This window comes from Hibiscus syriacus, unplaced genomic scaffold, assembly GCF_006381635.1.
Source record: "Hibiscus syriacus cultivar Baekdansim isolate YM2019G1 unplaced genomic scaffold, ASM638163v2 tig00007043_pilon, whole genome shotgun sequence".
Taxonomy (NCBI): domain Eukaryota; kingdom Viridiplantae; phylum Streptophyta; class Magnoliopsida; order Malvales; family Malvaceae; genus Hibiscus; species Hibiscus syriacus.
The window spans coordinates 38,399-163,685 of record NW_024062124.1 but is presented as its reverse complement, the minus strand read 5'-3'; the positions used below and the strand labels follow the sequence as shown (position 1 = coordinate 163,685).

At 34.1% G+C, this 125,287-nt stretch overlaps 10 protein-coding genes, 1 long non-coding RNA gene and 4 pseudogenes across 13 annotated transcripts in view; 8 read left to right on the top strand and 7 right to left on the bottom strand.

The window, feature by feature from the left end:
• Window positions 1–12,706: 12,706 nt before the first annotated feature.
• Window positions 12,707–15,142, top strand: LOC120201203 (multiple organellar RNA editing factor 2, chloroplastic-like). The gene is given in 5 exon segments (XM_039201859.1): window positions 12,707–13,186; window positions 13,439–13,512; window positions 13,515–13,535; window positions 13,635–13,700; window positions 14,836–15,142. Coding segments are annotated over 5 exon segments (732 nt in total). The 5' UTR covers window positions 12,707–12,767; the 3' UTR covers window positions 14,988–15,142.
• A 129-nt stretch (window positions 15,143–15,271) lies between these two features.
• Window positions 15,272–19,147, bottom strand: LOC120201204 (protein NPGR2-like). The gene is made up of 6 exons (XM_039201860.1): window positions 18,988–19,147; window positions 18,195–18,474; window positions 17,789–18,042; window positions 16,359–17,575; window positions 15,798–15,951; window positions 15,272–15,683 (listed from the first exon to the last, which is right to left on the bottom strand). Exons 2-6 carry the CDS (start codon window positions 18,449–18,451, stop codon window positions 15,367–15,369), a joined length of 2,199 nt encoding a protein of 732 aa, XP_039057791.1. The 5' UTR covers window positions 18,452–18,474; window positions 18,988–19,147; the 3' UTR covers window positions 15,272–15,366.
• A 1,987-nt stretch (window positions 19,148–21,134) lies between these two features.
• On the top strand, window positions 21,135–23,327 carry LOC120201173 (annotated as a pseudogene).
• Window positions 23,328–23,562: 235 nt separating this feature from the next.
• Window positions 23,563–27,011, bottom strand: LOC120201202 (KIN14B-interacting protein At4g14310-like). The gene is given in 4 exon segments (XM_039201858.1): window positions 23,563–24,332; window positions 24,427–25,040; window positions 25,404–26,477; window positions 26,479–27,011. Coding segments are annotated over 4 exon segments (2,697 nt in total). The 5' UTR covers window positions 26,956–27,011; the 3' UTR covers window positions 23,563–23,800.
• Window positions 27,012–33,105: 6,094 nt separating this feature from the next.
• On the bottom strand, window positions 33,106–47,931 carry LOC120201172 (annotated as a pseudogene).
• A 2,295-nt stretch (window positions 47,932–50,226) lies between these two features.
• On the top strand, window positions 50,227–53,681 carry LOC120201198 (kinesin-like protein KIN-10A). Its single transcript, XM_039201855.1, is given in 7 exon segments — window positions 50,227–50,799; window positions 50,802–50,951; window positions 51,282–51,437; window positions 51,516–51,623; window positions 51,709–51,819; window positions 51,920–53,149; window positions 53,229–53,681. Coding segments are annotated over 7 exon segments (2,535 nt in total). The 5' UTR covers window positions 50,227–50,313; the 3' UTR covers window positions 53,523–53,681.
• Window positions 53,682–53,697: 16 nt separating this feature from the next.
• Window positions 53,698–55,618, bottom strand: LOC120201200 (glycolipid transfer protein 1-like). Its single transcript, XM_039201856.1, has 6 exons — window positions 55,482–55,618; window positions 54,942–54,997; window positions 54,590–54,720; window positions 54,354–54,489; window positions 54,018–54,149; window positions 53,698–53,868 (listed from the first exon to the last, which is right to left on the bottom strand). Exons 1-6 carry the CDS (start codon window positions 55,597–55,599, stop codon window positions 53,836–53,838), a joined length of 606 nt encoding a protein of 201 aa, XP_039057787.1. The 5' UTR covers window positions 55,600–55,618; the 3' UTR covers window positions 53,698–53,835.
• A 670-nt stretch (window positions 55,619–56,288) lies between these two features.
• On the top strand, window positions 56,289–57,951 carry LOC120201201 (60S ribosomal protein L14-2-like). The gene is made up of 5 exons (XM_039201857.1): window positions 56,289–56,389; window positions 56,490–56,591; window positions 57,307–57,436; window positions 57,526–57,638; window positions 57,723–57,951. The coding sequence occupies exons 1-5, from the start codon at window positions 56,387–56,389 to the stop codon at window positions 57,777–57,779; spliced, it is 405 nt and encodes a 134-aa protein (XP_039057788.1). The 5' UTR covers window positions 56,289–56,386; the 3' UTR covers window positions 57,780–57,951.
• Window positions 57,952–62,257: 4,306 nt separating this feature from the next.
• On the bottom strand, window positions 62,258–65,234 carry LOC120201199 (annotated as a pseudogene).
• Window positions 65,235–81,163: 15,929 nt separating this feature from the next.
• LOC120201171 (protein LIGHT-DEPENDENT SHORT HYPOCOTYLS 4-like) lies at window positions 81,164–81,817 on the bottom strand. Its single transcript, XM_039201834.1, has one exon. The coding sequence runs from the start codon at window positions 81,815–81,817 to the stop codon at window positions 81,164–81,166; it is 654 nt and encodes a 217-aa protein (XP_039057765.1).
• Window positions 81,818–88,177: 6,360 nt separating this feature from the next.
• On the bottom strand, window positions 88,178–91,597 carry LOC120201196 (annotated as a pseudogene).
• Window positions 91,598–94,232: 2,635 nt separating this feature from the next.
• On the top strand, window positions 94,233–97,855 carry LOC120201195 (malate dehydrogenase 2, cytoplasmic-like). Its single transcript, XM_039201854.1, has 8 exons — window positions 94,233–94,377; window positions 95,112–95,270; window positions 95,384–95,559; window positions 95,992–96,257; window positions 97,038–97,173; window positions 97,269–97,380; window positions 97,549–97,726; window positions 97,758–97,855. Exons 1-7 carry the CDS (start codon window positions 94,335–94,337, stop codon window positions 97,641–97,643), a joined length of 987 nt encoding a protein of 328 aa, XP_039057785.1. The 5' UTR covers window positions 94,233–94,334; the 3' UTR covers window positions 97,644–97,726; window positions 97,758–97,855.
• A 10,659-nt stretch (window positions 97,856–108,514) lies between these two features.
• On the top strand, window positions 108,515–113,332 carry LOC120201194. Its single transcript, XR_005523630.1, has 3 exons — window positions 108,515–108,622; window positions 112,217–112,221; window positions 113,299–113,332. It is a non-coding gene; the product is annotated as an uncharacterized LOC120201194 (long non-coding RNA).
• Window positions 113,333–116,750: 3,418 nt separating this feature from the next.
• On the top strand, window positions 116,751–117,123 carry LOC120201170 (repetitive proline-rich cell wall protein 1-like; the record flags this gene model as incomplete). Its single annotated transcript, XM_039201833.1, has 1 exon — window positions 116,751–117,123. A coding segment is annotated over exon 1 (372 nt), but the record flags the coding sequence as incomplete, so codon positions are not given.
• A 7,729-nt stretch (window positions 117,124–124,852) lies between these two features.
• The window catches only part of LOC120201193 (repetitive proline-rich cell wall protein-like), an 11,082-nt gene continuing 10,647 nt past the window's right edge, over window positions 124,853–125,287 (top strand). For all 3 annotated transcript variants that reach the window (XM_039201853.1, XM_039201851.1, XM_039201850.1), the window contains exon 1: window positions 124,853–125,287. This exon is cut by the window's right edge and continues 14 nt beyond it. In XM_039201853.1, coding sequence (XP_039057784.1) covers window positions 124,869–125,287 — 419 coding nt within the window. In that variant the 5' untranslated portion in view covers window positions 124,853–124,868.

Genomic DNA, 125,287 nt, shown 5'->3' with positions numbered 1-125,287 from the left:
GATAATCCGTAAATCGCAACGAGAATCTGTAAATCACAACACTGAAATTTTGGGTATATAACACTGAAATCATAAACTAAATCCCTAAATCGCAACTCATTCCATCTCCATCTATCACTCTCTCCGGCGACATCCGTTCCTATATCCAACGACATCCTTCCCCATCCGCAACAGGTCTTAGTTTCGCATCTCGTTTGTTTAGTTACAACCATGAAATCATCTAATGTTGATCATGTTTGGATAGATTTGTGTTTTGGAGGGTCATGGGATAATGTTAATGGTGTTTTACAATATATGCCTTTACCCATAAATCTTCAACTAAAATTGTCTTTACAAAAGTTAACTTATGAAACTCTAATGCTACGTGTTTCAAATAAATTGAATTTAGAGCCCCTAAGTGGATTTAGGCTATCTTATCAGAGAAATGGTAAAGTTTATTTGTTAACCGACAATGAAGATGTTGAACGATTCATTGCTTACATTAGTGTTTCACAAGATGATGTTACATTGTATGTTGTTGAACCTAGAAGTAGTATTGTTGGGTCAGTAGCGGGTAGTAATCAACTAAGTTTTTCTCAAAACCCACAACCTTTCTCTAATCCAAATCCCAATCAACTTTCAGCACCAAATTCCGGTTTTCGTATTGACCAGTTAGACGATGATGAGCCAACAGAAAAAATTGTGAGTACTAGTCAGTATTCGAAATTTGGTCTTGGTCAATATCCGGACTTTGATATTGGTCAATACACGGATTTTGATGATGTTTCAGAAGAAGAAACAGACCATGCGTGTAATGATATTGATATTGGTCAATACCCGAATTTTGATGATGAAACAGCCGTTGCCGAAGAATGTAATGTTGATGATAATGAGGAGGAAGTTACGACTGTGAATGAACATGTTGAACATCCATTCTGTAATTCATATAATCCTGAAGAAGAAAAAGAAGAAGAAAAAGTCCCCGAAGAAAAGAAAATGCCACGGGCGTATAACTGGAATATGCCAGAATTACTTCAGATACCGGAAGAAGAGTTGATAAAGAAAGCAGTTGATTGTTACACAAAAGTTATTCGTATCAAGAAAGATGATTGTTTTGATACAAAGGAAGACTTGAAGATAGCTTTATATACGAAATGTGTGGAAGATGGCTATCAACTAAAAGTTAACAAATCAAGCAAAGATCGTTTCGAAACAAGGTGTATGATTGACAAAAACTGTACGTGGCGTATGATTGCAAAGAGAATAAAAGATTGCAAAATGTTTCAAGTTAGGACTTTTATTGATAAACATACATGTTCAAGAACCCAAGTTTTTCCTCACCATAGACAGGCAAACAAAAAGGTGTTGGGTGGTTTTCTGGCTGAGTTAATGTTTTTGAATGGCAGGGTATATCGGGGACATGAAATTATGACTGACATGAATGCTCGGTTCAAGATTAGTATATCATATTCTCAAGCTTGGAGAGCCAAATGTTATGCCTTGGAATTGTTGAGGGGGTCGCCAGAAGCATCGTTTGCCCAACTGCCGGCTTATTGTCACAATTTAAAGCTGAAAAATCCTGGGTCGGTAACTCATATCAAAACAGATAGAGATGGACGCTTTGAGTTGCTGTTTATCGCCATTGGTGCTACGGTTAGTAATCAATATAATTTTGTTGACTCATTTTTGTTAGTTACATGCATTTCACATTTAAATGATTATATTTCTTGTGTATATTATTTTGTAGATTCGTTCGTTTATTACTTGCATGCGCCCAGTTATTATAGTTGACGGAGCACATTTGAAAGGTCGATACCTTGGAGTAAACTTATTAGCAGTAGCCATGGATGCTAACATGGGATATTGCCAATAGCTTACGGGGTTGGCAAATCTGAAACCTCTGATTCATGGACATGGTTTATGGGGCATCTTAGGGATTGCATAGGTCCTATTAGCAATCTGACAATCATATCCGATAGGGCAAACTCAATTGACAACGCTGTTAGAAGGTGTTTCCCAGATGCTTTTCATGGACTTTGTGGTGTTCATTTGTATAGAAATCTAAAATCAAGGTCTGCTGGTATAAAAAAGCACAAATGGACATACTGGAAGGCTGTAAAAGCTTATCGGGAAGTGGATTTCAATAAGCATATAAATTGTTTAAGACGTGTTTTGCCTCAGTGTGCTCAAACACTAGAAGATGTCGGGTTTGAAAGATGGTCAAGAGTACATCAACTTGGAGCAAGATATGGTTTCATGACGTCTAATAGTGCAGAATCAATCAACGCTCTAAGTCGTCATTCCCGGAAATTACCCATTACTATGTTAATGGAGTTTTTTCGAGCCTCTATTCAACAGTGGTACTACAAGAAAAGAAACCATGCAGGTATTATTCTTTGAATTCGTAACTTATCATATTTATATATTTTACTAAGTATTGTTTATTTAAATTTACAGGAACATTGGAACATCGTGTTACACCATGGACTGAAAAAAGATAACGAAACGTGTTGTGAAGTCAACGTCATGGAGAGTTGAACCATGTTCAAACACTTTGTTTCAAGTACTGGATAATAACTTAAATGGGCTAGTCGATCTAAATGCAAAGACGTGTAGTTGTATGAAATGGCAAACATCTGGTTATCCGTGTGGCCATGTTATAAAAGTTGCTCTTCATTTAAACCAAGATGATTCAAGCGCATACGCTATGGATTGCTACACTACAGAAGTTTATCGACAGACTTATGCCGAGATTGTCTACCCTATTCCACATCCTTCTGAGTGGGACATACCAGATGACTTACAAACAGTTTTGCCACCAGCCATGGACAGAAGGCTACCTGGCCGACCAAAAAGTCACGATCGTATACCGTCTAAGGGTGAAGAGAAGAAGAGATCGACATGTAGTCGGTGCAAGGAAAGTGGTCATACAAGGTTGACATGTGGATCACCAGTGCCATCAAAATCATCTTTTCCTCTACCAAAATATGGATCCTCATCAAAATCCAAAGCTCATATGGTGTGAACTTTGTATTATGTAAACGTTGTTATTCAGTTGTATTATGTAAACGTTTTAACATTTAACATTTTATGTGTATTATGTAAACGTTGCCATCAAAAGCTCATATGCAAACGTTGTATTATGTGGATTTTATGTGTGAACTTTTAACATTTTCAGTTGAATTAATGACTCAGGCCAACCATTTTGACTTAACCAACTCTTGTTATTCAGTTGTTATCACTATTAGGCATGCATTTGACTATCGCAACACGGAAAATACAATCGCAACGCGAAATGAAAATCCCAACATGAAAATCGCAATGCGAAATGAAAATCGCAACGAGAGAATCGCAATGCGAAATGAAAATCGCAATGCGAAATGAAAATCGCAACGAGAGAATCGCAATGCGAAATGAAAATCGCAATGCGAAATGAAAATCGCAACGAGAGAATCGCAATGCGAAATGAAAATCGCAATGCGAAATTAAAATCGCAATACGAAATGAAAATCGCAATGCGAAATGAAAATCGCAATGCGAAATGAAAATCGCAACGAAAGAATCGCAATGCGAAATGAAAATCGCAACGAGATAATCGCAATGCGAAATTATAAACGCATTGCGATTTTCATTTCCGCATTGCGATTTTCATTTCGCATTGCGATTCTCTCGTTGCGATTTTCATTTCGCATTGCGATTTTCATTTCGCATTGCGATAGTCATTTTTGCCTTCAACATAATGCAGATTGAAATCAACAAAATCAACCATTACATTTCAATCAATTAAACAAGCACAAATAAGAATTATGTTCGCATCAATTACACAAATCAACTTTTACAAATCATCTTTTACAAATCAATTAAACAATCAAAAATTGAATCAACTTTTACAAATCAATTAAACAATCAAAAACACATACAGATTATTGAATCAAAAAACATACAAATCAACTTTTACAAATCAATTAAACAAATCAAAAAACAATCAATTAAACTATTGAATCAACTTTTGCAGCTCGACATCATTTTCACGCAGTTCACTTCTGAGATTAACCTGCAGAAACCAAACATTTGTTCAAACAACACTTTCTACGCAAATTATTGAATTCTAATTACTTAACCAAACATTTTCATTTATAAGTATATAAACAAAAAAGTAGTAGTTTATACCAAAAACAATAAACATACCAAGTTAGATATACCAAAAACTACACTGTGAAGATATACCAAAAACAATAAACATAAAAAGTAGTAGTTTATTCTTTAAACTAAAATTTGCAACACTGTTTTGTCTTTTGGTTGAAATGAAAATCGCAACGAGAGAATCGCAACGCGAGATGACTGTCGCAACGAGAGAATCGCAACGCGAAATGAAAATCGCAACGAGAGAATCGCAACGCGAAATGAAAATCGCAATGCGATTTTGGTTTCGCGTTGCGATTCTCTCGTTGCGATTTCCATTTCGCGTTGCGATTCTCTCGTTGCGACAGTCATTCTCTCGTTGCGATTTTCATTTATCTCGTTGCGACTCTTCTGCAAATTGAAACTTGAATGGATTGCATTACTTCAACCAAAAGACAGAACAAAGACAAAGACAATACTAACTTGAAAATCGCAACGAGAGAATAGCAACGCGAAATGAAAATCGCAACGACAGAATCGTAACGCGAAATGAAATCTAAGTGAATGGTTAATCTATTATTGAAATGACCAGTAAACTTATCATCAGTTTCAATATGAAAAACCTACAATAATGCAAACATTTCAAAATAAAAATAATTAAAAAACTACCCTCGGAGGTTGATTTTCCATTTCTGAATATTGTGAGGGATTTCTGACCGTGAATGGTTGTGAGGATTTCGCCGGAGATGGGGACGGAAATCTTCGGAGATGGGGACGGATTTCTTCGCCGTAGAGAGTGAGAGATGGAGATGGGACTGAGTTGTGATTTTAGGTTTTAGGTTATGAGTTGCGATTACGGGATTTTGTCTTAATATTCTTTTTGTAATTTGAAAATAAAATACGCGTAGCGATTATAATGGCGCTTTAAATATCGCGTTGCGATTTACGGATACGCGTTGCGATTTTATGTATTATCGTTGCGATTTACGGATACGCGTTGCGATATACGGATACGCATTGCGATTTACCCATACGCGTTGCGATTTACGGATACACGTTGCGATTTACGGATACGCGTTGCGATTTATGTGTTCGCGTTGCGATTTTCATATTCGCGTTGCGATTTTGGAAAATCGCAATGCGAATTTGTACTATCGCATCGCGATTTTCAAGAATCGCGTTGCGATTTTGGAAACTGATTTGCGATTCTGGAAACTGATTTGCGATTCTGGGGATCGCGTTGCGATTTTTATTTCGCGTTGCGATTTTGTTGGTCATTTTGGCAAATCCAAAAAAAGTTGGTTAAAATCGTATATTATAACTTTTTTTTGGTCACTGAGGCGATTTTCTCTTACTATTACTCTCTATTGTGGTTAAATTTAAATATATATATATATATATATAATTAATTAATTAAAAACTAATTGAATAGTTATTTCTTTATCTTAATATTAATTTTTTAACAATTTATATAATTTTAATTTTATCTTATCAATTTAATCGTTCATATATATTAGTTTTCGGTTCAATAGATCTGATTGTAACACCCATTTACTTAATCATACTTGTGACATCATCCCTTATGGATGTTGATTGTAACATTTTACCACAAAATATGACAAAGAAAACAAAATCTAGAAACTCAAAAAGGCAAAAAAAAAATATTGTGGGTGGGGTAGTAGACTATAACTTTGGGACCAATTGCCAACTGACTAGTGCAAAGAAACTCTAGTGTGGACCATTTTAAGGGCATGCTATGCTTATCCAGGAATCTTGAGCTATTATTCATCATCATATTTGACCTTTTGCTTTTGAATCACCATTTTCTTTTAGGGTAGCCCCACTCCTCTAAGTTACCATAAAATCCAGGCATCAATGCCTAATATTCAATATTTGTGTATTTTGAAGCATATTACTATATTAGTAATCAGAGACGGACGCAATATTTTATGTTAGAACGAACTTGTATTTATAAATTTCTAGAGGGCGAAGTTGAACTTATAAAATTTCAGGGGACGAAAACAGATTTTCAATAGAAAATGCATAGAAAAAATTAAAATATATGATAATTTTAAATTTTTAGGTGACGACTACCCCACCTGCCCTCTTTCAGTCCCCTCTATCCATCCTTGTTAGTAACCAATATAATGTATTAATTAGGGGTGTTCAGATCCAATTCGATTTAAAAAAATAACTGAAAATCAATCCAAAAAATCGATAACAAAAAAAAAACCGAAACTGATTTAGTGTGTTTGTTTTTTTTTAAAAAATCGATTGGATTGGTTCGATTTCGGTTTGGAAATCCAGAACTGATCCAAACCGAACCGAACCGATAGTCTCTTACACCGTGCTTCAATGCTTTGATATTTTGTCCCCCACTACTGTCCAAGAAGCAATATTTTGAATGGTTGCTTTAATTTTGTATCTTGGCAATATTGAATTTACAAAAGGGAAAGAAATTGACTCATCTATGCCCAAAGATGAAAAATCTTGGTTCCATCTACAAACTAGTGTTGAACTATTAATGTGATCAAACTTCACAACTTTGCATTTGTTAAAATATATATTCTCTTTGCTTTTGTTATACATATATTGTTTTTTTATGAAAAAAATCAAGAATTATTTTTGAAAAATTAGAATCCAAAAACCGTACAAATCCAAACCGATTCAAGCCACACTTAATTGGATCGGATCGAATAAGATTTTTTTTAGAAACATCCAAACAGCAAACATTTATACTTTCGGATCGGATGAATTTTTAGTCAAAAACCGATCCAAACCGACCGCGAACACCTCTAATATTTATCATACTAATTTTAGGAAAAAAGGAAAATTGTCCAATGCTCGAATAGTGTGTGTTTTCATCAAATTATTATTATTTTGACCAACTTCTTCTTCTTATGATGATGATCATTGAATCAAAATCTTTTGATAAAAATCCTATGTATTATTAACAATAGGTTGGATGAAGAATAGTAGTCAAAGAAAACGTGCAAGATTTTGTCAATGACACTAAACCTACGATATTCCACACGTAAAACTCACTTCTAGATGTTTGACCTTTTATCAAAGCATTAAATCCATAATAGATCTTGATAAAATAATGAGTTATTGCACCCATGTCCTCAAAGTATGACCATCGTTTTAAATTTAACCCTGATCTTTTAAATGTTCCGATTTCACCCCTAAATTATGACTATCATCCTAAATAGTCCTCAAACTTTTGAATATTTCAATTCCATCCCCAAACTATGACCTTCATTCTAAATTGGTCCCCAAACTATATATATATTTTTTTATTAATTTGTGATTAGTACAAGGTAGTATCTGTTCAAAGATAACTCTCAACCATTTGACATTCCTTGTGCTTTCACCTGGGACTTCAAGGAATAACAATAATTCATTTACCACCGAGGCCACTTGGTTCGTACTCCCAAACTATATATATATAAACTCGTATCCCTTGTTAATAAAATCATTAGGCCAAGTTATATTATTATATGTTTGAAAAAAACAAAATTTAGCTTAAACTATGATTGAAACTAATTACATATTTGGATGAATTTGGGGCTGAATTGGAATATACAAAAGTTTGGGGACTAATTTAGAAAGAGGGTCAGAGTTTAGGGGGTGAAATTAGAATTTCCAAAAGTTTAAGGATTGGTTTAGAATGAGAGCAATAGTTTAGGGATGAAATTAGAATATTCAAAAGTTTAAGGACAAATTTAAAATGAGGGTTATAATTTAAGGACTTATGATGCAATTAACTCTAATTTTTTTTTGAAAAATCCATTTGAAATCTCAATACTTTTTAAGAAAGACGAGTTTCAGTTTATACCCCATAATTTATATATTTATGTTGTTTTTATATTATCTTCGTACTATAATGTTATTTAAATTATTGTATATTTTATTATAAATTAATTTTGATAAAATAAAATAACCCGTGATATATATATGATTTATCTCGAAGTATTTTCGTGAGTATCATTTTGTTTTGGGAGGGGTAAGATAAAATTATAGAATTGTGGAGGTTAATGCTAACAAGTTTGTATTAGGACTTAAATTGACTATTAATTTTTGCATGGGACAAAAATGAAAATTTTCCGGGATTAAAACACTATTAAATTTTTTGGAAGGGACTATTTTTCAATTTCTTTTTTCTATGCGGCCTTCCCTTTCATCACTCTATACGTAGTTATACCACATTCGTATTACGAGGGACTAAAGCTAAATCTAGAAGATTTAATTTTATTTTATTACTAGGGTGTAGTCAGTGATAGACAATTAGACATAGACCTTGGGGAAATTGCATTATTAGACCCTACAACCAATTAATAATTTATTTTAAGTCCTTCTAACCTCTAAATGGATGTTTTTAAATTACTCCTCTAAAAATTAAGATTTCAATTTAATTTATTAAAAACAAAATTTTTTAATTTTACCCCTAAAAGTTTATAATATTATCTCGACCCGAACAAAAATAGTCAAGCTTTATTAGTTTTTTTTCTTTATATTTTTTTCCGTACTCGAAGTAGGAAACAATGTCAAGAAAATAAATTGGGAAATTGATTGATGCAATAACAAAAGACAGTTGGTCAATTACGTTGAAGGTTAAGAGGTTGACTTAATTTCATTGGACAGTAAATGCAAAATTATTGCTCTCCATAGGCATAATTTATTCGGGTTTAAAATTTAGGGTTTAGTTCATCGTAAAAACAATGAAAAATAAATGGACTAACTCTAGTTGGTTGGAACTACTATGGTTGATGGTTTGGCTTTGATTAAAAAAGGCAGGATAATAATAAATTTTGATATTTATATATGAGGTGAAATTTACTTACGCAATAAAATTTACGTTAATTATATCGTTGATATAAAATAAATTATTAATATTAATTCTACATAAATTAATAAGTCAAATTAAACATAAAAAAGTCATGCTCCAACACAATTCGATTCAAAAGTATAGTTGAGGGAGACTTTTTGTGTCAATCAATTAATACTATTCTCATGTTCAAATGGTTCTCACTATAGTACTGTTTTATTAATTCCCTTAACTGTTAAAATTACAAAATAATCCTCCGACTACATAGTGATACTTTATTAAGTCCCTCGACTATTAAAAGTCACAAAATGATCACTAACTATTCATTATACTCCAAACTCATTCTTTTCTGTTAAAAAATTGGTGATTGTCTAAGTTGGGTATTAACATGGTGAATGAGATATGATAGTCGTTTTAGATTTTGGAATCAGATTTTATCATATCACAGTTAGTAGATTAACATACAATTGAGAATACCGTCAATTTTTAACAGAAAATGACGAGTTTGGAGCATAATGAATAGTCTGGTGACCATTTTGTATCTTTAATAGTTGAGGGACTCAATAAGCAATACTTTATAGTCGATGGATCATTTTGTAACTTTTAATAGTCAGACTTAATAAAATAATATTCCATAGTCAAGGGACCATTTGTGTACTTAACCCATAAAATAACCCTAAATTTTAATATTTTATTTAGATATACTTGCACACTTGTATTGCATTAAAAATAGTATCTTTTAACTTTTTATTTGTAGCTATAAGTCCTAAAGTAAACATTATCACTTTTGAAGTCCTTGTGGGTCTAGGGTTTTTTTTTCTAATTATTTGTTTTTCTAGAAGGATGATATTATATCTCATCTATATTTTATTTTATAACTTAGTTTTTTTATTTGATATTATTTCCTTTCTCTTATGAAATAAATATTTTTGTTTGCTCTTGTAACACGTTTTTTCCCATAATTGAGTCTCTTACTCAATTGACGTTTTATTAGTTATTTTACTAATCTACCTATGTTTTGGACTTAAGTGATTCTCTCATATTGAATTTTTTGAGATAAAATCCGAACCCGACCCGAATCAGATCCAATTTTTTGAGATAAATCCGAACTCAACCCGGACTGAAATAATATATTTATTAAAAAAATATTATTTTTATTCAATAAAAATACGATTTAATTGAAAGAAAATATATAAATGATTATTATTGCAATTATGCCTAAATATAAAATTATATTTTTTATGAATCGGATCGATATTTTTCACCATAAACCCGACCTAACCCCGGCCTTGAGGGGAGTCTGGGTTGGGCAATCGCTAAGAGCCCAAGATGAAGGAGCCAATGTTGGATCTAAAAATAGTTCTAGAGAAAAAAATATATAAGAGAAAAATAGAAGAAAAAAAAACTGATGAACTGTTATCCCCTCATCAATCACACACACCTTTATCAAAAACCAAAAAAAAACTCTTAAACTTCATCAAAGACCCTTGAATTAATGTGCTTCATCACTATCATTAGAAATCTTGAATTCTCTGCTTTCTCTCTCTCTAAGATCCAAAATTCAATTTCTAAATCTCTACCCGTCATTAAACTCATGGAGAATTTTCTTATTCCCAAAAAAAAATTAAACCGTTATTAACAACAAATTATTTTAATAGAAGTACGATCATATATTTTATGTGTTCTGTTTATATGTTTTTTTAAGGGGCCCTAGTCTACTATTTTGCCTAGGGCCTCAAAAGATCATGACCGGGTTGACCCGACCCAAACATAACTTAAAAAAATTTGATCCGATTCTGATTTTTTTTAAAATGTATATATAATAGAACCCACAACTATATTTAAAAAAATATATGATTTTTGAATTATAATGAAATAAAAATTGAACTGGAAAATGACCGAATTATAAGACGGTTTCTATAGATAATAGGACAACCGACGACATTAAATTTCTTTTTAATTCGCAAAATCCATGTTATCAGTTATGTACACAACTTTGTGAGTTCATATGAACTCGATTATTATTATATTTAGTAATATTATAATAATATAGGTGTAATGGATTCGAATTTGAAAGCTGTGTATATTAGTATATGATATTTGTGATTTATTTTTCGGTATAGTTAGATTGATGTATCTAGGGATGGGTATGGGTCGGGTTTTGGTCCACCCGACCAAACCAAGAACAAGAGAGTCTACCCGAGACCCGACCTGATCCGACCAAATAAGGTTTCACCCGACCCGAACCCGACTTGATATATAAATAGAAACCCGACTCGACCCGAACAATGACTTATTTGAAAAAAAATATATAGAGGGGTATAATTGTAATTATTCTAAATATATAAGGTAAAATTATATATTTTTCGGGTCGGGTCGGGTATTTTTCACCCTAACCAGAACTGAACCCATTTTTAAAAAAAATCCGACCCAATCGGATTAGAGCCCGTCTGATTTGGCCCATGCCCATTCCTAATCATATCATTTTTTCTTTTAATTTTTTGATATTTTTTTATTTTTTCATATGATCTTAAATGATTAGTTCTTGTTTTATGGTAATATGAAATATTAATTGCGTATTTAGTTACCTTTATGTTGTAAATATTTGTTGTGATTTTATTTTTTAAAAGAAAACTAACAATTTTTATTTATAAACATGATTATTTATAATATCTTGATATAATAATAATTAATTTATAAATAATTAATAGATTTAATAATTATTATAATTTTTGAAAATGTAATAATTAGGGTAAAATACATAACGATCATTGACTATAGGATATTATTTTATTAAGTCTCTCGACTATTAAAAGTTACAAAATGATTTTTCAACTATAAGGAGTTACTTTTTTGAGTCTCTTAACTATTAAAGTTACAAAATAGTCACTCAATATTCATTATGTTCCAAACATCATTTGCGTTAAAAATTTGATGAATCTGGGTTATACGTTAACTTGCTGACTGAGATATGATAAAATATGATCTCATAATCTCAAACGACTATCATGTCTCAGTTAGGGCTGAGCAACGAAACCGAGAAAACTGAAAAAAACCGACACGAACCGAGTTAAAACGGTTCTGTTCGGTTCGGTTTGGCTTTAAACAGTTCGGTTTTCGGTTCGGTTTAAAGGCTTCATTTTTTTGATTCGGTTCGGTTCGGGTTTTCCATATGGAACCCATTTGTTCCATATTGAACCGAATAGGCAATTTTTGTAAAAAAAATATAGTTTCAAGTGATTTTTTTTGAAAAACCGATAAACCGAACCGAACCGAAAAACCCGAACCATTAAAAAAATAGAACCGAACCGAAAACCGGTTTCGGTTTTTTTGGTTTTTTAACTATTCGATTTCGGTTTAAATATTGAAAACCCATTTATTTCGGTTTGGTTCAATTTTTAGTAAAAAACCGAACCGAACCGAATACACCCCTAGTCTCAGTGAGCATGTTAATGTCCAACTCATATGACCGTTAATTTTTTAACAAAAAATGATGAGTTTGGAATATAATAAATAATCGAGTGGTCATTTTGATAACTTTTAATAGTCAAGAGATTCAACAAAGCAACTCTCTATAATCAAAAGATCATTTTATAATTTTTAATAGTTAAAGGATTCAATAAAATAATATCCTATAGTCGGGGTTTATTTGTGTACTTCACCCCGTATAAAAATGAAAATCCATACTATATGTTCAATATTCATGCCAAACAATTGGGTCTAATTCAAAGCCCAAAAGTGAGAGCATAAATATCAAGCGAAAACCTTTCAACTCCAGAAACCCTCATCTTAGCTTTTCACTATCGTAGTTATCACATCAATCCAATCTCTTTTCACCATGGCACAAACCCTGACACGTGCCGCCACTTCCACCTTCACGCGCCACCTTGCTCTCTCCTTCCACATCCCTAAACGCCTCCTCTCCTCAAAATCCATCACCCACTCACCTCCTATCCCTTCTCTCCGCTTCTCCCGCCGTGTTTCCCCTCTTTCCCATGCCGTCCGATGTCTCCCTCTCGCTGCCACGCGCTTCACCTCCATCCGGTGCCGCGTCAACCGCTCCGGTAACTCCGCTTACTCCCCGCTCAACTCGGGGTCCAACTTCAGCGACCGGCCGCCCACCGAAATGGCACCGCTGTTTCCCGGGTGCGATTATGAGCACTGGCTTATCGTTATGGATAAGCCTGGTGGAGAAGGAGCTACCAAGCAGGAAATGATTGATTGCTATATCAAAACTCTCGCTAAAGTCGTCGGCAGGTTTGTTTTGGGTGTTTGGATGCTGAGAAAGTGTGGGAAAATGGGAGGAAAAAAATTGGGTTAACTTTGCAAAGAAAGATAATATTTTGGTTTTTAAAGTTATCCATTTTTCTGGGTTTAGCTTTGATTTCACAATAGTTCATTCTTTAGTAGCATTGCTTGTGTTATACATTTCATTTCGGGATTTGGTGAGTTCTTTGATGTTGCTTACAATGTTACATAGCTAATTGATTGATTCTTTCTCTATGTTAGTGAGGAAGAAGCTAAGAAGAAGATCTACAATGTTTCGTGCGAGAGGTACTTTGGATTCGGATGCGAGATCGATGAGGAACTTCAAATAAGCTAGAAGGTCTTGCTTTTAGCTCCCTTAAGCTGATGGATTATTTGTTTTACATTCCTTAATGCAAGTTTATGTTTTGTGTAAAATCTGTTGCTCTTTTCTTAACAGGATTGCCCGGTGTTCTCTTCGTTCTCCCGGATTCTTATGTTGATCCCGAGAACAAGGACTATGGGGGTAAGTTGTTGGCCCTTTTAGTCGAATATAATTTTGTGGATTTTTTTTTCAAGTATAGATATGCTCATGGTTAACTGAAGACATGTGCATCCATTTCAACATTTGTGTTTCTCATTCTTTCGTAGGTCATCTGGCAGTGCCTGGTGATTTGATTTTGTATATAAGATTCGTCGACAGTTTAATAGTTAACTATGGTTATCATGGGTCCTTTTCTTCTTGCTCTTGTGCACTTGCATTCTTGTCCTGTATTATGATTTGTAATTGCCTATCAGTAGATATTAAAGTCATGGGAATGCTCTATTTGTTTAATTGAACTCTAATTCGACGGGGTAATTAGCATGTTAATATTTGGTAAGAGTAATAGGGAACATCCAGTTCCGTTTTGAAAAGCTCGCGCCGGTCCATCTTGGCAAAGCTAAAAAGCCTTATGGGCAATGTTTAGATTTGAATGCTAATGTACTTAAATTGAATGCCCCTGTCACTGCTTTGTGCTTCCTTCTTTAACATGGAACACAGATCAGTAAATAGAATCGGAGCAGACATTATACTATATGGTGTGCACCATGAAAAGGGACCAAGTCATGTATTTTACCTATGCATTTAGTCCATCTTGGCAAAGCTAAAACGACAATGTTTAGTTTTGAATGCTAATGGACTTACATTGAATGCGTCTTTCACGACTTTCTGATCGCATCCTACATGGTGTTTGGACTTGTGGAGATGAAACATTAGTTTGTGTTTGCACATAGCTTATTGCTTCTTCTTTTGAGCAATAACCAAACATTTATTTCACTTCTCTTGTCCTTTATTCATGTCAATAATATTATGTTTGCTTGCTATTTATCGACAAGATGAAGTCGATATTGTTTTTTAGGAGTTTAGGGAAAATGCTATATTCAAAAGCTTGTAAGCCCACTTATCGCAGTCCATCTCGGAAAAGCTACTAGCCTTGAGTTGGCAATGTGTGCCTTTGAATGCTAATATGGACTAACATCAAAGCCCTCTTGGTTGACGTTTGTGCTTTTATATACTGAGTTACATTGTTATTCGAGATGATACATGACAATTTGAATTTGTAGTATGGTCTCATCATAATGTATATGATATTTGACATTTGCAATACTTTACTTTGCAGCTGAACTGTTTGTTAATGGGGAGATTGTCCAAAGATCACCCGAAAGACAAAGGAGGGTGGAACCACAGCCTCAAAGGGCACAAGACAGACCGAGGTACAACGACCGGACTCGTTACGTTCGTCGTAGAGAGAACATGCGGGGAAACCAATGATTACAAAGAAATAAAACGTTTTATAAAAATCTTGGAAGCCGTGAATTGAACTGTGTTAAGTGTTCCTTGATATATGGAAGCATTATCGTTTTGAAGACTTGGATAAAAGAGCTTAGATTGGTTGTTTTTGATGTAGTTCTGTTTCTAAACTTAAATATTATGTTCCATGGAGTTTCACCTTTAAAAATTTGTTGTATGATTTATGATATTACTCAAATTTTAATTATCTTTTATAAAATTGCAGTAATTTGAAGAAACTCACAAAAAAATTCATTTTTTAGAACTTTTTTTTCAACATCTTTAAACTTTAGATCACCTAAGCTAAGATTTACAAAGATGGCATGTCCAAAATTACACAACAAATACAGGCAAATATGTTTTATCTAAAGGGTTCGATTGGGGCGGATTCTTCAAGAAATGCAGCAGCCTCGAAACATTCAGCCGCCTCAACTGCCGATGTACTGATATCGGCTTTATAGAGCAACCCGAGATTGTACAAGGCGGCCGGGTTGGTTTGATCAAGTCGAAGGGCATCCATCAGAAAACTTCTCACTATGGGCATGGATTGACCACCAAGCTGTCTGAGAATGCAAGCAGTGGATATCAAGCTTGGAACATGTGTGGGATCAACATCTAATGCCTTCTTGTATGATCTCAGAGCTTCCTGGTGAAGCCCTTTGGCTTCGTCTAATAAACCTAACGAAACCACCATCCGGTTTTAGCGAGCTAGTTCGGCTCACCATATAAAATGATCGGCGATCACACAATCTAGAATAATTTATGACGAGTACATATAAATGATGTGTGTACCTGTAGAGTACCACCTAGTAGCAGAGAAAGGACTGATCGCCTTGGATTTGGATAGACAGACCTCGGCATCCCGAAACTGCAACAAGCTAGTGTACACGTTCGCTAGATCATGCCATGTTTCCATTTCCAAGCTTCGATCCCACTTTCCCTTAGTCTGTAAGGGAAAGAGCAGCAGCTCATAAGAATCATTTGACCGCCTTCGGGTTCTATGCGTTACATGCTAGTGCAGTTCTCTGTGACTCGATTTGAAGTGGCTCAGAATAACATGTAGCCATAAAACTTGCAAACCGGAAACAATTATAAAAGTTTCGATGTTTTCTTCTCTATTTACACTATTGTTTTACATGAGTCTAAAGTTCAGGACTCTCTGCATAATGAGCCACTTCTTTGTTTCAGCATCAACATGCAGGAACTAAAAAGTAAAAGGTTCTCGATAATATGGTACAATCAAAAGGACACTTCTCGAGTTCTTCTATCGGACAGGAAACTCGAATTATTCCTTTTTTATAACAGATTCAACTTCAAATGGATAAATTTGTTAAAATGGAGTATGGAAGCTACCTTTAGAAGTTTCTTTCCGGAACCCGAGCTTTTATGCTGAACTTGGAGAACGGCAAGAAGATGAGTATATGTCTCGACTGCATTTTTTAACTGGCCTTGTGCAATCTGAAGTTTAGCCTTAGTTCTCAACAGTTCTCCTTGGTTCCACTTCCCAGTTTGGTTAAGAGCGGCGTTAATTACCGTCTCTGCATCGAAAAACCGTTTTTGAGCGGACAGTATGCGAGCCAAAAGCACATAGTCTTTAACATTAGACCCTGCTTCGAGTTTCAGGAGTTGCTTTGCATAGTGAAGTGAAACATCCAACTTTCTCTGCTCAGCATTCTCTAGGCAAAGATGGAATACGACGTACGGGTCCCTTTCTCTCATCATCTTTTCTGCGGCTTCAAGCACCTCGATTGTTTCGGACTGCTGCATAGTTCTCTGAGAATCGGAAGAAACCAACCTCGACTGAGCTGACAATAAAACTCCAAGTAAGCAGTTTGCTTTGCTTGCCATCTGCCAACACCCGCCATTCAATCTGGCAAGAGCTTTCTGAGCCCAAATTGCCCCTTCCTCGATAGCACTCGTATTCTCCCCACAGATTTTCGAGGCTAGCAAGAATTCCAGAACGCAGTCCGGGTTGGCTCGGCTATTCAAAAGGTTCCGCAAAATATTCAAAGCAATTATGTCCTCACCTCCCCCATAATAGCAGAGTGCCAACATACAATATTGTTCTTTTCTTTTCATGATCTCTGGATGCAGCTCTTCGACCTGATGAGCTAAGGCTCTTAGTTCCCCGGAAACAGATAGCGCGAAAGCAAGATGATCCAAGATCGATGGATCCCATCCGACCCTTTTCAAAAGAAACTTTTTTAGCAGAATTAGTAATAAAAGAATGGCCTCTTCGATGTTGTTTCTCGGCACAAATGAACCTTCCATCTGTGCACGGAGGGTTGGGGGGCTTGCTTCGGCACCACTGTATAAAAGCAACACTGCAAATTCCTTTTCGAGTTTTGCTTTGGTTCTGGTATCAAGATTCCAGTAATAGAGGAGAGCCCGCCGATATGACAATACAGCTTCTTGGGGATCTCCTGCAAGTTTCCATAGCTCAGGAAGCAATTCCACAGCTTTGTTCAAAATTTCCTGTAACTTACAATCCGTAGACACGTTGTCGGGCAGGCCATCTGGCAAGGCAGATTCAACGGTGTCCAAAATAACTTTGCATGACTGAGCGGCTTCTGTAAAAACATCAGGAAAGAACCGTTAAAAGAACACAAATATGCAGTGATGATTATCGCACTGATCGATCAGGGACGCATAAAATTTCAGTCTTCCAGTATCTATTTTCGGAACATATCAATGCAAAATCTGTGGAGCAACTCGAGTTTTGTCACCCCTAGTTGCACATGAGAGATTTCCTGATACAAGCAAAGGGAAAATGAAGGGGATACCTCCAAACCTTCCAAGGTGCTGCAACGATTTTGCCTTCAGAAAAATAGCTTCGAGAAGTAAGCTAACGGCATGCAAAGACATGGACAGAGCAGCATCACTTTCCGAGCAACGTCGGTTTTGTTCGCATCTTCTCGAAAGGGAGACTTTCATCTTCGAAGTCACCACAGCGACATCTATTCCTTCAAATACATGAAGTGCCGCTTCTACATTTCCTTTTTGATACTCAAGCCTTCCTAACAATGCCCTTGCTTCCTATAAACAAACTACTTGTCAAATAAGCCCAAGTGCTGTAAACCAGTAGAACATTAGACATTAATCGATATCGATCCATTCCTTCCGTAAAATCACCGAGTAATTTCCTTAAACACCAAAGATCAAGAGGGTGCAAAAGATGATAAGAAGTTAGAATAGTTCAGATAACCATTCTCACGAAGCGACGTCTCAGCTTCTTCGATATTGCTATTGTCAACCTTAGCCTCCACTATTTCGCCTGCTCGAGATGAGTAGCCACTCACCGAATAGTCCCGAGTCGCTAACGATTCGGAAGAAGCATTAGCATCATCGACTCTTAACTGCTGTCCTGACCAGATGCACCTCATCGTTTTCAGAAACTTCCCTCGAATTCGGAATCCCCGCTTGTTTATCCAATCCTTAACCGCCATACCCGTCCGTTAAACTCGAAATCCTTCAACAATGGCATCAAGATCGCGAGGCACTCGAAATTAGGAGAATCCAAAGAACATAAGTATCATGCAAATGCAAACATTAATGCTCAATCATATCAAACCATTGTATGCTAAAAATAGAAACTTCAACCCTAGCTATTTACAGAATTCTCAGCACTTGGAACCCTACAACTCTGAACCATGAATTTAAAGTGAAAATTGAAGAGAAAAAAAGTACCTATTTTCCAGCAGTCCAAGCTGAGAAAACCACCAAAACTGGGCTTAAAAGCCAAATTTCTCATCAAAGATAAAGCGCACAAATAAATAACAAAAAACCCCAGAAAATTCAAGTCAAGCATGATGAATGCAGAGCAACCCAGGCCACATAAAAATAGAAAAAAGAACACTAAAATATCATAAATTGAAAGCTACAGTTGTAGGTAAATTACTAGTGAAAATAATGTAATCATTTACAATCATTATTGAACTTGAAAAAGACCAAATTGGGGTTAAAAACAGCTAATAAAAACTACCTTTTCATTGCTAAGAAACATTGACTGAGCCCGCCTAACATTCCCATCACTGTGCATTTTCCACAATTTACTCAAATTCTGAAGAAAAGGGTACTTAATTTTTCACTTGGAAAGCAAGAATCCAAAGCAAAGCCATCATCTTTTCCGTTATTTTTTGCTTCCTCTGCTGCTTTATCTTCTTGTTTTGGACTAAAGTTTTGGTTTTTGTGGGGTTTGAAGCTTTATATGGTGGAAGTATGTATGAGTGCATTAAATTATGAAATCTTACACTCTACCAATTTGGTTTTTCTTGTCTTGAAGTCGTGAAAGAAAGGAGATTAGTATTTGTTTTAAATATATTCTCATCCATTTAATAATAAACGTTTATTATCGTACCATAATTATTAGTGTTCGAACCAAAATTTCTTAAATCAACAATAATTATTTTAATCACTTAAATAAGAGATTTGTGCATGAAATTTTCATTGTTGAACGAAATTAATTAATAAATGTACCATTCAAAAGAATTTATCTTTAATTTTGGAAAAAAAAACAAAGTCAGTTTCTTGAAAGAAACGTCCATGGCCCAGTTTGAAATCTTCCTGCTCGCTTCATGGTTCAGGTAGTTACTCTTGTAAAGGGTAAGTATTCAACTGAGTCGACTCGAATTGATTAAATCGAGTTAAGTGAAAATTTTAGTTAGTTAAATTTATGAGTATAATTTTATTATTTATATTTTTTATTTTTAAATTAAATTTAGTCTATTCGAATATATTTATTAAGTGTTTGTTTAAATTTAAATGTAATTTTTTATAATGTTATAATATTGACTAATTCTAATTTAAACTGTGTTCAAATAATAATTCATACCCTAACACAATTAAATTTTATTTTAATTTATTTCAATTACCTTCTCAGACAATATTAATAATAAAAGGTAAAGCTTATAATTTGGTTTCTGCCAAATTTAATTATTTAATGTATATTAATTACCATCCAATGCCCCACTACTTTGTCAGCACCACCCATCCTACATTATTACCATTTATCCATCATTATAAATTCATATTTTATTCATTACTTAATTAAATTAATATTTATATTAATTAATAATACTAATTTAACTAAAAATTTAAAATAAATCTATGTAAACAAAAATATTTTTTATATCAAAAAAAATTAATTTGATTTAAATAAATAATTAACTTTTTTGTTGACCTATAATACTTTAAAAACTAAATAAAATTTAATATAAATTTTATAAAATAAATAATATTTAATTATTTTTTTTACAAATGAAGAGAAAAATAATTTGATTTATTTTTAAGGTGGTGATAAAGTTTAAATTAAATATTAGTTTTAATGATTTTTTTACAAATTCTTTTTTCTAGTTACACATTTTTTTTCTATAAGTTTGCACATAAGTTTTGGTGACATATTAAAATAAATATAATTAGAGATGATCATTTTTCTAAAATTTTTAAATTCTCTTATAAATAAAATGATCATTTTTTTGTTGTTGATCATTTGTTTTCGTCTCCTCACCCCTTAACATAAAATTATGCATCGTGTAACACCCTAGACTAGTACGACACACAATCGACCAATTAGGGTGCTACACGTAACCACCTGAATGATTGACCAATTTATTTCTTCCTTTTCTTATCTTAAAACGAGCATTTTCTTTATAAAATCAACTATAAAATATAATTAAAACTATATACTGGAGAGCTCCAAAATAAAATATTTACGTATCAAAATAATACATACCAACTTTAAACTGAATCTATAACTCAACTGGAAAACAATGATTAAAAATATACATAACCTTTAAAAATACTGAAACATACTCTGATCTGCTCTTGTCTGGTATGAACCTCGGGTGTCTTGATCGTTTCCCTAGCATACGAACAAGGCTAGTATTATTTGATCCTACTTTATCTCGTTTATGCATTTTAAATAAACATCAATATTGTGTTCACTTGCAGTCTTATTTTAGAATAAATATAAGCTTTTGGAAACCTAGACTCTATTTAAAATTCTATAAAATTCTTGCCCAAACTCAACCTTGTATCGATACCAAGCCTTAGGTATCGATACTGCCCTGAGTATCGATGCTCCTACTAGTGTATCAATATTTTACTGCTAGCTTGTAAGGAAGGAAAAGAATGGCAGTAGTATCGATGCTCCTACTGTTGGAAGATCTGATCAACAACCCCATGAAACAAGATCCTGCGGCTGGGAATTTCATCAACAGTAAGAAGATCCAATGTGCTGAAAAGATGATTAGGACTGCATTTGTTGAGCTCTACAGAGGCCTTGAATTGCTCAAAACTTGCAGGTTTTCTCATTTTTCCTTTTTATATATACATATATGTACATGCACGTATACATACTGAGGTTAAAATTATTTTTGGCAGCTCATTAAATATGGTGGCGTTTACAAAGATACTCGAGAAGTTTGACGAGATAATTTATATATCTAAAAAGTTTACGTTTATACACTCGAATCTGATTACTCAAGTATTTAGAGTTTCGATCTTACGTGAACAGGTATCAGCAAATTATTTGAAAGCAGTAAAGAGATCTCATTTCATCTGCTCCGACAAGGTAACTTGCATAACATGAACGTTGTTCCTAATCGGATTTATTGTTCTTTTAAAATATTCGAATAACATTTCGATAAATGAATTTATTCATGCTGATATTTATTGATACTTTAAAGTACAAATGTATTGTTTTGTAACCTAATGGTTTGTTCATGCTGAAATTTATTACAGGTTGTTAGGTTAATGGACGAAGTGGAGTGTCTATTCACAAAGTACTTTGCCAACAATGACAGGAAAAGAGCCATGAAGTTCTTGAGACCACAGCAGCAGAAAGATTCTCACATGGTCACCTCTTTCTCTGGTAATTAATTTGTCTTTCTGTTTTACGAGATATTTATATTCGACTCATATTCAGATACGAATACGAAGAATACAATCATCGAATAACCAACATTTTATTTATTGCAGGATTGTTTACAGGTGTTTTTGTATCACTTTTTGGTATATACATAGTGATGGCACACTTGAGTGGTATATTCTCACCCACCACTGAAACAGCTTACATGGAAGCTGTCTACCCTGTTTTCAGGTGCTCGCCTTATTACTACCAAACTGATAATTTAGCTATAGTATAGGGACCAAAACGTGTATTAATCCTTTTTGCATTTTTTTGGCTATGGCGTTTGTGCAGTGTATTTGTGTTGTTAAGCTTGCACTTGTTCTTATATGGGTGCAATTTGTTGATGTGGAAGAACACAAGAATAAACTACAACTTCATATTTGAGTTTGCCCCAAACACTGCCCTTAAATATAGGGACGCCTTCCTTATTTGCACCACATTGATGACTTCTGTTGTTGGTGCTTTGGTCATCCATCACCTCCTCAGTGCTGCTGCCTTTCCTCCAACTCATGTTGACACTAGCCCTGGAATTCTCCTCCTGGCTCGTTAATCGAATCCGATTCCTTCATTTTTCTCGAAATATTCGTGTATGACACATTCAAAGGTAATGGAAAGCGTACGTTAGGATATATGAGTCCGTTTTTGTATTGATTTCCGATCTCGAATGCAGGTATTTATAACTTTGCTGGTGTGTCCGTTCGATATCTTATACCGACCATCTCGATACTGTTTCCTTCGAATAATTCGTAACATAATATGCTCTCCACTTTACAAGGTAGCTTTACTCGTCAACCTTTTCACTGTCGATTTCTTCGAGTTTGTACAAAGTTCGATCAGAGCATTTTCTAGCTGTTTGCAGGTTCCATTGCTAAGACACTTGGAGTCAACAGCCTGCTATTTTCTCACCGTAAGCTTCAAAACTCACCAGTATTCAACCTGCAAGAACGGACAACTTTACCGGCAGCTCGTTTATGTCATCTCATTTTCGCCGTATTATTGGCGTTCCCTACAGGTAAACTATAAACCTTGCAAGTCGTATAATCATGTTCATATACATTTCATACGGACTCTAATACGTTTGTACTTGTGTCATGTTTGTGTTTCTTTTTGGTTTCGATTCGATTTCAAGTGTGCGAGAAGATGGTTCGACGAATCGGATCCTGAACCATTTGGCTAACATGGGGAAGTATGTTTCAACCATGATGGCTGCGGGTGCTCGGCTAACGTATGCGACACAGAGCAACAGCCTGTGGTTCGGCATAGTGCTGGTGACGGTTGTGGCCACTGTTTACCAATTATATTGGGATTTTGTTAAGGATTGGGGGCTTCTTAATCCTAATTCAAGGAACCAATGGCTTAGAGATAATCTCTACCTTCACCAATATTTAAAATGTAGAAAAAATATAAAGTAAAAGAACCAAAAACAAACTTATAAACAAGTTTATTAACTAGCTTTCAAATGAACTTGATTGTGAACATAAACAAATCAAACACAACTTTCTTAGTATTTGTTCGTTTATTAAATGAAAATACAAATTTTGTTCGTTCTCGTTTATTTCATTTAATAAACAACACTTCATCGAACACTTTCTTCATGCCTTGAAATGAACGTTAACATGATCAATGTGGTGAATATCAACAACAGGAAAACCAAAACTGCAAAACATTATTCACTCTTAAATTAAAACACACTACATCATAGAAAGTCAGCACCATGCTGCACTTAACTGGTTTTCTAACCAAAACAAGTCTGCAATCAAAAACATAAGCATTTATATGTTCTAAATAGCATGCCATGAGAGGCCAAACATAAACTCCTAGAATGTATGCTGATTGTTTCTTGATGCATTATGATATGCTATTATCCGACATCTATCGTACAAACCTACAACAAGTACCTGCACAGTGCAGGGCGGTCTCTGGATATCAAGAGAACACGAGATGCCAAGTAGTCGAAAGACGGGGCATACATGTCGTCTGGCCCTACGATTTCTCGGACATTTTGAGCACTTCCGTTATTGTACATGAAAGGCTGCAGCCCTTCATCCTTCAGTGCGTCGAATACAAAGAGCCCCGTCCCACAAACACCCATGACAAGGTTTGAATTTCCCCACACTTGTGTTATGGCTGAATAATGGGGATGGACATTGGAATCAGGCAGAGAATAAGTAGTGAAGAGCCTTTGTTTACGCAATGAGAACTGTTGCACTTGAGAACATGGCTGCTTTTGTCCTGATGGTTTTAGATTAGTGCATCCAAGATAGATCGAATCCCCTCGAGAGAAAACTGACTGCACATTAACACCAACTTTTGCTATTCTCGCACCTATACCGGATGGATGGCGGAAATCCAAGATATTAATAGAATCCGCAGTGCAGAATACGCCATCATTTCCTTCGGCTTCTGCCGAACTGACTCTGCAATCCAATTTTTGCAAACAAGAATAAACAATGCAACTTAAAGTAAATGAATATTGCATAAATCAACGAAAACATGGGATGAAATTCTAACCTTTGTCTAACCCCTCCACCTATCTCGGCATCGGTGTTATTTATATGAAGGGCGGATATTTTTCGACCAGATGAAGAGACGGATAGTACTGTCTGAGGATGTAGAGAGTTCACATCCCAGACAGAAATCGTTTCTGCTTCAGCTACTACTACCTTCGCTCGGTTTCTCCACTGCATTGGACTTGAATAATCCATTGACGACACCGGCTTCATCACCTCCCACTTCATAATTTCCTCACCGTCACGGACGTCATATACTTTGACAACCTTCTGAGAGCTGGCAGTAGAGATGATAAGAGGGCCCAATGGTTTATACCACCACTGTTGGGTTTCCAGTGATAAATCATTACACGGAGCATTTCTTCTATACAAAGGGTTGTTTGGTAAGGGACCGAGTATCGTTCTTGAAGCTGTTTCCCCGCACTCAGTGTGGAAAGCACGCACATCTTTGGTATAGAAATCCCATGAACAGAACCCTGATTCTAAAGAATTACCAGCAGATGCAGCCACAACGTATCTACCCGAGCAACCATCCGAACTGGGAGCACGAATAATCCAACAATCCCTCCACATATTAGGTGAGATGCCCACCGGAGGCTTGTAAACAGCCTTCTCCTGAAATAACAATGATATCATTTTAAGAAGTTGAAAGTTAAGTTGTTTTTGTCTCCACTTTTCCATCCACCGTTGGTTAAACATATAGCCACATGCACACATCAATGCCTCGAGCTTTCAGTAAACTCGATAACTTTTTCCAATTCCGAGGTTGCATAAGTTGAATTTTCAAAAAACAGGATGAAGGTAGGAATAGAGACATCAAATAATCAGAAGGAACACAAACCATCACACAGAGATGAAAAAATGTAAAAATGATGCTTAAATCGCTATCAAGAAACAACAGAGGAGCATAGGACAATTTGATAGTTGAATTTAGAATACTAAAACGGGAAATAAAAGAACAGATACAATAACGAATACCTCAGAGTTTGTAATGTCATAAAAGGAACACGACCCATCGTAGTGAGCAAGAAGTGCTGCCTCTCCTTCAGAAACAAACCATCCTCCCGTTGAAGTCTTGCAACCAATTTCAGTGAGCTGGTAAACGCTAGCATCTTCAGACTCCTCAACAACAGCAGTTGGTCTATTCTCTTGGTCATCAAACTCCTCGAGTATCTCATCGGATTCAAGATTGATCTCTACATGCTTCACATCCACTTCTTTCAAAGGCCTTTGTGCCCCTGAAGCACCGCCACTATCCATATCTTGAATATCACAATTCTCCAAAGTAGCCTGCTCATTCCTCATTGTGACTTCACTTTGCTTATCAATTGAAGCCAAGAACTCCAAGGCTATCGGATTATCCTCAACGGGACTCAACAACTTCTTTTCCTCCCTTAATTTGCTACTGGATTCTACGACTTTAGAGGATTCATGACTTTGAGATCCCCCCGATGATTCCTTCAATGATGTTCGGTTTCTAAGCAACTTATGATGAGGAAATAATCTAGCTTCCAATTCCTCACTATTCAAACCTTTAACTGAAATCATAACGTTACCCACCTGCCTACTCTGACTCCCATCAGCTTTTCTAGTACCCACATCTTCATCTCCAGAACCTTTCGAACCTCTCGGCTTACCGCTTGAATCAGTCACAACATTTCCCATCGCCTTCTCGATGCCCGAAATCTTGTCCTGGATATCAGAAAGTATCACCTTTGAGGCATCCGGATTATTCTTGTCAAGCATCTCCTTAGTCCTCTTAATATCTGAAGATATTCTCTTCACCTTCCCTTCTAGAAAAGCAAGCTTTTCGTGAAGTTTGCTTGGATATTTAATGGCAGCTCCACTCCCTCCACTTTCTTGTACATTCAAGTCCTCTTTTGAAACCATCAGACTCTTTCCATCACTTAAAGATTTATCTTTCAGAAACTTTGCATCGCATTTTGAATCAAAATCTGAAAGAGCCTTTTCATTAAAAGCCCCAGAACACCCATTTTGAATATTTTCCCCATTTGATTTTCCCAAATCAGAGTTAAATTTAGAATCTTTTTTTGCAATTCCCATCTAAACCCCTAACCCCTTGTGTTTTCCCCTCATTTTCCTTCACTTTCATCACCAAACTCTCCCTAAACCCACCATTTTCTTTGCAACCTTTAACTCTGGAATCCCTAAAACCCTTCCTTTCCCTATCAGCAGAAACCATATCTTTCTTCAAATCCGAAAATACCCTAATAAATTCAGATGGGCTTTGACTCCTACCTCTTGGCGCTGACGTCGTGGACCACCTCACCCGGCCTTCACCGTCGGAACCACCTGCCGCCGCCGCCTTCTCAACGCGTGGAACGGGACGGATCATGGGCTTCTGGGTCACCACGGAAGCCCGAGAAAGACTGCTGGATCTTGGGTTTTCTTTTCCGGAAGATGATTTTTTGAGGGTCGGATTGGTGTTGGAGACTGGAGTCGGGGTTTTTGCAGGTTTCTGTTTGCAGGCCGTTAAGTCTCTTTGCCGGCGTACCGACGACGATGACATTTTTTTTCTCTTTTGTTTTCGGGGATTGGATAAATTAACAGTAAATTGGAACGGGAATTTGGGTGGGAATTCGAACTGATTAAGATCTTTCAAGGTTTGAAGGTTGAATTTTGGGCGGGAAATGAGTCTTCAATTTGTAAAGTTTGAATTTTTGGGAAGATGGACTGTATTTGGCATTTTAATTTCTTTCCCTTTTTAAGATTTTATTTAATTTTAATTTTTTTAGTATCTATTTTTATGTTACTTATAGAAGTTTATGATTATTTTTATAAAAATATTATTTTCAAAACATAATTTTATTCGATGATGGATTTAAGTGTGTAAATGAAACGGGTTTGAACGAATAAAATTGTGTTTAAGTTCGTTTGTTTATTTTTAAGGTGTTTATCTTGGGTTTTGTTCGTTTAAATTTTCAATATTATGTTCATTTATTTATTTTTTAAGGTGTTTATATTCATTTATTTAGTATTCCCGAACATATTTCTTTAGTGTTCGTGAACATGTTCATCCAACGATGATTTAATGTTTGGTAACTAAAATTCTCTTTTTATCTTTTTTATTTGCAATCTAAAGAAAAATGATGAAATCATATCATTAGTCCTTAATTTCCTTAGGTTTACTATTTGTACAATTTAATTTCTACCTTCTCTCATATTTAAAATGTAAAAAAAATACAAAATACAAAAGAAAAACGAGTAAACGAACTTATAAAGAGCTTTTTATGAATATAAACGAACAAAACACACATTTGTTCGTGTTCGTTCGTGTTGCGGAAGACGGCTATCGGATAGAGCAAAATCGCAACTGATAATTTGATAAAATAAAAATGAAGATAAAAGAGACAAAAAATTTACGTGGAAAACCCTAAATAATATAGGGTAAAAACCATGGGCAATGGTAGAAGAATTTCACTATGAGAAAATAGGAATTACAACTTCTCTCGATCTACCAAAGAGAAAACCATGATAATTCTCTCTTGATAAAAAGGAGAAAACAACTCTCAAGAAACTCTCTAAATTCTCTCTAGTATTGAAAGAAAGCTAGAATGCTTTAGGATGGTTTTGAAGCTAAATAGGTTAAGGTATTTATAGTTGAAGCTTAAGGACTAATCTTGTAAATACCCTAAAGTTTAGTGACTAAAGTTTGTAATTTTTTCATACAAAAAATCAACAAATTTCAACCATTTTTGACCATTTAGCCGCCCTACTTGTTGGGCTGCTATGACTTTCAACAATCTCCCACTTGAAGATTTGATTGCAACAATCATATCTTCACACCATTCTTTCTACCTCGTATCTTCATGTTGCTTACGTCTCTGATAGGCCACAAGAGGATCGACACCAAGTAAATTTATCAGCACTGATCGCCTTCGTCATGAAATCTGCTATGATGTCTTTGGTATGGATCTTCTGCATATCTACCGTCCCTTCTTCCACCTTTTCACGAATGAAATGATAATGAACTCGTATGTGCTTTGTCCTTGAATGAAATGTTGGATTCCTTGCTAGATGCAAGGCGCTTTGACTGTCACAAAACAGAGAGACATACTCTTGATTGTGTCCAAGCTCCTCCAATAGCATCTTCAACCAAATTGCTTCTTTACTGGCCTGTGTAGCTGCTACATATTCTGCCTCTGTTGTGGATGTAGGCACAACTGACTGCAATTTTGAAACCCAGTTTACAGCTCCACCAGTAATTTTGAACACATATCATGTAGTAGATTTGCTTTTATTCAAATCCCATGCATAGTCAGAATCAACATACCCATTGATAAGTAAATTTAATCCTCCGTAACATAATGCAACATTTGAGGTCCCTTTGATGTATCTCAAAACCCTCTTTATTATATTCCAATACTCTTTGTCTGGATTCGCCATGTACCGACTAACCACTCCCTCTGCTTGTGTAATGTCTGGTCTTGTGCATATCATAGCGAATATTAAACTTCCCACTGCCGATGCATACGGTACTCGAGACATCTTCATCCTCCCTTCTTCACTGCTAGGACTCATACTGGAGGATAATTTGAACTTAATAGGAATAGGGGTAGAAATTGGCTTACAATCTTGCATGTTGAATCGTGAGAAGATCTTCTTCAAGTAATTCTTTTGTGAAAGCTAAATCTTCCTATTACTTCTGTCTCGGTGAATTTGCATCCCTAGAATCTTATTTGCTGATCCCAAGTCCTTCATTTCAAATTCCCTAGCCAGTTGTGTCTTCAATTCTTCAATATGATCGTTGTTGGGTCTTATAACCAACATGTCATCCACATACAACAACAATATAACAAAATCGTTATCACCAGACCTCTTGAAATAAGCACAAGGGTCTGCATTAAGTATGTTGTATCCAAGGCACATAATGAATGAATCAAATCTCTTATACCAACATCTTGGCGCCTAATTTAAACCGTACAGAGATTTGTTCAACCTACAAACCAAGTTATTCTTTTCTTTTTCTTCAAAACCTTCAGGCTATAGCATGTAAATCTCTTCTTCAATATTTCCATGAAGAAAAGCTGTTTTAACATCTAGCTGCTCTAGATGTAAGTTCAATGTAGCACACATTGCCAAAACTACTCGAACTGTTGTTAGTCGAACCACAGGAGAAAATATTTCATTGAAATCAATACGTTCTATTCGATCATATCCTTTGACCACCAGTCTTGCACGATACCTCTCAACTTGATCGTCACCATTTCGCTTGATTTTGAAGACCCATTTGTTACCAATTGACTTCCTTCATTGTGGTAGTGGCACAAGGTCCCATGTATTATTTTTATGAAGGGCTTCAATTTCTTCTTGCATCGCCATCATCCATAATAAAGCATCTGAGTTGTTTATTGCCTCATGGTATGTTGATGGCTCACTGTCCTCTGTTAAAAGGTAGTATGCAATATTACCTTCTATAACATAATCTGAGTGCCAATTGGGACGTCTTCTCACACGATCTGATTGACGAGTTGTTGGAGCTTCAGAACTCTCTGGTTCTTGTTCATCATGTGCTGGTTCTACTTCAGAAGAATCTCCTTGTTCAACCTCCTTTTCCACATGTATCTGTGTAGTCTCTGACTTTTCAGTGCTGTCATCGTCTTCTTTTCTTTTTAGTTTATCTTCTACAAAGATAACATCCTTGTTGATGATCAATTTGCGGGCAGTGGGATCACACAAGCGATACCCCTTTACACCATCAACATACCCTAAGAATTTGCATTTCCTGGATTTTGGATCCAACTTTGAAATTTCTTGGGAGTTGTACATCACGTACACAACACTTCCAAATACATGGAGGTTTGAATAATCAGCTGGTTTACCAGTCCACATCTCCATTGGTGTCTTCAGCTCTATTGTAGTTGATAGAGCTCGATTCACCAAATAACAGGCGGTATTGGCTGCTTCTGCCCAGAATGATTTTTCTAGGCCCACATCCCTCAATATTGCTCTTGTTCTTTCTAACAAAGTTCTGTTCATCCGCTCTGCCACTCCATTTTGTTGAGGAGTGTTCGCCACTGTGAACTGTCTTTTGATGCCTTCTTTCCTGCAAAAGTCAACAAATTCTTCGCTTGTGTATTCTCCTCCATTATCTGTTCTGAAACACTTGATCTTATTTCCAGAATCAAGTTCCACCCGCGCCTTGAAGTTTTTGAAAGTTGAAAACACATCTGACTTCTTCTTAATAGGGTACACCCAACATTTCCTGGAGTAGTCATCAATAAATGAGACAAAGTACTTTGCTCCGCCTAGGGATGTAATTGGTGCTTGCCATACGTCAGAGTGAACCAATTCTAGAACATTTTTGCCTCTGGAATTTGATGTGTTGAATTTCAATTGGTGCTGCTTATTTGTTATGCAATGCTCACACAAAGTAAGTGATACATTTGTTAAGCTCGGAAGTAGCTTTTGCTCCACAAGGACTTTCATTCCTTGTTCTGACATGTGTCCAAGTTTTTGATGCCATAGCATTGCAGAATCTGAACTACATGAGGCAACAGAGGCTTCTGCTTCTAGCAAAGTCTCCCCCTTCAGTATGTATAAGTTTGCTGCTATCTTTTCGCCTTTCAGCACCACAAGCGCTCCACGGAACACCTTCATGATTCCTTTCCGTGTTTCAATCTTGCTTGCATTATTATCCAACAATCCGTAGGATAATAAAATTTTCTTTAGGCCTTTCACGTGCCACACATCTCGAACAACTTTAATTGTTCCATCATACATCTTCAATTTGATGGTTCCCAAGCCAACGATCTCTAAGGCATGATCATTGCAACTATACACAGATCCTCCTGAGATAGGTTCATAATGATGGAACCATTCTCTTCTTGAGGTCATGTGATATGTTGCTCCCGAATCAATGAGCCATATATCTGCAAATCTTTTTCTACCTTCTACGATGGTTGACGCTTCACAGCATAGAGCATCTCCATCATCTGAAGTGTTTGCGGTATTGCCTTGTGGATTGGAGTTTTTATTTAGACTCCAACAATCCTTCTTCAAGTGACCCTTCTTTCTACAGTTGTAGCACTTTAAATTCTTCTTGCTCCTCGACTTCGATCTACCATGTTTGTGACTGCTGCTTTGGCTACGTTTTGTTGATCTCCCTCTCATCGTTGTCAACGCTTCTGCTTGTTGCAGATTTACTTGTCTATCTTCTTTGTTCTTGCGTCGATTTTCTTCTTGGAGAACAGCAGCTGCAACGTCATCGAAGACTAGAGTGGTGACATTACTATTTGTCAAGTTGATGATGAGTTGATCATACGAATCATGTAGACTTTGAAGTAGAAGTTCAACACGTTCTTGTTCTCCTATTATACATCTTAAGGATGTAAGCTGGGAAAATAAAGTGTTCAACGTGTTTAAGTGCTCCGTCACTGAAGTAGATTCTGGCATCCGGAGAGTGTACAATTTCCTCTTAAGGAAAATTTTATTATGCAGCGATGTGGCCTCGTACAATTTGGTGAGATGATCCCATATCTCCTTAGCTATCTTCTTCTCCTCGATGCTTGACAATACTTCATCTACTAATGCTAGATGAAATTTTGCCATAGCATTCCCGTCCATTTCGATCTATTTGTTGTCATCTGTGAAATCCACCGGTCTTTCACTGATAGCTGCTAGACAACTGTCTTTCCTCATGATGGCCTTCATCTTCAATTTCCACAATGAGAAATTTCTCCCATTGAATTTTTCAATATCAAATTCCGTTGCCATAGCTTCTTTTACGGATAGCTCCCACTATTTCAATATCGTGAATAGTTCTCTAGAACCTTCAAAGAATGGGTAATAACTTCTTACTTTCTTATGTTGGAGGATCCACCTTTTGGTGGTAACCACAAAGACAATAAGCATATATTACACACTCTAATCTGGCTCGGATACCAATTGTTGCGGAAGACGGCTATCGGATAGAGCAAAATCGTAACTGATAATTTGAGAAAATAAAAATGAAGATAAAAGAGACACAAAATTTACATGAAAAACCCCTAAATAATATAGGGTAAAAACCACAGGCAACGGTAGAAGAATTTCACTATGAGAAAATAGGAATTACAACTTCTCTCGATCTACCAAGGAAAAAACAATGATAATTCTCTCTTGATAAAAAGGAGAAAACAACTCTCAAGAAACTCTCTAAATTCTCTCTAGTATTGGAAGAAAGCTAGAATGCTTTAGGATGATTTTGAAGCTAAATGGGTTAGGTTATATAGTTGAAGCTTAAGGACTAATCTTGTAAATACCCTAAAGTTTAGTGACTAAAGTTTGTAATTTTTCCATACAAAAAATCAACAAATTTCAGCCATTTTTTACCATTTAGCCGCTCCACTTGTTGGGCTGCTATGACTTTCAACAGTTCGTTCATTAAATGAACATAAAAATTATGTTCATACTTATTTGTTTAGTTTAATAAACTAATATAAACGAATGTTATACTAACAGTTCACAAACAATTAGTCGAATGCTCTGTTCATTTACATCCTTAGATGCATTGAAGGGTTGGTATGATTATCGTCCCTGAAAATTTCAAATTCTCGTATAATTTAAATCTTTTATTTTTAATTGATAATATATTTTTATCTTCTAAAATTTTGTGTACAACATAAATTACAAGCATTATGATGCTTCAAATTTTGTTTGCTCCATAATTCAAGTCACCCTAACTCACAATGGAAATGAAGTACATGCTCTTCTTCTTTAGAATCAGATCATCTCTAAGCCAAGGGTTCCTTGAATTAGGATTAAGAAGTCCCAATCCTTAACAAAATCCTAATATAATTGATAAACAGTGGCCACAATCGAAGTCACCAGCAGTACACTGAACCACAAGCTATTGCTCTGTGTCGCATATGTTAGCCGAGCACCGGCAGCCACCATGGCTGAAACGTACTTCCCCGTGCTATCCAAATGGTTTGGATCCGATTCGTCGAACCATCTTCTCGCACACTTGAAATCGAATCGAAAACAAAAAGAAACACGAACATGATAGAAGTACAAACGTATTAGAGTCCGTATGAAATATACATAAACATGATTATACGACTTGTAAGGTTTATATTTTACTTGCAGGGCACGCCGATAATACGGCAAAAATTGAGATAACATAAACGAGCCTTCGGTGAAAGCGTCCGTTCTTGCAGGTTGAATATTGGTGAGTTTTGAAGCTTCCAGTGAGAAAATTGCAAGATGTCGACTCCAAGTATCTTAGCACTGGAATATGTTAAAAGAAATAAACATCTAGCATGTCATACATTCATGGTACTAAATTACGATATGTTTGCGGTCACTTTAAAAAGCTTTATGTGCGAATGCAATTTAATGCTAGGCATACATCATCCGAAAATTACAACATGTTCTATACTATACAAAATGTATGTTCTGTCTCATCAAGCATGACTTGTGATTGAACTATTAGATTAGAAATTTAGACGATTCCAACTCACCCACTATGGAGAATCTATGATATATCACTAATATTACATCAATCTTTTCAATGACGGTTAACTTTTTATCTTATAAATTCTTAGTGTACAATAATACAACGATTTTACTCAAATATATCCAAAAAATAAAAAAAAAAACCCGATTTGACACTCTTTTTTGAATATGTACCAAACTAGCACCGTTTTGACAAATTAGGGGTAAGGCGCGTTGTATCAAACGCGCCTTGTTGAGGTGGACGAATGGCGTGTTACAAGCGGCTCACTTTCCAGCTGAGTTTACACCATGTGGGAAGATGCATTGTAAGGGGCGCCTTCCAAGGGTTTTCTTACCACGTCGAAAAGTGTGTTTGGGAAGGAGAGTATTCCCTAAAAGCATAATAAAAATATATATTTTAAAAAAATAAAAATTAAAACTATAGGGATCAACAATGTAATTTAATACATATTAGTTCCATGAGTTGAAAAGTCTAACGGTGGTAGTTTATGCATGCATATTGGAGTGTTTAGGTTATGTTTCTTGACAATATGTAATAAAAGCTAAAATGAGTATTCCTTAACTTTTTTATATTATATTTATATATAATGAATTCATTTATTACACTATTGTTAAATTTTATTAGGTTAATATTTATTATTAAGGTTTATTAATTAAGATTAGATATTTTGTATATGTTAATATATTTAAATACTAATTTTTTAATTATGAGTTCAAAAAATTTATATAACACAAATTAAAAATATTTCATTGACGTATAAATGTATTATTTATTGAATATGATTTAATTATATCTATAATTTAAGTTGAATCTTATATAAAAATATGAAAAAAATATTGCTTGGTGCAATGAACATGTAAGATGTGAGGTTTATATAGAAATTTATCCTCACGAGTGACTAATAAAATCATAGAACAAAATTTATGTATATAATGATAACACCATTAGCTTTTACTACTAAATTGATAATATAAATTAGTTTAAAAATGATAACATAAATATTTTTATAAGTTATATAATCATACAATTAAGATCACATAAAAATCTATTTAATCATATTCAATAAATAATACATTTATATGTAAAATATTTTTAATTTGTGTTAAATTTTTTGTTCTCATAATTAAAAAAAATATTTAAATATATTAACATATCAAAAATATTTAATCTTAATTAATATAAACCTTAATAATAAATTAACCTAATGGAATTTAACAATAGTGTATAAGTGGATTAATTAGATATGGAGATAATATAAAAAAAGTTAAGGAACACTATGTCACGACGACTTTTTCATATTAAAAAAATGGATGGATAATAATATATGGTGATATGGGTTGAATGAAAATTAAAAAACGTTTGGAAAAGATTTGGAGTCACCATCGACTTTTCGAGTTAGGTAGGTTGAGAACCCCAAAAATATCTTTTAAAGAATTTTAATAAAATACTTTAAAAGACACGGTGGTTTACATTTTGAGAAATTATGGGTTCGGGAGTTGATTACGCTCGGGAAAGGATTAACACTCCCCCACAGTGCCCGGAAATCGATCCTAGGTGGGTCGCTCAGGCTCTAACGACATCTCAATGGTCTCCCACCAGTCTATAGTGTCACCTTTCAACAGAGAAATGATGTACTCTAACTTACCCTCAGGGGTCAAGTGAAGCTGATGAAGGGTCCTAAGGGTCTCCCTCAACCACTGGTTGGCCACTACATGGTTATCACCTCATGTGTCAAAGAAATCGGTGGTCCGATATCTCCAGAGCCTATCAACTGGGATTTCTGATGTTCTACTACATGAGAAGCTATCGGAGCTGACTGAACAAGTGGGGAAGCATATGTCTTGAGGATGGCTCTAACAGTACGCCTCAAGGTAAAGGTTAAATTTTTTAAAGAATGTTGCCTTATCAACCTATGCATCACTAGGTTATTCAAACTCTGAGTTTGGGACAAACTCATCACTGGAATCATAGGGTAAGGAGGCTCTACTCTCATGCCTACCCTCGTGATTGTGGTTTGGTCTCTCATCCGTATCTAATTTTATCAAATTAAGATGAAAATGAGGAGTTACTACTACTATTTCAGATGCAGAAGTAATCTTAACTCCTTAGAGGTATGTATACTTATAGACTCTTTACTGACGCTGACCTGTGGGTCCTAAGAACGTCTAAACTTGACTCTCTGATACCAGTAAATGTAACACCCTAAACCAATATGACACACAATCGACCGATTAAAATGTCACACGGAACCACCAGAGTGGGTAATCTAATTTTTTTTTCATTTTCTTAATTTAAAACGGCCATTTTAAAAAACCATCTGAATACGAAAATTCATCCATAAAATATAATTGAAATATTATATCAGGGAGCTCCCAAAATAAATACATACATCAAAATATATAACTTAACTTTTTAATTAAAGTTATGACTTAACTTTACAACATGGTCTATAAATATACATGCCCTTCAATAAATTTTGAGGTGTACCCTACTTTGCACCTAGTCTGGACCTCAGTCACTCAAAAGCTCTTCGAACTCTCCACATACTAATTTGCGTAAGGAAACAAATTCCAAATGATAATCTAACTAGCCCAGTGCCACACTGACAACTAAATCATACTAAATATGTATCAATAAAATGCTTAAGCTATCAAGTCTAATTCATTAATGAGTATAATTGTATACTAACTCTCTACTCTATGGTAGATATCATGGTGTGACTTAGGGTTCTGCATCTCAGAGCTCACACACTCCTCTAGTCTATCGAGGATGATACTCGAAACTCTACATCGATCAATACCCTCGACTAACCCACCCCTTGCGAGTGTTGGGCCTTGGCCCTAGTTAGTCAGTTTAAAGTGTCTTGCGCACTACCTAAGGATATATGCACTGATTCTACTCGTCGATAATAGTATCTTTTGCTAAAGTGACTCGGGTGTCCTTATCGTTTCCCGAGCATTCAAACAAGGCTAGTTTTATGTCACCCTAATTAATTTTGTTTCTAATGTAGTCTTATTTTGGAGAAATATAGAGTTTTTGGAAACCTCATTACATCTTAATTTCTTGTAATTAAAGCCCCAAAAGTTGTCTGTTGGTATCGATACTAAACATCTCAGTATTGGTACTGGCCCTAGAGTATCGATACTACTCCTTGGGTATCGATACTCAAGGCATAATTATACTAAGAAACCAAGGGGTAGTATCGATACTCCCATACCTGTATTGATACTCCCATGTTATAGTATTGATATTGACTAGGGTATCGATACCAAAATAGCATTCTAGAAATTTGATTTGTGATCCAGTATCGATACCACCTCATGAGTATCGATACCAACCCTGTAGTATCAATAATCCTCTTGTGGGTATCGATACTCCCTTCAAACTTAAGAAATTTTACATGGATGGAATAATAGTACCGGTATTGACTCTTACAGTACCGATATCCCTGCTCAAAAATGCCCTACTTAGGCTTGAAATGGCCACTCAAACTCCCCAATTTTGCTACCTTGAGGTTTCCAATTGTTATTAACATTTTATGTGAACATAAAGGGTCATAAATAAGACTTTTGAGCATACTAAAAACATCATATATGAAATCTACCATGAAATGTTTCACTAAGCTTCATAACTCAACTCTTTAGCTAGTACACATTTCTATTGACCCACAATTAGTATAGATGAGTTGTGAATGTGTTACCTGATTTCTTTTGCTGCTAAAATCTCTCTCAAATCAACTAAGAGGCACCTTTTCTTTCCATTTGCTTTTGAACATTCTCCCACCTATTTAATTAAATAAAGGTAAGACAAGGAATTACTAACTTTTCTAGGACTTGGAATAAAATTAAGAACACTCTAAAAACTTAAATTTACTAAAACAAGCTTGAATCCTTTTATTTCCATAAACCTCCTTAAAACCCATTTTTGAAAACTATGATCAAAACTTGGGATTAGGGGCTTGATTTGAAGCTTGAGGGATGAATATTAAAGTTCTTACCTTGGTTGATTCAAACTAGGTTTAAGGATTTAAAGGCTCTCACCTTTAACTCACTTTGAAAGAGAAGAGAGAAAGGAATAAAAGAGGAGTGTTATGTAAGCTTGATTCACGTGAAATCCACTTAAAATAAGGGTTTTCTATCATTTAACTTAAGAAATGGATAAACCACACTTTTAGTCACTCTCCTTACAATCCACATTAATATCATCGCTTATCTTTAACAATTGGGTTAAGCCCAATACCCTTTAAATGGGTCCAAACTAGTTTAAGAGATATATCGGACTCTACTTATGGGCCTCGAGTTGACCCAGACGACTGACCCATGATTTGGGGTGTTATAAAAATATTATTTTAAAAGGATTGTTTTAATTAAACAAGAAAGTGACTCCCCAATTATGTTAGGAGAACCATTTCTTATGTTTTAATTAAAACATTACAACTAACCTGCTCATGAAGGAAATAATAAAAATGGGTATTTTATTAAAATATATTATTAGTGAGTCTTAATTGAACTTTTGGGTGATTAATGGAAAAATATTTATTTATTTAATAACACCAAAATCGAATGTCCAGTTATTTTAAGAGTGCTCTTTTCAATGTTAAAAATAAATGAATATTTTTGCTTAGTCCAATTATGAATTTAACGTGAGTTTCTAGCCAATTTTAAAAATCTAAACTTAAAAGGTTTACTCCTAATTTAATTTCTAATTAAGGAACCTAAATCTAAAAGCTCTAATCCATATTAATACAAGTGACTAAAATGAATAATGCTAAAATTACCAACCACAATTAAATAATTAAAAAAACGAGGATTGAATTGTATCAACAGAAAATTCAAGGAAACAATCAACATATAGGTAGTGACCAACAGAAAGAAACAAAGATGAGTGTCATATCTGCAAATGCATGAAATTAAAAGGATCCGATTAACAATTAATTCCAAAAATTTAGGATAACACAACATCTCTAAGTGTGCATTTTGTTCATAGAATGTAGCATTACCTCCGGGAATAAGATTACCAGAATGTAACATTACCGGACATATTACTGGAATGTTGCATTGTTGTGTTTGGTTTGTTTAGAAGGAATGTAAGATTATAATGTTTGATTAAAAGAATAAAAGATTACTGAAATTTATATTTTACCAAATTGTCCTTGTTATATATTTGTTTTTTAAACAAGTTGAATTCTAAATATTCAAATGAAAATATTTTTATAAAAGCTCATAGAAAATATATAATTTTATTATTTTTTATTTATATATTTTCTTTATAAAATGTAAATTCATAAAATTTATATAATTTTTTTTTATAAAATTTAAAAGGTAAATGGGTTTAATGAAAGGGTTTAATTTTATTTTAACCACTGAACTTTATATAAAATTCTAATTGTAGATTTTTTTTGTAAATCTAAAATAGTTTAAGGATAAATTTGTAATTTACTCTTCGTAGAATTTTTTTAATTCAATGGTTAGGAGAAGGATATTTTTGAAAAAATATTTTAAGGGTATTTTAATCCAAAACCATGGGAAAAGATTAATACGTAAGGAATGGGGGAATAACATTCTCGGTAATAAGCCTCCAAAATGTCACTGTTGGGAATGACTTAATGCCCCTATTAGTAATCTTTGCATTCCAAAATATCACATCGACGTAACGAGTCATTATAATGTCATTAAAATAATGGCTCGTGTGGAACATTAAAAAATAATATTTCATTCCGTTTGGACGGTAACAAATTATGTATTTTGCTAAATAAAGTTTGGCTAGGCCCAATACCCTAAATATTTTACTCGCATGGAGTACTGGGCCTAAAATAATCGCACATCACCTTAGAGGCTAGGTTTTTTTTTAAAATTTTGTAATAATATTGGGCTTGTAATGGGCCATACACATGTGTTTGGACTATTAAAATGATATTTGGATTTTTATTAGTTATCATGTACTCCATTTATTCACAGTATTGGGTACACATGTAATAAAAATGACCTTCAAAATAGATTGTACTATTTATACTAGTATGCATATATTTATTATTATACTAAAAACGATACTAACATAATACTATATATTTAATATATTGAAATTCTATAAAAAAAACGCTAACACTATATTATATTTGTAAAACCATGTTAATACTAAGCTGACACTAATATTATATTAAAAAAAACAATATTAAACCTATATCATATTGAAATCATATACTATATTATACCCCACTAAAATGTCACCACCCGGATAAAATGTGTGATGACACATTCCTTTTAGTTTTTATCTCATATTGTCAAGAAAACATAATCTAAACACTTCAAGATGCCTATAAAGATTATCACCTTTAGGCTCTTCAACTCATAAAATTAATATGTATTAAATTACAGTGTTGGTTCCTATAGTTTTATTTTCTAAAAAGTATATATTTTTAAATATGTTTATAGGGAATGCTCTCCCTATGAAAGGGTGTTAGTTTGGTAAATTTTTAGGAATGGGTGACAATATGTTTTTTTTGGGTGATTGTTTTTTTATAATATCACCCAATAATACTTAGAAGACAAGATCATATAGCAATCAAACGATAGAACCGACCATATAATAAAACTAATATACGTGCACTAAGAACTTAAAGTGAATCAAGGCTTAACCGAGAAACTTAAGAGACGAAAATATTTTTATTGACACAAAATACAATTACAATACTATACAACTACCCCTTTTTTTCTCTTCCCAACCTCTAAGTTTTCTTTATCTAACTCATATTCTTTACACTATTTTCACTCTTACTACAATGGTAAAATTCACCCCTATTTATAGATTCAAGTGGAATTGAATTGTTGACACATGTCAACATATTAACCATTTAACACTACAAATATCTAGATTTATTTATAGATAATTTTACACATCTACTATTTATAAATTATTCTAGACTATTCTTAATATATATATATATAACACTAAATGACATTTATATATTTCTTTAGGAGTTGCATTGACTTCTAACACTCCCCCTTAATGCAAACTTCCTTTTAACAATTACCTGAACTAGTAAGTTTGTCAAGCATAAAAAATCCACTATCAAACCCTGCAAACGGCAAGAAAATGCTTATATTGAACTTTGTACAAATTTGAAGAAATCGACGGTGAAAAGGTCGGCGTGTAAAGTTACCTTGTAGAGTGGATGTTACGAATTATTCGAAGCAAACAGTATCGAGTCGATCGGTAGAAGATCTCGAACGGACACACCAGCAAAGTTATAAAACCTGGGTCCAAGATCGGAAAATCGATACAAAAACGGACCCATATATCCTAACATACACTTCCCATTATCGTTTGAATATGTGTCATACACGAATATTCAGAGAAAAAAATGAAAAAATCGGATTCGAATAACCAACCAGGAGGAGGATTCCAGGATTAGTGTCGACATGAGTAGGAGGAAAGGCAGCAGCACCGAGGAGGAGATGGATGACCAAAGCACCAACAACAGAAGCCATCAAAGTGGTGCAAATAAGGAAGGCGTCCCTATATTTAAGGGCAGAGTTTGGGGCAAACTCAAATATGAAGTTTATTCGTGTGTTCTTCCACGTCAACAAATTGCACCCATACAATAACAAGTGCAAGCTTAACAACGCAAATACGCTGCACAAATACCATATCAAACAAAATAATTAAAATATAAAAAGAGGTTTAATACATGTTTTGGTCCCTATACTATAGCTAAATTATCAGTTTGTACATGTATAAAATAGTCTTTCATAATATAACACGTAAAATGAGCACCTGAAAACAGGGTAGACAGTTTCCATGTAAGCTGCTTCAGTGGTGGGTGATAATATACCACTCAAGTGTGCCATCACTATGTATATACCAAGAAGTGATGCAAAAACACCTGCAAACAATCCTGCAAAAGAATCTCTCGCAATAAATAAAATGACATGTTATTGGATGATCGGATTCTTCGTATCGGTGTCTGAATATGAGTCGAATATAAATATTTCGTAAAAGCAAAAAGAATAATTAATTACCAGAGAAAAAGGTGACCATGTGAGAGTCTTTCTGCTGCTGTGGTCTCAAGAACTTCATGGCTCTTTTCCTGTCATTTTCGATAATGATGGGATCTCCTTACTACTTTCAGATAATTAGCCGATGTCTGTTGGTTTGATACATGTTCAACCACAAAAACATCATTGTAGGGTTAAAAATTAAAATATGAGTAAACTATGCAGACAGTCCCCTATGTTTTTGGTTTGATCGATTTTGTCACCAATTTAAAAATTAAGAGGGAATGATCCCTAACGTTATCGACCCATTCGATTTAGTCCCTAATATTATCAATCCGTTTGATTTTAGTCTCTCAGCTGTTAACTCCTGTTCGATTTTAGTCTTTTAGCCATGTTAGGGACTTAAACAAAAGGGACTTGATCAAAAGGGGGTCAACAAAAATTAATGGCCGAAATCTTATTTGAATTTATAGAATCTAAATTCTAAATCTTTGAATAATTCGAATGTTTAAATATAAAATTCATAATATAAATTACCTCGTCAAACTTCTCGAGTATCTTTGTAAACGCCACCATATTTAATGAGCTGCCAAAAATAATTTTAACCTCAGTATGTATGCATGCATGTACATATATGTATATATAAAAAGGAAAAATGAAGAAACCTGTAAGTTTTGAGCAATTTAAGGCCTCTGTCACTACAACAAAACTGTACATTTGCGGCGTTTTTTTTTACATATAGCGGCATTTTTAGCGGCGTTTGTGGGAAAAACGCCGCAATAGGTCTTGAGATTTAGCGAATATTTTTCCCACAAACGCCGCAAAAGATCTGGTATATAGCGGCGCTTTTTAGAACAAACGCCGCAAAATGTCATATCTATAGCGGCGTTTTAAGATACAAACGCCGCTAATTACCTCTCTATAGCTAAGAGAAATTGATTTTGCAAATTAAAACTAATTTGTCAAATGTTGTTTTCTACTCTTTTAATACCCAAATTTAACCTGTAGCATTTTCCAATAAACTTGACATCCATAAACAACAAACTTAAAATCCATAACAAGAAATTGAAATCCATAATAATAAATCAAAGTTTACATTAACGTAAAATATAATGTAGTTCAACATTATTAACTATAATAAACAATAATAACATCTAAGATATTTTGCTTCTAATCTTACACATTCTTCACTACTCTTCGTCACAATGAGACGCTTAAATTCAAAGAGATAAATCCAGCTTATATGGGAAAACAATGATGCAACGCTAGTATTGTCCTGTCATTTCTTGCACAGATATGTTGCTTCATGAGGTCTTACTCCAATTGGCATGCCACTTGAAAAGGCCCCATCCATGGCAATGCAAACCCAATCTCTAGTTTCATATCCAAATAAATCATCAATGCCAATGAAAATCCATTATATCTTACGTTAAAAAAGTTAACAACACATTTCTTTAACAACTAAAATTATAGATTCCTTAGCGGTACTCATACCAAGTTCAAATAAGAAATTTGCAACTCACATTTTCAACAGTACAAAGATCAAACAAAGATTCAAATAGAGCCTACAACTGCAACATTCTACTACTGATCTGCAAAATGGAAATAAATCAATCAGTACAGAAACCATTAACTCTAACTGCCAATATGCTGCCTTAATGGTTGAATAAGATAATGCCTTTTCCTGATTCAGAACAAGATTGGGAAAGTAAAATAGAATGTCTAATACTAATACAATGGGAGTAATTGTAAAACCTAATGTGAGTTGGTCAAATGTAATGGCACCAAAAGACAGTAAAAAATGCAAAGCAAAAATAAGCCACTCTCAGATAGAGCCACATATGGTGTAGAAATGTAATATTGTGTAAAAAAACTCTTTCTATATCAGCTTAAATCGCTTGAAATAAGGTAAATCCTAGGTTTAAAATCTAGTAATAGAATGATTAAAGAACAAGAGTATGAATTCCAAGAACAAAAAAAGTTAATTGCTTTGGACTAAGTTACAACCGCAAGAGAAAGCTTAAAAGTAACTGAGACACAATGAGATTCAGCAACAACAACACACTGGAATAGTGCATACGAATGAGATAACAACACAACAAACATAGTAAGAAACACCTTACTTTGGTAATAATTGCTTTGTTTGAGCATATAAAGCTCAAATAGATGTCGAGGGTTTGGCCCAAGCACATCATCAATCACCATCCACTGCAATAGGAGTAAGGTAAGCTTATAGCTTGCCAATAAAATTCAAGGTTCTAATAGAAGGTTATGTACATTGTTAAAAAATAATAATAATAATAATAATAATAATAGAAGGTTATGAAGGGAAAGAGCACTCTACAGAGTATTAAGAACTAAACATCAATTTTGATGAAGGTTTGAATTATGGTTTTTCCTTATTTCCTGTTTACGACAAAGTTTCCTAATGTTATGTCTAAGCAATGTTATCTTAACAAATAAATACTCACCTCTGAATGGGTGAAGTAATCAGTAACCATGTGCATTTAGCTTCTTGTAGGGTCCAACCAAATGTCTGCACAAATCAAACAAATTGTAATGACAGTAAAAATTTGGCATCACTTAATTATATAATATAAAGAGTGAAATGGGTGATCAAAGTTGTTCATAATTTCTAGATTTAAGGTGAAAAGACACTAATTAAATACCAACATAATGAAACACGCAGAACCATCATACATGTGTATATACATTCATAATACAAACCAACATGCTTTAAGGATGCTTGTTTCAATGTGTTCGTGTGTGTACAAGAATGTGCATGTGACATGAGTATCATAGATAATTTTCTGAGTACCTCACCAGAGATGAATATATCTGGAAACCCGAAATCCATGAAAGCTTGATATGAATAGTAGCTGAGAAAATTTGTATTTGATAAAACTAAGAGTTGCATCTCAGTTGTCACTATCTCCACGGATACAAGTATTGTAAAGCACTAAAGTTATAATTATGAAAATTGTAAACATCTCTTGAGTCGTTGCAATACATACCTGAACTACTGAGCTTAACAGAAGTCTAAATCAGATAATTGAGGAAAATTGAAAAGTCTAAACTCAAACTAAAACTTGCACAAAATTGAAACATTTAGCATAAAATAAACAACATGGCTTGATATCTTAACCTATCTAATGTCACAAGTATAAGAGGTAGACATCGTTCATTTGCTCCTAAAGCAATTATTCTCCAAATCAAACTGTCATGGTACATTGATCCACACACCGTTGTCTCTTTCAGTCAAAATTGCATTTTGAAGAATCTCAACATTATTTATGACCATTTTCTGAAAATGGTCCAAATGTTCAGTAAGCAACCAAGGTGTATAAAACAGAGTCTAAACCAGAAAAATGCAAGAAAAAAATGGAGATACCTACGGCACAACCATTAGCATCACAAGAAAGCTTGTAAACAAGGATGACCGATGCAACCGCACTGTGAGCTGGTTGAAGTATGCTTAATTCTCGTCGAACCAACCTTCAAGCAAAAGAACAAAAAACCAGGGGCATTCGGTTCTGGAAACGAAAAAGGGGACGAAAAAAGAACAAAAAAAGATAGAATAAAATCGGGGTAGGAGATTTTAGAGAGCAACAAAGAAAAACAACAACAAAATCAGTACATTACTTTCATTCATCAACACAAAACGACCATCACCACTCATCCATCAAAATAAAAAAGAGAGCATATTTCGAACATCAACCCAGAAAATGAATATTAGCCAAAAATAAGAGAGAAAACCTAAAAAGGACATACCTTTCGTCGAAGCCACCATCGTTTCTCTTGGACCTAAGCCAAAGCCTTCAAGATTTGAAGGTAATTTTTTTAAAACCCCTTTAGATGTAAAGGTTGCATATGAGCTTCTAGGTTTAGGGGGTTGTTTTTACGTTAAAATGGGAGAACTTTGGAGGTTACCCCATCATCGGCGCCGATTTACGGTGGCCGTGGGGTTGCTTTTCTTCTACCTCATCGAAGAAAAAAAAGGAGCTGAAACACTCTGGTAACATATATGCGACAAGGGAAAAAAGAATGGGAAAGTAGGCTTTTGCTTAAATCTCCTTTTCGGGCTGAAGAGATAAACTGTTAAAATTTGCGGTGTTTTTTTAACCCAAACGCCACAAACATACCAAACTATTGCGGCTTTTGTATAAAATGCCGCTAAAGTACTACTTTATTACGGTGTTTGTTGAAAAAATGCCACTAAAGATGAACCCTATTGTGGCGTTTTTATAAAAACGCCACTAAAGTACTACTCTATTGCGGCGTTTGTTGAAAAACCACCACTACAGATGAACCCTATTGTGGCGTTTGTATAAAAACGCCACTAAAGTAATACTCTATTGCGGCGTTTGTATAAAAACGCCGCTAAAGTACTACTCTATTGCGGCGTTTGTATAAAAACGCCGCTAAGTATTACTCTTTTGCGGCGTTTGTTAATAAAACGCCACTATAGATTACCTTATTGCGGCGTTTTTATAAAAATGCCGCTAAAGTTACCATTTTGTGGCGTTTGTTATGTAAACGCTGCTACATGTTTAAAGTTAGTGGCGTTTACTCTCAAAACGCCGCTGTAGAACAATTTTGCTGTAGTGTGTACAACTCAACAAATGCAGTCCTAATCATCTTTTCAGCACGTTGGATCTTCTTCCTGTTGATGAAATTCCCAGCCGCAGGATCTTGTTTCATGGGGTTGTTGATCAGATCTTCCCAATGCATTGGTGTCACAGTGCGTGTCACTGCATAGGCGATGCCAACCCTTCCAGCCTAGTTTTCTCCATTTGCAAATATCAAGATTCGAACCCTGGACCTTACTTAAAGACCTAATGTCTCATCCCACCAGACAACTGATTGTTAGTTTATGAACTCTTCTTTTCAACATAAAAAGGGAAAAGGAAATGAGAGCTTTGAGAGGGTATTAATGAGGTTTATACATGCATGCGGGCACTAATATGTATAAAAAGTGGCGGAGTCAATGTTAATTAATTCACACCCTAAACTTTTCGAAAAATATTTATAAATTTTACATAAATAAAAATTTATTATCTCTTTTGAAAAGATAGGGTAAATGGCACATTTAGTACCTAAACTATTAGTTTTAGTCAATTTTAGTACCTAAACTTTCAAAAAAAAAATCAAAATCATGTCTAAAATGTAATTTTTGTTTCATTAATACTATGTTATTAAAAACTCTAGTTTTTGTTTTATTTTTGTTCCCTGTTCAGAATTTAAAGTTATGTTTTGGAAAAAAAATGGAAGTTTAGGTACTAAAACAAGTCAGCAATAATAGTTTAGGTACTAAATGAGTCAAGTTTTTAACGACGATATATTAAAATGAAATAAAAACTAAATGTTAAGTATGATTTTTAAAAAAATTTAAAAATGTATATATTAAATTGGATCAAAAATGATAATTTAAGTACTAAATGAGTAATTTATCTTTATTTTTAATTCATGTACTATAGTATAATAAATATAAAACATAAAATATACGATCAAAAATAAATCCAGAATTTGCCGAGGAATTATGTTCGACAATGGACGATGATAACAAGGAGGGTAATCGTGGGAGTCACAGTCAGCTGTTACCGTTAACTCTAAGCAACGAAGTAATTGCTTCGAGTCGGGATGGGAGTAGGACCGAACATATTGGATCGGGTCGGGTATTTTAAAAAATCAGGTTCGGGTCAGATTCGGTTTTAGGGTGAAAAATATCCGACCCGATGCAATCTGAAGAAAATATAATTTTATCTTATATATTTAAGAATAATTACAATAATACTCATATATATATATATTTTTCCAATTAAATCACTATTTTTATTGAATACAAATAATATTTTTATTATTATTTCGGACCGGGTTGGATCGAGTTCGGATTTTATCTAAAAAAGACGGATTGAGTCGGGTAAAGGATATAAAATTTTCAAGTTGGGTCGGATCGAATTGACCGAAATCAGACCCAAACCCAACCCCCATCCCTAGCTTCGAGGAAGGCAGTGTTGCATCCATAAAGGGAGCGTCGGTCGGCATTGCCCATGCCTTTTCCTGTATATGTCAGTTTAGAGAATGGTTTTTTTGACTATAAGGATCTGTTTTGTTAAGTCTCTTGACTATTTAAAGTTATAAAATGGTCACATGACTATTCATTATGTTCCAAATTTGTCATTTTCTATTAAAAATTTTACGACAGTCTGAATTGTATGTTAACATGTTCACTGAGATATGATAAAATATGATATCATAATCTCAAATAACTATCATATGACAGTCAACATGTTAATATCCAACTCATATGACCGTTAATTTTTTAACATAAAATGACAAGTTTGGAACATAATAAATAGTATGGTGACTATTTGGTAACTTTTATTAGTTGAGAGACTCAATAAAACAATTCTCTTTAGTCGAGAGATAATTTTATAACTTTTAATAATTAATGATCCTTATAAAGTAATATCATATTGTTAAGAAATTATTCCTATACTTTACTCAATAATTAATTTAAGGTAAACTATTGAAACGAACACTTAGATTTTATACGCCGTTTTTAATAATCAAAATTACAAAAGTAATATTTTGATTAGTGAGATGTTCAGTGTCGTTAGTTGGATGAGGTGATACGTTAATAAGAAGAGTTAATTGTTAATGTGACCCTAAATTTAAGATAAATTATTCGTTTAACTCTTAAATTTTATATAAAATATCAATTTAACTTGTGAATATGATAGATGTTTATGTCATAGTCTGACGATCACCATCATCATTTGTAGTTGTCGACCTCCACCCAACTATCGTTATTGATAATATTTTTTGTCCTTATACTTTTTAATTTGTTATCTATGGTTTAAACAGAAACTACAATCAAATCAAAAAGATCACTGACAACCTTAAATTAACTCATCTAATGTTACAACTGAAAAGGGAAAAAATCAAAGATTTAAATTTACTAATAAATACAAAATTTTCATGAAAAAAAATGTTATAAACTTTCTGAATGTTTTTTTCTTTTGGTCCAGTTATTTTAATTTTTCTTTCAATTTTTTTAATATACTTGGGGTTGTTTGTTTATCTCTTAATGAAATCATTCAGCGTTGATGTTTATTTTTGATCTCTGAATGAAGATTGTGCTAAATGATTCAGCACCAAGGAACATTTTGAATAATTCAAAACCATTATCAAACAGTATGTCACATTCAGAGTTAATTCATATAGAACCTTTGAATCGTTCAGCATTTGAATCATTCAGCGTTTAACCATTTTGAAGTAACCAAACAACCCCATATAGTTCAAACACTAACATATTTTATTTAAATATTTAATGAATTGATCTCCTCTTAATTTGATATGCCCATAATTGGTTTTCATCTAGCGAAAGTGCACCAATTACTTAATACTTGTATTGGCTTTCGAGTACATGAGATTCGTCGATCTGCAAACTTGGCCGCTCACGCCTTAGCTCAATTTATTTTAGCTCCGGATTATATTTCGGAAAAAGATCATGTGCATCAATCTTAATATACAGTTAAAAAAAGATATTATTGATTTTATTATTATTTAAATAATAAAATCGGTAAAAAATTATCAAAAACATTATTATTTCTACCGATTTTGTTATTTTTTCTATCGGTTTTGTTATTTTATGACACTTTACCGGAAATGTTAAAACACATTGATGTTTTAGGTAGAAATAATAATATTTTAAATAAATTTTTACCGATTTTATTATTTAAATAATAATAAAATTGATAACACATTTTTTAAATTATATATTAAGGGTGTCGTAATGTAGAATTTTTTTTGTATCTCAAATGCATTAGTTGCCCATGTCATTAGCAATTAATTTATGAATTTGTCTTTTATAAAAAACAAAGGGTAAAGTATAAAAATGGTCCTTCAATTATAGGATATTACTTTATTGAGTCCCTCAATTATTAAAAGTTATAAAACAATCCCCTAACTATAGAATGTTATTTTGTTGAGTCCCTCGATTATTAAAAATTATAAAATAATCCCCTAACTATAGAATGTTATTTTGTTGAGTCCCTCAATTATTAAAAATTACAAAATATTTACCTGATTATTCATTAATTATGTTTCAAACAAATTCTTTTTCGTTAAAAAAATTGATAGTTAAGAAATCGATCGAAACTAAAAGAGATTCAAAATGAAAAGACCCATCATACCATCAACGCTATCAACTTATCAACGGTCGCGGATTTTAAACTCCATTTCTTCAAAGGAAAAGAGCCGTTACACAGCCAACGGCTATTTTTATACTTTTAATTTCGAAACTGCCACTCAAAACCCTTCCATTTTCTTTTGCATTCAAGAACAATCATTTCTTTTATTTGAAATTTAATTTCTTTCTTCTTCTTCATCTTGACGAACTAGAAAAACACAGTAAACCCAGAAAACAACAATGGCTCCAACGCCATCTTCTACTTCCAAACAAACCCAAACCCAAATCAGAACACCTCAATCCAAGCATCGTTTGAATTTCAATTCGACGAGAAACAACAACAACCCGGCGGTTGAAGCAAACCACCCATCGGGGGAACACCCGGTGGAAGTCATCGGAAGAATACGGAACCAACCAGGCGAGCAAAGTGACAAAAACCCGATCTCATATCTCCACATAAACCCCGATAACAAGACTCTCCGTGTCCGGGCCGATATCGGGTACCGGGATTTTAGCCTGGATGGGATTTCTTCCTCAGAGGAAGAGGATCTTGATACTTTTTACAAGAAGTTTGTTCAGTCGAGGATAGATGGGGTGAAAACCGGAGCTAAGTGTACGATTATGATGTATGGGCCTACTGCTGCAGGGAAGAGTCACACGATGTTTGGGTGTTCGAAGCAGCCTGGGATTGTTTATAGGTCGTTGAAGGATATACTGGGAGATCTTGGGAAGATGACAGTGGAGGGGAAAGATTGGGCATTGGGACTTTTGTTCAAGTTACTGTTTTGGAGATTTATAATGAGGAAATTTATGATCTTTTGTCCAGTAATGGTGGAGGTGGTTTTGGAATTGGATGGCCTAAAGGCAATGGATCTAAGGTAATCTTCATTTTGAAGTCTCTTCTTGATGGCTGAACTTCACGTGTTTCCAATTTGTGATTTGATGTACATTTTTCAGTTCAAATATAGGATTTGATTGTGCTTATACTCAGAATTTGTCATTGGGATGCTATGTGCTAAACTTAATTTATGTCATCAATTGTCTCTCAGCCTATCTGTGATAACAGGCATGAGACTTGGCAGGGTCAATTTTTGTTAGTTTCTCTTTCCTGCCGTACCGGTGTCTCGGTCTTTCGATATCCCAATATCGTCTTCTTTGAATCGGTATCTTACTCTTATTGTGTGCTTTGTCCAATGAACATTTTGCAGGTGAAACTAGAAGTAATGGGGAAGAAAGCAAAGAATGCTACTTTCATATCAGGAAGTGAAGCTGGAAAGATTTCAAAAGAGATTCAGAAAGTAGAGAAGAGAAGAATTGTCAAAAGTACTCTATGCAATGAGAGGAGCTCTAGAAGTCACTGCATGGTATATCAATTTTTCTAACATCTTTTTTGTTTGATGATCAAAATAAAAAAATTTAACATTTTGTTTCAATGTTCACAGATAATTCTTGATGTTCCAACAGTTGGAGGAAGGCTTATGCTTGTGGACATGGCAGGTTCTGAAAATATTGATCAGGCAGGTCAAGCTGGATTCGAGGCAAAAATGCAGGTAAATATAATTCGAGTGTGTGACAAAACAAGTTCAAATGGTTTAACTTGGCGTGATTTACTGTCGATTTACTGAAAAATTGCAGACTGCAAAGATCAACCAGGGAAACATAGCACTGAAAAGAGTAGTTGAATCCATTGCTAATGGAGACTCTCATGTGCCTTTCAGAGATAGTAAGTTGACAATGCTGCTTCAGGTAAAGTTCCATTCCCATTGTTGTCATTCATGGTCATTTTGGCATCCGACACTCTCGAGTCCAAGTAACATAGGTTCACGAAGTATTTTTTTCTCCCCAGGATTCATTTGAGGATGATCAGTCAAAGATTTTGATGATAATTTGTGCAAGTCCAGATCCTAAAGAGATACATAAGACAATTTGCACCCTTGAATATGGAGCAAAAGCAAAGTGTATTGTAAGGGGTCCTCATACACCATTGAATGACAAAAATGAAGATTCATCAGCCGTTAATTTAGGGTCTAGGCTTGCAGCAATGGACCAGTTCATAAACAAACTACAAATGGAGAGCAAGCAGAGGGAAAGAGAGAAAGACGAGGCACGCAAAGCACTCGAAAAGAAGGAACAAGAAGTGGCGGCACTACGGTCCCTTCTGGAAGTGAAGGGTTCGGGTGTGACCGAAAACGAAATCAACTTGAAGGTAAACGAGCGAACACAGATGTTAAAACTCGAGTTGGAGAGGAAACTAGATGAATGCAAACGAATGGCTGAGGAATTCGTTGAGATGGAAAGGAGAAGGATGGAGGAAAGAATCCTGCAACAGCAAGAAGAAGTCGAGATGCTAAGAAAACGGTTGCAAGAAATCGAAATCGAGCTACGCAGTTCAAGGGATGGCAATGAGGAGAATGAATCATCAAACGAGTTGGATGGAAGCAGCTTTGCCAAAAGGCTGATTGGGATTTATGGTGATGAGGTTCCAGGGATGGTAATGTCGATGGAACTCGACATGAATGATCCCGAACCATATATTCATGCTGCGAATCAATCCGAAACCGATATTGCCCCACGGTTTGGAGTAAAACCAGGCCTCAGCACTGTATGTGAGGAAGAAGAAACAGAAGAGGAGGATGAAGTGGAGAAGGTGATCATAGAGGAAAAGAGGATATGCTCAAACGAGAAAGCTTTCGAATCGGTGATGCCTAACCAGCTGGATTCCGATACTTTGAGACCATTAAGAATCCAAAACATCTTCACCCTCTGTGGGAACCAAAGAGAGCTTTCGCAACAAACCAGAACACCTGCAAAATCATTCATTGATCCTCACTGGTCCTTTGTTGCTTCAGATGATTCTGTTGTGAAAAGCTTGAACGAGGAAAACCAAATCCCTGCTGATGAATGCACTGATGGTCAGATTGATGTCTATGTGAAATGGGAATCATCCAAGGAAAATCCTGGAAAGTTCATCACAACACTCAAGGTTACAAAGGATGCAACGCTCGCGGATCTCCGGAAGTTGATCGATATCTATCTCGATGTAGATAATCAAGCTTTTGCTTTTATTGTGCTTGGGGTAAGTTATTGTTAGAACTCAATTCATATTACTGTTTCTGAACTGCAAAAGTATTAGCTTGTACTTTGGCAACGCGTAGGATCCGACCGGAGCAACCGTGCCGAAAGAGAATGAAGCCATTTTTAAAGCCAGTAAGCTGCCAATATGCAACAACGGTTACCTGGCTTGCTTAAGGCCAGCAAAGGGTCTGCAGATAACAAATCATCTGCCATTGAGTCCTCTGCAATTGACTCCATTACCATTGACTCCACTGGAAAACAAGCTTCTTCTAGCCACAAGCACTCTCTTGTCGAACCAAGGTGATGACTTGTCGCCTAAATTATCGCCTCATCTCAGTACCACTCCCTTTATCAATGCTCAAAGAAGACGGTAAGATCAACATTTGCTCGATTTTGTGCAGTTGCAGAAGGAATCGAATGTAGAATCCCATGAGGTGTGTATAATATCAATATGTATACATTAAGTGTGTCTTCTTTTGGATATGCATAAACTCAATTTCCATTGTCTTTTGCTCAATTTTCATTGTGTATAATAGCAAAGGAATCGAATGTAGAATGCACTATTTCATTGAAAGAGAATCAAAATAAGGGTCACGGTTTTGAAGCCAAAAGCAGTGTACTTGAAATTAAAACATAAGAGAAGAATTAAAAGCCATCTCTCCTCTACTCATTGAACTCGTTCCATCATCAAGCCTTCAGATCATCCAAACCGAAATTCGCCTGCATAAACAGATTATGATTCGGTCAGTCGACTCTCACCGCGCAAAATCGTTACGATAATAAAATATACAATTACATTCGACACGAAAAAGAACCATGTTCTCATGAACTTTGATTCATAGTACATTATCTCGTAGGACGATTCTTACCAGGAATTTGTGGTTCTCCTCAAGAAATTGAGGGAAAGTCGAACAAAACTTCTCCATGTCAGCGTTAACATCTCCCGAGCCAGCTATCACTTCCATGAACTTCTTCCTATCCGGAGCCAGCTTCATTGCAATCTGTAATCCAACAATTCACTAAGTGATGTAGGACAAGTGACTTGATACTCAAGTATCTAGAAAATCCCAATAACTCGTTCATTAAAGCCTAATTCAAACGTTAAGTACCAATTATAATCAAACGCCTGCAAATGACAGGCTATTATCGGGAAAGAGATGTATCAATAAAAATGAAACTTAATCAAGCAAGAACAAACTATTAACTGTGAAACTGGAACTAGCAATCCAGCCATGAAACTTCTTCAGGGTTTTGCCATAGGAGTCGGTGCAACATTCAGTCATAGTCCAATCTGGATGTGAAAGCAAGTTGCGGAACAGTTCTACGAGGAAATCCATCGCTCTGAAAATCATCAAAATTGTAAAAATTACAAATCGCTAAACAGAAGGCAATGGAACATATGAAAGAGAGATTTCTGCAATTGCCAGGCAATGTTATGTACCGTGTCAACCAAAGAAGACCATTGGTACAGCTAGATGAACCTGTTGCGGTTTTACACTCAACCTCTTCTTTCACCATATTGTACAAGTATTTGTATTTAGTGGAATCAGTTTCATATTTCTTTTCCAACCTCTGAAAACAATAATTTACGAGTTGTAAAGTAACATTTCTTGGAAAACTAATATCTGTTTCATTAGACAGTCGAGAATGGTGTTAAAAAGCCTTCGAGAATTGAGATTAAAGGACAGAAAAGGTTAAACAATTACAATGACCACCTACATATCCATATGCATCTGTTTTCAGAAATTAAATCGGTAGCATACTTGAAAAGTTAATCAAGATAAACATCTTACCGATATGTTACCACCGACATCACTCTTTACAAGAGTCATAGCAGATCCAAATTTATCTGTAAAAATACAAAATGGAGAGTTTAAGTTTTCCCTGTAAATAATGTATCAACATTGTATCGACTATCCGTCAAGCAAAAGCCGGTAATGTGCTGCATATCATAGGCCTTCTCCGAAGTCTTCTGCCTTTCGTTATCCATCACACACAGGCACAAACTGATCAGATCTAGTTTGAAATGAAATCTCTTAGACAATCCTACAAAAAGATTGTTAGCTAAAACTATCAAGCATTTTGTCGATTATCGTCAAAGGGTATTTTCGTACCAAATCTAGCATTCAATCATAATAATTTCAATCTTACTATCCTTTCCAAATCCAAAAAAAATGCAGCCATAAACTTAACTTCTCCACAAACAGAAATGAAGAAAGATTATCAACTCAAATTAGATGCTAAAAGTTAAATAATTTAACAAGTTTAACATATGAAAATTAGCCCATAATCAGAAACCCTTGAAAATTACCAAATGCAACAATAAAACAAACCTATAACTGGCAAAATCATCTTGCAGACTTCCAGAAAGGGCTTAGCAAGCATTTCCCCTTCTGGAGATTTGATATGCTTCATCCCTTCCAGAGATGGAGTGAAAACTGATCCTTCCATTGCTCAAAGAAACCTTTCAACTTTTTTTCTTCTTTTTTCCTTCACTGCAAAAATAAAATTGAAATTCCCAATATTTAATTTAACTACAATAAGATCCAATAAATAAAAAAGGCAGCCACTTTTATGTTTTAAAATCACTAAAGTTCTAACCTTTATACTCTATAATCAAAAACACAATTCACTAATCATATAAAAAAGTGTGGATTTTAACCAGATCTATCAACAACAAAAAAAGATAGGGAGATCAATACATGGAACTTTACTGCTCTTAAAAATGAAAAATCAAGAGAAAAATGGATAATGCCGTGGAATTAAATAAGAAACAAAGGATTTAAAATATTGGTATAATGTTCTGATTCGATACAGATAAAGAACAAAAAAGGAACCTGGGGATCTTTTCTTGGAGAATTGGATTCAGTTGAATTGTTGAAGACGAAAGCGACACTGAATTGAAGTAAAAGCAGAAACGACAGGGCTCTGGTCGGTTGCACGTCTACACGTTTCGGCGTGTACACGTGGCTTCTTTTAATTGGAAGGATCAACTGGTTCCCAAAGGTAAGATCTTGATGGACCATGAACAAGTATTTGGGTCGTCATGGGCTAGATTTGGATTGGTTAAACTTGATGAACCCAAATCCACTAAGATCATCATCACCCAAATTACAAAATGAAAACCCTAGATCCGACGCTTATAAATGCCCTATAAAATCCACAAATCTGTTGTTCGCACCTTCATTGGTTTCCTCTCCGCCTCTCTAGCTCCAACACTTTCACACCCACTGCAAAAATGGTGCGTTTCTGCTTTATCTCCTAATGGATTATATCATTCATGATTCTCACTCATATTTATGGGTTTTAATTGTTTTTTTTTTGTTCTTATTATCTTTCAGCCGTTCAAGAGGTACGTTGAGATCGGAAGAGTGGCTCTCGTTAACTACGGTAAAGACTACGGCAAGTTGGTTGTCATCGTCGATGTCGTTGACCAGAACAGAGTATGCCTTTTTTTCAGATTTAATGCAGTATCGGTTTCATTTTTCCTTATCATTTTTCTTAGCTGTTTAGTGGGTTTTACAGTAATGAAATATCTGATGGGTTCAGCGTAGAGTTGTATGATTAAGGGGAAAAATATGAAAATCTAATGGAGTACAGTTTTGAGGGTTTGTAATGGATTTTTCATATTAGGGTATTTTGATTGGATTTAATTTGGTGCAAGGATGAATTGTGAACTTATATTGGAATTTAGTTGTTTTGATTCTAAAGAGTTCGATTATAATTTGGTTTTTTGTATTTTCATTGTTGATTGTAATCTAGTTATGTTAAGTCATGGTACTTTAGTCAAACTAGAATGCTGGATTTAGGGTTTATCTGTATGCGTTTGACAGTGCTAAGTTTTATCGAGTATCGGAGACTTTGGATTTCATACTCCCTAACCCCTAAATCCATAAACCCTAAACCCCGTCTACTTTGTGGCATATATGGGTCAGAACAGATTTTTCAGGGGAGGGTGAAGGACGGGGAACATAGTCTAATCCTATACGGAATAGACGAGCATTTCTTTTATTGTGTGCATTTTTCTTTGCATTTGTTAATCTGCAACTTTTGTTACGACTTGATTGTACCGTAAGGATAGAATCATGAGCCTAGTTAAAGCAATGTAATGATTGCATGATGAGCGAAAGCTTATTTTTGCTTATATCGGCAATGCAGGCTCTTGTTGATGCCCCGGATATGGTCAGAGGCCAAATGAACTTCAAGAGACTCACATTGACGGATATCACGATCGACATTCCCCGAGTTCCTAAGAAGAAGACATTGATTGAAGCTATGGAGAAGGCCGGTAAGGACGATAATTTACACTTACATTATCACATCATTGTTTCTCAAAGTAACGTTTCCTTTCTATTTGGCCTTATGCGATTGTCACAGATGTTAAGAACAAGTGGGAGAATAGCTCATGGGGTAGAAAGTTGATTGTCCAGAAGAGAAGGGCATCCCTCAACGACTTCGATAGGTTCAAGCTTATGTTAGCTAAGATCAAGGTTAGTTTGTTGAAATACCGTTTGTCATGCCTAATTTATTTTGCCAAACATCTAAAAGCTTTCTCTAACCTTTGACCCGAGCAGAAGGCTGGAGTCGTCCGGCAAGAGCTTGCTAAGCTTAAAAAGGAGAATGCATCTTGAAGTGAAAGTTAGGTTATCGGTTTTTTGCTAGTTTTATCGTCAATGTTTCGCGAGTTCTTTCGGGATTGGTTTCTGTTTCTTCTGTTAAGAAAATGATTTCATTTGAGGACAACTTGTTTGCCATATGACAGGTTTTGTAGCGAGTTTATTGCTATATATACTGCTTATCTAATTTGATTTCTTGTTGCAATTTTCCTTGTAAGACAAGGGACCAAAACCGATCTGTTTTTTAACTGGTGATCAAAGTCAAACGGACATAAAATATAAGGGACCACGTGTAGTTTACCTAAAAGTTGATGAGCAAAGTGTAAACGCCTAAAAAGTGTAATACCATTTTTTTTGCTTGTGGTCCAAATTAAATATATGTAATTAAATTGTACGCATAGGCCCTGTATTTTTAAAAAAAAAAATCATTATAGTCCTTGGATTATTTATCTCTTTTAATGTAGCCTTATAACTAAAAAATCCTCAATGTAGTTATTTGATCAATATTTTCTGTCATTGATCAATGGTTCTTAAATATATGTTACGAAAGGAATACTGTTTGTAGTTAATAGTAGAGATGAAAATAATCAATTTTCGATTGCATGTGATGTTGTTGAAGGGGGAGGAAAGTTGAAGGGGGAGGAAATGAATCATAGAGATATTTTTACAAAACTTATAGTTGACTTAGAGTATCCTAACTGCGAATGACTTACATTAATATTAGTCAGTGATTGAAACATTGGTCAAATGATCACATTAAGATTTTTTTAGTTGAAGGACCACAATAAAAATAATACGAGAATCACGTTGATTTTAAAAAAATATATATATATATACAGGAATTTCGAGCACCTTTTACCTAAAATTTATAATGTTTGGTAAAGATGGATATTATCGTAGCAAAACCTAATCATATGTCACAGGAGATGGCTCACGTGCGACAACTTTAATAAACGGTTAAAAAAAGTATTATTGGTTTTGTTACTATTTAAATAATAAAATCGGTAAAAAAATAACCGGAAACATTATTATTTTTACCGGTTTTATTATTATTAAGAGTATTACCGGTATTGGTAAAGCGCTACCGATTTTATTAATTTTTCTACCGATTTTATTATTATTGGACACTTTTACCGGTAATGTTAAAAAATTGATATTTTAAATAAAAATAATAATGTTTTATGTAATTTTTACCGATTTTATTATTTAAATAATAATAAAACCGATTACATTTTATTTTAACTGTATATTAAGATGTCGTACCGTAGAACTTTCAAATGTTAGACTTTATTTTAAAATAATAAAAATATTTCAAACCTAAAAACAAATAGGTTATCACCCAACCTAAAACAACAACCGCCCCTATAAAGTCTTGCCAACAAAAGTTATTTTAATAAATAGTTATGTGATTAATTTTGACTGTCATGAAAAATAAGCCAAAAGAGCATCACCAAGTAAAAGTGTTGGCTCCCGGGTTAATTTAAATGGTAAGCAATTTGATATCGTTTAAGTAAGGCCTCGAGTTTGAGTCTTTATGTATGTAGAAAATCCTTGTTGGGAGACTTATCCACCAAAATTAGGTGTGTGACGCGAATCGGTCTGAATTAATCAAGACAAAGTCTCAGGACCGGGAAGACAAAAAAAAGTGTTAGGTGCATCTTTTCTTAATTAGAGTTAAGAAGATGAACATGTTTAGCGTAAAAATTGATTTTTTATGTTAATTGATAGTAAAAAAATTTATTTTTTTATTATTATTTCTCAAACAAGTAGTTATTTTTATAAATATAAGTAGGGATAATAGTTGAGAATCTAAGTTATACAATATTTTTTGTATTTTTCTATCTTCGATATTAATATATTAATGAAAATTATCTTCTTTTACTTAGTGATTTCTCCTCGAATGGATTTTACATGTAAATCTTAGTGTTATTTATTTCACGATTATTTTATGTTCTTTCTTATCGTGGTTACATTATAACAAATTAGTATCTGAACTTTTCTAATATGATTTGATCACGATAATGCCTTCGATAGAATATGAAATTTCGTTGTTAGATTGCAACATCAGATTTTCATTATGCATGTGAAGGTTCAATTTTTTTTTTTTTTGCACAATTGGACTTAGATGAGATATTGAAAGGGATCGACAAGAAGTTGTCATCCTTAGCACTTAAAGAGAAACAATATAAGAATTAAAAAATCTTATCTCAAGGCTTAATACAAAAATAAGTGTTTAAACTTTATCTTGAAAAAGGATTTGGTGTCTAAAGAATTTTTAATAACGAATATTAAAATGAAACAAAAATTAAACTTTTTGGTAGTTTAGGTACTAAGTGCAAATTTACCCATAAATAAATTCAAAGCTTGATGTCAGCCTTACACACAACCGCGTTATTCACACGTGTCCCTTGCCTAATGTCATTACGAGTTGTCGCCCGCACACGTACTTGTTTGTTTTTCTTTTCTTTTCATACTAATTTGAAATTATTTTAGATTATCAAAATATTATTACTAAAAAATTAATTTAAAAATGAATTTATTATTAAATGAGTAAAATATAAGACTTAAAATATAAATAGGTATATATTTATTATATTGTTAATTTAGATATATTACATTATTGGTATTAATAATGCTCGTAATAAAGGCTGCTGAGTTTGATCATTAATTTTTAATTCTGAAAAAATTAACAATATCAACAATAATTGTATTTAAATATTAAAGGAATATATTTATTTTTTCCAATAAAAAAATTGTATAACAATTGACCTAAAATTTTGTGTTAAAAGTATAAATTTTTTTAAAAAAAATTATATTAAAAATTTAAAGATGTAAAATTGTAAAATTTAAGAATGTGAAATTGAATCAACAATAAAAAATACAAAGAATATATAAATTATCGATTTATATAAATCAAATAATTATAATTATAATATAAAAGTATTACAATATGGATTTAGATTTTTGTTATTCTTATTTTTAAAGGAATATAATTAGAGATAGTATGGAGCCGGAATCTTCGCGATCACACTCTTGAAAATTTTAAATTTTTACATAGATTAAGTATTTTATTTATATTTTTTATCAATGATCTAATTTCGCTCCTCTTGAAATTTTGTAATTACACACTCTTTAAATTTCTAATATAACTTCCTAAGTCTGCACCTCTTGACATAAAATCTTGCGTTGTCCCTAAATATAATGATAAATTTATTATTTTAATTTATTGTTAAAGGAATTTACGGAGTTCTATATCATATTTGTCGAGATCTAGGTTTTTTTTTGGTGAAACAAATACGAGAATCATGTTCAGGAATGCAAAAGAGAATGAACTGTAAATTTTAAAGTCCAATGGTCATCAACAATAACTGGTGACAAAAATCAACGATGATGATCGATCATTACAAAATACTCTATTTTATATGAAATTCAAGAGTTAAAATAAAAGTACATCTTTTAATATAAAAGATTTAAGTTTTTTAAAATTTGTGAGTAAAAATGTATAAATATAAAAGGAAAGTGACCAATTGTGTAGTTTACCCATCTTTTAAATACCAATCCGAATACTTTGGATGTCTCTACAGCTTACCACAAGTAGGATGGGCATAGATTAGGTTGGGTCGAGTTTTTAGTCCACCTGACCTAATCCGAGAATAAGGAATCTTTCACCTGAGATTCGACCCGACTAGAACAAGATTCCACCCGACCCAATATATAACTTAAAAATTCGACCCGACCTAACCCAAAATAATAATAAAAAATATTATTTTTATTCAATAAAATCAGTGACTTAATTAAAAAAATATAAAGGGGTATTATTACAATTATTTCTAAATATATAAGGTAAAATTATATATTTTTTAGAGTCGAGCCGGGTATTTTTCACCTTAAACCTGACCCGAACATCACATTAAAAAAAAATTAACCCGACCCGATTCGAGTTCAATTTTTTTTAAAAAAAATCAGACCCGATCGGATCAGGTCGGAACCGTCAAATTCGGGTCTCATACCCATCCCTACCACCAAGTAGCAAGAAAACAAGAGGGGCACACAACAAAGAACAGAAGTACCTCTTTTGGGTCAATTTTAGACGTAGACGTTTGGCGAAGAATGAAGAATAACATAAAAGCAGATCAGTCGGCCATTGGTCCCCAAAGAAGAAGAAAACAGCAGAAGCAACAATTTACCATTAGTAATGGGGTATCCAAAATCCGATATGTTTTCGACACAAATACGCTTCTTTCTCATACGCTTTATACCTATGTTCGAATACGCATCGACCACAATATCCGACACGGATACTTCATGTAAAATAAAGAGTCGATGTATCGTAACATTTCGTCGATCTTTGACTGGCACCAAAGTAGAGTTCTATTTCTTGTTTGTTTGAAGAATAGCCTATGCAGAATGGTAATCAATTCATGGCTTGTCATGTAATTCATTACAAGTTGCAAAAAGGTGTAAAAAAAAATTAACAAAATGAATTTGTTTGATGGATTAGTAATGGGAGAGCTTCTTAATACCTTTGGAACTGCAGAAGATATAAATGGAGAGAGTACATGGAAATCGTGAGGCTGAAATATTCTACCCGGAGTTCCGGACGCTTTCACTCGTGAGCCACAATTTCTTTTGGACGATAAACACGGCCTCGTCACCTTCATGTTCTGAATCCGAACTGGAATCGGCTGTTGCTACTGCTTCCCAGTGCAAAGCTGATAAATACTTCCTTACGGAATCAATCACTCGTTGTTTATCCCGAATGATTATGAAACCACAGGGGCGGAGGATACGATCCATCTCGAGTAACAAATCCTCAGCACTGCAGCCTTTCTTCTCAATATCCGAAAAGACTGTCCAAGCATGAAGTAAATCATAGGTTCGAGGGTACGTGGAAAAGGCTTCACACCTGCCAAAATGATCAAAACAGGGAATGGAAATGCACATAAATAAGTTAAATATTTCGGACTACGTTAAGCAGATTTCGTAGGTTAATTTGTGCGTACCAGTCATGAGTAGTGCCAATGAGGCCTCTGTCGTATATCAACTTAAGTGTGTTCCGTCCATCCTCGGGGATGACATTCATCACCCAAACATTCTTGTCTTTTAGAGCAGCCGCAAAAGATCCCATTTGTGCTTTCATGTCCATCAAATTCCTCAAAGTATCATCCTCAATCTTAGGACTCGAGAGATTCCAATAACTCTCTACCCGACGGTGCCAAGTTTCCTATGGAATTGCAAAAACTATATTAGCATCCACACCCTCGGTCAGGGTATCATGAATCACAATACAAGCACAAGGAAATAATCACAAATAACGGCATGGATGAAACAATGCTGCCTTCGTTACCGTGTCCTTTACAAACATTTCGTTTGAATAACCAAAATCAGCAAGCCTTGGAGGAGGAGATGTCAATCTGGCTGGCCACGGAGCCAGACCACTTCCCTTGGCTTTCTGGTCATCTGATAGAAACAAAGAGAAGAATTAGTTAAGATAAATTTGAAAGCTCCAATCTTTTAAACCCGTCAACTCCGAAGAAAGAGGTAAGTTCAACTTCCAAATCGATAATAATAATAATAATAATAAATAAATAAAAACGGAGGAAGATATCAACTCAAGGCGGGGGGAAAGACTTTAATATTAGTAACAACGACATATATACTCACGATCAGAATAAGGAGTGATACAAGCTTCCATTCGCACACCCCAAACTGCATCTGGATCATTATCGGAACGACAGGGGGGGATTTGTACCAGGTTCTCGTCCATATAACAATCATTTGTTAAAGGCTTTTGCCAAATGACAGTTTGGTTCCTCTTTGCAGCTATTCTCCAACGCATACGTTCCACAAGGACGCTCATCTCCGTCCATATCCGGAGATCCTCCTCATCTTGTGCATAAGCTTCTGGAGACGAGTAGGCAAAATAGCCTCCTGGTCTAAGTAACCGGTCTAGCTCAAGAAGAAGAATAACATCCCTTTGAAGCCAATCAATCCTACAGCAAGAACAGTGAGCAAGTTCGAACGATCTGCACGGGGAAGGGAGCCTTTTGGTCCCTAGAACACCAAGATATGCAGGAATTCCTCTTTCCAGGGCGAATTGGATTTGATTTTGATGCACATCATTGGGTGCTAATGACATTGCTATGATATCAGAAGAAAGAAGATACGCTCCAAAACTTGCAACGCCACAACCAACATCGAGAACTGTACGAAGTCTCCCTTCATTATTTAAATTGTTGTGCGAAAAGTTGAGCATCTGCCAGTTCAAAACCATAGAAACCAAAGTCATTGATTCTTCCCTAGGTTTGAGAAGTTCAGAAAGAACCATTACATACGAAACCAATCAGTAGAAGAAGGAACAATAAAAAAGATGCAGAAAACTGAAGCGAACACAAATATATCATTCCTTAATAGGTGTTCAAGATTATTGCACACGTGTTTCAAAATATTTTCTTCCGACCAAAAATCAATATGCATCAGCGATCTTACATTTGCGATTGAAGCAATATACTTGTCAGCTCCATAGTGAAAATGGGTGCCTCCCCCCGGAAAAAACTACCTTTTCACCTTGTACAACCATCCAATTCTGGTCAGACTTTTCGTGTGCAAGGTTAGTATGGGGAATATTTGCCTTCCACACTTCATCTCTGCTTTGAGGCCACTTAATTGGAATCTGTAATTTCACATGAATTAGAACACTTTCGGAATACGACAAATATTACAATGACCAACAATATAACACATAAATGCAACGACCATCGCTACATATGACAAATTCACTATATACACTTCATCAGCATCTTGTATCCTGGAGGAGGAGGAATCAAGCAATTGTATCTTCTTTCGGGAGGGGGGCAATGGCGTTCGTAGTGCTCCATCACCGACAAGTCAAGCTTTAATCTCATTTGGTATATGATATTCCTGTCTAAGCATGGACTCATTTCCGAATGTCGATCATCGCAGACCTACAAAAGTCACAAGCAGATAAGTTAAATGCCAAGTGAACTAATCAATATGGAATGATTCAACAATAAGCAACTTACCGGGAATGTTTTAGGCGCAACATCTTCTCCATCCTCAAGTCCAACTTTTGTTGAAGATTCATATTGCTTGCCATCAGCTTCATCATCTCCACCCAAATAAGAAGATCCAAACTTTCTCAGGGATTTGCTGCCATATTCTAGAGCTGAAGCACCATTGCTTGAAGACCCGAAAATAGATCCATAATATACATAGAGAAAACCAAGAAAGATCGCCGCAACAACGACATAGGTGATTAATCTCTTCTTTTGGCCTCCATCAGATCTTCCCCTCATCCTTCTTTAGCAAAATGATTCTTCACAAATCTCCTTATCCTAGTCAATCTCGCATCAAATTTCGTATTCAAAATAAATCTGTTTCGTTGCTACCATCAGGGTGGGCTCTATTCAATTGAATGAATAACACAAAACACTTCAAAACTGATCAAAACTGCAAGAAACCATAAGGTGATTAATGCTCTTGAATCAACCAACAAAATGACTTAACAACAACAACAACAAAAATGACTTAACAACAACAACAAAACTTTATTCCCATATGCAATGGGGTAAGGGGGAGGTAGGGTAGTAGGTTGCCCCCAAAGCCAGGTTGAGAGCAGCTTCCGTGAAGACCTCCGGCAGTCAGAAAATTAAAAAAAATAAATATAAAATACAATGCATGTATAAATAAATACATAGTTGAACAGTCTTCATATGCAGTCTACATATGCGCGTCTATAATGGGAAGTAATCCCTGCAAATAAATCCCTGCGTAAAAATCTCTGTATATAGACAGAAACGTAAGTCCAGACTAAATTTAAAAAGAAGAAACATGAATAGAAGGATACACAGTAGTAAACGATAGCAAGTTACGAGAAGGAATAAAGTCAAATGGGTTAAAACCTAAACTAAGGTTACACTATTCCGTTACCCTAGTTCTAAGCCTTCATAAATTCCAATTACAGAAACATATAAAAAGTAGAAGTCATGTAAATTACTACAAAGACATTAAAAAGAAGACAGAGATGCTACACCTTATTTCTGTGACCCACACTATTCGGCTACCCGGGTCTTAAGTCTCCATACTTTCCTGTTAGAGGTCATGTCCTCGGTAAGGGTTAAATCCTTCAAATCAGATCTCAAGCAGTCTACCCACTTCCTCCTTGGTCGACCTCTCCTTCTGGCACCGTCGACTGTAATCGACTCTATCCTCCTAACTGCATCCGACGGTTGTTGCCTAAGAACATGCCCAAACCACCGTAGTGTTTCCTCCCTCAACTTTTCGGATACATGCACCACCCCCAATGACATCCTAATTGCAGAGTTTGGTGTCATGTCCCACAGAGTCCTACCACATGTCCATCGAAGCATTCTCATTTCTGCGGCCTCCATCCTCCTTACGTGTTCTTTCTTGATTGTCCAACATTATGATCCATACAGCAGTGCTGGTCAAATTGTCATTCTATAAAATTTTCCCTTTGGTTTTAGAGGCACCTTCTTGTCACACAAAACTCCAGTAGCAGCCCTCCACTTTAGCCATCTCGCCTTTATACGGTGTGTAACGTCATCATCTACACCCCCATCTTTATGTATCATAGACCATAGGTACTTGAAACAATCCTTTGAGGGGAGAACGTGTCTTTCGATGCATATTTCTACATCTTCATCGTTTTGATTCCCACTGAAGTTTGAACATAAATACTCTGTCTTTTCAATATTGATCCTTAGACTTTTTTCTTCCAAAACAGTCTTCCAGATAATCAGTCTACTATTCAGCTAATTTTTTGTTTCAGCAACTAGGACAATATCGTCAGTGAAAAGCATACACCATGGAATACCGTCTGGTATCGCACAATAGATGTCGTCCATAATCAAGACGAAGATGTAAGGGTTAAGAGCCGACCCCTGGTGGAGTCTGAATTCCACCGGGAATGCCTCGGTGTCACCAACTGTAGTCCTGACGTAAGTAGTAGATCTACAGTACATATCACGAATCCCCCGTATATAAGCAGTTGAGATCTGTCTCGTTTCCAAGGTCTTCCAGATCATATCGCGGGGTACGCTATCATACGCCTTCTCAAGGTCAACGAACGTCATATGAAGATCTCTATTTTTTTTCTTATATGGAAAGGGTCATAGAGGTTAAGTTGAGACAAGTTATTAGGGTTTCAGAAAACCATTTTGACTTTATGCCAGGTAGATCAACCACGGAGACGATTCATCTACTTCAACAAAATGACTTAACTTCAACAATAAAGCTCAAAAGGCTTTAAGCTACAGCAATAGTTCAGATCCTAATAGTCTAAGTCTCAGGGAAACATACATTAACAGACTAAAGTTGTAACCAGTTGATTGCCAACCATGAATAAGCAATAAAAGCATGTAACTAATGCTCTCTTTTTTACTCTGAATTGAAACAATGGGAATCATGAAAATGACAGCTAGATAGTTTAATTAACTAAACAGATCTGAATCAAAAAATATATATGCATTAAGGGAAAAAGGCATTAAAAACTAACCAAATTCAACCATCAAGAATCAAACTTGGATTCCAAAGGAATCAATAATACTAACATTCTTGAAGTAAAGACGGGAAACTGGAACCGACCCATTAAAACTACCACAAAAACAAGCAAACCCCATAAATCAGATCCCCTAAAAGAAAAGAAAGACGGTTTTAATGAAAACCGAGAAATGTATTCACAACAAAACAAGCTTGAATGAAAAAAAAAGCTTACTGGGTTTCAATGAAAAAACACGAAATGGGCAAAATCTAATTGAGATATAAGAAAATATAGCACTGCAAGAAAGGAGTAGACCTCAAAGAATCTGCTTCTTTTCAATATGAATTGTGAGGGAAAGAGAGAGAGAGAGTGCAAGACAGTGTTGAGTTTCGCACGTTGTTTCTTAAGGAATCTGCGAAAACAACCCTCTGTCCAAGACTGGATTTTTAGATGACTAGAATTTGACATTGGGTGATTTCCCCCTCCCCCTCCTTTATTATAATTAAATTTACGGTAAAATACATAAATGGTCCCTAATTATAGGGTTATGTTTTGTTGAGTTCTTTGATTATTAAAATTTATAAAATAATCTATAAATTATAGGACGTTGCTTTGTTGAGTCCCTCAACTACTAAAAGTTACAAAATGGTCACTTGACTATTCATATGTTCTAAATTCATCTTTTTTCATTAAAAAAATTGACAGTTGTTTGAGTTGTACATTAACTTGTTAACTAGGATATGACAAAATATAATCTCATAATCGTTTATATTTTGTGGATCGACTATTTGTTTATATTATGTTATTGAGTTAATACTTAATATATTATTTTATTGAAATATAATTTTATTATATATCAATCAACATGTTAACGTCTAGTTCAGACGAACTTAAAAATTTTAATAAAATAATATAATATTGGATCATATGAGTAGTCAAATGATCATTTTATAACTTTTAATAGTTAAAAAACTCAACAAAATAATATCCTATAGTTGGAAAACTATTTGTATATTTTACCCTGAAATTTATTGGGATAAATTATGAGTTTAGTACCTAAACTATCAATTTTATCATTTTTAGTACCTAAACTTTCAATCTTTTCAAAAGTTTAGTTTTTGTTTCATTTTAATACACTTTCATAATTTAAAGTTAAGTTTTTTTAAAACAATTAAAAATTTAGGTACTAAAACGGAATAAAATTAATAGTTTAGATAATAAATGCGTTAAGTTTTTAATAATTTAAAATGAAATAAAAACTAAATATTTAATATGATATTGAAAAAATTAAAATTTTAAGTATTAAAACAAGTAAAAACAATTAAAAATTTAGATAATAAAACGGATTTTACAAGTTGCATTCATTTATAATTATTATGTCCATGGTGAGAATATAATTGGCATTCTTTCTGCCTGCAAAAGCTGTAAGGGCCGTTTGGATGGGAAACATGGGATTTCACGGAATGAAATCCACATTCTCTCGTTTGGTTTGGCCTCCCTTCCTTTAGGTATTATAATATTACCGGCGTTTTAGATTTAAAATACTCTTAATTTTTTCCCAAAAATATTCTTATTCTGTCATTGAATAATAAAAATTCTACGAAGGTTAAATTACAAATTAATCCTTAAACTATTTTAGATTTACAAAAAAAAATCTATAATTAAAATTTTATATGAAGTTCAGGGGTTAAAATAAAATTTTACCCTTTTATTAAACATTTTTTATATTTTTAATTTTGTAAAAAAAATTATATAAATTTTTAGGAATTTAAATTTTTTAAAGAAAATATATAAATATTTTCTAACTTATAATATTATACAAATATATAATAAACATAATTTGGTTAAATATACATTATAATAATATTTTATTCCTTTAACCAAACACGGTAATCTTACATTCCTACTAAACCAACCAAACACAAAATACAACATTCTCAGTAATCCTATTTCCTGATAATCTTTTATTCTCACTGATAATCTTACATTCTGTGAATCAAACCCTAAAAGCAGAGTCTTCTCATTTCAAGGGTAAATAATTGCCATTTGACATCTTTTGCATTTCTTAAACACGTAGGATAAAAAATTATTATTTAGATTTGACGGTTGAATAGTTAATTTTAAGTATACTTTGGCAAGAACTAATTCACCTCACTGATTAAATGAATTGATGTTGTTCATAAATATCAAAGGTTCGAACACCAACGATTACACGCGGAATAATTGAGCGTTTATTGTCAAATGGTTGATTTAAATTATAAATTTATCCATTCAAATTCAATATGATTGGAATTATGGGTTTAGTCTCATTTTTATTTTCTTTTGAATCTGTTCTTTGGATGTGTTTTAATCTATTTCAATTAATATTAGATTTTATTAATGTGTATATATTATATATTGGCTCAAATTTAATTGATAATTAATGGTTAGAGATTATGTTTTGGGCTACACTGGATTCTAGGATATATATCGGGTTATGAGATATAAGTAGGGATGGCAACTTAACCCGAACTCGACGGATTCTGATCCGATCCTACCCGATCGGGTCGAATTTAAAAAAAAAACCTGGTTCTGGTCGGTTTTTTTAATGCATTGTTCGGGTCGGGCGGGTTTAGGGTGGAAAAAATCCGACCCGACCTGACCCTAAAAATATATATAATTTTATCTTATATATTTAAGGATAATTACAATAATACCCCTATATATATAATTTTTTCAATTAAGTCACTGTTTTTATTGAATAAAAATATATTTTTTATTATTTCTAGTCAGGTCGGGTCGGGTTTCTAAGTCATACATTCGGGTCGGGTGGTCGGGTGAAACCTTAATTTCGTCGGGTCAGGTTACGGGTGGAGGACCCTTTCTTCTCGGGTCGGGTGGCCCAAAAACCCGACCCGACCTATTGCCATCCCTAGATATAAGAGAATTCCACGTAACATTGTGTAGGATGGAGCGTGGGATGTTGTCGTACCTTAGAAATTTTAAATTTTTTTATATTTTATGTATTTTTTTATATTTTATGTATTTTTTTATATTTTATATGAATTATCTAATATCGAAGTCTTAAAATTTTATAATTTCACATCTTCTAAATTTTAATATAATTTCTTAAATTGACACGTCTAACATAAATTTTAATATAATTTATAAATGTATTTTAATGTTGTTTCCCATTTTTTCATAATATCTGGGGTGTTTCTCATTTTATCATTTTATCATTTTATCAGTACATATGCTTCGTTATCCATTTTATCAATTTATAAATGCATATTTATTATGAAATTATTCTCCAAGCGTCAAATTACTAATGATATTATGCATTGGATAATTCTCAATTTATCAGTAAAAAATTAAAATACATTTTAATGTTGTATTTCACTATTAGGGTTTTATCCCCGTTTTGGATTTTTTTTCTTTTGATCGTTGAGACCTGGGCTGTTTTCTTCTGAGTTTTGCTTTGTCGTGTTCTTTTGTTGTGATTATCCAATGAGTGAGATTGAATCGGAGTTGGTTGGATTGTCGTTGGAGGAGGAGGAGGAAGAGGAAGCTCTAGTTTTTGACAATGATACGGCTACCTCTCTGATTTCGTTTGAGAATTGTTTGGTGGGTCATTTCTTAGCGACAGAGAATATCAATTTCTCGTCCATGAAAACGATACTAACATCCAATTGAGAGTATCTCTATCACTGAACTATAAGGGGGTCGATATCTTTTCCAGCTTTATCATGAAGTGGACGTGGAGAGAATATGGAGTGGTAGTCCCTAGTATTTTAATTCTCATCTCTTATTGCTCCATAAGATGGTGAAAGACGAGGATCCATAGAAAGTGCCCTTGGATACGATTGATTTTTGGGTTCTAGTCAACGATTTACTGGTGGGATTCATCTCTGAACAGGTGGCTCGTCAATTTGGTAATTTTATTGGTACTTTTCTAGAATTTGATGCTTCTGCGTTATCTTTGGGTTACAAGGGCAGTATCCGCATCCATGTTTGACTGGATAGTCGGAAGGCGTTAAAATGTCGAAAAAAATTGTTTTGTCAAAAAGAGGTTTTGGTTATGCCAAGTTTCAATATGAAAAACTTCGGGTTTTTTGTTTCCTTTGTGAAAAATTGGGACACGGTGAGGCTTTCTGCCATTTGTGGATTCTCCAACCAAAACAGGAACTGGCTCCTCGATGGGACATCTCTTTGAAGGCACCGGTTCGGCGTCGACCATATGCTTAAAGCCCTTGGTTAAAGGAAGAGGGTAGTTCTGGGGATTCTAAGGAATCTGTAACCTCTACTCGATTTGATCATTCTTTAGATGTAGTTATGGTAACGGTCGAAGAGGAAAATCCTTTAGTAAAGAATGATGGTGCTAAACGTCAACATAGTAATCTTAATCACACGGATTTGGAAAAGGAGAACAGTGTTAGCAATCTTTCACCCACTATATCGGCGGGCCTGCGGCGTCAGGGTGGCCCGACACAATGAAACTTCTGAGCTGGAATGTTTGAGGGTTAGAGAACCCCGAACATTTTGTCGTCTCCAGAATATGCTGAGAGATATCAGTCCCAATGTGGTATTCTTTATGGAGACCAAATTACATAAGTCTAGAATGAAGAAGGTGTGTTTATCTTGTGGTTTCGAACATGGAATTGATGTTGATGCTTTTGGTACGTGTGGTGGTCCATGTCTAGCTTGGCGTTCCTCTTGTGTTATCACTTTGAGATCTTATTATTTTTCTCACATTGAAGCTCTTGTCTTTGACGGTGCGGCTAATACTAGTTATAGATTAATTGGATTCTACGGTTCTCCTGATGAATCACGTAAAGGAGAGTCTTGGAATTTGTTGTGCCAATTGAACGATATACCTGATGTCTTTTTTTTAGTTATCGGGGGCTTCAATGAGATCATTTTCTCTTATGAGAAAGAAGGGGTTTGCTGCGGAGTCAATGCTAAATGGATGCATTTCAAAAATGCTTTGTTGGATTGCGGGATATATGATGTGGGACTCAGTGGTTCGTGGTTTACGTGGGAAAGGGGGAGAAGAGCGAAGACTGTTATACGAGAGAGACTAGACCGTGGGGTTATTAATGATCGGTGGGGTTTATTATTCCTTAATTTCAAGCTGGCTCATTTTCATCACTATTTTTCAGACCATTGCCCATTATTAGTAGTGAATGCTCTAGATCAGGATAAAACCACCCATTTATATGTCAGGTTTGAGCCTTCTTGGTTGCTAGAGGATTCGTGTGAACACGAAGTAAAACGATTGTGGAAGGAGGCAGTAGGTACTATTCCGGTTAAATTAAAACATGTTTGTAATGGATTGGGCCGGTGGCACAAACAGATTCGCTCGCTTCATCGATCTTCTGAGCGAGCAATGAAAGACTGATTGAAGTCTCTCGTTGAGTTATTTTTGTCTGATAAGGTTATTGGAGATATTTTAGACACAAAGTTGCAGCTAAATTTTGAAATTGAGAACAATAATTATACTAGGAACAACGTGCAAGGACTAATTGGCTGAAAACAGAGATAATAATATCATCTTTTTTCACAAATTTGCCTCTCAATGTAAACAAAGAAACATGATTGATTATTTAGAAGATGAGATGGGAATTCATGTTGAGGATGTAGCGGGGATGAAATCGGTGAGGATGTGGCAAGGTTTAGTTCTATGAGTTCGAATCGAGCTTGTGGTGAGGATGGTGTAGGTGATTTGTTTTATCAAAGGTTATGGCACGTGTTTTGTGATGAAGTGGCCGATTATTGCCTTGGACTTATTCAGGGACGGTATGATCTTAGTGAGGTGAAACGCACGCATATAATGCTAATTCCCAAGGTAGATTCTCCGCACAAGATGAATCAGTTTAGGCCTCTAAGCCTTTGCAATGTAATATTCAAAATTGTATCGAAAATGTTGGTTCTTTTATTTCAAAATATTTTGGAAACTTGCATTGATGAAGCTCAGAGTGCCTTCGTTCCAGGTCGTGTCATCTCAGACAACATCATCATGACATATGAGCATTTACACTTTTTTATTTTTAAACGACAGAGGTGAACATGTTATTTTGCTTTTAAACTTGACACGAGCAAGGTCTATGACAGAGCGGAATGACAGTTCTTATGGGCGGTAATGGGCCATTTGGGATTATCAGACCATTGGATTGAAATTTGAAACCATCAGGCATTGTGTTAGTTCTGTTTCGTATTCTGTTGTGTTGAATGGTTCAATTGGCAGCACTTTTACTCCCATAGGGGCTTGCAACAAGGTGATCCCTTGAGTTCGTATCTCTTCCTATTGTGCAGCGAGGGGCTTTCATCTTTGTTTCGTAGGGCCGAAGACCAGGAAAGTTGAAAGAGGGTTCAAATCAATCATTATGCTCCTCGAGTTTCTCATTTTCTTTTTTCTGATGACAGTTTAATATTTGGTGAAGCTACTACTGCGGTTGCATCTACTCTAAAAAATCTCCTTAGAGCATACGGTGATAGTTCGGGGTAGGCTATTAATTTCGACAAATCAGGGCTATTCTTTAGCTCTAATGTGGTTGATAATACAAATAACCCAGAGAAATATATGGGTCTCCCGGATATTATTGACAGAAAGAAGAGAGGGGACTTTTTGCATATGAAGGATCGGTTAAAGACTCGATTCCAAAATTAGACTATTCGATCTTTGTCACAAGGGGGAGTAGGTTTTTATAAAATCTGTGTTGCAAGCTATTCACCTGTTTGTTATGTCATGCTTCTTATTTCCAAAGAGTTATGTACGAAGTTGGAGTTCATCTTGGCGAGATTTTGGTGGCAGAAGTAGGTAAGAAAAATAGGTATTCACTGGTGCACTTGGGTGACTTTATGTTCTCTTAAGAAGATGGGGGGGGGGGTCATGGTTTTAGGGATTTGGGTAAATTTAATATTGTTCTACTTGCTAAGCAGGGATGACAAATTCTTATTAATCCATCTTCGCTAGTTAGTAGATTGCTTCGTGAAAAGTACTTCCCTCAAGGAGATTTTTAGTCTTCCAAACTCGTTTCTCATCCCTCTTACATTTAGAGGAGTATTTGGGTATCACGAGGTCTTTTAGAGAAGGAAAATCGTTGGAAGGTGGGCTTGGGGACATCAGTCTCTGTCTAGAATGACTTCTGGCTACCAGATAGAATCCCTTATTGGATTTCATCTCCTCGGGTTGATGACATTGTATTGGTTTCAGACCTTATTTATTGGCCACCAGGGGTGAACTCGTATGATTATGTGGAGTGGTTATATTGACTCTTTTCAAATTTACACTGATCTTTAGCCTATTATTTTAGTTTGCATTTGGGCGTTATGGTATGCTAGAAATCTTCAATACCATGAAGGAAAAAAAGAAAGGAAGTGGTGAATTAGCTATCTTCATTCATACCCTTTGCCGTGAGTTTAATATTGCAAATCAGCGAACTAGGTCGTCTGTGTCCAGTGTTGAAGTCCCTTGGCGTCCTCCTCCCCCCGACTGGGTAAAGGTAAACTTTGACGCTAGTTTTGATCCAAAACAGAATAAGGGGTGGTGAGAGGTAATAGTGAGGAACTGTAAAGGGCAAATTATGGGAGTTAGCAAAAGGAATCTTCGTAACGTTTCCTCTGCCTTTGCGGCAGTGTATGCTTTATAACTGGTAATCGATCTGGGTTTTCAATGGGTAGTAATTGAAGGTGATTCTAGATCGGTAATCAGTAAGCTTAACTCTAATGATAGAGACTCGTCTGAGATTAGCACTTAAATTTGAGATGTAAAGGTTCGGGCTCGGGATCTACATGCACGCTCCTTTTCTTTCATCTACCGGTCGAGCAACCAAGTGGCGCATTTGCTGGCGTTGGAAGATGACAGGTCCTCTGGTGACAAGTTTTGGGTTGAAGAGACTCCTCGAGCTATGACGGTTCAGGTGGAAAGGGAAGCTCGGGTCTTGTACCCACCTTGATCTTTTCTTTCCTTCATCGTTTTGTTTACTCATGTCTCCATTCTTTCGTTTTCTTGGTCTCCCCTGCAGAATGCTTCAACATTTTTTTCTCTTCTGGTTTGTTCGTTTGGTGCAGTGGAGTTGAAATGGCCGACCTTGGCTTTTCATTTTTCTTGTCTTTATGTTTTATTTTTGTCGCGGCCATCTTTCGGTTGGATTCGAAATTGGATTTCGACTTGAAATAATTGGATTGGAGTCGCCACCGACTATTTTAAAAACATTTAGGTGGGTCGGACATTATCTTACCTGATCTACGTTGTACCAGAAACGTGCCGGGTTCGAGAGTCGGTTACAATCAAGGAATGATTAGCACCCTTAATTCCGCCCTTTTGGTACCAATTAATTTGTCGGTGTCTTTATTTGTGAAAATTAAAATATTTAAATTACTCGATTCGAATTGCTTACATGGATTTGTTGAAATTTTACTAAAACAAAGTCGAAAAGGTTAGGGAACAAAAAATACTAATAATAAAATAATAAAATAAAAATAAAAATAATGAAATAATAAATTTAAGGGAAACCAAATAAAAAATAAATAAAAGGAAAGAATAATAATGAAAAATATTTGATAAAATAAAAGCAATATGGAGAAAAAAGAAAATAAAAAATAATAATGATAATAATAAAAATAAAAATAAAAATGATAGGTAAATTAGGGACTGTAATGAAAATGTCAAAAACTAGGTGTTCAAATTGAAATGTCGAAAAGTTGTATTAATGATTAAACAACAGGATTATAGAATAGGGGGACCAAACCTGATATTTCCCTTTTTATCCAAAAAAACGTAGGTTAGAGTCCAAAACGACGTAGTTTTGGTTCGCCTATTTAAGCCTAAAACAAGGCTTTTTTCCTTCTATTTTCCCTCATTTGCATGTTTCCCTTCTCTCACTAAAAGGAGAGAATAAGCCATTCTCTCTGGCCTCTCTCTACAAGTCCTCCATCGGAGGAAAATCGATAATTGCCAGTCACCGTCAAACGTCGTTGTCGGCCACCGCCGACAGTGGCCGAAAAAAAAATGCCCCCACACGTTCCTTTCTGCCCTGCGAACTCAAATCTAGCCACAAAAACCCCAAAATCAACTCCTAAAACCGTAGATCTACAAAAGCCTTCTCGGTTATCTTACCCTTTTCCGGTGACCTTTCCACTTCTGATGGTTCTGGTTTTGTTGTTTGGTGATATTTTGCTTTTTTTGGTTCTGTTCTCACCGTTTTGTTCTCGGTTGTTGATGGTTCTCTTGTGTGATGTTGATGGGATTTTTGTGTACTGTTGTTTTCTATGTGGTTCTGTTTGTTCTCACTGTTATGGTATTTTTGTTGGTCGTGGCTCTCGATCGTGGTTCTAATACTATGTTGATGTTTTTTTTATGGTTTCATGTTGATACGATGGTGTTTTGTTTGGTTATTGTGTTGGTATGATGTCTCTCCGGTTCTCTGTTGGTCGATGATTATCTCGGTTTTTCTGTGTCCTCCCCCTTGGTCGTGTTGATGCTTGGTATTTATAGGCCTTCACCGGTCGTTGTGGTCCCAAAATAGGGGCGCTCGTGACCTGTCACCCCGGGATGGGTCAGTCCCGGGGATCTCGGCCATCGTTGGCACTATGACCATCTGTTTCGAGTGGCTCTTGGTTGCCCGGGTCGTGCGGCGCCTTGATTGAAACTGGATGTGAAACCCTAACATGCTACTGGGCTGGTTCAAGCCCAGTTTTCGGACTTGTTTAGACATCGTTTAAATGTTTTCAAAATTATATATTATATAAGTTTTCAAAAATATTTTAAAAATTATATAATATATAAATGTTTTCAAAAATATTTTCAAAACTATATAATATATATGTTTTCACAAATGTTTTCAAAAACTATATATTATATATATTTTAAAAATGTTTAAAAAAACTATATATTATATATTCTCAAAATGATTTTAAAAACTATATATTATATATTTTCAAAATATTTTTAAAAACTATATAATATATAAATGTTTTCAAAATATATTATATTTTGTCAAAACATTTTCAAAAGCTATATTATATATATATATATAAATAAAATATATATATATAAAAATAAAATAACTCCGGGCGAAAATGAGTGTCTACAATTTCTTTTGAGATTTGTATTTGGTTTTTTCTCTTTAATAAAGGGGATGATTTTAGTTTAAAAAAAATAGATAACAAGGTATTATGTATCTCAAATAACATTTAGGGTTTTAATCTTTACGTTATAAATGGAATAAATTTGAGGCTTAGAGAATAATTTCATAGTAAATATTACTATACTCAATCCATATTAATATATTTGAATTAATCACTAGTATCTGATCTATTAACCGACTAATCCAGATCGAGTACTGCAGAGACGAAGACGATCCTCCTAACCTAATTTACTCCGTATTAATATATTAATAATTAGAACACAAGTGAAATTCAACATTAAACTTACCTTTTTAAAATCTGTCGACCAACAGCTATCATATGAGGGAGGTCGGACTCTCAAATTACAGAGCTAAATCGACCAGTACTCACATGTAAAAGAAAGTTTTATTGTTCAAAATTGAAGTTGATAATTTACCTTAAATTATACCTAAAACTTCAACTTAATTATTATTTTTAAAATAATTTAGGATAAATACAAAATAATATTTACTGATAATTTTTTAACCACTAATAATGTATATATCATGCGAACACAACAGCTCAAATATGAAAACCTTCGAGAAGAACAACACTTCTTTTTATTTTTATTAAGCTCACTTAATGGATTTAACTTTAAACTTAATTATTTATTTAATCTTTGAATTAGATTTTAGAACATTGGACCTTAAACGATTTAAAGTTTAAAGAAACATTTTTTTAATTAATTGATACAAATAAGGATGGTAACTGGTAGAGTTTTGGTTCAATCCAACTCGACCTGAAAAATATATATCTTACATTCGAATTTGACTCGACCTAAAAAATATACATCTTCCACTCAACTTCGATTCGACCCAATCCAACCCGGTAAAAATAAGGACTTGCTTAAAAAGCAATAGAAAGATGACGCATTATAACAATTATCCATAAATTTATTTGAAAATATTATAATATTATCCTTAAATCGGATCAGATCGAAGATTTTTCATCTTCCATCCAAACTCAATACGACCTACCTCACTTCTTTATAAAACTCAACCCGTACCTACATTATTTTTAAAAAAAATTCAATCAAATCTAATCGACTTGAAATCAATTAATTTCGGATTAAATCGTCATCCCTATCTAAAAACCAATTCAACAACGTTGAACTGTTTGAAAAGAGAGGAATACTATGCAACATGCAAGAGAAAATCACCGACTTTGACAAGGCTGACGAAACCTTTTCCGACTGTCACACTCATGGCCCCATTAATACATCGAGGGTTTAGTTTCGTCCACGTGGCATAATCATAGAGGCTGTCATACTGCAAGAATGACAGGGAAGCTCGTGCGAGGGCTGAGTAGGCACAGTGGGGAATTGTGCTCAATCTTCGTGCACTGGCGACTGCCTGTGCTGACGTCAAATCCTTAATTTAATCTATTTAATTAATAAGATCAGTTTAAAAAGTATAACTAATTAATACAATGTTACACTTTTCTTTAACATTGTATTAAAACTCATGTTTTAAAAGTTTAGATTTTAAATATAAATTATAAAATAAATATAAAAACTTTATTTTAAACTTTATTTTATCGATTCACTCATAAAAAATATTATAAAAAATAAAAAAATGATATATATTAAGAGAAGATCGAAGATCCAACCAAGTAATATTCCTATAATAAATTGATGTTTTTGATTAATTGAAATGGTCTAATTCATTTTTTAGGTAAATCATGTACTATTAATAAGAAATCATATATTAGAAGTATCATACGTGTCCCGTTAAAAATCTTCCTACCTTAACGGAGGAAAGAGTACACACAATTTTTTTAGATTTAAATTGATTTGATTTTAAAACTTAAATCAACACACGTTTAGTAACACACAATTGATTAAATTTGAATCTTTTAAAAAATTAATTTTTACCATTAAGATCGACCCTCAATAATCGATGATGAAAAATCAAAATAATAAATGAAATGAAATTTAAAATGTGAAAGTTATCGAAAAAATAGTAAAATTTTCATTGCAGTACGTGAACTAAAATAAATATTAGTAATTTTTAAATTTAAGATATGATAAGGTTAGTTAATCAATTTTCACTATAGTTTTACACATTCATATTTTTAAACTCTAAGCCCTGAATTTATATGATCCGAACCACCTTTGAAACTTAATTATTGCCTTATAAAACCATTTCCATCACGTTATTTACAGAATTGTATTACGTAATCTCATCATACTTTTTTAATGTTTAATTTATCAAAATCTGAAACTCGTGCATACTTTTGTTGAGTTTGCGTGTGACGTCTCTCTCTATCTTGCTTATATTCCAATGACATGAAGTGGCTTTAACACTAAAATGTATACTTTGTGTGTGTATACTTCACTAAATATGTATGCAGTGACGGATCTAGAAATATTTTTTAAGATAGGCACATATATATATTAATAATAAAAAAATTCATATGAGATAAACACAAATAAAATTTCAAGGTGGGCACATTCAGTAAAATAAACAACTAACATAAAAAAATTTAAATTCTAGGATGGACACCTTTAGTAAAATGAACGAGTAGTATAAAGAAATTCGGATGACCCATCCTGTGGTGTACATGCATCCGCCAGTGTATATATATTCTTGTTGGGTATTAGGGTTCATATGAGGACTAACAATATCTGACTGTAGATTAGGGTTCATGCATATGGCTATGGACTGCCACATGATAACTTGTGAATATCTCCCCTTGGGGAAGCATGCACAGATGAATGGGTGCCCAAATCAAGTAATCTAAAGACTATTCAAGACAAAGACCCTATCCCCCATTATTAAAGGCTGATATTTTGCAGATTAATGTAGGATGTTTGCTGTTGAAAAAACATGGAAAACTCCAATATCAACAACTGTTTTTACTTGATTGTTTTAAGTGTTTGATGCAGCTTTTGGTTTACATGTTTAGTCTTTTCCTACATATTCATATATACCATGCATATACATACATACATACATACATACATACATACATACATACATACATACATACATACATACATACATACATACATACATACATACATACATACATACATACATACATACATACATACATACATACATACATACATACATACATACATACATACATACATAGAATAGAATAAAGCACAGAAAAGGCAAGCAAGAGATAAGATAAGAAAGAAGGAAGGAACATAAATGATACTAAAACAGGAATGTTTCTGTTTGCCCACCTGAACGCATGATTCCTTTAGGCCTTATCAGTACTTGATTGATTTGTCATATTTCCCATAGCTAAATATTCTATTAAGTGTTTGATTAGAATCCTGTTAACCACCTTTGTCGTAAAATGGGGTGTTGTTTCTGGCAACTGCTACGTCTGCGGTGTGTGTGCACGTTCATTTAAAATTAACTAAGAAAATTTTAAACAGATATTAGATTGTAATCATTATAGACTAATAATAATGATAATAAGTGTTGATTAGTAGCAGTAATTACCGTTAATTACTACAAATGGGACGTACACTGCAACAACTGCTGTTTTGATCATAGTAAATGAAATGAAGTCATTAAAATGTAGGGTAATATCCATTAATGAAGATGAAATGCAGAAGGGAAAGTTCTTTAAGACAGAACGACCCAATAATTGCAGATTAAAGTAATTACAAGATGACTGATCATTAAGAAAATAAACATTGGAGAAACCCTTTTGCCATGCAGATAGATGATAACGCCTTTTAATTTTTTTTAATTTTTTGTGTTTTTGCTTACTGGTTTTGGTTGGGATCTGGCGGAAGAGACGGTGGCTGTGGTGGTGGAGCTTTAGGTGGCCGCTTTCGTTTCTTCTTCTCATAGCTTATGCCTCTCGCTTTAGCCTGTGAATCACGAACCTCACGTAGGTAAAGCCTAATAGCTCTGGCACCGAAAGGGTTAGCTTCGGGTTTGCCGCCGTGTTCTTCGTAGGCGGCACGGAGGCGTCCGATGAGAGCATCGAGGCTTCCCCAAGCTTGCCGGAGAGGGCAAGGGCATGGAGCCGGAGGGTTAGGGTGACCGAAGAAAGGACAAAGCTGGGTGTGTACTTTGGTTTTCCCGAACTGGTCAAGGTACCGGAGGAACTCCAGGACGTGAGCGCCGCTGCAGCGGGAGAGCGAGAGCGGCGGTCGGTGGTTCCGGAGGTACTGCCCGAAAGTGTTCCAGTCACGCCGCTTTTGGTTCTCGTAGCGGCTGAGAGTCGAAGGAGGAGGAGAAGAGCTGGCAGCGGCTGGTAAAGGATTCGCTTTGGTGTTAGAGGTCATAGCGATGGTGGTGTTCACGGTAGTGCTTGCGGTGGCGATGGAGAGGTCTGCAGGGAAACATGGGTTCAAAATGGTGGCGGAAGAAGGGCTTGAATCCGAGGTTTTGAAACCCTGAAGAGAATCCATAAATATTTATCGAGATCGATGGATGATTGAAAACAGATAGAATTTCACATAGGAAACGAAGACTCAACAATGGCAGGAGAAAGAAGATGATGATGAGAAGGGTATATAGGGAGTTTTTTTTTTGTGAACAATAATTATTTATGAGAAATAAAATATATAGGGAATTTAGGGGAGAAAAGAGTAGTATGTAGTGAAAGGTAGGGTATAGTGAGAGTCCCCGTTGCTTTTCTTTGAGGTTTCTTTCAATCTTTTCTTTGATCAATCCTAGATAACTTGAAAGCTTCTCATCATGCATACACACATACATGTGAATATAAATAAAATATAATTTTTTATAATTAAGTGTAATTATTTATAATCAATAATTACAAATGAGTGATATATCTAAATAATTATTATAATAATCAAATGGTAATTATAGTTAAGTGTGTTTGTTTGATTGTCATGTGATATATTTGAATAATTTTGAACACCAGCCCCTAAACCCTTAAACCATGACCTGTAATTCTATATCTAAAATCTTAAACCCTAAACATAACATAAGAGATATCGATATTACTCCGGTTATAGAAAAGTTATTGACGATGTACACATTCTACAAACGCAACAATTTGAATAGGGGATATTTAGAGAGAAGTATCATTCTTTTTTTATCACTGATATCACTTAATGAATTTAATGATTAATATAGACATTTTATTAATCTATTTGACAATAAACATTCAAATATTCCTTATAGATGACGTGCTCAAACCTAAAACCTTCAGAGATAACAACCATTGTATTAATTATTGAGACGCTCAATAAAATTTGATAGACACATTAATTGATTAAAGGTGATTATACCGAAAAATCATCTTTTCAAACATTATATACCTGTCAGACACCATTTCATCTCTATTTATCGATCTAACACCCTTTACAGAAAGACACCCCCTAAAGCACGCCTTATGTTGATATGGCGTCACGTGGGGTAAGGCGCGCCCTCTGAAGCGCGCCCTCTGAAACGCGCATTATGCTGACATGGGTACACGCTGGCTAAGGTGCGGCCCCTAGGGGCCGCCTTATGCCACGTAGGGGTATAGCGCAGTACAGGGGTCGCGCCTTCCTGCAACTATGTTAAAGATAACTGTCTCATAGTTAAAGCAAAGGTGCGACCCCTGAACAGCGCCTTGCATAATTGTGTTAAAGTAAATGCGCGGCCTCTGCACCGCGTTATACCCCTACGTGGCATAAGACGTGCCCCGGGGCATGCGATTTAGCCAGCGTGTATCCATGTCAGCGTAAGACGCGTTTCAAGGGACGCGCCTTACCTCACGTGGCGCCAGATCAGCTTAAGGTACGCTTTAGGGGCGCGTCTTTTTACAAATGATGTTAGATCGATAATTAAAGATAGAAAGATGTTTGACAGGTATATAGTGTGAAAAGGTAATTTTTTGATATAATCACCTTGATTAAAAGTATTTTTCAAAATGAAACTACATATATTTTTTTATGAATATTTAGTCCCATGAAAATGGGTGAAGTAAGCTATCACTTCAGTGAGAAAGAGAAAGAGAGTGGGGGCTGTATTTGGAAATGGGGTGAGGCTTTCTACAGTTTAGGAAAGAGATGATGGAGACATGATAAAGCCATTTAGGGTGGAATAACATGATTTTGTTTCTCCCCCTCCCCTTTTTGATTGACATTTGACGTCTCCTTTTCCATTTCACTATTCTACCCTCCCAACCTTCACAATAATTAAGGATAAATATGTAATTTACATAGAAATCTTGTATTTGCTTTTTCAGTTTTATTATATATTTCAGCATGAACCAATAGTTTAAGTAGTAACTGAATTATTATTATTTTTTTGAGATTTTTAGTTCGAGCATCAAGAATATTAAGGTGACGTTTGGTTGGCATGAATCCTTTGAAATTGGTGAGAATTGGAATCCAATTCTATCACTTTCTCATGTTTGGTTCAAGGTTTTTAAGAAAATTAGAATACCTCATGGTTTCTACTTTTCATCAAATGAGGGAAAGTGAATTCTATTAATAAATGGATGGAATTCAATTCTCTTGATGGAGGAAATTGAAATTTGATCATACTACCCTCATCAATCTTTTGGTAACTTATTCATATATTGAATAAAAATATTTTTTTTATTATTTCGGGTCGGGTCGGGTTTCTAATTCATATATTCGGGTCGAGTCGTTTTTTTAAGTGTGATATTCGGGTCGGGTCGAGTTCGAGTTTAGAGTGAAAAATATCTGACCCGAAAATATATATAATTTTACCTTATATATTTAGAAATAATTACAGTAATACCCCTCTATATATATAATTTTTTTCAATTAAGTCACTATTTTTATTGAATAAAAATAATTTTTTATTATTTCGGGTCGGATTGGGTGAAACTTTATTTTGTTCGGGTCGGGTTTTTTAAGCATGATATTCGGGTCGAGTCGGGTCGGATTTTTTTAAGTGTGATATTCGGGTCGTGTCAGGTTTTTTTAAGTGTGATATTCAGGTCTGGTCGAATTCGGGTTTAGGATGAAAAAACCGGACCCGACCCGAAAAAATATAATATTACCTTATATATTTAGGAATAATTACAATAATACCCCTCTATATATAATTTTTTTTCAATTAAGTCAATGTTTTTATTGAATAAAAATACTTTTTTATTATTCCGTGTCGTCTCGGGTCGAGTTTCTAATTCATATATTGAATAAAAAATAGTTTTTGGTATATTTTTTGGTAACTAGTTAACATACTCTGATTGGAATGTATCGAAATATTGCTCTATCTTTTGGTAACTTATTAACATATTTTGATTGCGATGATTTTAACTTATTATATTTATTAGCATGATTTTTATAATTTATTGAAATGGATAATCAATTAATAAAATGAAAATTTAATATTTTTTAATTTTTTATAATATATTACTACATGTAAGTTGTAAAACAAACTAAAATAAAGCAAAAAACAAGAAGGGGAATTCTGTCATTTTACATTATTGAAATCAAATTCATCTGACATGTCTGCGAACCAAACAGAATATGAAATTTGATTTCAATTCCATTTCCTGCCAACCAAACAGAATATGGAATTGGATTCCAATTCCTGACAGATTCCAATTCCTTCATAAACATTCCAGCGAACCAAACGCCACCTAAGAGTATGAGTGTTTAATGTTAAATAGTTGAGAGTTATTTTTAAACATATATTATCATGTACTTACCCTATATTAATAAAAAAAAATAATTTTAAAGGCCCAAAGTAAATGATTTTATTGGCTTAAGCGATTGGTTGTTAATTTTAGAGAATTTAGATTCGAGCATGACATCTCTAAATATATTTAAATGTTTGTTATTAAATAATTGAGACTTGAAATTTTTTTAAACATATATTATTATATAATAATTTCATATCAACAAAAATATATGATTTTTAATCCATGAAATGAAATTCGAAAATAAACAATTTAATTATAATATTTAATTGTACTAATAATTCACGTACTCGTGTTTTTGTTTATGAATTTACGAAAGCAAAATTTTGAAGCAGAGGCGTAACTTGCATCACTCGGAAGTAGGGGTGTAAACGAGCCGAGTCGAGTTCGAGTATTGTTGAGCTCGACTCGACTCGAAAACTTTGAAATGGAGTTCGACTCGACTCGAAAATTCGTGAGTTTAAAATTTTAAAGCTCGATTTGAACTCGAAATTCTGAACTGAAGCTCGTGAGCAGCTCGAAATGAAAAAAATTCTTAAACTTAACTCGATTGAAGCCTCAAACTCAAACTCGAACATAAACCTTAAATACATGAAATCTTATTATATATATATTTTTTAAAAAAATCAATACATAAATATTAATATTATTATTAATTTATTTTTTTTAAAAATAAAATCTTAATATATTATATTTTCGAGCTGCTCACGAGTTTTTCGAGTCGAATATCGAGTAGCTGGTTTCAGCTCGTTAAGAACTCGAGCTCGAGTCGAGTTCATTCGATCCGAGTATTTATCGAGCCTTGATCGAGTCGATCTCGAATAACTCGCGATCTGTCTCGTCTCATTTACCGCCCTACCCGGAAGCATGAGTCAATCAAGCAAAGAGTTTATTAACAAACAGTTAATGTGACCTACAGTTTCAAACCCTATTTTTGGACCGATTCAGGAAAACTTTCAATTCGTCAAATAGATTCATCGGGTGACGGATGCGGTATTTAATGTTAGGGACAAATCTAAATTTTTAAAATTTTAGGAGTAAACTTAAATTTATAAGATTTTATAAGGACTAAGACAAATTTTCAATAAAAAACACATTAAAAATCTAAAATATATAATAATTTTAAAATTTTAAGAAGACGACTGTCCCCACTCGCTCTTTTTTTTATGAAAAGATTGGATCAAAATTTTGAAAGATTTTTTATCTTTTATATCCAATAATAATTGACGCGATACTCATATCAATAATAGTCGAGTTAATATATTTACATGTTATTTTTTAATAAATTAATATTATTCGTTAAGACAAAAACATATATATTATTGTCTTATTGGAAATAAAGTGGGACAAATATAAATATTTTGGATAAGATTCAAATACGAGACTTTTATAAATGGATTTAAGACCTAATTATTGAATTAAATTAAGGGTTTGTTACATTTTATCGAGCTTAAATTCAATTAATTTCTTTGTATAATGTTCGTTATCAAGTTAAGAAAAAATTAATATTTTATCTATTACGTATTACTTAAAATTCTATTTTTTTAACGATTTTATCATTTTTCTTTCGTTTTGATCAAACTTACCATAAATTATAACAAATAATATATTTCAGTTAAAACTGTATTTTCCTCTTTCTTTTTCCTCATTTTTGATAGAGAGAGGAGTCTAGTTGCTTATTCTTCTTCTTAAATTTAATTTATTTATTCGGAAAAAATATGAAATTAATGATTAAATCACTATAATAAAATCGATTATCGAACCCAAAATTTAATCATAATTAAGTTACATATTCTTTTAACAGGTTATATCTAATAGATTTTTAGAGTTCAAACTTTAATCTACATGCCCTTCAATCAAATAGTTATAGATATTCATGTACGTGAAAGGACACTTTCCTCTTAGTTTTGGTAAAATTCTTATTTGAATCCTCTAAAATTTCAAAATTTTAGTAAATAAAATTATAAAGTTTCCATTTGCACCCTTAATAAGATTCGTTTATTCTAAAAAATTGTAAATATTTTTAGTTAATAAAATAGTAAAATTATTACAGGATCCTCATAAAAAAATATAATTTAACCTTAGCCCTAATATCTATGTATCAATTAATGTTGAAAATACAATACCAAACAAGGTAAATTCAATATTATTAAGGGTAAATTACAAATTTGACAAATGAACTTTTCTCTCTTCCATTTCACTCAATGTACTTTAAATCTTTTTAATTTCCTCACTAAACTTAATACAATAAGTATTTTAGTCACTCGACTATTAAATAGTTAACGACGATAAATGGATTGTTATATAGATATAAAAGAACGTCGTTTTTTTATGAAAATTTTGTTCTTTTTAAAATAGTGTTATTTTTAACGATGGATTAACCAAAATAAGAGAGAGAGTAAAATTTAGTGACAAAAAAACCCTATATATTAAGTTTAATGAAGCAATTGAAAACTTTTAAAGTTTAGTGAGCAAAATAAGAGAGAGAATATTCAATGGTGAAATTTGTAATTTACCCTATTATTAAAAAAATCAAAACGTGGACAAAATATAAACTCCGACACCTCTGATATCTCATAATTTGACTAAAAAAACTAGAAATAAACAAAAAGAGATTGATTGAAAGAGATTATATTGGCATCTTTCCTTGTTCTGAAGACCAAAAAAATCATAATATTCCAAAAAAAAAAAACAAAAAACAAAAACAATATCTTAAATTAAATATATATTCTCTGTTCAAATTATATTTAATTAGTGGCTATTAATTAAGGCAAGGGGTATTAGATTAGCTAGGAATTCACTCATAGAATAGAGGATCAAAATCCATATCCAAAGCAAATACTACCCGAATTTGTCTCCCCACTTTGCCTTTTCACTTTAATTATCAAAAAGCAAAGTGGTAAACTAACATATTGTGTCTCTCAATCTTCCTTTTTTCGACCATTGGGATCTCTTTTTGAGATTTTATGTTCCTAAAATGAAACTTTACAACCAATCAAAATCTTAATTATTCTAATTACATTGATGCTAATCAGGTTTTATGAGTAAACTCACTGCTTGTCATTGAAGTCTAATAATACATCTCAGTGCATCATACACACAAAATAAAACCAAACTCAGAGCATTCACTTTGTTCGTCAATACGAGTCGAGTTTCAATTTAGAAAATCTTTCATTGGATCGTCGTGGTGTACCCTTTTCATTCGATATGCCTCCATTTCCTCGGCAGTAACATCATCGTTCCACTTGACGTTATACTTGCGTTTTCTTTCATCTTTCTCTTCTCTCCTCTCTCATCCTGCAAAGATTAAGCATGCATGATAGATAAGTACATGACCGTTTCGGTACACAACGGGATAGAAGTCATGTTGTACATCATGTTTACCTTCTTCAGAGCATTGGTGATGCGCTTTTCATCAAGAACAAGGTCCTCAGGTACATCAGAACCCCACGTAACATGTTTCTTCTCCTCTGCAGGAGGAGCATCATCTGTGCAGAGAATAGAGATGCAAGGATTAAAAACATGAAAGTATTAAACTCAGAGCCAAAATCATGGAACTAGAAACAGCAGAAGAATAAGCTAGCTCTCTACCTAGACTCCCATTAGATGAATTTATGTAAACCAAAATTACTCGCAACAAAAAATATAAACTTAGAAGAATGCATCCCGACTTAAAGAACTAATTTCATGTGTCTATGTAGGAACTCACCTTCAGACACTTTACGTTCAATATTTGCCTTCATCAAGTCTGCTGATGCTTCTGCAGCCTCAATTCCGGCGGCACCAGTACAGTAACTATTCCGTATTGTCTGTCTACAGCACTTGTAACCCCACTGGTGATCCTTCCACCATGAACCCCAAACAGTGGTGTGGTTATTAATGAAGACATCCTCTTCATACTTGCTTTTCGGAAGGGATGTTTCCTGCGGAAGAAAGTTCACAAACAAAATTAACCAGCTTAAATAATGAAAATGAAGGAAAAAAGAGAGAGCAAGATGACATGTGTTCCCAATATTATTCAGAAGTCTCGCTTTTAAAAGTCGATAACACTTACTATGATTTACATATATTGGCATGTATCTTAGTTTTACCAAAACCAAGATTCATGATGAAATCAGGCCACCTTTAGCAAAGGAAAGATGGAACAAGTATAGTAGCAGATTTGAAGAGACCGGAATTAAGTACAAAAACCCTTAAAAATAAATTGACGGAAGGGGCTAATCACAAATTAACTAGAATAAGCAGAAACTTAGTGTCATACGTACCATTCCCTTTATAACCCTTCCAGCACGATCATACTCCACTTGCCTCTCGCTTTGTCCCAATAGAAGCTCCACTGGGATCTCTTCTTCAGTTGCTGCATTACCATACTTCTCCTTAATTGTATCCTTGGTCTTTGATTTTAACTTCTCTTTAATGACGTTATAATTCCTGAAAAGAAGTTCAGCTTGCGATGGAGCAGCCTGCATATGAATATCTTGGCCTTTATCAAATGCTTCCCATGCATGGATATTGAGCTGCTTGAACTCCAATGCTTGGCCACTCTGTCTATATTGATTATCACCCTGCAAGGTAACACATAAACAAGTCAGAATTACATAATTGATTAAACTTTATGACATAAAAATATGAAGAAGAAGAAAATCTAACGGGAAAAAATTCTGCACGGCACTCACTCCATAGAACTTCTCATTTGGATCAGCATCAGGAAGCGGATCCTCGCGCATTGATCGCGTCTTGGGATCATAGTAGGCTGAATTCACGTCAAGATTCAAAAGATACTTGGCTGTGTCTTCCCGAATACGCAAATTCCTAAAAGAGAGAGGCAAATATGAAGTGAGAATACTTGTATTATTGCACAGAAGAAACACTGATATTTAAAGCCAAAATAAGAAAATAATGCATGAAAAAGGATACAACAATGAGTTATAATAGATGTACCTGACAGTTCCCGTGCTCCCTCCACCAGTTGTACGAACACGCTTCTCAACCTTAGCAAAGTCCATTTGTTTGCTCTCGTCAACCTTAGCTTCATCAACTTTCAGAGCATCATCATCATCTTCTTCTTCTTCCTCTTCACTAACCTCCCCACCCTCTCCATCATTTTTACTGTTTTTTTCCTCCAACTTTTTCAGCTGTTGTTCCTTCAAATACTTCCTTCTAGCCTCATCCCTCGCCTCATACCTTTCAATTACACGAGCATACGTAGATGCATCATAACCATTCCATCTATCCCTCTTCCCATCATAATCCAATTCAAATGTCTCTATCTTTTCGTCGGGTGCAATGTGCATGCTCGTCCATTTTGCTCCCTTTTTACGAGGCCTCTCCATGCATAACTTTGCATTATGCGTCATGGCTCCACAGCTACAACAAACAATAAAAGGAATTCAAAAAATTGTGAACTTCAACATAACTATAGATTTTGAAGCATAAAGGACACAAACATGTATTTTCAACTAAACTAAAACTCTTTATTCCCACACAAGTTTAGATCAGTGTTTTTGAATTTTCCAATTGATAAAGCTTCCTCCATGATGCATGGATAAATTTCTAGGCTTTTCTTTTTAAAAGAAAACATGAATTTCAATAGCTAACACAATCCAGCTACGTCTGATATGGCAGTAAAAATTCCTATCACTGGAGTCTTGCCCTATATCATTACCCACAAAATTGTCTAACCGAGTTCTATCTAACTCATACACGAGAAATTTCGTTTATTAGGACAACAAAATATCTCATACATCGCTTCCAAATCAATAGTTAGAAACGTAACAGCCTAACAGGTATGTGGCCCTATTCTTGTATAATAAACATGAAAGTTCAAAGAAAGAATAAAACGCACTGCAAGCACTAAATCATATTCCCTAGATTTGAACCCACAACTTAATGTTCAATTAGCAAATTATCCATCTATATCAATCAGAATTGTAGTTCCTCTTCCTATCCCAAATGATTAAAATTGATAAAATTTCCATGTATAATTCAACTTGAAATCTTAATGATCCCCATTAACACACAAAACAAGGCATTCCTAGAACCGCAGACAAATACGGATTAACATAATAGAAGAAGAAACAGACGTTTGACTTACTTTTCGCATGCTCCTTTTCGATATTTTTCAGCCTGAAATATCTTCGCACCCCTATCGTACCAGGACTTGGTGTAATTAGGATCCGATTTCCACTTCCTTTGATGCTTTAAACTTGGTCTTTCAGCGTTAAGATACCAAGGCGCCGATGACATATACTGAGAATATGAGGATTAATCTCTTTTCCATCTTCATCGACCTCCGCCGGCGCAAGCCCCGCTTTTCTAGCTTCCTCTAATTCAAGCTGTTTGCGGTGATCCTCCCTTGATTTAAACGCCACTGAAATTTCCCAAACAAACGATTATTAGATAAAATTTGAAAAGAATCCCTCTTTTGGCATCGAAAAGAAACGAAACAGATGCATCGAGTGAGAAGGAATAGAGAACGTACCTGATGCTGTAGCCATGGAGGAATCAAGAGAATTTTAGCAGAAATTAGGGTTTCGAAGATGAAGATTTCACCGATTTCAACAGGTCTGTTGATTGATTATTTTCCACTTGGGATAGTTTATCTGTGTATATATATATATATATTTTGGTTAATCAATTGAACCGAACTTTCAAAAATTTATTAATAAAAAGTTATTTTATTTTAACTTTTAATTAAATAAAAAGATTTCCGAAAATAATTAACCAAATAAAAAAAAGTTCGGTTAATCATTCAGTTAATCGAATTAATTAAATTTATAAATATTATATGTTATATATTAAAATATTTTATATTTGTAGTTAATTCATTTAATTCATTTGATTAATTGGATTAAAACCGAAATTTAAATATTCTTAAGGTTAAGTAATATATAAATAATATATATAATGTATTAAGTATTTGATAATTTAGATTAATTGACTGATTTCGAGTCGAATTAACCAATAACCTAAATTTGAAAAAAAATCTTAACAGCTGACTTCGATTCCATCAGTTAATCGGCTTTAGAAGTTTGAACACCCCAAGAAAATGGGCATACCTTTTTCTATTTAATTTATTAATTAGTCTAAAAATTAAACTAATTTTATCATTAGGTGTGTTTGAACACTGCTGCGTAATTGTACGAAAATATAATTACCATCATAATATATAATTGTTAAAAATTATTATAAGGGAAATGTTGAATATTACAACATAATGAAATGAAAATGAAATTGTTATCTTAATAACTATATTAATATATAATTAATATAAATTCAAATTAACTAGACATGTTTAACAATCAGATTGTATTAATATATTTTTAAATTAAAAGGAGGATTTTGGAGCACGAATCAACTTACTTCAGTGGTTAAAAAAATCATTGTTGTTCTCAAAGATCACGGGCTTGAGCACCAACAACTATAACCGGGTGATTTGACGTTTATTGTCAAATGGTTGAGAATACTTATAACAAATATTTTCATTTTTCATGTCATATCTAATTGTATAAAATATAATTTCACAATTTTTTAAAATATACATTTTAGATAATATTAATTATTATTAAAAATGAATTTTAAATCCTAAAAATATTTTTGAAAAATATTTTCGTAAATATGAAAAAATACTAGTAAGAATAAAAATTAGTAGGAATACAAAAATAGTATGAATATATAAAAGTATAATATATTATAAAACTTTAACATGAAGCGATGATGATGATGAAAATTATGGTTTGAAGGATGGAATATTGAATTTGGATCAATGTGAAAGGTTGAATTAGGTTGAGGATTAATTTGCAAGTATTGGGAAAGTTGGTGGTGAAGTGATAATTATGAAATGTAATGTATTAGTTTGGAAGTAATGTGAAATTGATTGAATATGATGATTGATATGGATTAAAGTAAATATTGAGACTATTTTGGATATTTTCGAAAATGTTGGGTTAAATTTTAAGGAAAAATTTATTGGAGGTTAAATGTGAAATGTTGAAAAGTTAAGGGAATGGTCGTGATAAATGACAATTTAAGGGACTTGAAAGGTTAATTATGAAGTTAAAGTTAGGGGCTGTTTATTTGCCTCTTAATGGAATCATTCAGCGCTGAATGCTGAATCGTTCAACATTCAGCGCTTTTATTTCGCACCTCTGAATGATTCAGTACTGACTGATTCAACAAAACAGTGCTAAATGATTCAACACAGAAGTACATTCTAAATGATTCAGAACCATTATAAAAAAACATGTCACATTCAGAGCTAATTCATACAGAGCATCTGAATCATTCAATATTTGAATCATTTAGCGTTTAATCATTATGAAGTAAACAAACAATCCCTTAGTTTTCGATTTAGTGATAGAAATTTGTATCGAACATACATTAATGTCGTTTTTAGATTTTATTTATGAATACGAGTCTATCATGTTGGTTAAAGTACTAATATATGTTTGAAATATGCATATGTGGAAAAAATGATCGTCGTATAGATCGTATTTTAAGTACACATTTTGTTATTATTTTATAGCATACAAATGTTTTGGGTATGAATTGTCCAATTAAGTGTTTATGAAATTTTTATTATATTCAAATATATGAATGCTTTTATATGCAAAATAATATGTGATTTTGAATAAAATATGTTAATATGAAACTTAAGAGTTACGGGTATAATTGATATTATATTTAAAAAGTTTAGGGACTAATGTAAAAGGAAGATAATAATTTAGGGATGAAAATGAAATGTTTAAAAGTTTGAAGACTAATTTAGAATGATAGTCATAATTAAAGGATGAAATTAAAATGTTTAAAAGCTTATGGACCAATACGAAATGAGGGTCATAGATGGGATATCAAATGTGATGATGTGATACATAACACGTTAACCATTAAACATATATATAAATTTTACGTCCATAATATATGTTGACCATTATTCAATAATGATTTTCATTCAATATAAATTATTTTAACAAAAATTGAAACATTAGGCTAAAATGATAGAAAAAAGAATGGGCTAAAATGGTAATTCGGCTAAATATTAAAGGGCTAATTTTGGTATTATATAATAGAGAAATATAAGTTATGAATTTTAGCAAAGTGGAGAGACTAAAACTGTAATTAGACCGTTGTTTTTTATCACCATTTCCCCCTCGGAAATATCATCTCTTGGCTTACAAAAAACGCTATTTCTTACGTTTTCTTCTCATCAATTGCCCCTCGGCGCAAAATCTGTCTCACTCTCTCTGCTAGACTTTTTCTAAACGACATCGTTCTTTGTTATCCTTCGATCTCCATCAATGGCGAAAGAACCAGTTCGTGTCCTCGTTACTGGAGCTGCAGGTACTGTTATGGTTCCATCAATCGGATCCTTTACTTAAACATTTCTCGTTCTAAATCTAATCTTCAGATCTAGTGATTTTTATTGGATGAATCTGATATCCGTTTTTCAGATCTAGCTAACCGTGATCTAAACTTCAACTGTTTGTAGATGCTTCGATTGCCCCGACTATTGTTCGATTTAGAGAAAAATGATATAGAATTAGGATTTTACTGAGAAGTATTTTGATTTTTTCATGGATCTTTGCTTAGTAGCTCAAAGTAGTGACTGTTGAAGTTTATATGGTGAATAATGGAAGAAGTGCTTTAAAAATTTGATTTTTTTTTTGAATTTCATGCTAGTGTGAAAAATAAATATGTTGACTTGCTAAGATCATAAGCAAACAAACAGACAAATAAAATAAACAAATAAATAGAAAGTGTATTGTACATGCTCCGTAATGAGCTATGCGTTTTATTCACGCTTGAAAGTAGAGGAATCTGCTATGTTTTGTAGCGACATTAAAAAGTTAGTTCCTGGGAGTTGAACTGGATTTGAACATATGGGAATATGACTCTTCAATGATTCTCCAGATGCATGAAAACTTAGAGAAAAAAATAGAACTGTGCTGGACACATACATGTATCGGTTTCTAACCCCCCAATCTGAGCTACTTATCTTGGACTTAACTTACTGTTCTTTTTTTATTTTATCCAAAACGATTTACTGAAAATTTGTTGTTATGTTGTGTTTGCAGGACAAATTGGGTATGCACTTGTACCCATGATCGCTAGGGGAATCATGTTGGGTGCCGACCAGCCTTTGATCCTTCACATGCTCGATATCCCACCTGCAGCAGAGGCTTTGAATGGTGTCAGAATGGAGTTGGCGGATGCTGCGTTTCCTCTTCTAAAAGGTATATTTGTTCATTATCATTGATCATGTTGTTTGAGTTTTGAATTTTTTTGTCGGTCTGTATTTAAAATTCTACTGAATTTGTATGAATGTACCTTTTGTTGTTTTGGTCAGGTGTTGTTGCTACAATCGATGTTGTCGAGGCATGCACTGGAGTTAATGTTGCTGTCATGGTTGGTGGTTTCCCAAGGAAGGAAGGAATGGAAAGGAAAGATGTTATGTCGAAGAATGTCTCTATTTACAAGTCTCAGGCGTCTGCCCTGGAACAGCATGCAGCTCCAAACTGCAAGGTGAGAGAAATAATGTTTCAAGGTTAAATTTCTAGTATTTTGGTCACATGTGAAATGAAAAATCCCAGTTTACGTTTTTAACTCTAGTTGCACAAAATGTTCGAAAAAAGTCTTAAATTTTCTTTTTCACTCCTATATAGATCGAGGCAATATAATTTGATGAAATTATGAAGCTGTGTTTTTAAACTTTCAAAGTGTCGACTGTATTTTTTGATTTGTTACTGATTTGGCTGGAATGGAAAACAATATTCTCTTATAAGTTCTTAAAATTGTAGTGAGTTAGCTACTTTGTTTCTATCAATTTATGCGACGGCATACACATCCTTTCATGGGACCTTGTAGGTTCTTTGATGGCATTGTAAAGTGGCAAAATTCGTGGAATAATATTTTCTTTTACTGTTTGACCTTAAATGTACTTCATGTTTGTTTCAGGTTCTTGTTGTTGCTAACCCTGCCAACACCAATGCCTTAATCCTGAAGGAATTCGCACCTTCAATTCCTGCAAAGAACATTACCTGTTTGACAAGGCTGGATCATAACAGGGCATTAGGTCAAATCTCAGAGAGACTAAATGTCCAAGTTTCTGATGTTAAGAATGTGATTATTTGGGGTAATCATTCATCAACTCAATATCCTGATGTCAATCATGCAACTGTTGGAGACAAGCCTGTTCGTGAGCTTGTTAAGGATGATGAATGGTGAGTAATACTAAAAGAGTCAGTTATCTGATGAAACAGATATTCGAACCGAGATTTTTGAGACCTCATTTTCAAATTACTAATTCATTGTAGGTTGAATGGAGAATTCATCACCACCGTCCAACAGCGTGGTGCTGCAATATAATTTGATGAAATTATGAAGCTGTGTTTTTAAACTTTCAAAGTGTCGACTGTATTTTTTGATTTGTTACTGATTTGGCTGGAATGGAAAACAATATTCTCTTATAAGTTCTTAAAATTGTAGTGAGTTAGCTACTTTGTTTCTATCAATTTATGCGACGGCATACACATCCTTTCATGGGACCTTGTAGGTTCTTTGATGGCATTGTAAAGTGGCAAAATTCGTGGAATAATATTTCTTTTACTGTTTGACCTTAAATGTACTTCATGTTTGTTTCAGGTTCTTGTTGTTGCTAACCCTGCCAACACCAATGCCTTAATCCTGAAGGAATTCGCACCTTCAATTCCTGCAAAGAACATTACCTGTTTGACAAGGCTGGATCATAACAGGGCATTAGGTCAAATCTCAGAGAGACTAAATGTCCAAGTTTCTGATGTTAAGAATGTGATTATTTGGGGTAATCATTCATCAACTCAATATCCTGATGTCAATCATGCAACTGTTGGAGACAAGCCTGTTCGTGAGCTTGTTAAGGATGATGAATGGTGAGTAATACTAAAAGAGTCAGTTATCTGATGAAACAGATATTCGAACCGAGATTTTTGAGACCTCATTTTCAAATTACTAATTCATTGTAGGTTGAATGGAGAATTCATCACCACCGTCCAACAGCGTGGTGCTGCAATCATCAAGGCTAGGAAACTCTCAAGTGCACTATCTGCTGCTAGTGCTGCTTGTGATCACATACGTGATTGGTCCCTTGGAACTCCTGAGGTTGGCAATGTTGGTTAATCGGTTCTTTTTCTAATGATATTAGATATGGTCACTGTCTGATTTTTTTTTCCCGGTTTATTTGGTTATACTGGTAGGGCACATTTGTTTCTATGGGGGTCTACTCTGATGGATCATACAATGTACCAGCTGGGGTCATTTATTCCTTCCCTGTTACTTGTAAGAATGGAGAATGGACAATTGTCCAAGGTAAGAATACAACAAAATATGATCCCAGTATCTCTGTGACTTGTGGCTAGTTTTATGCCGGGATGTGTTAAACTAATATGAATACGGATCCCATTTGCATCAGCAGCTTCTCTCTCTTGCTCAATTGCCAGTTTCTTTCCTCGTTTAACTTTTTTAACTTTGTCTTAGGGCTGGCTATTGATGAATTCTCGAGGAAGAAGTTGGACTTGACCGGAGTGGAGCTCGTCGAGGAGAAGGAATTGGCATACTCGTGCCTCTCATGAATTCATTCGTCATTTCTATAACGTGTTTGAAAGAAGAGTGTTCTTCTGCCTTGATAGGGTTTAGCTGCAGTTTTGAATAAAAAGCCATTCTATATGAACTGTTGATGATCGGTAAGCAACATCTCCGGGTCGATTTTCATCATGCATGTTACTTGATCATGAATATTTTGGATTTTTATTCGGTAATCCTTGATTTTAGCTTCGATTTTAAATGGCAATGAGTTGCACAGGTCGTGCTCGACTTGTCTTCCTGTCTATTTTGTCATGCATGTTAAAATTTGAAAATCACTGCCATCACCTTCACGGATGCTGAATGCATTAACGATTCTCTCTCTCTCTTTCTCTCTCTCTGATATTTATTAGTTATTTTTAATAATTTAGAAATAATTTTAAGTCTTCAAGGGTTGATTTTCCTATTATGGTCCAAATTCAACAATGTGTAATTAATTTGACCCTTGAAATTTTTGAATTACATTAATATCACTCTTTGGACTTCAGCAGCTGTTCATTAGTTTTAACTAGGCTAAGCATTCGATCGAATTGAGTTGTGTAAAAGAAATTTGAATTATTTGAGTTGATGAGTCATATTTTATATCGTAAATTTTTATTTGAAGTTTTTTTGAATCGAGTCCGGTGTATAAAATTTGAGTTGAATTATTTGAGTTCATATTTAAATTTAATTATAAATATTTGTAATGTTGTAGTATTATTTGATTATGATTTAAGTGGCTTTCTAAAATTATATATACTCATATTTCTTTTTATTATATATATATATATTGAGGGACTTGATTGAAATTTAAAATTAATCTACTTATTATAAAATTTGAGTGCAAAATTTACATAATTTGAATTCTATTTTATAACTCTAATTTTATTTAAAATATTTTTAAATTTATTCAAATCAACTTGTGTTTTTTTTTAGTGTTGAGTTATATATTTTAGTTTTGTGGAGTCAAACTTTTGTTGATTTTCTGCGCCAAAAACAACTTTTCCTCGTGAAATTCTACCTGAACTAGTTCATTGATTTGAGAAGTACGGAGTCGAATTAGGTGATCCGCTACTAAATTTTCACATCTTCTCTGTCTTTAATATGAAGATTAAACTCTTGTAAGAGTAAAATCAATAGGATTAAGCGTGATTTTGTCTCTTTCTTGATCATTAAATATTTCAAAGTTGCATGATCAGAGTAAACAACAATATTATTGCTGAGAAGATAATAACGAAATTTATCCAAAGCAAAAATAATAGCAAAGAATGCTTTTTCAGTGGTCAAATAATTCCATTGAGTTGGGTCTAGTGTTTTAGACGCATAGACAATGAAGTGGGGATCTTTGCCCATTTTTTGTTTGAGCATGACTCCTAAGCTTGAATCGCTCGTATCACACATGATCTCAAAGGGATAATCCTAGTTGGGCGGCTACACTATGGATGCCGAAATAAGTTCTTTCTTTAGGATGTCGTAAGCTTTTTTGCATTCGTTGTCGAATTCGAAAGATGTATCCTTTTGTAGAAGCTTGCAAAGCGACTGTGCTATATTGAAAAAATTCTTTATAAACCTGCGATAAAATTTTGCATGTTCAAGAAAAGAACGAACTTCTCTCATAGTTGTAGGGTATGGGAGTGAGCAGATAATATCAATTTTTGCCTTATCAATCGAAATCCCATTAGCAAAGGCAATGTGAACAATAATTAAACATTTATCAACCATAAAATGACATTTTTCATAATTAAGCACAACGTTATATTCAAGGCATCGTTTTAACACATTAGTTAAATTCAAGAGACACTCATCACAGTAATTACAATATATTGTAAAGTTGTCAATGAAAACTTCAATTCCTTTTTCTACATAATCGGAAAATATACCAAGCATACATCTCTGGAATGTACCTGGGCGTTATATAGTCCAAACGACATTCATCGATAAACGAAGGTACCGAAAGAACATTTAAACATTGTTTTCTCTTGATATTCTGGTGCGACTAGAATCTAAAAGAATCCTGAAAAATCATCTAGACAACAATAGTGAGATTTACCAGCTAATCGTTCAATCATTTAATCAATAAAAGGAAGCGGAAAGCGATCTTTTCGAGTAAGTGAATTCAATCGATGCAAACTCTCCATCTGTTTTGAACTTGTGTAGGAACTAGTTCACCTTTAGAATTTTCAATTACCATTACTATGGATTTCTTAGGAACCACAAGGAGTGGACTTACAAAATTACTAACGGATATTGGATAAATGATGTCAGTGTCTAAATTTTTTTTGAATTTCTTTCTTCACGACCTCCATCATTAGAGGATTTAAACCCCTTTTCCTTCTTGGGATGGTTTCACGCCTTCTTCGATTTTGATTTTATGCATGCATGTCGATGGACTAAGTCCTTTGATGTCGGCTATAAGCCAACCGATTGCTTCTTTATGTGCGCATAAAACAATCACTAAATCTTTTTTCTCCTCATTTGAAAGTTTATTTGAATTAATAATCGGGAGGGTGGTGTTTTCTCCAAGGAATGAATATTTGAGATGATCCGGTAATTGTTTAAGTTCAATCTGTGGTGCCTGAAAAATTGAGGGTAAAAGTTTAGATTTACTCTGAGTTAGGCGCAAATCAGATTGTATAGAAAATATATTTTCTAACTCCCTGATTTCTTCATCGTAGTTTTCTAATTCCCTGCACAAATCATCGGATAAGTCAGTCTCAATAAAATAATCCACCAAAGGTTCAATAATATCAATAAAATTAATGCTTGCAACATTATCTAAATGCTTCATCACTTTCTAAACATCAAATTTTACAACATCACCATCGAATTCCATAGTAAGAATTTTGTCTGTGCAGTGCTTAAGAATGGGTGGCCAAGAAGGGTTTCGGAAGAAGGATTGGTTTGATTGTTTTCCATGTCGATGACATAAAAATTATCCAAAAAAAGTAATTCATTTACCTTAACAAGAACATTTTTCAAGAAGTCATTCGGATAAATGACGGATCTATCAGCTAGCTGAATCGTTACTCTAGTTTTCTTTAAATGCTCAGCGGAAAGTGAATTGTAAACAGATAAGGGCATAACATTAATTAAAACACCAAGGTCACACATAGCAAGTTTAATTCTTACCTTGCCGATTTTACAAGGGATAGCAAAAATACCTTGGTCCTTTAATTTCGGTGGGAGCATGTGTTGAAAAACAACTAAGACATTTTCACCTAAATTTACCTTTTCAGTGTCGATAAGTCTTCTTTTATTCGTGCAAAGATCTTTTAGAAATATGGCATATCTTGGTACTTTTCAGATTATTTCAAAAAGCGGTATATTAATCTCTACCTTCCAAAAAACATCAAGAATTTCCTTTTCCCCAGCTTGTTTGTCGCGTTTTACAACCTGGAGGGAAATGGAGGTGGTTTGGCTTAAGGAGAGATTACATGAGGTGTCGGCTTTGAATCTTTCTTTTTTTGGGCATTAACATCCTCATTTTATTCTTGGGGTTTTTCTTTTTCTTATTCTTCTTCCGCTTCAACCCCTTCATGATCTTTCTGGGATCTCGATTTTTCCTTTTCTTTGGAATTTACAATAGATTTTTAAGGATTGGTGCAGTCACAATGTCACTTTGAAGAGTGATGACATTAACGTTTCTCATGGGTTGCCCCGGTTTGTGATGGTAGCTTTCCCTACGATTCCATACGTCACATGGTCTGAGCCAGTTGACTAATTTTATTATCTATTTCTTGTAGATGTGCTTCAGTTCAGTTTTGAAAACTTCTCTAGAGACAATGCCAAACTCTCTATGATAGACTATAGTGAAGACTTTGGTGGTTGGTACTACTGTTGTTGAGGTGGTCTCGGTTGATATGGTTATTGAGGAGGCTTTTGGTTCTGTGCATAGCTGAAATTCAGATGGTTTTACACCATATTATAGGTATTCGTGTTAGGGTTGTATTGTCTCTGGGGAGGTGCCAGAAAATTTCCAATTGCGTTGACTTGTGCAGTAGAATCTTTTTGTAACATCGGATAACATTCAGTGGGATGATATGACATTGTGCATATTCCACGAAGTCTAGCCGTAGTTGCTTTTCTTGCAACAAGAGTTTGAACAATATCATCTAATTTATCAATTTTATTTTCTAATGAAATTGTACTTATCTCGTGAATCCGTCGAGTGAGTTCACTCGCATAGCCAAATTATTGAGAGTTAGCAGCCTTAGTTGAAATCAGATTTCTAGACGCTTGTGGAGTCATATTAATGAGTGCTCATCTGCTAGTTGCGTCAATCATCTTCATCTCCAAAGGAAGTAATCCTTAGTAAAAATATTGAAGAAGTGTTTGATCCGGCAATCCATGTTGTGGGCAACTTGCACAGAGTTTCTTGAATCGTTCCCATTAGTCATATAACGATTCCCCATTTATTTTTTGTACTCCAAAGATTTTCCTTCTTAATTCACTTGCTTTCGCTGTAGGGAAAAGCATATCAAGAAAAATACGAGTCATATCAGCCAATGTATTAATAGAATTAGGATGTAAATAAAATAACCAATCTTTAGCCAAGTCGGATAAAGAAAAAGGGAAAGCACGAAGTTTAATTTGATCACCGGATACTCGGGGTTTCATGCTAGAACAAACTAGATGGAATTTGGTAAGATGCTTGTGAGGACTTTCGTTGGACAGTCAACGGTAAGTAGGTAGAAGATGGATCAAACCCGTTTTCAACTCAATCTGTGTTTCTCCATGAGGGAATGCGATGCATAATGGTCGTTGTTAGGTAGGTGCCGCTACTAATTATCTATTTGTTTGTCGGTCCATTGGAATCGATTTCTCAAAGTCTTCTTCGGCGTCAGAGACGGCTTCGACGTCCAAAGGCGTCTCCGAATTATATTCAAATTGTTGTGATTGTTGTTGTTATTGTTGTTGTTGTTGCCTTTCTTGTAGTGTCCATGAATGTATTCTTTGGGCTAGTGCTTCGATCTCAGGTACCTAATCTGTTAGTTCGCCTGGATTTCTCCTGGTCATAAATCAAAACAAATTTTAATCAGTAATTTTTCCGTAATCCCCGACAATGACACCAATTTGACAAGCATCGTAATTGTCAAATAATTAATCCTTTTTCTCGAATAATTATGCTAAGAACATAATATAGAGAAGAAAGGTGTCGATCCACAGGGATTTGAAATTTTTTAATATCAATCTGAATTGATCTTTAACCAATAAATATGTAAAACAATAAAATTAAAAGAAGGGTTTTTTTTGAATAATCAAGTAACTAAAATCAATAAAATAAAACTAAAGTAAAACCAAAAAAAAGTAAATTGTATAAAATTAAATAAGATGAGAGATAGCCTTCAGCTTCGCTTCACCTCAATCTGTCTCGATCATTGAAATAGATTTTACTTCAAAAATTTACCGGTTACAGTCTACAATGACCAACCCTTGTAACTTGCTTTTCTCTCTTGTGAAATGATTTCCAAAGCCAATCCTTGAAAATTAGACCTTGTTTGGATTAATATCGGATATCGATATTAACGCCAATGCTGGTTTGGAACTGGAAAAACATGTGCTCAGATTATGGTGTCTCGATGATAATCAAACCCGATCTTGATTTCCTTTAGTGGATCGTCGCTAAGTTTGTTCTTAGGGAATTGAACTTGCTACAAATCGATTCTCCTCCCCAACTGTAGATCTAAATGTCGATCAAACCAATGTGCTCTATACACTCCTTGGATTGAAGATATTGAGATGTTGAAGAAAGGCCGATTGCCTCTCCTTGTTTACAGAAAAATCAAGAAAGAAATCTGAAGTATTACATACATTTTCGATTCTCACGAGATTGGATTGAGTTGTCGCTCAACTATCAGCTAACGAAGAAGAAGAAGAAGAAGAAGAAGAAGGGATAAATGAAGAGGTCTCTAGAAGTTAGAGGCTATGATTAATGTTACAAAATTTTGTTCATTCTCGTTTTTTTAGCTTAATTATTGGGATTTGCGGAAGCTCGAATCGACAACCGAAATAGTTTGTAAAGAGGGGTCGATAAATCGTTGTGCAAATTTTCTATCTTTCAATCTCCTTACTCCCTAAACACAAGAACCGTCCCGACCCCTCTTGGCCAACTCTTTCGGTTGTTGATTTGAGCTTCCGCAAAATCCCAACATTAATGAACGAACACAAACAAACATAATATGAACGATTCACGAATAGTTCATGAGCAATTCATCGAACACTCTGTTCATTTATAGGTACGTATCTGGGCCTATAATTTTTATCATGTATTATACTTTTAAAACTAGTTTTATATTAATTTTTTTCTCAATATTTATTACTATGGTTCAATTTTTTTCTAATATTTATTATTAGGGCTCTACTCTTATAATTTACTTTTTTCTAATATGTATAAGTGTAAATTTTTTTGTTAATATTTTTTCTAACATTTGTTATTAAAGACCCAATTATTTTTAATACTTATTATATTGACCCTAATTTTTCAATATTTGTTATTAAGAACAAACTTTTAAAATTCAATTTATTTTCTAATATTTATTTGTTATTATGAATTCAATTTTTTTATTAGAAGTCCAATTTTTTTCAATATATGTTATTATGAGCATACTTTTAAAATTTATTTTTTAATATTTGTTATTAGAGACCTATTTCTTTCAATACTTGTTATTATGGAGTTGCCCTTGAAATTTATTTTTTCAACACTTGTTACTGGGACAATTACTTAAATAACGATCTGTAACCACAACAATGATCATTATGCAGTGATAGCAACATCGTCCGAAACTGTGATATCCACAATCGTTATGTCAATAATAGCATATGTTATTAAAAATTTACAATCACGATACTTGCATTGACCACAATATCATTTGTTATGTCCGCAATAACAATAAACACAATGCAATCGAAAACACAAATAACAACTATAGTTTAAATCCCTGATTAGGAGTCTAATTTTTTTATTCATCCGAAGGCCACCAAAATCTCAGAGACGGACCAATTTATTTATACCTATTTATAATATATTTAATTAAGTTGATGTCACCTGTTAATCAAGTGTTAATTTAATTGAGAATTGATTAAAATATATTCATTTTAAATAACAATTAATCTTATTTTAAAATATTTTTTATTTCTATTACACTTTTATATGAACTCTATATAAAAAAACAAAAAAAATCAAATAAACAAATAAACAAAAATCATTAATTAAGATTCAAACACATGTATATTCAAACCTAAACTTCTAAGAACACATTGAGTAATCTTAGTGATGCAAGGAAGTGTTATTCTTGCTAGAAATTTTAAATTCGAGCAACTACTTCTGTAGGGTGTATGCGCGTTATTAATGACTAAAAAAGATTATGAACATATATTATCTTATAATCACTCCAAACAATAAAGTACACAAATAGTCCATCAACTATATTATTGCTTTATTAAGTCCCTTGACTATTAAAAGTTACAAAATTATCCTCCAACTATTGAATGTTATTTTATTAAGTCCCTCAACTATTAAAAGTTACAAAATGATCACTCGACTATTTATTATGTTTCAAACTCGTCATTTTCCCTTAAAAATTGGCGGCTGTTTAAGCTTAATGTTACCATGATGATTAGGTCGTTTGAGATTCTAGGATCATATTTTATAATATCACAGTCAACATGTTAACGTTCAACTTAGAATATCATTCATTTTTAACGAAAAAGGACGAGTTTGGAACATAATGAATAGTCAGGTGACCATTTCATAATTTTTAATAGTTAAGGGACTTAACAAAGCAATATTCTATAGTCAGAGATTCATTTCATAATTTTTAATAGTCGAGAGACTTAACAAAGCAATATTATATAGTTAGGGGACTATTTGTATACTTTACCCTTAAAATAAAAACTAAAATTCTAAAACCATTAAAACAAAAGGCCTCAGTGGCTCTTTATAAGCCCAACTGTCGACTTTTTTTCGAAGCTCAAATAAACCGGAAGTTGAATTAAAGACCCACGATATCCGAGGCCTTGTATCATGCCCAAAATTTCAACTGCTGGACCTAAACGGGCACTAATTCATTTAAGAAAAGAAGACGATTGTTGGACACATGGGTTGACAATAAGATTGCACCACGCAAAGCAAAAGAGCTCAATGATGTCCACTACACAATTGCTAGTTGTGCTACTTGGAATGGTGGCTCTCACCACTCCCTCTTTTGGTGCCTACGGCTCACCCCAAGTCTCCCGTCTATGAACCACCAAAGAAAGAGAAGCCCGAGCCTAAGCCTCCGGTTTATACACCGCCAAAGAAAGAGAAGCCGAACTCAAACCAAAAGTGTATGAACCTCCCAGGAAACCACCAGTATATGAGCCTAAGCCACCAAAGCCACCGGTTTATGCACCTCCAAATAAAGAGAAGCATGAGCCTAAGCCACCAATCTATGAACGTCAACAGGTTCTCCCAGGCTCCCACCTAGAGGGCTCCCACCTAGAGGGCGTCCTCCACTGGGGAAGCCTTAATAGAAATCTCGCACCAGCTGAACTACCATGTCTATATAAATAAATCTCTCAATACAATAAGAGTTGCTTGTATGTCGTTTAGTAATGTTTTCTTTTATGTAGCAAGAACTCGTTGGAATACCCTAGCTTCTACTATATCTTCATGTCTCTCAATCAGACTCTCCTGATTTCAACATATATTCCAAATCCCAACTTTTGGGTTCTGTCATATATTTTACTTGATCAAATAATTAGATGAGAATGAGGTCGGTCGCTTTGCATTGTTATCAATGACATACGTAGAATTTTATGTTAGGGGACGAACTTGAACTTATAAAATTTTAGAGAGTGAAAATAGATTTTCAATAAAAAATATATAAAAAATCTAAAATATATGATAATTTTAAATTTTAGGAGGGCGACCGCCCCCTCCCTTGCCTCCGTCTAGGTCCATTCCTGATTGTCATCATTCGATTAAAAGTGGTTCTTCTTTTAACATCATTCGATTTATAGATGGAAAGATATTTAGGTAGTATATAGATTATATCACAAGGTTAAAAAATGGATGGAAATGAGAGTGGTGGTTCAAGTTTATCCGATTCGATTTGATGATCCGAATATTTTATCGAAATTTATCGTTTAAAAACTCGTTACACAAATTCTGGATCGAAATGTGAATTCCATAGAGAATCCATTTTTAAAGATGAACTTTTTATTTATTGAGTAGAATTTTTATTTGGGAAAAATACCACTTTGGTACTTGAATTTTTCCCAAATTTCTACTTTGGTTATCAAACTTTCTAAATTTACATTTTAGTCACTTGTCAAAATTTTAAGGTATTACAAAACGAATGTTCAGATACCTTACCATCTACGGTGTTCGAACCGAAACCTTTAATTAAGAAAATATTTCCTTTAATCACTGATAATTTGAAAGAGATTTAGTTGGTGGAAACTATTTTATTTGGATCAACCCTTGAGCCGCCTGAATCCACGTGAGTTGAGTAAAAAGCCCGCATTTACTCCTATAATTAGTTATACCAAATCCAATAATAATTAGTTAAAAAAGTAAAAAGATTATACCTCCCATTAGTCATTACCGACAAATAAGTTTATTGGGTAAATTACTCATTTAGTACCTACACTATCAGTTTTATTCTGTTTAGTACCAAAACTTATAATCTTTTCAAAACCATACATATAGTTTAGTTTTTGTTTCTTTTAGTACTCCATTCAAAATTTAACGTCAAGTTTTGAAAAAAATGAAAGTTTAGGTAATAAAACGAATCAAAACTAATAGTTTAGGTAATAAACGTGTTATGTTTTTACGGCGGGGTACTAAAATGAAACAAAAAATAAATGTGTTAAGTTTATGTTATATGACGAATTTAAATTTATAAAATTCCAAGGGAGGACAACTTGAACTTATAAAATTTTAGGGGATAAAAATATATTTTTAATAGAAAATACATAAACAAAATCTTAAATATATGATAATTTTAAATTTTAGGAGTACGACTGCCCCACCCGCCTCCATCTAAGTCCATTCCTGATTGTCATGGAAGTCAAGGAGAATGTGCTCAAACCCAAATTCGATAGAGATGAATATGAAAAATGTGATGGAGTTCAGCCCTGAGATCGTCTTATTTGGATATGGGTGTGTATGATCTAGGTTTCCTTATTTGGAACTATATAAATCACTTTTAAGTGGTTCTTATTATTAATAAAATTTTCCTTTGCAAAAAAAAAATTAACATTATTCGATCTATAAATGGAAAGAAATATAGGTAGTATATAGATAATTATACCATAAGGTTAAAAAATGGGTGGAAATGAGAATGGTTATTCAAGCTTATGCCTCCAATATTGACAATTATGTTCCCCCACATTCATTTCAAGAAGTAACCCAAAGCTTTTGTCTTCCGTAAAGAAAACTATGACATTCTAGAAGTGTTAGGCATGCACTTAAATACGTGGAATGTGTAATATTTCTTAAAAATTCATATGATTTAACCATTGACATAGCTTGATTCATGTTAAACAACGATGATGATGATAATAGTAATAATTAAATTTACATGACAGATAAATTGGCTTACCATAACAGAAAATAATCTACGGCAATGGCTTTTCATTCAGGTCTAAGGATCTAGATACAGAAAACGATCTTCTATATTTAATACATAAATGTATTAGACAAATTATACACAAATTCGAATTAGGTAGATGATGAGCGTGGAAGTTGAAGTTTACACCTCCATTTTGACAAATTTGACCCACATATTCATCTCAACACTCAACTTAAAGCTATTGTCCCTCGTAAGAAAACATATCCCATAAGCTACGAAGATTTTGACAATTTTGTACCTACAAATGTTGAAAAACAAATCGATAATTTTGGATAATAAATTGATCCAAACGTTGTTGAGGAAAATGTGAAACTAATTGTTGGTTCGTAAATGTGCAGATGTGCACGATGTGGGTAACGTTAATGTCCGAACCGGTCAGACCTTTTGTGGGCTTGCGGATCCCAAAGATGAAATAATTTTTCCTCAAATAGAGCATATCTTTTCAAAATTTGCTTTGGAATAAAATGATACATATTAAAAAGTTCCTTTAACAAAAATAGTAATTTTGGAAATTGCTTAATTGCTTGATTCTCATTAATGCTTCATTAGGTCAAAAATTTCCAAATGTTCACACAGTGAACTCTCTATAAATACCGTGTTAACCTACTAGGTTAAAAACAATTCAAAAACAACTCAAAAACCAATTCAAAGGAATTCTTTTATCTTGTTTCTGGTGATAGACGAAGACAAGGAATAGTTCGTGATCTCGACAGTTGTGTTACTGTGTGCTGATCATCTCGTTGTTGTATCCTGGGAGACAAACGACCAAATTTCTCAAACACCAAGGAGTGGCTGAAAATCTGTCTTAAGGAAACTGCGTAATTACATGCCTCAACTTATTTCTATTCATATATTTATTTTTCTATTCAGGTTATTTAATCGAATATTTTCTATGTTATTAATTGTGTTTATTTTATTCTTGATTCATGTACACGAATTTTACGACGAGATCCTATCGAGGAATTGAATGTCATTTACCGCGACTTGTATGAATCAACATGGAAGCAAATTGAATGGCGCTAAGTTTAAAAATGATTGAATGCTCAAGTGATGAGTTCCATTCCTTTGAGGCTTACCCCAATGGGGTATTTATAGTCTTTAAAAACCCTAGAAAATAACATTCAAAACAAAAGATAATTCCTAAAGATAATTCCTAAATATAAAAATAAGATAAATCCTAATTTCCAATAAAAAATTCGGCTAAGTCTCATTCTCCACGCCAGTGCTGATTGGATCTTCTAGAAGTTGCGTACTGGGCCTTCTAGAAGCTTTTGAATGGATGCCACATCAGCTGCCATGTCATCGCCACGTCAACTGCCACATTAGTCGCTAACTAGATACCATGTCGGGTGTGTCATGTCCCAAGTCGTGACGCCTAATCCGGCCATGAATCTAGAAAAATAAAAAATTGTACGATTTTGTTGTTCTTAGCATAATTTCTGGAATTCAATGTCATGCATAGAAAATGAATGAAAAGGTCCACGTTAGCTACTAAAATTATCTAATCAAGGAGTAATAAATCATAAAATAATGCATAATTTAAACACTAATAAAAGGTTGAAACAAAGATATTGTCATTATGACAAACCTCTAAAAAGCAATTATGAGATAACTAAGATATCTCAGATATGCTCAAGAGTATGTATTGTATTATCCCAAGATCATGTTTCCTTAGAAGGATACTCTGATGCTAGTTGAATATATGATATTCAAGATATCAAAGGCACAAGTGAATATATTTCACATTGGGAAGAGGAGTCATGTCATAGAAATTGTAACATCCTCCATACCGGGTTAGTGATTAAATTATGAGATTTAAAAATTCAGTGACCAAATTGGATAAATTGAAAAGTTCAAAGAATTGATTGAAATGTTTAGTGTAGGATCAATTAGCAAAGAAGGTGGAATTAAAGGGGAAAATGAGTCTTTTCACAAGGAAAATAATTAAATTTTAGTTGATGATATTTATAACCACGTGGAAGCTAGTGAGAAAGACCAAAGTTTTCAGATTTCTCTTCTTCTTCTTCTTTCTTCTTCTTCACCGTGAAGACAAAGTTAAAGGTGAGTTTTCTTGTTAATTAAATTCTTGATGAATTTAATGTTGCTTATTGATCATTAGATGATAACTAAGCTTAAGGAAAGCTTAGGTTATCTTAAAATCAAAATATGATGGAGTTAGGAAGGATTAAAGAAAGGAAGTAGAAAAGTGAAATCTTGGAATAGAGTTCATAATAAGAATTAGAAGTGGGATTTGACTTGTCATCAAGCTAATTAAGGAATAGAAAGTGTTAAAATTAAATTTAGAACATGTTGGAAATTGAGTGAGATTCTTGAATTCTATATGGAAGATTGAATTTTTAAGTTTAAGAGGTATTAATTAGTTTAAGTAAGTGTATAAGAGTTAAGGATGTAAAAAGAGGTGAATTATATAGTGTTGAGAGGATTATGAAGAGATTTTCGTGCTAAAATGACATTTCTGGGCTATGTGCATCGATGCACATTCAATGTGCACCGATGCATCAAGGATAAATCCTAGAAATTGTTCAAGGTGTATCGATGCACATGAAGTGCATCGATGCACTCCTTTAAAATAAAAACATCGAATATCATTAGTGTATCGATGCACAAGTAGTGCATCAATGCACCCTATTAAATACAAACATCGAATGAGATTTATACACCGATGCATAGATAGTGCATCGATGCACCCGTTAAGGGATGCATCGATACATGGTGTAGTGCATCGATGCATACCTCTATTAAAAGATGAAAATGGCTTTTCTTTTAACCTAAGAAATGATAGTTTAGAATATATTAATTAGTATACTGATAAGTATCAATGAATTACTATGTAGATACAGAGCCTAAACAGGTTCCAGAACAATTGCACAGTAAGATCGATCGAGGGAAAGGCAAAGAAATATAGGTGAGTGCATATGCATAGCATGAATATAGTGGTATATTCAGTTCTAGACTTGTGAAAAGTATAGATTCAATACATTGATGCATGATTCATTTCATATTGTGAAGCATGATATGAATTCATACTATGTGCATTGAGTAACATGTTTTAAATGAATATGTACACAAAGTTATATAAGCCATGTGATGAAGGTAAGGAAATGATATGACTATGCGATATATTATGTAATTTGGGAAAAGCCCATGTTATATAGATGAGAACTATAGGTATAGTTGGTATGCCAAGAGTAGAGGGTCTACGCGGTCCTTCGGGATATATATGTATTCTTTGGAACATGTGTGAGGTTTTTAAGACACATACTTGATCCTTGGCATATGTATATGATTCTTAAGGAATTATCTACGTGGTCCTTAGGGACAATCTTATATGGCACTACGGTGCAATTCTACGTGGCACTTCGGTGCAACTCTACGTGGCACTTCGGTGCATTTATACGAGCTATGGTGACAGCATCGTGCACAACCTCATAGTACTCACATACCTTAGGTTCTCAGTATGGTATCATGGGCTAGTGAACTGATTAATATGAACTTATGAGTGTTAACGTGATGAGTCTATGTGTAGGAAACATGGTTATGGACATTATACGGATTAAATGCATATGTTATTGCATTTCATTTCATTTTGGGCATTCTCATGATATTTCCTTATTATTATTATATTGCCTCACTAAGTCGATGACTTAGCGTGTGAGTGTTTCACACGTAGGATCTGAGAAAGTAGACGAGACATGTTAAGCAGCTGGGCAACACTACTCCTGCAACTATCAGATCAAAGGCAACTTAATCAGTAGGTCCTTTTGTTATGTAAATAAATGTTGGCATGTAATCAAAGGGTTGAGTTGTGTATGCTCTGAGTATTTTGATAAACTTGTATTAACATATGTATATTATTGTATTTTAATAATATAAGTTCAAATGTTTTATCGGTTTTTTAAAGAGTATTGTTTTGTTTAGTCAATGTGACATCCTGGACTCGTATCCAGGTCGGGTATGGGTTGATGGTGTTACATAAATCTTCAAGAAAACTGTTATAACCAAATCCAAAATGGAATAAGCATTTGTAGCTCTAGACGAGTCTAGAGAATAAGATGAATGACTTTAGAATTTCTTGGAGGATATTCTTGAATGATCAAAGTTTGTGCCCACAATATTCATATATTGGTAGAGAACAAAACTTTATGTATAATGGTAAGTTGTGATATATACATCATTAACACAATACCATTAGACAACTGACCTCAAATAGAGTTATCACTGTTAACTTTATAGGATTAAAGGGTAACATCGTAGATTCACTGACCGAAGGGTTAATATTGAGATCAAGTTAAGAAAACATTGAAAGGAATGAGACTAAAACCCATGAAATGAAAGGCTTTATGTGAAGGAAAACCCTACCTTGTTTACTGGCGATCCCAAGATCTAGGTTCAAAGGAATAACTTAATTGCGTAAACCGTGTGCAATCACTGTGGGGGTTTCTTATCCCAAGTTCATTATTATGATATAAACATTGATTAAATTGGTATAGGTTAAGAAAAGCTTTTAATGACCATTGTGTGCTTCGATGAGTCGAGCAACATAAGTCACCTATGTAAGAGTGAAATGAGGCCACTTCAAGGAGACTATTTGGCATAGTTCTTTCAAACTCTTGCAGAACCAGGCGATGTCCATGGCTTTAAAGACACCCATGAGAACTAAAATTCTTATCATAGGGTAATTGTGTAAAGTATATCGTCGTTTACACAAATGGAAGAAAAATTCAAGGACATCACGTCTACTGGTCAGATAATAAATTAAATATGCTATCATAAGGAAAGGTTCAAATGAGGACACCTACCTATCATGTGCATTTATCGTTGTAGAGTCTATCACCACATCGAGTCAAAATAGTTTTGATAAAATGATCAATTTCATTCATATGGGGATTGTTGAAAAAAGTTCGATAATTTTGGAGCTTTGAATGAGAAATTGATCCAAATGTTGTTGATGAAAATGTGGAACTAATTGTTGGTTCGTAAATGTTCAGACGTGCATGATGTGGGTAACGTTAATGTCCGAACCGGTCAGGTCTTTTGTGGGCTTACGGATATTTTAACCCAAAGGTGAAATAATTTTTCCTCAAATAGAGCATATCTTTTCAAAATTTGTTTTGGATTAAAAAGATAAATATTTAAAAGTTCCTTTAATCAAAACAGTAAATTTGGAAATTGATTGATTCTCACTAATGCTTCATTAGGTCAAAAATTTTCAATTGTTCATAATGTGAACTATCTATAAATATCGTGTTAACCTACTAGGTTAAAAACAATTAAAAAACAACTTAATAACCAATTCAAATGAATTCTTTTCTCTAGTTTTTGGAGATAGGCGAAGACAATGAATAGTTCATGATCTCGGTAGTTGTGCTACTGTGCGCTGATCATCTCGTTGTTGTATCCTGAGAGACAGGCTACCAAAGATCTTAAGCACCAAGGAGTGGCCGAAAATTTGTTTTAAGGAAACTGCGTAATTGCATGCATCAACTTATTTCTATTTGTAACAACCCGATTTTCAAAATAATATTTAATTGAAATTGGAGGTAAATTGTGAAAATGGGTGAAATTAAGTGACTAAAGTATAATTTATGAAAACTTGTATGCCATTTTCAAAGTAAAGGAAATTCAGGGATCAAGCCCTGAATTTCCCCTAAAAGTGTCGGCAAGTTTATTATAACTAACGTGTTTTCTGATTTCAATCAGAAAACACAAAAGCTTTTCTTCAATTTTCTTCCTCTCACACCTCCATTTTCAAGTCTGATCCAAACGCCGTCCGAATTCCGATCGTTGTTTTGAAACCACCGTTGTGTTCATCATCGAGCGAGGAACAAACCCTTCAAATTAATTGAAGCGAAACGCGGCCAAACGTCGGGAATTTCCAGTCAAAGTAGCGACGGTTTTGTTAGCTCTATCACCGAGGGAAATCTTAAATTCACCGCTGATCGTTGCTCCGTTTACGACACCTCCCGCACCATCGTGTTCCTTGTGCCGTTCTGAGTTCACCGGTGTCAACCTTGTCCGCCGTAGACGGCGGCGCGTGAGGAGGTGGTGCAGTCAAAGATTCGGCCGATTTGAAATCGAGCTCTCCGCCGTTCAAAAATTTGAACCGATCGTTGTAAGTATCTTGAAATCGCTCAAAATAATTTTTAGAAATTTTTCTGGGATTTTTAGGGCCCCGGAGGACGCCTCACGCGCCACACGCGCCGCCGCAGGGCGAGTGGCTGCTGGAAACCGGTTTAACCGGTTTTCAACCGGTTCTGACCGGTTTGACCGATTTCAACCGGTTCGAACCAGTTTGACCGATCTGAAACGGTTTGACCGGTCTGAACCGGTTTGACCGGTCTGACCCGACCCGACCGTTGACCCGACCCGACCCGACCCGACCGTTGACCGTTGACCGTTGACTTTCTTTGACCAAAACTTAGAATGGCTTTGACCGAGCATTAAACGACCGTTAATCTTTTCCGAGTATACCTATCCTGATAGTTTTCGACGTGCCGAATCCGTTTCCGTGGTACGTTTTGTCAAATTCGAATCCGAAGGTCTCCAAATCTACGGTCAAAGTGGTTGACTTTGACTTTGACCAAGAATTTGAATTTTCGAAAAGTCATACTTTATGTTTTTCGACACCCTGATTCCGATTCCGCAATCCGTTTAGCCAAATTCAGACTCGAAATACCTCAAATTGATAGTCAAACCTGAAAAATGCGTATATACTTAAGAAGTTTAGCTTTGAACAATTAAATAGGATTTGAGACTGATAAATATTATTTGAAGGTACAAGAGACTCTCCGGATCGTTGACAGCTCGACCCAGCTCTTCTAGATCAGTTAAACCACGTGTGCCAGTATTCACCCGTTCGAAAACTGTAGCAGAGCGTGGTGAAACCAGCAATCAGTAGATTTGTTATTTGAATCTATTGTCGAGGTGTGTTCCCTAATTATTATTGAACTGTTTTATTGGTTTTAATATGTGGTACACCGAATTCATTGGTTATTGTTTTATGGATGCACCAATTTAATGTGACAATTTATGGAATATGGCTGCTATCAAATTTTTGTTTTGAAATGGTATATGATTACCATGTTTTTGGATTTATGGAATTTATGTCACGGTGTAATTGAATTTTGGAATTGAATTACGATGGAATAGCTCTGATCAAGCTAATTGGGCCTAATGTGACTCTTGAGGGCCCCAAGATGTTTCATTAGGTCGGCTTTCCTTTGCTGTGTGCTTAGGGTAAGCTATATGGACTTATTGACTTGGGCTTAAGGATACAAGCTTCAGAGCCTATCCTTAAGTCGGCTTTCTTTTTGCTATGTGCATAAAGTAAGCTATATGGAAAATAATTTTGGGAACTACTGATGGTGTACCAGAAAAGGGTTTAAACTATGATTTTCAAAAAGTTAAACTCTTTTACGAATTTGTGAGATTACTGGACTATGATTTGTACCTATTGTGATTTTATGGAAATGTTGGGACACACTGAGCCTAGCTCACCTTTTGAAAATGTTTCCCCCTTTCAGATACTGTCGGTTAGATACCTTGGTTCGAGCACTTGGAGGATCAACATATCTCTTGAAGTAAATCAGATTGTAATGTTCTTATCTGGCAAGTTGATTTTATTTTGGTGACATGGACCTTATTTTAAAATATCGGATTTTATAATGATAACTCTTTTGCTAATACTGCTCGGTTTATTGTGATTTTGAATTTGAAGACATGTTTTAAATTAAATTATTATTTATTTGTACTATATTTAAGAGTTGGATTTTGATAGTATAATTTGTTTATAATTTCATGTTATTTATAATGTGATTTTATATTGATGGAATAACGGTTGCGAAAAATGTCTTTAATAATCATAATGTGATCCACTAGACTTAGTCGAAACGCATAGGTCGGGTCTAGGGGGTTATACTATTCATATATTTATGTTTTTCTATTCAGATTATTTAATCGAATATTTTCCATGTTATTAATTGTGTTTATTTTATTCTTGATTCATGTACACGAATTTTACGACGAGGTCATGTCCAGAAATAAAATGTCGTTTGCCGCAACTTGTATGAATCGCTGAGAAAACAAATTGTGGATCTATAAAATATTTGATTTTTTTTATTTTTGTCTCAAATGGTTATACCTCTAACAACAAATTCATTTCAAAATTTAATCCAAAGCTATTGTCTCTCACGAAGAAAACATATCTCATACACCATGTTTTTTTTCTTCTTTTGATTGATGTGTTCCCTACTCGTCCGCATATCCAAAGCTATTGTCATGTTTATTGTTTATACACATGTCTTTTAGTGCATGCAGATTTGGTTGGTGGAAACTATTTTATTTGGATTAACCCTAGTTGATTTTTCCAAAGGTGTGAAAACAAGAAAATTAATTGTTGGACACTTGGGCTAACCCATAAGGCTCCTTTAGCACTATAAAAAGGGCACTCCTGATTGCACCATGCAAAGCAAAGAGCTCCACAATGTCTACTACATACTTGCTGGTTTTACTACTTGGAGTGGTGGCTCTCGCCACTCCTTCTTTTGGTACCTACGAATCACCCAACTATGGCAAATCACCTCCAACTTATCAACATAAGCCCCCTGTCTATGAACCACCAAAGAAAGAGAAACCAGAGCCTAAGCCGCCTGTCTATGAACCTCCAAAGAAAGAGAAGCCTGAACCCAAACCACCGGTCTATGAACCACCAAAGAAAGAGAAACCTGAGCCTAAACCACCGGTCTATGAGCCCCCAAAGAAGGAGAAACCCGAGCATAAGCCACCGGTCTATGAACCACCAAAGAAGGAGAAACCCGAGCATAAGCCACTAGTCTATGAACCACCAAAGAAGGAGAAACCCGAGCCTAAGCCCCCAGTTTATGAACCACCAAAGAAGGAGAAACCCGAGCCTAAGCCCCCAGTTTATGAACCACCAAAGAAAGAGAAACCTAAGCCTAAGCCCCCGGTCTATGAACCACCAAAGAAAGAGAAACCTGAACCCAAACCACCAGTCTATGAACATCCAAAGAAGCCACCAGTCTATGAACATCCAAAGAAGCCACCAGTACACGAGACTCCAAAGAAGCCACCGGTGTATGAACCACCTTACGGTCACTATCCAGGACACCCTCCATTGGGGAAGCCTTGATTTAATGGTCCCATCAGCTGGCAGCTATTATGGCTATTTAGATAGATTAGTAACCACAATAAAGAGTTGCTACCGAGTCATGTTATGTTTCCTCGTTATTCATGTAGTCATGTTTTCTTCCATGTCATGTCAGCGTGATTGCTGATGGATGTACTTGATGGATTTCCATACTGTTTCTTCTTGTTTTCCAATAAGAGTGTTTTTAACACATGATGATAGCACAACAATACAACAATACTCAAATTTGGAATAAGAAAGAACAACTCGCTAATACTTACTTTAGTCAAACACATCGGCGATTTCAGAAAAAAATTTATAGGTTAGGTCAATATAAACATAATAAAATTTTATCTAAAAAACTAATATATATTTTGATAACCTATTATTGAAAAAATAACAATATGTTAGTATGACATTTTTTAATTGTTTTTCAATCATGACATGGTATTATCTTATGCTGATACATCAACATCTTTTTAAAGACGAGAGACCAAAGTGTCGAAACGATCCTTAAGCTTTTTGGGCTATTGCGGGGAGCGATCCAACTTAATTTTAGGAAATATTGGGTTTTAAAATAAATGCATAAATAAATAAATTTGGAGTCGCCATTGACCTTTGGATTAGGTAGGTCGAATACCCAAAAATATCTTTTAAAATAATTTTAAGAAAAATAATCTTAAAAGATAAAAAGTGATATGCGTTTAACCAGAAATTTATTTTGAAAAGGGTTCGGGAGTCGGTTACGCGTGGGAAATGATGAACACTCCCACAACGCCCAAAATCGGTACCTAAGCGATTATACGTCATCTAAATGCTGAAATTTACAAATTTGATTATACATTTAAATTATAATCCTAAAAAAAAGGTTTTGAAAAGGGCATTATTTCATACGGACAATTCTTAAAAATACGCTCCTTGTTAGTTAAGGCATGTTTTTATGGATTCTCTATTCAAAAAATCATTACCATATTTTTCGTCAAATTATATATTTAATATATAACAAAAAAGTAAATAAAATGAAATAAAGAAAACAGTTGAGTATATAAAAAAGGGGTTATTTTGCATGGGTGATTATTGAAAACACATTCTTTGTTAGTCAAGCACGTTTACATAAACTTCCCATACAAGATAATATTCACTTAATTTTTCTAGTGAGAATACACGTATTTAATATACAAAAATCATTTGAATGTAAAAAATGTATTACTCTATACGAACAATTCTAAAAAGCACACTCCTTGTCAGTTAAGACACGTTTCCATAAATTCCTCATATAAAATAATACTACTTTAGTAAATGGAAGCAAACTATACGAAAACATATATACATATATATATAATAATATAAACTATATTATATACATGTTGATATATATGATGTCAATATATTAGAGATAAACCCAAGGAGGATTTAAAAAGAACAACACAAACACATCAAGCTCGAATGCAAATAAAAGAAGGTTAAACAACTATGTAAATGGATGATCGAAGTAAAAAGATGATAACTTTAAAGGTTAAACTATAAAACCAGCAAGGACTAGGGAAATCATTGTAAATATCATACAAACTAAGCACTGAAATCGTAATAAAACCATCGTCAACGTTCATGACTAAAATGGAAATTATTAAAATTTGAGGATTGAGTCAAGCATTCGGCTAGGGCTGTAAACGAGCCGAGTAAAGCTCAAGTATTGCTGAGCTCGACTCGAACTCAAAAAGTTTAAAATTAGGCTCGACTCGAAAATCAGCGAGCTAAAAATTATCAAGCTCGGCTCGAACTCAAAATATAATATTGAAACTCGACTCGAACTCGAAAAGGCTCAGAAGCTCGAACTCAAACTCGAATTTGAACCTACAAAAATCTTATATTACATTTAAAAATATATTTTTAAAAATTTATAATTATCAATAATGTATTTTTAATATATTTTTAATAATGTAATTTTAAAAAAAATCTAAAATTATAATATAATATTTTTTTCGAGTAGCTCGTTTTAGCTCGTTAAGAATTCGAGTCGTTTGAGCTCGAGTCGAGTTCATTCGATTCAAGTGTTGATCGAGCTTTGACTGAGTCGATCTCGAGTAGCTCGCGATATGTCTCGTCTTATTTACAACCCTACATTCGGCCAAAGCATATAAATGTGGACAATGACTGAAACAAAAACATAATGAAACTTAAAACGCAAATTAAAATAAATGAAAATTCATTTCAGTGACCAAAATGTAAAGTTACAGGACTCTAGGGCTACAACGTGACGGATTGAAATTATGGGGGATCTCACGTGATTTATCCCTGCCCACAAAATCGCGTCCCCCACAGCTAAAACGACGCCGTTTCTAATTGGGTATATATACCCAAGCCCAAAACCAAAAATGATTAAACAAACTCATTTTAACAAAACCCTTTCTCTTTATAAAGAGAGAAATCTCTTTTCTATCTGCCTTCTCTCCTCTCCAATCCTTGTCGGAGGAGGCCGAAAGCCTCCGGCCACCGCTCACAGGAGCACTCCTTCGCCACGGCGGTCGGAGATCTATAAAACCCACTCAAAATGACGCTTGACCTTCCTTAAACCCAAAAACAAACACCACTCCACCTAGAAATACCCCTATCATCCTAGATCTAAAAGAAACGAATGGATTACCTTAATTTTTGACGGCCCCTCCTTTCTCCGGTGGTTAGAAGTTCAGCTTCGGGTGGTAAGTCTCTCTCCCTTCTCTTTTTGTTTTCTTTTTTGTTCTTCTCCCCCCCCCCCAAAGTCCCATCTCTCTCTCCTTTTTTGCTCGTCTGATTGTTGATGGTTGTTTTCCCTTTGGTTCGGTTTTGGCTCCATTATATATTAAAAACCCCCTTTTTCTTTCATATTTAGTGTTGCATGCTTCTGGTAAGGGTTTGACCCTTTGTTCTTTTTTGTTGTTTTGCTATTTTCGTGCTAGGGGTTCTGACCAATGATGGTAGTTCAGCGGGGATAATGCCCTATCCCAAACGGAGGTGACGTGGGTTAAATAGGGGGTAAAAAAATCACCCCGATGCCTTTTGTCTTCTTCCGATGACCAGTGTAAAATCTGGCGACGGTGACAAGTCTCGGGAACCGGTGAGTCACGGACAAGCATCTTGGACGGGTGCGTGTAGGGATGATTGACGTGTGGCGGTGGCAGGCTTGGTGTGTGGTGGCAGATTGGTTTAGGTCAAACCCCTAATATTAGGTTAATCCAGACCGTTAGATCAAATATGATCCAACGACTGAGATGCAGCTGCTGTGTATCCAAAATGGTGAAAACCCTAGCCCTCTCCTGAACCATACCTAGATTCGGCTCCCTGTTTTGGGCCCCGTACAAAATGGGCATCTACACAAAGCATAACCAAAATGTAATATTTGTGTGATTTAAAATAAATAATAATTGAGTGACCAAAATAAAAACTAAATAATAAATGAGTGAATTAATAAGTAATTTACCCTTTTTTGGGCATAAGGGGCAATGTCTTAGGTAGGCCTAGGCCTAGATACGTCCTAGTCAAACAAAAATCGCATTCGAAACATCCTCATTGTACACAACTCTCAATCTCCAAAATATGACTATTCATCATCTTCTTCAACCCGTCTATAAATTTTACAATAAGGGATAAACTATCATATATCACTACAATTCCATTTATCCCATAAATCATTTTAAAGGAAATAAACTAAAATTGTAATATTTCAGGGAGAAATATATAATTTTACCATTATAAACGGGAGTTCACCTCTCAAGATTACGTTCAAACTTCAAACCACAAGATTAGCAATATGATGTGAAAGTTTGCATAAATTATAAAATATAAAGGGATTAAAACCTGAATTCATCATTTTCCACCCTGCAAACACAAGTTTCTTTAGTGGATGAAGACGAGCCCCATGCAAAGGGTGTTTAGTGGACAATATTTCTAAGACTTTTCTCCCAAACAAATCTGTTGAATTTTTGTTAATAAATTTTCGACTCATTTAAAAGAAGTTCTGTAAAATTATTGTCTATGTTATTATTTTTCTAAAAAAAATCTAAATTTAGTAATATTTATTTATAAAAACTTATTTGAATTCAAAATATTAAAAAAAATAAAATTACAATGTAACAAGCAACCCTAGTGATTAAATGAATGATTATTATTCTTAGATGTCCTGAGTTTGAGTATATGTCATTATAGCGTATTTAATCGTTCATTATCAGATGGTTGAGAGATTTTAGAACATATACTACTACTTATAATAATCCTAAACTAGTAAAAATCAAAATAATTTTTTTATAGCTAGAATCATTCCTTAAATCATTATTTATGATATAATCATGTTATATTATATGATTATTAAAATTATATATATATTAATAATGCATAATTATACAAATTTCCACGTCATTAAATATGCTATATATTTATATATCGTATCAAATCATATTTATGTTGTGTCGGAAAATTTCAATTCCCATATTGACTATGAAATCGTGTTTACCTAACTATCGGCACCTAGTCCATGCAAGGTTCTCGACGTCCCCACCATCCTGTTCGAGAATATGCTTGAAAAATTCCATCTCAGTAAATAACTGGAGGTTTGACAAACAAGATTGATGTCAATGTGACACTACTACTGTCAAATCTTTGAAATAATTTGTCTTTTACTTTTACCGTCTTGTTTTGTTCTGTTCTCGTGTTCGAAAGCTAAGCAATATTATCTGCTCAAGATAATAAATAAAGTTATATTCGAGTTTGTTTATTTATTTTTAAGTTAATTATATTTGATTTGTATTGATTTAAATTTTTAATATTATATATTTGTTTAGCGTTCGCTTACATATTCATTTAACGCTCATTTAATGTTGGGCAATCAACACTATCTTTTTACTTTTTATTTGTAAGCGGAAGGAAAATGGTGGAATTACACCATAATTTCATCTAATATATTATTATTTTTCTCGTCCGTGGAGATATGCAAGACTGGGTCACATTAAATCTTTTGCCTCTTGTGCATGTCTTATTTTATATTGATATAACTTTGGTTATTTTTACTTACGAAATTTTAACAAAAATCATATAAATATATAAAAATAATAATAAATTATTTTTAATGGTAAAATGGATTATTCAAATCCACCTAAACTTTATCTAGTTTTAGCTCATTCAAATTATAAAATTTAATTACGAACCGACGGACACATCTAGACATGCATGTCATGGTGAAATACAAGGTGACGAGGAAATTAGCCTTTTGATATTTTAAAGTTGGATTTTGGTGAGAGTAAAGCCAAGGAAATTCAATGCTTTCTAACAACTTATTTTATCTTCTTCACTAGTGTATACCTAACCTGACCTTATGTTGCTAATTAAGTTTATTTATGTCTACTTTGACCTTTAAGTACAACTTCCATCCACTACGAAAATGAAAGAGAGTTATCAGAAGGCAGCGTTACCACTATTTCGCTTGCGCTATCGTGGTCTCGGACCGCTATTTGAAACCCTTCTCATACATCTTTGTTTATACTCAAGTTATGCGCTTATATTTATGAACCGTGTAAAGTATAGTAGAGTAAAAGTGTGTTGTTGATCTTTTAAAATTTTACGTTCGAATATTTTTATGTACATGTTACAAGTTATATAATTCGCGATGGGACGACGATATTATTAAAAGAGTCTCAGTGATATTACCCGAATTTGAGTCAAAATGTTGGCACATGGAAATGAGAGTGGTAGTTGAAGTTTACACCTCCATTTTTGACAATTTTGTACCTACAAAAAAACAATTCATCCAAACCTGTTGTCTTCCGAAATAATTTTTTTTTTCAAATTCAATATTAATTATCGTTTATTTCACATCGTATTATTACATAATACACATTAATGTTTACATGAGAGTCAACAAATTTTATAACGATTTTACTAATATGTGATGTGATTAACATATATTGATAATTTAAGAATAAAATTAGAATATTTAAAAATTTAAAAATAAATTTAAAAATGAGAATTATAATTATTATTCTATTAATAGTTTAGACCGAAGAGTGGATTAAGTTATGTAATTGTGAAATTTTTGAAAAAATGTCGAAATTTTGTTCAATGCTTTCCAATAGTTATATCAGTAATTTGATCTTTGAAAAGTTATAATAGAAGAAAAATAAGTGTGTGAAAAGTCACACATGTGGTAAAGTTAAAATGTAATATTCATAATTGATTTCTAGGCCGCTTATGAGCTATCTACTTTTTTCACCTATGGTATTATTTTAGGCATAATGTCAAAAGTAGCCCTTAATGTTTACCAAAATGATCATTTTGATCCTTTTTGTTTGAAGCATTTTACCCCAACGTTTCACTTTATGGCAAAAAGCTCTATTTATAGATGAAAACTATTACTCCATCCGTCTCATAAAAAATGTCTTTTATTGACTTTTTAAAAGTCAATGTTTTTTAAAAATTGACATGATTATTTTAAATAATCAAATTTTTTAAAATATATATCTGAAAATTACTTGATTGGAGGTTTATAAAATATATTTTTACATATTTTTATCAATAATAAATTTTTAATAATAATTGGTCAATGTTTAGAAAAAAATGCCCAAAAAAAGTCTATAACTGACATATTTTATGGGACAAAAGGAGTAGCTAACACACAATTAAAGATTTAAAATAGGTGTCTTTTTTAACCTAAAATGAAATATTGAGGGTTAAAATGCCTCATAAAAAAAGAATAAGGGACAAAGCGATAATTATATCAAATATTAAAGACCTTTTTACCATAAAATGAAACGCCTCATAAAAAAAGAATAAGGGACAAAGCGATAATTATATCAAATATTAAAGACCTTTTTACCATAAAATGAAACACTGAGGGTCAAAATGCAACAGAAAATAGAATAAGGGGTAAAATGAATATTTTAGTAGTACTAAATGTCAATAATGATCATTAGGTGAAAAAATCAGCTTCATGTACCAAGTACCAACCGGACAGAATTAGGTAACGATAAGCAAATTGGGAGAAAAAAAAGTATTCGGACACATCTCATTAGTTATTACCGACAAATATATTAGAGATTAAAATTTTGAAAATAAAATTAAATAAACTTAAATTGGAGTAATATTTTTATAATAAAGTTTAAAAATATTTTATTTAAATTAATGTATCATACACATACATTTTCAAATTGTATACCATGCCAATATTTTCTTTTATATATATATATATATATATATATTTTTCATGTCTTAGCGTTGTAAAGCAATTGTATCCGCATGGTTCAAAATTTCAACTAAGTGGGATCGGAATGGACCAAATTATATTTATGAATTACTCAAAGGCTTTAATAACACTTAGCTGGTTATTTCCAAAGGTGAAAAAACTAACACTTGGGCTAACCCATAAGGCTCCTTTAGCACTATAAAAAGGGGCACTTCTGATTGCACCATGCAAAGCAAAGAGCTCCACAATGTCGACTACATACTTGCTGGTTTTACTACTTGGAGTGTTGGCTCTCACCACTCCTTCTTTTGGTACCTACGAATCACCCAACTATGGCAAATTACCTAAGCCCCCTGTCTATGAACCTCCAAAGAAAGAGAAACCCGAGCCTAAGCCACCGGTGTATGAACCACCAAAGAAAAAGAAACTTGAGCCTAAGCCCCCGGTCTATGAACCACCGAAGAAAGAGAAGCCACAACCCAAACCACCGGTCTATGAGCCCCCGAAGAAGGAAAAACCCGAGCCTAAGCCACCGGTCTATGAACCACCAAAGAAAGAGAAACCCGAGCCTAAGCCCCCAGTTTATGAACCACCAAAGAAAGAGAAACCTAAGCCTAAGCCCCCGGTCTATGAACCACCAAAGAAAGAGAAGCCTGAACCCAAACC

What these genes read in the sequence shown, in the direction of transcription:
- LOC120201195 (XM_039201854.1), top strand. Translation starts at nt 94,335, where the DNA reads ATGGCGAAAGAACCAGTTCGTGTCCTCGTTACTGGAGCTGCAG. An exon ending in CCTCGTTACTGGAGCTGCAG is followed by an intron (nt 94,378 to 95,111) that starts GTACTGTTATGG and finishes TTGTGTTTGCAG; the next exon opens with GACAAATTGGGTATGCACTT. An exon ending in GGTCCCTTGGAACTCCTGAG is followed by an intron (nt 97,174 to 97,268) that starts GTTGGCAATGTT and finishes TTATACTGGTAG; the next exon opens with GGCACATTTGTTTCTATGGG.
- LOC120201201 (XM_039201857.1), top strand. An exon ending in TGAAGCTATGGAGAAGGCCG is followed by an intron (nt 57,437 to 57,525) that starts GTAAGGACGATA and finishes CGATTGTCACAG; the next exon opens with ATGTTAAGAACAAGTGGGAG. An exon ending in TTATGTTAGCTAAGATCAAG is followed by an intron (nt 57,639 to 57,722) that starts GTTAGTTTGTTG and finishes TGACCCGAGCAG; the next exon opens with AAGGCTGGAGTCGTCCGGCA.
- LOC120201204 (XM_039201860.1), bottom strand. Translation starts at nt 18,451, where the DNA reads ATGGCGGTTAAGGATTGGATAAACAAGCGGGGATTCCGAATTCGAGGG. An exon ending in AATGGTTATCTGAACTATTC is followed by an intron (nt 18,043 to 18,194) that starts TAACTTCTTATC and finishes AGTTTGTTTATA; the next exon opens with GGAAGCAAGGGCATTGTTAG. An exon ending in TACTAGGTGGTACTCTACAG is followed by an intron (nt 15,684 to 15,797) that starts GTACACACATCA and finishes TGGTTTCGTTAG; the next exon opens with GTTTATTAGACGAAGCCAAA.
- LOC120201171 (XM_039201834.1), bottom strand. Translation starts at nt 81,817, where the DNA reads ATGGATTCTCTTCAGGGTTTCAAAACCTCGGATTCAAGCCCTTCTTCC.
- LOC120201200 (XM_039201856.1), bottom strand. Translation starts at nt 55,599, where the DNA reads ATGGAAGGATCAGTTTTCACTCCATCTCTGGAAGGGATGAAGCATATC. An exon ending in TTGCTAGTTCCAGTTTCACA is followed by an intron (nt 54,150 to 54,353) that starts GTTAATAGTTTG and finishes GTTGGATTACAG; the next exon opens with ATTGCAATGAAGCTGGCTCC. An exon ending in AGGAGAACCACAAATTCCTG is followed by an intron (nt 53,869 to 54,017) that starts GTAAGAATCGTC and finishes CTGTTTATGCAG; the next exon opens with GCGAATTTCGGTTTGGATGA.